Genomic DNA, 137,752 nt, shown 5'->3' on the forward strand with positions numbered 1-137,752 from the left:
GATATTTCCTAGATGTGTGCTACCAGTCATTCTGTTTGTGGACACATTGTGATGTACCTTGAACCTCGTTTTGTTTGCTTCCTTTCGCACAGAGCTTGTGCCATCTTCACAGCTGTCATTGATTGATTGCATTCACTGTTTGATAAAATTATGTTGTGTATTGTACCTGGTTTCTTGTTTTTCTGAGACAGTGAGTTAGTTCAATGTTACAGTCTCATATTTCTGTTGACTGTGTCTGCTGGTGATGGAGAATATTACATGTACAACTGCCAAGATGTTATTGGATTGCTCTTACAATTCAAAATTCACTCATTCTCACAATATGTGCCATTTGAGGTGGAAACTTCGAACGGTTGTACAAGTAGTGTAAACCAATCACAAATCTAAAACTTTAGCAGATGATGATTTCTGCCCAGGTATGCCATTATATGCGTCATGAACGTATTAATAACTCTGTGAACTTTGAGAGGAAGTTCATTCTAAACAAAACAACTGTCTCATTTTGTCTCCCTGTACAGTAATGAGTTCTTGAGATGACACATAATATCATGACGCTACATTCTACATTACTTCTGAGGCATTCCTGACTCCTTGTCCAACTAAATGTATTAATTTGAGATGAAAACTTTTTAAAGATGGTAGAAGAATGGTCTTTGCTCATTGCCACAGGTGACCCAGATACTTGTAACTTACCACAATGTAGAAATGTTGAAGTTTTTGTTTCTATATAATGGGTTATTTTCTCCACACCAGCAGACATGGTTGACTCATCAGTTTCATGATCTAATCTTCTACTCATGCACTTAAGTCTTGTTGTGCTTTTCTTGTTCTATTCTAGAGGGTTTTCAGAAGGCAAAAAGATCTCATTTGTAATCATTTGTGAAACAGATGTTAAAGAACAAGTCCACCTTCATAGACATGTGGGTTGAGTGAATGCAGCTATATTAGTAGAACACATCAGTGAGAGTTTGAGGGAAATCGGACAAAAAGTTATGAACTTTTGAAGTTTCTGCTCAGTCACGGCTGGATGAGAAGACTACTATAGCTTGTGATGTCACATGTGTACTACGATATAAAGAAAGAATAAAGAAAATTCAACATATTTTCACATTTCTCGCATAACGAAAGAACATTCGACTTCTCTCTTTTAGAAGGCAGGGATAATAATATTGCCCTCAACATACGTCGGTAACAAGTCGAAGAAATGTGCACTTTATTAGAAAAATAAAGTTTCTTGAAATTCTTCTTTTGTTTTCCTTATATCGTATGCGTGTGATATCATACACTGTAGTAGTCTTCTTATCCAGCAGTGACTGCGCAGATACTTTAAAATTTCATAACTTTTGAACAGATTGTCGAATTATCCCTAAACCTTTACTGATGTGTTCTACTAATATTGCTGTATTCACTCAATCCACATGTATATGAAGGTGGACTTGTTCTTTATTTCAAATGTGAAATTCTGTCCCCTCACATTCTGGAAACAACCTTTATACGATAGATGAAAATGAGAAAGGCAAGCACCTTGTAGGTCTGTATTTGATTACACTTGTTTCTGGAGGTTGCTTGCCTGGTTTGCTATCCCAATTGAATCTACCAAGTAGTTTGAAAGTCAAACAAATTGAGCCCAATTATTTAAAACATTTTTTTTTTTTTTTTTTTTTAGCAGTCTACCAGTAGATATTTTGGCAACAAATGCACATCTACAATTTTAGCAGTTGTTAATCAAGAAATATTTCTTTCAATAATAATTTGTTTTACATAAATCTTGATATTGTGCATACAAGGTTGCAATATGAATTTGTGTTAAGACACAAAAAGAGCAATAAACCTGTTTCCAAATCAGTTTACAAATGGGATCTTTCTTGCAGCATAAAGAGCCTCCTAGACTCACAGACACTTGCTAACTAACATCATCCTGTCCCACTGCCGATACCCCCTAGGTTTACCTCGGCTGGGGCTGTGGGAGTGTAGATGCTGCTTTCACCCGGCGCCATCTCTGAACTGTTTTGCATGACTCACTGTGCCTGGTAGATCAGCTCCTAGCTAATGACTCTACATTCAGACTGGCTCCTCTATCCCTTCACAGCCATCTTACTCACTCACTTTAGTTCTTGTTCTGCTCTGGTTCATTCCAATTTCACTTCACAACCCAAAGAATGTCATCTCGTCTGTTGAGTCCACCTAAAGGTAGGTGCAGACAACTTTCACTTTGTTTTGTAATTGCTTCCTTGCAATGTTTTGTCTCCACCTATGCCTTATTGAAGACACAGCCAGTCCCCTCAACCCTTCAGATCAACCTGCCGGGATAGTAAACAAATTATATGGTATATTTTCAAAGATGTGGAGGTGTTGTTTGTTGAAGTACCGCTAAATAAAAATGTGACTAATTTTACTATATAACACTGGATATTATTTGTGATAGTACAGTTCATTTTTGTGCTATATTTGAAATGCCAAGTTTGTACCAGTCTTGACTGAAGGCTAGTGACCACAGTCTATGTTATGGGCTTTCTTTACACTAGATTTTTGTACAATCCATAGAGTAGTCATATGGTGTTCAGTGAAATGTGTTTACAGTATGCACAGAGCCATAAAGCCAATCTAATACCTCCCCTCATTATTTCGTGCTTGCTGTGTTAGAGTAGCTTGTAGATTTCAAATCCCATGTGGGCAAAGTACTATCGATAAAATGTGTATTAGTGCAGTACCACCGCAATTAGCGTGTGCGAAAACATTTGTCAGTGAGTGTGTAGTAGGGCCATTTATGTATTTACGATGCTAAATTAAGTGTGCGTTCTATGTAAGATATGCAATTGCTGTTATCAAGTTCCGTTGATCTATTGGCTGTGTTTTCAAGGGTTGATACAGACTATTAAAGCTGTCTTCACCTAACATGCATCTAACCCAGTGTTCACTATTTCCTCATTTCAGTACTGTGGTTTTACGTGTTGACATTGTAACCATTCCCCATTGTGTGTTTGCTCACCAATTTTGTGGCATTTTGTGTAAAGAAAGTGCAGTCTATTGTAGGCCTATGCACTGCGTGCAGTTGTTATGACAACAGTACTTAATTGAATTAGATTGAGTTTTAGTTTGCTTGTGTGTACACATTGAACTGAAGGTGATAAATGCAATGAAGTTTCATAGTTGTAGCTTGGAGTTCAGGTAGCACTTCGCATACTATTTTGTAGCTTATTCCTAATCCAGTGCTTTCTACTTTATGTTGCTGTTAAAAGTAGAAGTTTGATTTTGTAAAAATTATGCTCAAGATCAGTTGCAGTAACATTGTACACAATCATGGTCAGGGAAAGTGATGTGACAATTGTGAGATGAGTCATACTGGATCCATCAAGGGCAGCAACCAAAACTTTGGATGGGATTTCTGTGATAATTTCAACAGTTCATTGAATACAATTAGCTTTAAGCTGTTGTAGAAACTAGTGCAGTGTTTTTCTAACCTCCTTTCTTCTTGTTGCTTTTTTTTTCTCCTGTGTATATCCAAGTACAGTGTAGTTTGAATGATATGGATTGATTCATTCTACTTTGCATGGAAAAAAAAAATACAGTGTAGTTGCGTACTGAAAATGCCCTAGAATTCCCTAATGAGTGTGTGAAAATCGCCAAACGAAAAAAAGTTAACCTGTGTTTTTGTGGATGAAGAGGCTGTTACAGGTGAAAATTGTATTAATCCTGATGGTCCCTCCTGCTGTAATCCGTGTAGGGGCTTACGTGTGTTGAACCACTTCCCTTGCTTTTGTATGGCGCATCCCTTCTCCTGGCTGTACTCATCTTCATCAATATTCATCCCATGAGACGCTAGTGATGTCATGCTATCTGTGTTCTTTAAAACCATTCTATAAACGTCAAGATTAACTGCAATGCCAGTTTTCAAGTGTGCTGATATAGTAATACTACCGTGGTACATACAATTTGTACTACAGTTGTATATTTGAAAGTGCAGTTGATTGTCGTATGATTTGATATTGACAAATGTGTGTAGTTTAAATTTGTTCATTCATTAACAAATTGTGCTCATGTTTACTGTAGTATTGCAGTGTACAATTGTATCTTGGAACAATTTATTTGAATTTACCTCACATTGTGGTACTGTATGTTGGCTTAATTACCCCTAAATAATATAACCTGAGGAAGTCATAACACATCTGTGCTATTTATATTTCACTGAGGTCAGTCCACATTAATTCAATCTGTGGTGCAGGGAATTAAGTTAGATGTCAACTAATTAGCCGTTATGAGGTTTGGCTCTGCTTAGTCCCATACATGTATGTTCAAAGTGGTGTTATATTCACCCATTGAGGACGGGCTGATTTTGCGATAACATGCATTTCCTATAGACACCTGCCTGAGTATATTCGGGACTTGTCCTCAATGGGTTAAAAAGAGACTGTACTAGTATCGTGCGACATCCCTATTTTTCCTTACCTTGTGTTTAGCAAGTTTGTTCATGTGTAAGCATCTGACATTATTTTGTTTTGCAAAAGAGTACCATATAGAAACCAAATCAAAATGTACAAAACAAATTTGAGACATATCCTCTATTTGCAACTACATATGTTGTGTTGCTTTGATAGAGGATTCCTCTCAAGTTTGGACTGTTGGTTGACGAAGAAAAACATGTACAAAGGTTCAAAGGACATACTTTGGTGGAGCCCGTGTCTTTTTTGTGCCATACAGGTGACATTTCTTCAATTGATATTGTTGAAATGCTGTGTGTGATGGTCAAGTGTAGACAACAGCCATTTTTAGTGATGCTGCCCTCAGCGTTCCATGGTTTATAGGGTCAAAGCTCATGTAGGTTGCTGAATTTTATAGACCCTACTGACTACGCTTATTTACTTTTGTTTGTCTTTGATGTACAGGCCCATCATCTTGGTATACAGTACTGCTCCATATATTTTGTAGTGACGCTGCCATCAGTTTGTCACTTTTCTGGGGTCAAAGGTCACAGCTTGGTTGTTTTGTCAGTGAAAGCAGATCGGATTTGATGACAGACTTTTGTGCAAATGCTGTAAAGATATGCAATCCCTTTCTAAATTATTACCAGTGCCACAATTGTTGTTTCTTTTATGATGCTTTACGATCCCCTAGAGGTCCTATACCACTACTTCACATTATTGTTTGGGCTCTAAGAGCTGCTTTTCTTGATGGATTAAGTTATGAAATTTATATAGGGCCTAATGATCCATTGCAGTCAAGTCTACATTTTGTACAATATGTATTTGTATGTTTTTTGTACTGGTTGCTGATCCCAGTATTCTGCCTTTAACAGGGTCAAACATGTCTTGTATATGTGTTGTAAAGGCCACATTAAGTGGCAGATTTCTTCAAAGTTATAAGTTAATACAGTGGGCTATCTCACTAAATCTTTTTTTTTTGTGTCGGTTGTGCTTTCCACTCTTCTTTATACATGACAGGTCCTAAATCTATCATTAACTCTCAGCAGGTCAGGTGTTTTGACCCAATCACACAGCTGGGAAGGGAGGCTGTGTATTGTTTCATAGAATATTCCTTCTCTTTTAGGGGAGGTTACATGTATGTTGTGCTACCCTGATTTTGTAATGACGCAGGGGATACACTTCCATGACAACAGATATTACTAGTCATTACAATTCTGGTACAGATGGAAGAAAGGTTTGTTGATGCACACTGTGCAGTACATATTGCATGACTGTTGTACATTACATTGTACATTTGTGCATGTAAGTCACATAACCGGATGATACCTCCAATGTGAAAAAAAAGTGCCAAGTGATTACATTTTAGTCGTGATGATACAGACTGTGTGTACATGTTTCTTATCCATGAGTGATCAGATTCTTCTTTTTCCATTAGTAGTTAAATGAAGTAGGCCCTACATGTAGTGAATCATAAAAACTACTTAAATTGTTTACCCTGATGTAGCATAATACATACTTTAGGTTTGTACTGTAATCACAACTTTTGGACTCATGAAATTATAAAGCTTCATGAACATGAAGGCACATTCAAAAGCATTCAACATACATGTACATAATGTAATTTACACATGCACTCACCACACATACACACACACAAACATGAAAGTCACTATTGTATAGTGTATGAGGCAGGGAGATGCTCATACTCGGGGTCGTGCTAATGGAATTTGGCCAGATGATTATATTATATTGGATGGCTATGAATGGGATACCAGGGAATATTGCACGAGTTAGGGCCAATATTGCACGAATCGAAGATGAGTGCAATATTGGCCCTAACGAGTGCAATATTCCCTGGTATTCCATGAATCAAGGCCATCCAATATAATTATTATCATCTATACAATCAAGCAGAGCAAGCATAAACTTTACAAAATTACCCGGCTTCTACTCGTCTTGGAAGTTGACTCGGCAGTCACATCCCAGCGCTGAAAAGGGGAAGCCCCTAAAACTGCGTACATGAAACAAACAACCAGCAAGATGCTTGCGCGCTTGTGAATTGTAACAAAAACGACGCGCACTAGTAGCAAGCGTTTGCGCATTCAGCAAGCGCTCGCGCAATAGACGAGACAGAATTGAATATGGTATGATCTTGAACGGCAAGTAACAACGGTAGCCTATGGGGAATTAATACGTTGGCCTATGCGTTTCGTTCAATATGCTCCGATATTGAACGGTAAAAATTGAGCGGACTACAATACGCGTTTTTAATGCGCCGCTAAAACGTCCTATATAGATGATAATCACAAATATTGTGATAATTCACAAGAATGTTCCCAATACTCTCATATCAACATTGACAACCTTTTTGTATGGTGACATAACCCCCCCCCCCCCCCCCCCAGCCATTTACTTTCTCAAATATAATTTATGATTTATGCTCAATCTGTATGAATGGAAACTTAGGTCTCTGTGAAACACTACCCAGATTTGTGAGATGTGTGGGGTGAGTTTTACCTTTAACTGGTTTAAGTAAATTATTGTTCCTCAGGCCAGCAGAGTGTGACCCCATTTGGCCTCCTCTCTACCGCACAGCTTTTATACAGACTGTGATGACATGCTCACACAACCCCCAGGGTAAACCCTCTTCTCTGTGAGCACTACAAAATAGAAAGGACACTTGCTAATCAACCAACCAACCACTACTGTATATGCCAAATATTTCGCGAGGTTTTTATTTTCGCGAATTTCGCGAGTCAGCTGCTATTCACAAAATTAAAAACTGGTGAAAATATTAACTCTAATGCCGATAAGAATGTGACGTGGGCGTATACATTTCTCCGTTCAGTACACGACTCCACGATCGCCAATTTAAGTACTCGTGAAATTGTCGAGAAGTCCCGATTCGCGAAAATTTAGACTCGCGAAATATATGGCATAGGCGTATACAGCATCTTAATCAGATAAACATTGATTGATAGAGGAATGGGATCATGGAGCTAGCTCCATGGATGGATTGATAGCAACATGTAGATAGATAGATAGATAGATAGATAGATAGATAGATAGATAGATAGATAGATAGATAGATAGATAGATAGATAGATAGATAGATTGATAGATTGATAGATAGATAGATAGATAGATAGATAGATAGATAGATTGATAGATAGATAGATAGATAGATTGATAGATAGATAGATAGATAGATAGATAGATAGATTGATAGATAGATAGATAGATAGATAGATAGATAGATAGATAGATTGATAGATAGATAGATAGATAGATAGATAGATAGATAGATAGATAGGTAGATCAGAGATAGAGATAAATACACAGAGAGATGGATAGAGAGATAGATACATTGTAACATCGATGAATTGAGGTACAATGTAGATAAAGAGATAGATCGTCGATAACGACAGACACATGACAGTGGGTAGAGCAATATGTAGAAGGGTAGATAGTTAGTGACAGATACATCCAGAAAGATCCAGGTGAACAATGACTGAAAAGATAAAGAAGAGAAATGATTTGTGACAGACAGTATTACATTGTGTGGAGATGGCCTAGTAATGCACACATAAGAAGGAATATGTTGATGTAGAAAGGTATCGACCTGAAGATTATTCTTGATTCCGGAAAGTGATTACTGTAGGCCTACATTCTTGCATCATTGTTCCTCATACGTACTTATTACTTCCATGTGTGTATTACAATCTAGCATGTGCCTGGGTGTAGCGGGCTTTTGCATTTGTGTTGGGGTTTTTCTCCCAAACAAAAACAAACGAGAAAAAAAAAAAAGCTATAACTGAGGGCTCAACAAATCACTGTGGTGTATAGCAAAGAAAGAATGTTTGTGTGAAGAATATGAGCACATCGTATGAAAGAATGGAATGTTCATTCCAAAGCATGTCTACAGAGATTCTATCATTAGTACAGCGTACTTCTCTTCCTGGTTTATTATGTGGCACAGTAATTCTTGGATAGAATTAACTATAGTGTCATAGGCTTTGTGATGGGGGGGGGGGGTGAGTTTCGCCCAAGATAGGGTGAAAAGGCAATCTGTGTAGCGGTACTTTGTATACAATGTTATTAAAGAACAAGACAGTAAAGGAAAATCAGCAGGACCATTAGTTGTGAGGCCACTGAACTTTGATACCTGATGTTTGAGCTCTCTACTGGCATACTACAACTCGTTCATAAATTATCCATATTTTTTAATTGAAAACAAAGTCTGTCCAGGGAGTACTATTAAATGTCTTTGCCAGAAACACATTATTTCTCTTCCACTGAGCATGGCTGACATTTGGGTAGTTGTGTCAACGTTTCACCCAGTGCAAATAAGCAAAATACTTTCAAGGGGTTGGGGATGATGGATAGCTTTTAACGCGTTCCATACTGAATTCCGAAATCCCCATAGGGTGAGTACATGGATCACCAGGTTCCCATATGGAACGGGTTAATGCATTCTTATGCACTAAGCTGGTACCAAACTGAGAGAGAGAGAGAAAAGTCAAACAGAAAGTGCTGACTACAAGCTGAAGTGTCATCTCAGCTGTATTTTTCATCTTACAAAGTACACAGACATCTCACATGGGTCCTCTTCACTTTCAACTCTCTGACATGACTTTCATCACTTCTACCAAACACTCCCTCGCAGGTGGAGGTGTAGTACATTGGGATCTAGTGGTTTCTCACCTGCAAGTAAAGTGGAACAGCCCAAGCCCCAGCACTTTGTCATACCAGAGATGCTAAAATAGATCTTAACCCCCCCCCCCAAAAAAAAAAACAACAACAAAAAACAACAAAAAACAAAACAAAACAAAACAAAACAAAACAAACAGAAGGTAAAATAGGCCATACTAGCCCGTTCAGACTGACCAAGTGTGATTGATAAGGGTAAATCCCTCTTCAAAATTTAACTATTTTTTTTTTTTAGACTGGACACCCTTGCTTTTATATTTAGGGGGACTAATTATACATTTGTTTCGATGTAGTTTCAAAAAAATATTTTTTAGTTGTGAAAATGTAGTCTTTCTTAAAGAACCTCTGAATGGAGTTTTAGCTGAAAGAACCCTTGCAAATTTCAACACTGGAGTGAAATAAAAGTTGATTTACTTTATAGATATGAAAGACAAAAGAGACTGAATCTATTGTGCATTTTATGTTTTCTCTTTCTTTTCATTTTTAACCTGTTGAGTACGAGTCCTGAGGATATGCTGTGGATTGACCAGGACATGTTAGAGGGAACGCAAACCCAAAGAGCAATGCGGATTGAGTGAAAAATCGGACAATCGATGCAAAAGTTATGAATTTTTAAAGTTTTGGTGTTGGAACTGCTGGATGAGGAGACTACTAGAGGTTATGACATCTGTAAATGGACAACAATACAAAAAAAAATATATATATATAAAGAAAATTCAACAAAATTCACTTTTCTAGCATGAAAGAGCACTTGACTAACCGCTTTCAGAAAGCAGGGGGAATAATTGCTACCCTTAACATATGTCAGTATTAAGTTGATGGAATTTGTAATTTTCATGAAAAATGAATATTTGTGGAATTTTCTTTATATTTTCTATAGGATGCTTTCATGATCATCTACAGTGTACAGGAATACAAGCCTCACCATTCCCTTCTCCCCCCCCCCCCCAAAAAAAAAGTAATGATAATGGGAAGGACAAAGGAGTTAAATGATATACTGTATACGCCGAATATTTCGCAAGGATTTTATTTTTGCGAATTTCGCGAGTCAGGTGATGTTTGCTCAATTAAAGACACACAAAAATATTGACTCTTATCCAGATATGAATGTGACGTACATATCTACATTTCTCTGTTCAGTACAGGACTCCACGATCATGAATTTAACCACTAGCGAAATCATCGGGAAGTCTTGATTCATGAAAATTTAGACTCGCTAAATATATGGTGTATACAGTAAAATAGATGGCCCAGGATTTCCTGCAAATCAGTATTGCAAGAAATTTATTGCTGTACTGTGGTAGTTTTATGATTTCCCTCACAAATAGCCTTCCTTGAATCGGCTGCACTGTGCTTCTTTGAAAAGCAATTACCTTTATGACATACAATGGTCAGATACAATGGTCCGGCCCTTCAAACAGAACTTGTTATCTGGAGCAAGATTGTTGGACATAAACATGAGTCATTAACACTCCCATGGCAAAGGCTTCTACACATCAAACAGAATTTCCTCATTGTTGAATGCTGCTATGCTGACTTGTATTATCTCTTCGACAAGGATTGGTACTTGTATCTGTGCAGTGCAGTCTTTCAGTCTTCACAGAAAAACTTGGTACTGCTATGGTATTCTAGGTTGATTTTGTTTGGTTTGAAGAGAATTGATCTTATTTCATACTGCTGTAGATGATTTGGTGGAAGTTAATTTCCCCTGTGTTATCCGTGGCTATGACAACAGGGAAATTTTGTTGGCAAGATGGTAAACTTTATATAGGCCCCATAATGGGCAATTCAGATGGATTTTATGACAGCCATTAAGTCAACATCTGAGAGGGGCTCTGTCTGTTCTACACTGTTTACAGACTGATAGAATAAAGGGTATCTTCTTAAAGACCCACTCTGGTTTTTTATAACAGAGATTTACTTCAAAGAAACCTCCAAATCTGTTTAAAATTCTGCGTTTATTATGAAGAGGAAATATAAATCCAGATATGTACTAGTAGATGTTACGTCCTGCTGTTGATGAACATCTATGAATAGTCCTGGATCTGGATGTTAGTGACTTCCTGCTGCTTACACGAAAGTGTATGTATGGTACCATGCATTGCGAAAAAGATTCCGAGACAACATTCCCAGAAGAAGCAAAGTGATTCATAACCCATTATATATCTTTTGGTCATAAAGTATGTTTAGATCTGTGCCTCGTGTCATGTACTATGCATTGAATGTCATTGCTAAAACTTGTTAAAATTAAAGGAAGATCGTATGACATCTTTCTGAAAGAATAGGGATAGTTTCCCCACAGTACACTTGGCCTTTAAAGAGAGGGGAAACTTTGGCCTCCGTTCTCCAAATAGAGCGAAGGATAGTTCATGGGAAGGTGAATTCCTGCATTCATTTGGTGCAGATTTGTGTAGTTCCCAGGCAGCATCACTGACGTCTGTAGGAGATCAATCTTGACGTACAGATTCTCAGCACTCATCTGCTATTTGAGGGAATATCATTTCATCATTTATTTGGGTTTTACTCACATGAATGCTATGGAATCCTTGTGTGGGGGCTGTGATTGGTGAAAGGTAGGCTGATGGAGAAATTTCAATCTGCGAAGCTGACTTGATTTTACGTGAAAATCTATAAAGTAACAAGACAGTTATCAGGCATCTTTATCTCTTGTTTTGTATTTTCTTTCCTTCTGAGATGAGTTAGATCAAGGGATTCGCTGATGCAAGTTTGAATTAAATTAGACAAGTTTTGGTTTGAATGTCTGTATAGTAAATTAATTAATTATTCCAGATGCATAATGCAAGATGTTTCATATATACATGTAGGCACCCACCGTAATTATGGAACTCAAGGTTATTTACCACTAGCTGTCGTTCATTCATGTCCAAAGCTTCTGTTACAAATCAAAACAACAAAATACAATCAAACCTGCCGTAGTGGCCACCTGTCTAGCAGCCACCTGACGTATCCGGCCATTGAAAAATATCTCCCCCTCCAGAAAAGCCATTTTCAGGGCTGCCAACCTTGAGTAAGAGTTTGGCGTGAGACACTGCTTTATGCGAGGGAGCGGAGCGACCTCCTGGCTAGCGCCTGGCGGCCTGCTGTGTGGCCATACGTACGTATACGTACATTGCACGTACACAGTCAGTGTATGCAAAGCGATGTAAAGCACACGTCATAGCCATACATGTACTGTATTTTGCCAAAAGTACAAGCTACGCTCACGTGGTATAGGTAGAAACCAATTGTAATCCAATAGCTTGTCTTTGCACGCGAACCAAAAACGATCATTATTGGCTAAGCTTTACACCCGTGCGGGAAAATCTCGAAATTTTGGGCTTGGGCATATCGATATTCGGAATATCAGAGAATTCAGAGATATATTTATTTTTGTAGTCATGTACATTCCATTTTGGTGGTTTAGCGTGAGATTTCGTTTATCAGAGTGAGACAGTCAAAATTGGTTGAATTGCGTGAGTCTCACCCTCAATGCGTGAGAGTTGGCAGTCCTGCATTTGACCCTGTGTATAGCATCCACCTGTCTTTAACAGTCATATTTTTGTCCCCCATCGGTGGCTGCTGTGGACAGATTTGACCGTAGTACAACACAAAACAAAACAAAACAAAACCTGCTTGATACCGTAATAGTGACTCCTATATATTTGTGGCTATTAATCCAGGATTTCTTGTGGTTTCCATATTAGGCCCTATATGATTAAATTGCAAGAGAAGTATATTATAAACTTCTTCTATGGGACCCAGAACATTTTTGTAATGTTAAAGGGATCGTATAATTTTAGTTGAGACCCAACTTCAGATTTCTGTCATTTTTCGGTGAGATGATGAGAAACCTCTTATAAAATATGAAAGAGCATGTAATTTCAAGAGGAATTAAACTTCTATTTGATGAAAATTGGTTTTGAAATGGCCGAGATATCGAAAAAGAGCGATCCTAATAAAAGATGGGACCCACCTTTTATTACAATTGCTTTGTTTTACTTTGTTTTTGGATGTTTCAGCCAATCCAAAACCAATTTCCATCAAATAAACTTTGAAGTCTTCTTTAAATAGAATCGTATGTTTTATACTATTTCATAAGTGGTTTCTCGTTATCTCTCTAAAAGTTGAAAGCCCAATCCTGGTCTCTACCAATATTATACTATCCTTTTTAATTACTATAGCCTTGTTAATGTTCCCTTCATTTCCCAAGTGCTTAGAAAAAAAAAGAAGAAAAAAAGATCATGTGTTCTAATATTGCCCTGTCAAGGTGTAATCTGAGGAAAAAAAAGAATAGCAGAATAACCCTATAAATACAAGTACATTTATGTACTATGTAATGTAGAGCTATTAGTGTCAGTACTTGTGGTATCAAATTTCATTTTCTGATATGTTTGCTGGTAACCTACAGGAGGTCTTAGTCGATATAATATCCTAGGGAAGGAAGGTTTAATTGAGGAAAGTAATATGAGATGGTCAGTGTGAAGGCAGTTACAGAGATGACCAGTGAGATCTGGTCAAACACTAATCCTGTTCACACCCCAGATATTAACAGTTTTAAAATTAATACCGGTATTTGCAATGTTATGTTGAAACTGTTAATTCTCTTGTGTGGCCTAAAATAAAATAAAAAAGTGTCTAGTACTCATCATGATGGGAAGGTCAGTTTTTTTTTTTTTTGGAACTCTTGCTATAAAGTTGCCCTGGACAATGTATGTTTTAGTGCCAGGCATACTACAATGTAGGTCTGCAAACTCGGGTGTATACCACTCAAAGGGTGCGTTCGAGCGCTCTAAAGCGAACCAAAGCGAACTGAACTAAAGCGTACCGTACCGTACCATGCCAATTTTGGTGCGTTCGAACGCTCTGTGGAGAAAGCGTAGCTCACGAGTTATTTTTAGAAGAGGTCACGCTTGTTTACAGCAAAAATGTCATTCACGTCTCGCTTGAACTACTTACAGCTGTCCCGAACAAAGAGAATGATGTTTTTGCATTGTGACGTATGCGCTTGATACGCACATGCTTTACAACGAACTTTTAGTACGCTTTGGTACGCTTTTGGAGCACATCGGGAAGTGGTCCACTTTTGGCTCGGTACAGTACGGTACGGTACACTTTAGGAGCGTTCGAACGCTCCTCTGGCGCAGGTACGGTATGGTACAGTTCGCTTTAGGAGAGCGCTCGAACGCACCCAAAGAACTTCACTTTCAGCTGAGCGATTTTTTTTTTTTTTTTTAGGCCCTGTTTGAACAATGGCGAATAATATTAATTTTTGCATTGCCACACAAAAACCAATAACTCCTGTTAAATTGTGAATGCTTCTGTGAAATCTAAAACCATAGATGCTGTGATCAACAAAAAAAAATCTGCAAGATGTAATACTGGCCCAACAATCCTTACACACTACCAGGTATTTGCAGTGAGTACATGTAATATGTTTTGAAATGCCACCTTCATTTTCATCGCACTAGTATTGTGCGGAGACCTATATTTCCAAATTGTTGTTGGAATATTTCTATTAACATGTCTGTTTTCATATTGTTGCTACTTCTGCAACCCGTTTGAACTCATATGAATTTGTAATCCAGTCTGAAACACCATTATTTAGTGTTAACCAAGAGTCTCTTAGGCAAAAGACTGACAATATTATCATACTGAGTAAAAAATGGCAAATGCTATGGTAACAGCAATCCTGAAAGCTGATGTGATGGGCTGTTCTGCTATAGGTATTATAGTCATGAATAATTACCATATCAAAGTCTGCTGTGCGGTAGATGGGGCGTTATCCTTGAATGATATAATAATCAAGAAGGTATCCTACCTCCTTGGAACAATTAAGGATAAGTGTCTATCACATGATAGATCACATGGGAAGTAGGCAAGGACTTCTATGTACAGACCTTATGCATACTATGGTGTGAGGTGGACAGCCTGTATCATGCATGGTCATTTAATACGGAAAAGTTTGTTCACCCCTGCATTATTGAATCCAGCTATTATGGGAGTAGTAACTAGTCTTGAGCTTCAAACCCTTTTTAAATCTCTACTGAGCTCTAATATTTGAAGGAAAACAAGTGGTAAAGCAAAATGTTTGAAAACAGAAATTACTGGTGTTAGCAGGGGATGTGTACATATATTCTACTTTTCTGTGACTATGGTTCATGAGTGGAGTTAGTTTGTCTATGTGAAAGGGTGCATGTTAGTCAGGGGTCTAGATGAATTCAGCATCTAATACTACGATGTTCGTTGTAGATTATATGTGGAGTAGCCCCTGTGAAGATATGGGTTGAATCACTCAGTAGGTACAACTGTAGATATATTTCTCTGTATTATGGGAAGCTATCTGTGGTGTTGTACATACAGTATTAGACACACATCCCATTGCTGAACATTGTCATATGTGTGCTCAAGTATTTTCATACAAATCTTTATAGCCTTTTTCCTTTTCTGGGAAGTGCTCTTCAATATTACACTTACCCTTTAAAGGACAAGTCCACCTTCTTATACATGGATTGAGTGAATGCAACAATATTTAATAGTAGAACACATTATTGAAAGTTTGGGGAAAAGAAAGAATCATGACAATTGTTTCAGCTACACTGTACAAATTGTAATTGTGCTATCTAGTGAAACCATGGCAACTAGTAAACACCGCCTTATATGAAGAATTGTGATAGTGCAACTGCTTTTTTTTTCTCTCTCTGTAATGTACAAGGATAAATCTATTGTGTACCAAACAGTCTCAGACTAGAGAGGGCAGTGTTAGTCTTTCTAACAGCATTATTATCTCAGTACAGCAATCTATCTGGTAGGTATACAAAATATAGGTAGCGAGATAGTGAAATACAGTTTAGCTCTATATTTCTGGGTGTTTGCTTTCAGAAGCTGTAATTTTGTCAATAGCGAGACTGTTACTAACCACGATAATAATAAATCTGAGCCATTTTATTGATACATCAGTATGCAGTCAGCTGTCATGAAAACATTATTTTAATAGTTGAATCAAGCCTATTCGCTTTGGGGACTTTGTTTTTGAAAGCCTGCCCTCATTTCATGTGATGTAGCCCCACCCAGTGAGAAGTATGTTAGGGATTTAAACATTTCTCTGTATTTTTTTCACAATCTTTTAATAAAGTGGTATAAATCAGTAAATTAATAACATAAATCCACTGTCCATGGTCTCCAAGGTGGGACACTACTAACATTTTGTAAAATAAAAAAGGGTCATGCATTGTAATTCTTCCTTATTTTGTCAATATGTATGGTTCTTGTTTGAGAATTCCATCTCCCGGGAAATTGTCTTAGATGTCCCAATTCACTCAGTATTTTATACACTAGCATTATTAGTAAGCTAATGAAGAGTGCATTGACATTGAGAAACTGTTTCAGGACTGGTTACAGGGGAATTATCTCCAATCTGTGTGGACTCAGTGTGGATTCAGTGTATGCAGAAAATTAGGAGAAACACTTCGTGAAATCAAGAGGAAGATCCAGCAATCTGTATAAAAGTTATGAATTCTGAAACATTTTACTGATTTTATGTGTTGCCATCTCTAAATAGGAACCTTGGGAATTCATAATGTCACAGTACATAGAGTGAATACAGTGCACTCCCATTATAACGAACATGGTGATAACGAAATTCCGAATACAACAAAGTAAAAATCTAGGCCGTAACTTTATCCACTCTATGTAATTTCATTGCTTATTTGTTTGGTTAAAACAAAATTTTGATATACAACGAAAGAAAAATGGCGGTCCCAAGGACTTCGTTATAATGGGAGTCCACTATACATAAAAAGAATTTTGTGAAATATCACATGCCTTGGCCATTTAAAGAACACTTGATCTAGCTTGCAGAAGGCATAGAGAGTATAATATGTGTCTTTCAGAATCAGGATGGAAGTGTGTGCTTGTCATAAAGAATTAAGATTTGTGAAATTTGTGGAGGAAATTTCCCTCTGAAAGTTGGCTTGAATTATATTGACTTCTATACTATGGCTGCTTTGTGATTTTTATAGTCATATGTTTGCAGGTTGGTTATGAATTATTGCTGGTAGATACCCAAGTCCTTCGATTACAGAGTCTATTGCACCATCAAGTCTGCAGCCTGTATTACAGGTACATCAGGGCAGAGGCACTGTGCTGACGACATAAACTGTATGCTACATGTATGTTAAAAGGGAATAGCGCCATCTTGTGACAAACATTGTACATGGAGACCACACAATAATGACTGTACAGGCCACTCTTGTGTGGGGAGGTTGAATTTGTGATTGATAAAAAGCTAAGTAAGAGAATGAGACATATGAAGAGTTTGTTTGCAAAAAAATAAGTCCATATTTGCCAAATGGACATATTTGCGATTAATGGTCAAGAAAAATGAAGAGAATAATAAGAAAATTTTTGCTTCTTTTGACCATAACTTCAAAAATGTACCTTTGTAGTGACCAATATATCATTTAATAGGTATTATTATGTACTTTATGACAGAGACTGTTCTTCAAAATCTTCAAAAATGGACTTATCGGTTTTTGCAAACAAACTCCTCATATATATAGGCCTACTATCCTTCTTCAGGAATTAAATTGATGATTTCTGCCTTTGTGATAATACACCTGCATTCTTGTTGTAGGAGGCAATTGGAAATATAAATTGCAGCTTGTTTTAGGTAGGGTATATCGGTAAACTCATATTATTTGCAAAGATTACAACAAACACAGCAAAATATATCGTTTTTGCAGTACATGGACTGCAAACTACTGATAGAATTTCACAATTTATGTATTCATTTGTAAAGTGATATCATATTGATCTGCACAGAAAAAACATTGACTTTTATCAGAATATTCTGTTTGTCTTACCCCCATGCATACAGTAAATTTTATGTATTTTGCTTAAACAACTGTTTCAATAAAACAATAAAAAGGAAAAAAAAGTAAAAAAAAAAAGAAGAACTCACATGAGAATGTTGACATGGACAGGCCTATGCCTCTAAATAATTTATCATCAAATTTATCCAACTACCAAAGATGGCTGAATATAATTTAGGTGTTTTTGATATATTCCATTGTAATGATATGAATTATTGCCATTATGCCTTCTTTAGAAAACAAAACAAAAACATTTATTGGCATGATATATGAATCAAATCCAATTGCACTGTAAGCCAACACTTTGGATTAACATGAAAAATGGGGAGATCTGGACTTATACTTTGATCTTTGACCTTCAGGTGATATAATTACACTTGAAAAAGAGTCAAAGAGCACTTGTTGGAAATGTAACTTCTGAAATGTTAGGCCACTAACACTGAGTATGCAAAGAATAGAATTTCACTATTTCTACATAAATAAGTTACAGCAATAATTTTCATATGCATCATGTTTCACTGTGCTACCAAAGTTACCTGAAGTTGTAAGTGCACACATAAGAATATAGATGTATACAAAACCCAGAAACATATTGCATTATCACAACAGATTTATAAGAATACAACTGGCCATGTGAAATAGAGAATCCAAACATGATTGCAAGTATGTGATGCATAAGTATTAAAAAAAGGAATGCATTTATGCTATTTTCATTACTTTCATGAAGACTGTTATTTCCCCTTGTCCCTGACTCTCTCTTTAATATCCCCTCAGATATCTATGTGATCACAGACAAGACATTTAGTGGTCACGGTGATGGATATTGCTTTATACTTTCCCATTGGCCTCTTCAGCCGGAAGCCATCCCGCTGTACTCGTGTAATCATTAAACCACAATTGACATTTTTCTTCAGTGGATGCCAATATCCACAGCCAGATGCAATGTAAGGCTCAACAGACCCACTGTATTAGATCACATGACGACGTTGGTGACTGATGATAAACCTCCTCTTCTTTCTCCTCATCCTCCTCATCATCATCATTACTACCATCATCATCATCATTATTACCATCATCATCATCATCATCATCATCATCACCATCACCATCATCATCATCATCATCATCACCATCATCATCATCACCATCATCATTATCGTCATAATCACCATCACCATTACCGTCATCATTCTCACACTCATTACCATCATCATAGATATGTATAATGTTTTATGCAGAGTGTTTGCTTTGGTCTAAGCATGGAGCCATGGTCTTTACCACTGCTCTACCACAAGAGCTTGCAGGTATTATTACCCCAGACTACTGGTATCAAAGCAGATTCCAAGTTTCACTCCAGGGTCATGAGGGATATTGTGAATAAAACATCTAGTCCAAGACAAGAATTTTTAGCAGCAAGCAGTACTCAAACTCCAAATCTTCTAGTGGTTGAAAACAGTCATGTTAGGCCCACTAACACTGCCATGAACAGATCTTACATGTACTTGCTTTGCATCTTGAATCACAATGAAAAAAGGAACACTTAATATGTGTATGAACATAATAATCAATAGTGAAATTCAACTAAAAATTCATGAACCTCTTACAGTGTGACATTTCCCAAATAGCCACTTTTTTTTTTGTGTGTATAGTAATTATTTGCAATTCTACATGTAAGTATGTAGGCCTACTGTATGAATGGTGTGTGAAATCATTAAGGTATATATCCCATGAAGCAAGGTGCATGTTGGGATACTGTGGGACAGTCGAGTCGGGTCTTACACACTGCCCACTTTGTTCTTGCTGTAACCACTGTGATTTTTCTTCATGAACCTGGCCATTTGGACCATAATTTATTTATTCATTTTTTTTTTTGCCTGTGTGCATATGAACAAGAGCACAAAAAAATGCTTTATTTGAATTGTGATTTGAATCATGCTTTTTCAGTGTGTGTAAATGGGAATGCTAACTGCTGTTTCCGTCTCCTCATACGTGTACATTGACAATTCTGCAATCCCATGCTTAAGTCACAACAAAATGGCATTTGTCTCTGATTAATATTTCAGATTATATACTTGCCTTAATTTTTCGCCTTTATTTTGATTCTTACTGCTTGAGACATGTTTCTAGGGGTCAAATAAAGGTCACTAGGTAGGGATCACCTCCATAGAGGAAAAACAGGAAATCCTTCTTTAATTACACAGTGAATATGAGCTACCACAACATGAAGACATGCCTTACTGTAGGCTTCCTGCCTTGAGTGGCATACCTGGTAAATTACCCTGGGATTCTATCAAAAGACCTGATAGGAATCAAGGAAAGTTGGAAGGATGCCGTGTTTGCTAGGATCACCGACTAACTTTCAGACAGTCTAATGTTTTCATTGCTTGCTCCGTTCAAGTTTTGTTGTTGTTGTTGCTGTTTTTTATCATATTGCTTCAATTTAATTGAATTTATTTCCTCAACAAATTTTCTTAAGGGTACATGCCTCTTCTGTGAAAAATGGATGGTTGGTCAAAGGTCGTGTTTAACTTCCTGGTATTACCTGTTATCAAAGAATAATGTCACCTAAATAAATTTATGGTATCAGGCCACCGTCATATTAACAATTCATGCATCTTATCAAGTACAACAAAAATCAGAGGAGACTTTCTCTCACATGTCCAAATGTTTTTATCAAAATTAATTTGGAAATTATGCAATGAGTTAGGCAGAAAAAACTAACAAATTATCATGAAACTCAAGTGTGTTGCAACATCCAGTCTTGTTGTTTGTTTTGTTTCTTTTGAACTAATGTGATGATTTGCTTTGCAAAGTGTGTAATCAGCGTGTGCTTCAAAATTGGTTTTTTGTCCCATGATCCAGCTTGGCACTGGGTACTACAGTATGCTTGCACCCTGTGTGAGTTGCCAATGTGTGACTGCAGGGCTGCCAACTCTCACGCATTGAGCGTGAGACTCGCGCAATTCAACCAATTTTGACTGTCTCACTCTGATAAACGAAATCTCGTGCTAAACTCCCAAAATGGAATGTACATGACTACAAAAATAATCTCTAAATTCTCTGATATTCCGAATATCGATATGCCCAAGCCCAAAATTTCGAGATTTTCCCGCGCGGGTGTAAAGCTTCCTGATGTGGTATTCATGGATTTCATGTGATAAAGTAGTCAGAAGCTACTTGAGAGAAATGTTATTCCCATTTCATTACCACTTATAGACAGGATGCAACTCTTTTGTATACATGTACATGATTTGCTGTAGGCCCACCTATTTAGTTTCATGTAGTCAGGTTTGATGTCAATTTCAAATCCTATGCACTCGTACTGATACACAATACACAAGTTTTCCTATCAGAATAGACCTGTAGCCTTTACCCACGAAGGGAACTGCATTCTACAAGTTGGGAACTGCATTCTACAAGCTCTGCTTTTTACCAGTCCCCTCCATTTCCAGCAATATTGTTTATGCATTTACCACAGTGACATAACAGTTATTTTTTTTGTATATCTGTTGATAATTTACCTGTATCTTTTTTACAATGTTATTTCTGTTCATCGCATTGTGGTACTGATTTTCTGACATCTGTGTATATGAATGTTTCATTGTACTTCCAATTATTTTGTTTGTTGGAAATGAAATAAATCAACTTGAACAACTTGAACATGAATGAGTGTAGGATCTTTTTGTTGCACACATGCAATTTGCTTTGATATCTTGAAAGCAATCTTTGTAGCAAAAGAGTTTCTTGGGTAATTCTTGGTTGATTTGCTCTCAAATACCCTGATTATCAGGTAGTAAAGTAAAGCAATTATTTCAAAAGTAAGGTCATACAAAATATTAAAAAATATATATATTATGGATACTCTCTTGCTAATCATGCCAAATTGTTGCAATAATTATGGGGCGTCTTCATTAGCTGAGTCACATTGCAGTCCCAGCATGCATTGCTGAATCCTACCATCTGTGTGAGGCTGATCGAGATAATGTTTCAGGTTAAGTTATGTTAGTAAAACACCTGTTCACTTGCTCCAATCAGGCTGGTTTGTACATGTGCTGATAACTCATATCATCTTGTGATTAATTTTGAGATGCTATCTTTTGGAAGTAAAGACGTATATTACCAGACTCAGGATGAAGAAAATATTTTGATACTTTCATCTCAAGACAATTATGACTTGGCTACTGTGTAGGCCTGTGAAAAGATCAGAGTGTATTCATGTCAACAGACAGAGTAATTAACAAATAATGAATATATGTTTAGACTGTATCAACCCGTTGAGGATGAAGTGATCTTGCTACAACATGTATTTCCCATAGATAGCTGCCCAAGTATACTCGGGACTCTTCCCCAACTGGGTTAAGAAAGCTGTGTGTTTGTGCAGAAGGAGACTGGGGCTTCTTTCGGTGATTTACGTTACTGATCTAATGAAAGAACATGGATGTATTGTCCCAGGACGGTTGACAAAAAGCGTCCAACCATGAGGGTCCCCTTTTGGGTCTGAAAGAAAACCCGTCTGGTATTGATTGTTGGGTCTATGGGGGTATATGGGGGGTGCTGCTTAGGTGGTTGGCTACATGTGTCATAGTACACGGTGAGCTGTGTGCTAATTCATAATACTCTCACCCCTGGAGAAAAGGCAAAACTTTACTCATCATTTTTGATGCCGTCCTGGTTTAGAAAGGTCAACGCACTCATGAGGAAGAACAGTCTAGGAAGATGGACCTGTAAGTTTTTTTTGTCTTTACTATCAAGTTCCAGAACAGATCCTGGTCAGAAACACTGGACCAGAGACTTGAGTAGACACTGCCGAGCCAGGGCTGGAATACAGTGATGTACTGGGGGCTAATTTTGTCTGTTGGCTCCTTGAATTGGTGTTGAGGAGTTCTTTTCTTCAGGGCTATGTGAGGGCCACTTCAATTTTCTATCAAGACTTGAATAGAAAACCTATTGCCTTGAATATTGTATAACTTTGTTGTGCCCTGTGTATTACACTTGTTGGATATTAACTGAGTTGGGGTATTTGATATGTACATACATGTATCTGCTACTTATAAATTTACATCGGACACACACACCTGGTAAGCATGCCATAATTTCTCTTGGAGACCTGGGAGTATTTTCACTGTAATAGCAATGCTGCAATATGTTATATTATGACTCTTTTGAATGATGGTTGTTTGAGTTAGGAATTGAGTACATATAATATGTAGATACTTTGTACTTCAGGGGCATGTTCATACTGCCTCAACAATGATCAAAGGTGATTGAAGAACTGCCAGGAATCAAGGGAATATCAGGAGTGAATTGGTTTGATGCGTATTTTATACATAGCCAATTGTCTCCACCATAGATACATGTAACATGAACAAACAGCCTGTAATGGCGTGACTTGCAGAGTTTGACAGTGGATGGTATCGTTTCTGTCTGAGTTTTTGTGCTCGAGTTCAATGAAATGTCTTCCCAGCCTGGTTAATACTGTAACTTTCTAACCAAGGAAAAGTAAAAGTTTCATCATCAATGTGAAAATCATACTACTCACTGTCTTAACCACTGCTCCAAAGATAATGTGAGGTTACAGTGACAATAGAGGCTGGTGTATGAAAGGAGATTTGCAGGGTATTAACCTGGTAATGAGTGGATATATTATGTAAGAATCACCCTACCCTGGGTTACCTCTCTAAGGACAAAGGCAACCTTTATTTGACCTTTGAAAGAAGCCTGTTGTCTATTGATTGTTACATGGCTTTCTATCCTTACACCACAGGGCCAGTAAATGAAAGCCTGTTAGTTGGGGTAGGATTGTATCTTTCATATCTCTGCCTGTTCAGTCTGTATGTCATGTATTCCATGCTAAACCTCAAAAGAATACAATGTGGTTTTGAAAGAAAGCATAAGAGCAGTGCAACAGGGCAGTGAACCTTGGATGAAAGTGAAAACATTCAAAGAAAATATTCTAAGAAAGGAGTGCATTTTCATGGACAGTATAAACCCATACCAAAAAAGAATACCATCCGATAGCCATCAGATGATCATCCGATGGTTATTGGATAGCATTTGGGCAGTGATTTGGTAGCTATCAACAATCATCCGCTACCCGATGTCTTCCTGATAGTTTCTAACCCAGTTATCAGCAAGACATCGGCTAGCCGATGGCCAATTGATAACTATCAGGAGCACATCAGCAAACTTGGTTTTTGAAACAGCTTACAGACACCAAAATGCAGCATGTGGGACTATTAGCCATACACAGCCTCTCAAAGTTAACTATTAAAGATGAACAAAGTCTAGTATCAGAATTCTGAATTATGGTTTGAAATACATTGTTTATTCATCACCTGGTCATCTTCGACCATATTTCTTTGGTTCTAGAATTCCAAAGTTTCATTTTTAACCCAATGAGGACGGACTGATTTTGCTATACTAGCATGCATTTCCCATAGACACCTGCCCGAGTATCCTCGGGACTCATCCTCAATGGGTACAGGTTCTTTCCCTCTTCATGAAAATGAGGACATTAGTATTACACGCTTTAATACTAGGTCCTTCTCGGGACCACATTCACATCCAAAAAAGAATACATTTGTACCATGTACCACTACCAGTGTACCACCTACCGCCAAATCATATGAATATTATTACCACTAATATACTACTCACGGCAGGCGCCAAGTTTTTAAAAGTGAGTACTACTCACGGCAGGCGCCAAGTTTTTAAAAGTGTGTTAGTGTGTGTGGGGGGGGGGGCAGTTTATGGTTCCACTTCTGGGGTTTCTTCAGCTGACAAGCAAAACTACTTCTTCAAGGTTTTATTGGCTACCAAAAATAAACAAACAAACAAACAAACAGACAACAGGGCTCAACCACATTTTCTTTTTCCTGGGGCCACTTCTGGAGGGGGGGGTAAAAAAAAGGGGGGGAGGGGCAAGTCATTAGACCCTATGGGCCCGAATTCACGAAGGTGGTACAAATGAAACCATGGTTTAAACCATGGACAAAAACCATGGAGCGCCAAGTATCGCACGGAATATTTCGTTAGGAAATTGGTCATTTCGTCAACAAAATCGTCGCCGGTCACACGAACCGACGAATCCCTCAGGTTTGCGTAAGAATGACAATTAGAGAAAATCGCGTTTGAAGTTAACCCATTTTTTACTTATGGTTGCTACACTTTCATGTGTATAATTTCCAATTATTTTTGTAGTACATCAGACTTCAATTCTTGCTCTAACTTTTGAAGTTTTTATCAAATTGTATTGTTAAAAATAAGCGGAAAATCGTCAAAGGGCTGCATGCATGTATTTTCGGTCTGCAAAGAACGTCATTTTCCATGTGTGTCCATATGTACATGTACATTGAGCGTTGTCATTGTCAACGCATGTATTACATAGTACGCGCATTGTGCTTGCGGTCAATGAACTGTTGAATCTAAAAAATTACACGCAAGTCAATGCGCACTGATTCTTCGGTTCGGTGACGGCGTGTACGCGCGTACTAGTACGCGCGGTCACTGAACCGTCGAATCGCCTGATTGTTTTAACACACGCGTCTATGGGGAAAACAAATAATTTTCACAAATGGAATTACATACTTCTACAAAAGTGAAAACTACGTGAAAATTACACCGAATTACACACTGAGAATTTCAGAATATGTAGTATGGAATATCTACTATCGAAATGATTGAAAATCTCAAAATCGAAAATTTGACCCAAAATCGAGTGATTCGTCGGTTCGTGTGACTGGCGACGAAATGACCGTTTCGTTAACGGAATTATCATTTCGTGGATGAAATGTTCATTTAGTTACACTTGGCGCTCCATGGTTTTTGTCCGTGGTTTAAACCATGGTTTCATTTGTACCACCTTCGTGAATTCGGGCCTATGTATTCCTATAGATGCATTATGCATTATACCTATTTTTAACATATTTAATATTATTGTGCTTATGTACATATAGAGGACATTTGGAAGATACTGTCAAAGAAATGTTTGTGGTGTAGAAATTTCATGCATTTTGTGCCACATGTCGGACAAGACTGGCACTAAAATGCAAGCACTCAAATTTATTACTTGTAAAGTGTAATACCAGGTACTGTTTGATATTTTGATTCCATGGAATTAAAAACATGCAAAATTCATCTTACCCGCTGGAACATGAAAATTACCAGCATGAACATTTCAACTTTTACAGTAAACCCTAAAACTACATGGTACACCTACAGTGTTACTCTGTGGAATCATGCTCTTTAATCGAAGTGCAGCTCCAAAACACTCTGCAACACCTGCCCTTTAACTCATTTGGAGCAGACACAAGGCTAGACCCTTTGATGACTCACACACTGCTAGAGATGCACCCAGACAGGGATAGTCTTGTTCAAGACTCAGGTACATTTTTATAGGGTCATGCAGAGTTACATTGCAGTTTAATCAGTCTGGAATGGAGACTAAAACCCCTTTGGTATGCCTGTCAGACTCGAGTGTACAATGTACGTATGTGTGCATAGTACACATCCAGATCAACTACTGTATACGCCATATATTTCGCGAGTCTAAATTTTCGCGAATCGGGAATTCGCGATGATTTTGTGAGTGGTTGAATTCGTGATCGTGGAGTCCTGTACTGAACAGAGAAATGTACATGCGTATGCCACATTCACATGGGGATCAGAGTCAATATTTTTGCGTGTCTTTAATTTCGCGAAAACCTTGCGAAATATTTGGCGTATACAGTATGTATCAGATTTTCTTCAGATACATCGTGGTTCTTGTTTAAAACCTTCCCGTAATGTTTTGTAAAGCTTTCTTTTGATTTCATTATGTTTGTTGCTAGAAGACACCATGAAGCTGGTACATTTGGGAATGATGATAGGAGTAAGACCTCAAAGGCCAGGACATATTCAGGGGAAATCACAAATGTTATTGATTTTTAGGAAAGACAGAAATGGAAACAGAAATAATGCAACTAGAGATAAGCTGTCTTGATTGATCAGTGCCAATAGCTTTTAATGAACAGGGAATGCAGAAGGGGAGAGGCTACAATCCCCCCCAACTTTCCAGGGTCTTAAAAAAAATGTTTGGGGAAAAAAAAGAAATCACCAGCACCCATGACTCTTTAAATAGTATGTTCTCTGATTCTTCCCATCAAAGAGGCATACAGCCCCCCTTAAAAGAAATGCAGCAGCCCTGTAGAGTACATGATATATAATCATGCTTTCTTTCATGTTTCTTTTCACCCATGGCTAATTGCCTCAGTGTATTTAAAAGGAGATGCACCCCACACTGACAAGCCAGTCAAGTGAGGACAAAGTGTAGACCAATAAGCCTCAGGCTTGAAGTCAATCTAAACCATGAGACATTGACGACAGAATGGCGTATTTCTGTCTTTAAAAGCCTCTGGAAATATCTTCTGAATTACAAATTTATCACAGGCTTATTTTCTTTTATCCTCATTTGAGCCATCCATTATAGGTGAAAAAATAAACAATTTAGAAAAGATGAAAGAAGACAAACAAAAGATCAAAGGTCGTAGGTTAGTATCTCTCAGACAAAATACATGTTCAGGTTTTTGTTGCAATATTCCATTTTGTGGTGATACCATTCAAAGTAGCATTGTTTGTTTTGACAGTGATAAATATAAGTGGTTTGCTCTCTCTTTCTCTCTGATTCTATCTCTTTCTCTCCTTCACACACATACAGAACTACTTAACACAGAAATACAAGTTACACACACACACACGATTGTTTTTGATTTTGTTTTTGTTTTGTTTTTCTATAAAGTGTTCTGTGTTAGTCTAAAGAACCAGAATCTAACAGCTTGCTGTGATAACTATTGTGGTAGTGAACCATTATTTTGTTTAGCATGTGTGTGATTCACAAAGATCTTTCTTTTAATGTGGATGATGTTGCATCATTAATCTTTGGTTTGTGTGTTAACGATATGATAGAAGTTGCCTTAAGTATGTTTAATTAAAAAAAAAGCACACACACACACATATGGTCTTAATAATGATAATAGTAATAATAATAGTGAGACTCTTATAAAGTGCTCATTTCTACCTAAAAAAGATACTCATGGTGCTATACATAGAACAGAGTACATATTGTGTCACGTTAAACAGCATCACAGAAAATGATAAGACAATAAACCAACAAACAATATATACGTACACATATACATACAGGTATGGTCAATTTAAATTGAAAATATATGTCTTGAGATTCTTTTTGAAACCATCAATGGAAGATGCTTCTCTAAGAGATTTTGGTAGGCCATTCCATAGTTTTGGGCCCATATATGAAAAAGCCCGATCCCCCCAATTATGCTTCATTCGAGGTACCTGTAATTTTAGCAAGTTTGATGAACGGAGATTACGTGGTGGTTGGTGAAGATGAAGAGTATTTTGAAAGTAGACAGTAGTGCATTCATCCATGGTGTAGTACAAAAATTTCAACTAGCTCATTATTTTTGGCAATATCTGTCTATTCATTGGCTAGCATGCTAATGGTAATTTTATTTCCTGGTATAAATCCACAAATTAACTTATCAATATTAAGATTTCAGTGTAATCCATTTTTGATTACTTCATTAAAATAAGTTTGATTAAGCTCAAATTTTCTTCATCATGAAGACATGAGGCCCTAAATGCATTAAACTTTTATATTTTTTTTTTGTTTACTCAAAACAATTATAAATTGACTAATACGTGGATGTTATCACTTCATGCTCCCTGAATATGAAGTTAATTTTGAACCTTATCTCAAAAGATAATAGCCCAATGCTGATACTGAATGCTACTCATATCAAACAACATTAATGTCCAGGGCCCCTTTTTATCAAAAGATAAAATTGATTATAAATTTTCTTACCACACAAGCTGCCATAGACTTATGATAGATATCAACTATATAGCAGTTATAACTCTTCATAAAACAGGGCCTTGATGAGTTTGACATTTTTCTGAATCTTTATTGGCCTTCTTCGAGATATCAAAAAAATAGATGAACTAATTGTATTTGTTGGTCAGTTCCCTGTGTTGTGATGCATTTCACAACACTGACGATTCCACAAATTTTTATGTGCCATAACAACTACAATGCAATAACCAGTCAGCTGTGAGTATTTGAGTTGTTGTCAAGGCAACCATTCTTTTTTTATTTCAACTTACAATGAGTGCAGTCATTTTTTAGGAAACAGGCTCGCAGCCTTGTTAGCAGACTGATGCAGTGATTCCAATGCGAGATGCAGGTAATGGAGTCACATCCGGAGCTTTCTACCATGAGACAGGGAATCATGGGTGCCTCAGTGATTATCGTTTGCTAGTGATTGGGTCTTATTGTTCCATGGAATCTATAACAATGGCTGCATTCATAATTCTTTCTTTCAGTGAAATGGACAGTGAACCATGAACCATGTTTTCTTCTCGTGGGACTACATAATACATTTTCCCAACAGGTGTGTTGACTCGACCCGTTTCTTTTTTTTTCTGCTCTGTGTGTGCATTTTCCCCGCCTACGTTCTCAACCTTTGTAACAGGAACAGCTGCTTTAGTCCCATCTATTACTGCATATGTTGCTTTTCATGTGTAAATGGCAACATTATTCTTTAATACTGATGTGATAGCAATTGTACGTGGGGATGAAGTTCAGTCAGTTATGGAATAAAGCGCGTGGCAAGCAAAGAGATATTGCTGATCGATGGTTGAGTTTGGAGACTGGGTTTTAATTGATTATAACTGAGATACTGTTCTTGCTTTATCTTAGGGAAAATGTTTTGACAGTATATCAATGCAAGTATATGTTTTTGTATAAGACATACTTTTTGCGAAGCTCAGACATGGTTTTCCTCATGTATCTAATAAATGAATCTTTACTATACTTGGTTTAGCTGAGGCTTATGGCTTTGTTTCAGAACTTCAGGAGTGTGTGAATGTGCTCAGTACTCATCTTACAATGTATGTCTTGATAAAGAATGTATCATATAAAGTTATCTAGTACACATTCAGAATATTTTGAAATCTTTCATAGAATCTGGTAGATTTCCTTCGTGAGTCTGCAGTATTTAGCAATTTACAAACTTTTATGATCAGAAATGGAATGGTCAAATTCTTGTCTTTGGGAAGAATTACAGCTTCATACCTGGTAGAAGTGAAAAGGAATTCTGATGTAGGGCAAAAATATTGAACAGATTTTGTGTATTTCTTTTTTTTTACTTGACTTGATATTGGAAACTACCATTCAATGCATTTTTATCCCTTTTGGAAACTAGTTTTAGTTTGCCTTTGCATCAAACATGGAATGGCTTATGGTCGTTTACTGCAACTGACTGACAAATTGTCCTATACATCAATGTACGCAAGCTCTAATTATTTAGCATCATCAGATATGCGAACTTTCAATGGTATTCAGTAATGGTTGGACATAATAAAAAACATGGCCATACATACTTGGGTTGGAATCTCGGAGCACTATGCCTATGATTTTGCTGTCATGGCTACTGCTAAAACACTTAATAATTAATGCATGCTGATTAACGTCAATGTAGGGAAATTTGTCAGTCAATTGCAATTAAAAGAACTTGACAATAATTCATTAATTTAAACATTTTCACTGAATGTCGTGAAGATCCTACACAACACATGTTTTGATATGCTGTCTTTTTTATGAACTGTAATTCTTTGTGTCTTTTTTTAATCTTTGGTCATGCATTTTGAGGAGTGTTGTTCTCATAGGTTATTGATATGACTGCACCTTGCTGTTGATTTTCAATGGAAACCTCAAAAGAACACAAATGTAGCCATTTTGACTGCTGAGTGCTTCAACTGATTCACATGTGCCTACATCTCTGCATTGGTTATTTTGTGTCATAAGATTGGAAGAATAAGGTGGGACGTGATCTCATTTGAAATTCATGTAAAATCGGCTGGTGGTAACCAAGCCTGGTTGCCATGGCAACCAGTAACACACATGACCCGCTAGAGTGGTGAATAACAATATTAGTCAGGAGGTTATTCAAGGTAGGATGTAGAAACCAGACATCTTTAATCCCCTTTGTAGTCTCCCAGACTCAAACTGCACACTTATGTGGCCAGTGGTTTTAGGTGTGCCAGAACATAAATGTTTCACACGATTCTTACGCCAGGAGTATATAAAGTCACTTTATTTCACAGTAACATTGACTGGCTGTATAATCTCCAGATTCAAATTACTTCTCACTGTCATATTTTTCAGTGTTTTATATAATAACATTGTACATTCCAACAAGAATCATATCTAATAATTTAACAGTTCAATGTAGTAGACTTCATTTTGAAGACAGTTTTAATCTGAAATTTTCCCTAGACATTTACATCTTGTAAAGAACAAATGTGTAGAATTCCAAGAAGAAGGTAATCAAATCAAGTATTTGGATACATTTTTATCACATTTATGTGTTGTCTGAACTTTTTCATGCCACTCCTTAACTTCATGTTGTAGACCCCTTGTCTGAACACGCATGTATTAATCTCTAGATCTAACAACATTCTGCTTTTGAATTAACTTACTGTAATATGGTCAATAAAGCATAACACACATAAAGCATAACACACAGCAAATCCCTTACAGAACTTCTTAAACACCAAAAAACAAAAACAAAAACAAAAACAAAACCAAACAAACCAAAAACCAAACACGACAACAACCGTTTATCTGGAGAGAGGGAATGCAGTGTAGATTCTGTTGGTTTTTTTTGTATTGAAGTGATATAATGTTTACTTTAATGGACGTATCAGATATCCTGGCAAACAATGATTTGGCGTCACATAGGGTGCGTTTATCAATTCACTTCTGGCACAGAATTAAGGTTCCAATCAAACTTTTCAGGGAGTTTCAGCAGTTGATAAACACAAAACTGTTTTGATTATGGGGTTAGAAACGCGTTTCTGAACCCCCCCCCCACCCACCCCCCCCCCCCCCAAAAAAAAAGAAAGAAAAAAAAAAAAAAAAAGCCAGAACTGCGTTTTTGTAGAGTTGATAAAAAATGATATGCAGAGTCATTTTGAAATGTGTTTATTTTTGGCTCGGACCTGCCCACACCGACCACTGCCAACTACAAGCCTCCGCTCCTTGGGTCAAACATGCAGTGGAGCTGCGCCTACACGTAGTGACAAGGCCTTCCAAACGGCTCATGACAGACTCGATAAATGCAAAAACACGAGAAACGTGATCCGAAAGACGTTTGCAAATTTGCCTTCTGATAGTGGGTATTAAAATGTGTTTCAAACATGGGAAAGTTGATAAATGCAGCCATACATACAGTATTAAATAAGAATCGTGTAAAATATTATTACACACTATGGTTCATGTGTGGTTACAAGCGACTACCAGGATTATTTGCCAGCAGATTTCTGTGCAAAAAGGTGTGACTAACTGTAGAGACTTCTCTATTGTGTGTGATTGGTTTCCATGGTATTTTAAGAACTAGGTGTTAATCTTGCTCTAAATGTCACCATCTTAATTGCATTGCTGTATTATCTTGAAAGGAAGCCATGTATAGGATTGAACCAGCGTTTTGTGTTGGGTATTCTGTGATGCACATTCGTGGCTGAATGATGTGAGAATATGAGATAGAACTTCTCATCATTGATTGGATTGCGTGGGTGCACATTGCTGCATCTCATTCAATGATCTCTGACCTTCTGTCTTCTCTACATATAAATGAAGTAATATACATGGAGTGGTGGTTTCATCCCCTGGTCTGTGGCCCCACACTGGGATTCAGCCTTATCATGATATCTTGCATGACAGCGCTTCTCTTGCTATCACACACCGTATATCACACCTTACATCAAACTGTTACAGACTTGATGAGAAATCCCTAGCACATACAAGAAAAAGATAGACATCGTGGACCCACTGCATAAAAGTTACAATTATGGTAGCTTTGCCATCCAGTGGTAACTTCCATAAAATTCTTGATTTTGATTGGCTGTTGAGTATTGTTACCATGGTAGTTACCATTGGATGGCAAAATTACCATAATTGTAACTTTTATGCAATGGGTCCCTGATTATCAAGACCATGTGATGATTCCATTCCCCTACCCCCCCCCCCCCCCACCCCCGATACGAAATGTTTACCAGTGATCAGGTATGAAAGAATAGCCAAAACAAAGTTAATTCTATCAGGGGAATTAAGAATGAAACAGTAGAATTTTGTCTTGTGAACTTGGAAGTGAATTAAGCGTGTGTTATCCAGTCATGCACAGCTGTGTACCAGCATTCCAGCCAATAGCATGTACTGATTTTTAAACGGTATCAACTACTGTAAAATCAAGAATATTCGTGGTGTAAAACTTTCGCAGATGGGAGCTGGCAGCTTTTTTTTTTTTTGCACGAAACTTTCGCAAATTGCCATTGGCTCGCAATGCATTGTGTACCAAGAAAAACACGAAAACTTTCATGTGTACAGTTTAGCTTACTTTCGCGAATCTTGGCTTCTTGCAAAAAATTTCAAAAGTGCCATGCATGTTAAATTTCTGATTTTATAGTAATGAGAAAGATAAAAGAGAATTACGAATATCATAGTGATCTGTTTTAATGTGAATGTGAAAATGTTGCCTCTTTTGAATATTTGACAGATGCTCCAGGCCGTCGGCTGAGCCGCAGCGCCGAGAACCTTGCCTCGGGAGGGCGCTCTACAACTTTACCATCAGTGGTCCAGACGGGAAGACCGGCCTCGCCTCAGTTCTCCTCCACCTTCTCCAAAGGTCAGTCTTGACCCTATTCATCCTAGGCCAGCCCCCTTCTCTCGTAGCCCAGCCCCCTTGCCATCTATAATAGTCCAGCCCCCTTCTTATTCTTAGTCCCCAGCCCCTTCCCATCCTTAGTTCAGCTCCCTTCTGACCCTTAGCCCAGCCCCCTCCCAAGTTCAGCCCCCTTCTTAACCTTAGCCCAGGCCCCCCCCCCATCCCATCTTTAGCCCAGCCCCCTCCCATCCTTAGTCCAGCCCCCTTCTTATCCTTAGCTCTGCCCCCTTCACATCTTGAGCTCAGTCCCTTTCCATCCTTGGCCCAGCCCCTTTCACATCCTTGGCCCAGCCCCCCTTCCCATCCTTAGTCCAGCCCACTTCCCATCCCCATTCCAGCACCCTTTCCATCTTTAGCCCATGAATCATGAATGTAGCCCAATTACATTTATTATGTGAGAATATTCTGCGGCACATGTAGAGAAATCAGTCAGTATACCACCATGTGCCTCCATGAATTCAAGTCCAACTCTCTAGCACTGATTTCCCTGATGACCAAGGAAGTGGGAAATGTCTGAATGTGCTGAACTTTGACCTTGTTTCATCCTTTCCCTGCTGCTGGGTAAACATGAATGTTTCCAGCCTGTTGCCACAGACTCCACTGGGAATTTTTTCACCACTTCAGCTTCCTCACACTTTCATTTTTTTTGCTTCTTGATTGGCTCAGAGCAAGAAGGTCGTTACTCCAACCTGAGTTGCATCAAATTTGTGATACAGTCAAACGTGTCTATATATGCCCTCCAAGGGAGACAAAAAAGGGGCCGTTATAGACAGGTGGCTGCTTTAGACAGATTCTTTAACATGCTTTTTCTCTCTGAGGGAATTATTTTTAGTGGTCGTATACGGCAGGTGGTTGCTACAGACAGGTGGTCACTAAGGGACGCGGCCAAAATTATTTTAGTCGAGAAGCTGCAGCGCGCTGCAGGAAGCTGTTCAAAGACGATACGTGCTACAAAAGTGTATTAAGACAGGTTTGACTGTATTGTCATGTAGAGGCTATGCATTCATACACAAACTTTAGATAAATTTCAGTTTACTCTAAAAAATATGACTGCAATATGGGGCGAGGCTCACAATTAATAATCAGTTTATTTTGCAACAGTTAAGGATCCAAAGGCTAGCACACAGGGACGTTTTAATATACACATTGTAAGCCAAAGGAGTGATGAACTGTAAGCTGTCTGATCATCTGAAGTTCAAAAGGTTGCTGATGGTATCAAAAGGGTGCTGATTTAGTTTGCACTCTGTCTGTGTGCTATCAGGCCACAGTCTTGAAATGGTTGGGCATCAGTCCTGTAGTAAGTTCTGAATCCATTCACTATTTGCTGAAAGGACAGAAAATTGGAACTCAATGGTTTTCAGGATATAAATCAATCAAATTGAATATGGGATAATATGTATTGAAAATTTTTTGAAAGCCATTAAATCCCTAATTGCCAACTATTTCATTGCTTGTTATTATAGAGATCTCAACAAACAAAGGCAGCCAGTATTTTTGTTTTTAGTGTCACATTGTGCTATTTTTGTTGCCTGTATTTATAGATTATTTGGCCATTGATACTTTATTTACAAACAGAGAAGAGATGAGTCCTCAAAATAGAAGAAAATACACATCCCTGCCTTGAGGGTGTTCATGAGAAAGGTCAGTTTATGAAATGACTGAATTAGGTCAGGTGACAGTAATCTGAGCTCAATAAATGTCAATCATGATTCATGGACTCTTGAAGACGAGGCACATTAATAGAATGGATTAATCTTATCCCTCTGACAAGACCTTACAGCTTGTATACAAATGTAGTATGCAGGGTAAATATACTGGTATCATTTGATATCTATATAGAGAGATATAGATAGATAGATGGATAGATAGATAGATAGATAGATAGATAGATAGATAGATAGATAGATGGATAGATAGATAGATAGATAGATAGATAGATTTTTGAGATTCAACAGTTCATTGACCGCGCGCACAGTGTGCGTACTATGTAATACATGCGTTGACAGTGACAACGCTCAATGTACATGTACATATGGACACACATGGAAAATGACAACGTTCTTTGCAGACCGAAAATACATGCATGCAGCTCTTTGACGATTTTCCACTTATTTGTTAACAATACAATTCGATAAAAACTTCACAAGTTAGAGCAAGAATTGAAGTCTGATGTACTACAAAAAATAATTGGAAATTATAGACATGAAAGTGTAGCAACCATAAGTCAAAAATGGGTTAACTTCAAACGCAATTTTCTCGAATTGTCATTCTTACGCAAACCTGAGGGATTCGTTGGTTCGTGTGACCGGCGACGGATTGATTGATTTGTAGAATGCATTCATCCCATCCCTGTTACAAGACCTTACAGCTTGTATACAGATGTAGTATGCAGGTTAAATATATTGGAATCATGTGATATCTATATCATGTTATAAATAGATAGATAGATAGATAGATAGATAGATAGATAGATAGATAGATAGAAAGGGAAGGGAGAACATTAAATTACTTTTTCAGCTGATCAGCTTTTAGAGTCATTACAAGAATTACATGTACATATATATTGCAGCTGGCAGGGAACAATTACTTCACTTTCATTTCCTTATGATGCAAATGAAAATGTTATCAAACATTCCCTCTATTTTTTCTCATTACTTGAATACAGTCATCAGTGAGTGGTTGGAGAGTGTTTAGATGGTGAGAAAGAATGAAGGTTGAGGAAGTAGTTTGCCTAGATTCATCCGCCACAAGTTCCTGGTTCAAATCTTGGGGTCAGTTAGTGTTGGCAGAGTTTATAAACACACCTTTCCCTTTCCGTAATTTCTCCTTATGATTGCCAGCTGCTCTGTTGACATTGTGCATAGATGATTTAGGACTTTCCCTTTCTAGTACAATGCGAGTTTTTCAGATATGAAGTAGTACAACAGAAATAAAAACTGTGAGCACAATGGATGCACCTGCTGTATGTGAAGAACAAAGCCATTTCTGAGAAAATGCAGGAATACATATCATAACCCGGAATATCAGAATATTCCCATTTGAATGACACAGGTCTTAAAGAATAATTGATAAAATGTTTTCATTATTCCAGGTTGCTCCTGTGGATTATGGACTATGTCAAAATTTGTGGTGTTTTCCTTTAAATATTTTATCTGTACAAATTGATACAAAGCTGCAAATGGGAGTAAGTCCCATTGTAGATGAAATGACACAAAAGGCATCAAGCTTTATGTGCTATGTGAAAATGTGGTTGTTTTTAGCAGAAGGTGTAATATGTTTATGGGAATATGGATAAAAGCAAAGGTTTTCCATTCCCATATCAAATTGAAGTCAGGTTTTTGGAGTAAAGATGGAATGAATTTCATGTAAAAAGGAAGTCCAGTCATGTGCATTACAACTATTCACCTGCAATCTTTTCTTCAGACGTAGAATATCAGAAATGATTCAAAGATATTCAATACAGTAGGAACTGCCATTACAGCAGAGCATTCTAGGTCCCTCTCTTTTTTCTGTTTCCTTGGTAACAAGCCGTTTCTTCTGCTGTTAACTTTCTGTGTGGTGACGTAGCGAGGAGAATGCAACACTCTGTTTATTTATGTCTTTCCCCAAATTATCCCGGTGCTCATAACATTTACTGTCAGCCAGATATAGTTTGTCATTAATGTTGAGTGCATGTCTGCAAGTCACATGAACACAAATCATGAATTCTGCCCCAAGGTGTCGGCTTCTCCCATAAATGTTCAGATCTCACACCTACCTTTACATGATTCACAGAGAAATGTTACGGAAGAGTACTTTAATTTTTTTTTTTAATTTTTTTTTTTGGGGGGGGGGGTAACTCTGTGAAACAAATATCATCCATGGGCTTGAAATTTTGGTATACAGACAAACTAACTCATTCTACTCAAATCCTGTACCTTCCCCTCTTCATGCTGAACTAACTTCAGGGACTTTGAAATGCAGCCTAGATATTTTACTCTCATATATTATATGTTTTGGTAAATCTATACCAAAACTAATGTAGTCCTTTATACTGTAATGAAAAAAAAAAGTACTTTCAGCCTCAAAATGGAATGTTTGTAGGCAAATCAACCATCAACTACAGCTTCTTAGTTCTTGCCAAAGTGGCATATCTTACATTAACTTTATTATTATTCCCAATTCAATTTAGTTCCTTATTACAACCTAATATAGCTATATGTTTGTCATATTCTGGCCATTGATATGCAGTAGGGAAGCTCAATGACAACACTATTTGATGTAGTGATAGATATACTACTTTGTATGTACACTTATATAGTGTTTTAAAAAGGTCAATATTCAGTCAGAATTTTAGATTCAGTGAACTTCACAGTGACAAAAATATTAATGTAGAACCCTAGTTGTAGTGGTAAATCTATAGCAAAAAGCAGGGGCTTCCCAGTCGGCTGCACACTACAGTTGAATTGTTCTAGTTTTTGTAGAGCTGTGAAATGCACACAGCAGGCCCAGCAGAAAGTAACTGATGCATTCATGAGAAAAAGACGATATTATTCTTTGTGTTTTTATTTCTCTTTTCTAAATGCAGTCATGCATTGTGGTTATCAGGTAGACAAGGACATTCTTCATCCGGGTTAGTAATGTTGACACCTGCAGTGATCCCAATTGTTTCTTTGTTGTAGTATTTTGTGCTCTTTTTATGCAAAAAATAATGCAGGTTTCATGCAATAGAAGTTTAACAGTATTTTAGTCTTCATATCTGTTGCAGGAAAGGTAAAAATATGATTGTACTTTTTTCCACAAAAAGAAAAAAAGATATTTTTTCAGCCCTCAGAATTCAGCAGGACTGCTTATATGAGCATCCCTGCACACCTGCTCAAAGAAAGAAAAAATGTGCGTATCTATGAAAGATTGCCACTCTGAGCTTTATTCAATCTTTGTGTAAAATAGCCTCCTGTGGTATCATACATAGGATTGATCTCTTCAAGGAGAGTGAAACCCAATTATATTCATGATGGAGATTGAGTGAATGCAGCAATAGAAGAAAACATTAATGAAGTTTGAGGAAAATCAGACATTCCATTCAAAACTTATGAATTACTGAAGTTTCATTGTGGCCAACTCTATATAAGGAGACTACAACAGTTCATACCATTACTGCAAAATAAAGGTATTAAAAGATGAAAGAGGATTCAACATATTTTCATTTTTATGCCTCCGCCACGAAGTGGTGCCGGAGGCATTATGTTTTCGGGTTGTCCGTCCGTCCGTACGTACGTCCGTACGTCCGTACGTCCGTCCGCATTCGTTTACGCGATAACTTGAGAAATATTGACTGGAATTTTACCAAACTTGGTCCAAGTATAAAGTATGATGGGGCAATTACTTGATTAGATTTTCGGCTGAAGGTCAAAGGTCAAAGGTCAAGGTCAAATCAAGAAATTGTATCCGTTTACGCGATAACTCAAGACTGGATCGAGCAAATTTCACCAAACTTTGTCCGAGGATGATGTATGATGGGACAATTACATGATTAGTTTTTTTTTGTGAAATCGGACAGAGGTCAAAGGTCAAAGATCAAGGTCAAATCCTAAAATTTATCTGTCTACGTGATAACTCAAAACTGGATTAAGTAGCTTTCACCAAACTTGGTCCAAGGATGATATATGATGGGGCAATTAGTTGAGGAGATTTTAGTGACGTTGGCAAGAGGTCAAAGGTCAAAAGGTCAAGGTCAAATGCAAAAAATGTTGCTATTTCCCCCATATCTATGCAATGCCCGAAGGTATTTTATTGAAACTTAGTGTAGACATGTACTACTGCGTAAAGATTCTCCAGAGAGAGTTTCATGTCATAAGGTCAAAGGTCAAAAGGTCAAAGGTTAGGTGAAAATGTTGCAATTTCACTTTTCTGGCAAATGGTTTAATGTATCTTCATAGAACTTGGTACATACGCATGTACTGACTGGCAGGGATTATCTAGGGAATTTAGGGGTCATGGGTCAGTAGTCAGGGGTCAAAGGTCAAGGTCAACTCCTCAAAATTTTACTGTTTCCCTCATATACTAGTGTATATTCAATGCTTGCATTATAAGTTTTAAAACTTAATATATACATGTTGTATTACCTAATGGAGATTCTCTGGAAATTTCCAGCCAGAAGGTCAAAGGTCAAAGGTTAAGGATCAAAGGTCAGGTTTAAATGAAAAAAAAAATCTATTTTGTACTGTAATTACACTCTTTCTTCATACCTTGAAAATTACTCAGTGCATAAACTTATTACAGGGTCGGTCAGAAGTCAAGTAAAAATCCTCAATTCCTCAAATATGTGTACCTGCACTCTTAGACAATTATAGCAAACCCAGTTTGAGGAAAGTGAACATTCAATACATTTCTGACAAACCTGTCATATCAGTATTTTGCTAGTTATGTGAAACTGTCATCACACATTGTGAAGACATTGTACTATACACCTATTGGGAGAATCATGCATTATGGCGGAGGCATCAGTCGCCATAGCGACATTTCTAGTTCTCATATGTAATGAAGGAGCATTTGACTTTCTGCTTCTCTCAAAAAGCAGAGGGAATAATATTACCCTTAAAATATGTCACCAAAAAGTCAATTAAATGTGTAGGCACTATTTTTCATTAAAAAATGTTATTATTATTATTTTTTTTAATTCTCTAATGTCATTATCCTGCCAGGATGTCACAAATGTTGTAGTCTCCTAATCGAGCGATGGCAGCTCCCAAACTTTATGAATTCACAACTTTTGAACGGACTATTCGATTTTTCCTTGAACTTCACCGCTGTGTCAGACTACATGCTGTGCATTAGATCTCAATTAATATTGCTGCATTTGCTCAGTCCACATGTTTATTTTGGTTTCATTTCCCTTTAAAGCACCACTGATGACTTGCAACATCAGTAGCATTTGGATATTGTGGTCATGAGAGGGTCAAAGGTCAAGTTGACCGCTGTGATAGTATTAGACCCAAGTGTTTCTCATTTCCAAGCTCTGTCTCATGCTGCTCCACAGCGGAGAGAGATGTTATGACGTGTGTGTGAATTATTGAGGTCACATGACAGCTAGCATTTATGCAGCTTGCCATTCCGTCTGATTAGGGTAGAGCGCTCCGTCTACAAATCACAACCGGTAGAATTGGCGCTGGGATGAAGAGTTCTAACAGGCAGCAGATTTAGGCCTGCAAATTAATAGCAGTCAATCATTCCAACCAACTTGGAACTAGGCTTCGGTTTTTGAAGTGTATGCATCGGCACTACAGTCTGTTTGAAAAAAAAAAAAGAGTACGCTTTTCACTCATTGGCCATCTTCTCTCAGACTCGTCTACCCAATTAATGTCTCCCTTTCATACAAAGCAAAGATGATACAATGAAAATTAGGCTAATTAAATATCTCCTCTTTCTTTTCTGCATTCTGAAGACTTACCTCAGTCCCACAGCTTTCTATTAGGGTATGCTGGTTTGATTGTCAGAATGCATTTTATTATAAAGATCTTATCGTATATTGATGCTGCTCTATATTCATTTTCTCTCAGTGAAGGATTGCAATTTCTTGCTTGTAGATGAAAGAGTGAGCATAAATGAAGCAGACACCATTGAACAAGTCGTGAGATTCATCAGAAAGACAGCTGTACCTCGTATCATGCATTTAGATTCATCCTCAGAGGAATGAAATATTTAGGACATTATGTATGCAGCTCAATTATTGATGCACACATGTAGGATCCTCACAGCCAACCACTATCCGCTCAGACAATGTCTCCGGGAAGAGAACAGTTTTTTTCTTTTCTTTTTGATTACCTGCTTTCCTTGGGCAAACCTGATGTTCGCTCAGATGCCATCTCAGAGAGTCTCAAGGGGAAAGTGACGTCAATAGCACAGAGCTCCAGTTACTGTCTAAAAACCTGCAATCCTTAACACGCCATCAGTAAGATAAAAGACATCTAACCATCACATTAGACTTGTCTTCATTAGACCGAAGTTTCAAAATATCCTGCTGTTTTACGGTTAGGAACTTAGCCCAATGTCAAAATAATCCATTATTTGTGCAAAATAGCACGCTATTTGATCGTGAAAATTCTCCCCCCCCCCCAAGAAAAAAAGAAAAAGAAGAAAGAAATAATAAAAGAAAAGAAGAAAGAAAAAAAAATTGGTCTAGTTTGTAAAATTGTGCGCTAATTTGTAAATTAGTGCGCTATTTTGATTACGTCTTCATCAGCCCAAAATTTTCTCAATCCCTTCCTTCCAATCGAACAGCACTCGAGCCCACACAGCTTGGACACTGCGGTCTGACTGCACAGAACTCTCCGTAGAGTGCAGTGGCTGAGCAACGAGCCGAGTAATGATGCAAAGTACACACATGCATCAACTTCGAGCTAATTTTTCATATTGAGTCATTTTCCTAGACGACAAAGTAGCCCGCTAAGTTGAACTTCGGTCTGATGAAGACACACCTATAGTGATTGTTGGATTGCATAAGAAGGGCTCAGTAGTTAATCAAGTTTCTAGACAAAGTAGAAACAGTTTTACACTTCTTGCTTTCTGTCAACTTTTATCTCTTTCATATTGTGAAGGATTTGTTTTCTTTTCCTACAGTGTGTGTGGAGTTATTAAAGATATCTCTATGTGAGAAAATGGCTTTGTGTGGATGTGGTATCACACCTTATTATTCCAATTTGGAGAGGAAACTGTGATGCCTATGTGTGAGAAAAAAAAAATATTGAAGGTCTCCTCCGGTGGGGAGAGAGAAGGAAAGTCTATTTTGGAGAGTGTTTATTGGATGGTGTTTGTACACCTGGGCTGGTGAAATACCAACCATTAAATGACGGGTGCATGCTTGATCCGCCATATATTGAGAGACAAGTACTTACTGCTGGTGTAAAGTAGGAAATAATGCACACACACACACACACACACACACACACACACACACACACACTCATGCTCGTAAACACTACAGACGTGCATTGTTGTCATAGTTTTGGGAAAGAAAGGGTAACAGAAACCCCGAGTGACAATTATGGTAGTGTGAAACAATTATCAAAGACAAGTGCTGTGGGGAGGAGGAGGAGGGGGTTGGGATGGGGGGGGGGGGGGGACATCTCACCTCACAAAGGTTTTTGAAATGTATATCTGCTTGATGTCATGTTAATGATACATAGGGAAGTAAAGTAAGTTTCTGATGGCTTAGTGTTTATAGGTGATCAAAGTAATTTGATGGCTTTGTGATGTTTATGTCATGTAGTTTAGTGATTTACCTTTTTTTTTTTTTTTTTTTTAAATAGGACACACTGTTTTGGGGTGCACATGGTATATATCCAAAAACTTTCTGAAGATTAATCACAGTTTCAAACATATACCAGGCATTTTCTGGCAAAAGATAAACATGCAGCCTTGTTTTCATTCATGGTTTGAAACACCATTATTAGGACAATTTTAAATGTGTTAAGCCTGAAATTCATTTCTGCAAATTTGATAAATTTTCTATCATTTCCTCCTGAAAACTACACTAGACTTTGATATTTTGATGTTTAGTGGAGAGATGTGTGCATTTGTCAAAAGATGTTATGATGTTTGTTGAGTGAAACTCAATTCCTTTTAATGATTAATGACGTCAAACTGACTATTGTTTAAGGATAATTTGTTTTCATTTTGTGCACAGTAAGATGTGGGATATTTTGTGTCGATGTAATCGATGCTTAATTGAGACTTGGGATGAGTCAAGGTCGGATAGGAGAAAATGGAATGACAAAGAGAGGGAAGATCAGAGGAAGGAGAGATTGAAAGATGGAAGGAGGGAATTGTTGTGGCAGTGAGCGTAGCATGGGAATGTCAAGTTTGCTAGTATCGGGTGTCACAAACACTGCCCAGAGGGTAGGATGGACCAAGAAAAACAAGTAAGGTGGATTAATGGATCCTATTGGTGGAGATAGAGAAACTGTTTGAAGCAGGTGCATCGATTGATTTCTCAGAAGACAACAAGCTTCTGGCCATGTCCTCAGATATGTTGAAGTAGGCTCCCATGTGGCTCGGACTGGTTACCTCGTTGGGAAAACTGTGTGTGACAAATATGTGGGGAAGGGGGCTGGAGCATTGATCCTATCCTACAATGGACACTGGGCTCCAAAAGTTCACGGCCATGGAAATTACTGGAGAGGGGAGGTGCTAGCGAAAAAAGAGGAATGGAAAATGGAAAATGAAAGAAGGGGAGGGAGAGAAAGAGAAAGTGAAATCAATATCCACACTGCATGGCTCAATACAGATAACTATAGGAGCACTGAGCGCCTGCTTCTTCACCTCATAAATGTGTTTTCTTGTGGTCGGCGTGGACCATAAAGGGTCTTGGTATATATTCCTCTTGCCCTTCTGGTCCAGGACGATGGGTAAGGTTGGTTTGTTCATCTGAACTTAGCTCTCAAACTTATTGACTGTAAATTTGACCCAACTGAAGAGGAACAGTGAAATCTTGCCAAGGGAAATATATCACTTGATTTTCATGTGTTTGTCTTCACAAGTGGTAAGTAAAGGTTGAGCTTTTGGTTGACACAATCTACTTTTGAGTTAACGCCCAGCTAGAATTACATAGCGACAGAGTGATGAAGTGTAATATTGTTCTTGTTGCTCATCATAGTATCAAGCTCTTCATCACTGTATACAAATTATACATGAATTCACATTTATCTAATTGACTATATTTAATTGTACAGTCTGTCCTTGGCAGATTAAAAGAAAGTGCCAGTGTATGATTATAAAACAGTGTGGATTTATTGAGGGGCTTCTTGACAGAATTCTGCAAAGATTGCCATGATGTGTTGAGCTATTGTTTGCCATGACACTCACATGGCATCAACATTCCTCTGCCGTGTTGACAACACCAATGTAGAGTAGGCCTAATACTTAGGTTTGTTTCAGTTGTATTAAACACTGACTGTTTGAAGTCTGATTTCATGAGAATATGATGTCTGTTGGCACATTTTGCTACTTCATTACCAGTTTTTGTCAATTCTTTCTCTTGTTGACGGTACAATGTACAGTAGAATGATGTACATTGCACATGAGTGTAGAATATAGACTTTTTTCATACACAATGTAGAGAGACATCATTTGTTGCTTGTTTTGTGCTGTTCTGTTGTCATTTATCACATGAATGCTAAGTATGATTAATACACTATGGTGAAACTGAACATATATATTGTGGTGTTAATTATCTAGAGTGCTTGTATGATCATCATTCCCTCGGTATGTGAATTATGCAATGTAGGTATTACTATTCATGATGATCTGTATTACACAACATAATGATGATCATGCAGGGCACTCTAGATGATTAACACCATAATATATGTTCAGTTTTACCACAGAAAATTAATTTCATTTATGTGATAAAAGGCAACAGAAGGACACAAAGCAAGCAAATCTCTCTACAATGTGAATAAAAAGTCTGTATTGAATGGTCTACATAGACGCTGTTCTGTGATTTGTCATAACGCACTCATGTGACAAATGCACTGAAGATTTACATTTGCTATATATTGCCTGGATGTACACTGTACATTGAAGGCATGTCAGGTAATATACATTGTAATTCTGAGTTTTACTTGCTGATGACAGGGCTAGCATGAAATATTTAAACCGTAACAAAAATTTCCTTGTCTGTCATTGTAATATATGTAACATTTGACAGTCTCTTGGTAGATATTATTTTTTTTTTTCACAAGACAATCTTTTCCCCACAGCATTGTGTATGTGTGTGAAGGCCTATCTTCATCAGATATAGTGTGCTGTATTGTGGTTAGGAAATTAGCCCAATGTCAAATTAACATGCTGTTTGTGCAGTGAAGAAGCAAATAGCATGCCCTTTGATCAAGACAATTTCCCCAAAAATCTTGGTCTTTTCGAGCCGAAAAATGATGCAAAGTATGTAGTCCTATGCGTCAACTTTGGGCTAATTTCGCAAAAGAGCTGCTTTCGAGCTGAAAAAGATGTACACAATGTGTGATATCAGGGTATTTTCCTAAACCACGAAATAACTCACTAGTTTGAATTTTGGTCTGATGAAAACACACCTTGCGTGTGTGTAGCGTGTGTGTGTGGGGGGGGGGGGAGGATTATAGTCCCTTGGGGAAAATATATTGTAACTCCCATTGGGATGTCTAGTGTTATACTGTACCTCTAAACAGGCAATATCTGGATTTAATGTTTGGCAGCACATACATCTAGACTATCTCTTCCATTTCCAGGGTATGAATACACTTGTTTGTAGCCTGTGTTTCAGAGAATGCCTTCCATTGTATAGGCTGTCCTAAAGCTTGTCATCCTTTGATACTTTTAACAATAGGAGGGGGGGGGGGGTCTTGAGCCAGTATTGATTAGTTTCACCTTGTAATGATGAGTCATGTGGGTGGCATGTCATGACAACGTGTCTTCATACTGTAAAACACAATATTTAAATTTTTCAGTATTGTGACTGGAAGATGTCCTGTGCATTTAAGAAAGAATGTAATGATATAAATGATATAATGATTTAATTTAGCAATTTTACACATTCCATGACAGATCAATTGACAAGGATAGATGGGCAAGTAAAGTTTGATAAATCTATATCAAAGAAATTAAACAATGTATGTTACTACCCCACTTATTGATACTACTACATTACTAGCAGAGTTTTATGCTTGCATTGGATGCATGTGATGCTGGAAACATCTGGCAGAATTTTGCAGATGGCTAGCTGATCCCTATACCAAAATAGAAGCAGGATTGTGGTAGCTTTAAGTCAGCATGTGCATAAGAAGGGGCTGTAGAGAAAATTGATTGGGCATTTCAAGCAATTTCAGCGTTAAGAGTCCCAAGGGGCATAGCTAAAAATGTCGGGGAGTGCCTGTAGCAGTCTACTGTGTAGTATAATACAGCATATTGAAGTGAAGTGCATGTTTTATAGGGAACGGTGAATTTCGTTGCTCATTTCTGTTGTATATTGATGACGATGATGTTTCAATGCTACTTTCTGGATGACAAATGGAAATACATGGATGACATCGAGTTTGGTGGAAGATCTCTGCTAGTTTAAAGGTATTGTGCATGACATTTGTAATAGGTTGTGTATTATTGTTTGCAATGTGGACATATAAGTACATAGAGATGTAACTGTTACTTCAAAATTTTACCGTATCTTGTGCTGCATTTTGCCACAAATGCTGCTCATTTCATACAAAAATACTCCCCCCCCCCCCCAAAAAAAAAAAAAAAAAAAAATGCTTATGATTATTACACATTTCTTGCAGGAAAGGTGATATTTTTTTTTTCTACCAAAAATACACCTTTTCAGTCTTTAAAATTCTGCAATGATGTTTTTAAAGTTGGCATCTCTGAGTATTGTATATATAGTGTATAGATTGTGTGGAAATCAGAGTTTGCGCATTGCACAAGCATTGTTTTAACTCATCAGTATATCAGTGATATATTTGTTACATGGAGTGATCCAAGATATTAATGTAATATCAACATAGTTAAATCTGTTCTTTGATCTCAAAAGAATGAGATTCTTAAATCAGCTAGATTGACAATGACTCTGGTAGAATACTCCTAATACATTGTGCAGTTTTAGCTGTGCAGTAATTGATGCAACTATGTAGAGCATAGGCCTATGATGTAATGTGTTAGTTTTAAGAGCTGGTCTTTGACCTTTGAAATTTAAAATTTTTTTTTTTTTTTTTTTTTTTTTTTTTTACTTTCTCTAGGTATTTGAACTTTTCCTCTGGTGAAGATTCTGCAGGGATGGAGAGCTCAGGCCCCTTTTGACTACATTTCTTTATTTTCAATAAAGTAAATACTTTTCTTGATTTTCAGATCTCATTTGTGTCTCATCACTCTATATCATAAAACAAAATATTAAAAAAATGAGGAAACTATTAAACAACCAAGATTTCAGTACTTCTGTACACTAATTGACCAAACTGAGACACGAGGGAGCTCTGAATATAGACCAGTACTTATTTTCTTACCTCATTTTCTGTCAAAGTAAAATTTGGAGCTGAGATCAAGTTTAAATTGGAAATACCTCCCACTTTTGACCTGTCGGACAATATTTAATTCACTAGAACTGTTTTTGTGAACTCTTTCTCATTTCATTGTGATTACTGTGTTTGAATGTAATAAACTAGCTGTCATGACATGTAATGTGAAGAAGTCATTTTATTGGGGTTCAGAATGGAAAGGTTAGGGATATTAATTGTGGCAAACATCACTCCCTGACAAGCATAAATCTTCAAATTGCATGAGTTGGCTGCCACTGTATGGCTTCATTGCTCTACTCTCCACACCCATGATGTAGGAAACATTTCATTTCCATGGAGGGATGATGAGCAGAAATTCGGAGGTTGTGGCCGGTGAGCTCTGCTTTGGTCTTTCCTCCGTTGCCTCCTCCAGTTAAGCCTCCATGTTTCACACTGACAAACAATTTATTTGCAAATTTGCAATTTTAACACACTTTATGCTATTAAATCTAGTCATTTTTGTTAGTTGGTTTGCAAACTTGAATCACTTAAAAAAAAATCAAGATTTGTTGATCATGACCTGGAGGTGCAGTTTAGTTAACCCGTTGAGGATGGTTTGATTTTGCTACAACACGCTTTTCCCATAGACACTTGCCGGAGTATACTCGGGACTCGTCCTCAATAGGTTAAAGGAAACCGAAACCCACAGAGCAATGGGGATTGAGTGAACGCAGCAACATTAGTAGAACACATCAGTAAAAGTTTGAGGAAAATCAGGCAATCAATGCAAAAGTTATGAATTTTTAAAGTTTTGGTGTTGGAACCGCTGGATGAGGAGATTACTAGAGGTTATGACGTACAGTACATACCATGTACATGTGGACAACAATATAAAGAGATTTTCCTCAAACTTCCTCTGATGTGTTCTGCTAATGTTGCTGCTTTCACTCAATCCATGTTGCTCTTTGTATTTGGGTTCCCTTTAATATTTGTTCAATTCAGGGTGTTTTGTAGGTAGGTACTCCATCTGAATGGATAGATCTCAGTAACACAGTACCTTTTCAAGTGCCACGTTCACACACCCAACTCAATCAATGCCTCTCTCGAAATTTGACAGAATAAAAAATGTTCCCCAAAGATGCGGAGAACTATATTGCTGAGATAATAATATTCCAGTAGTCAATGCTGAATATTTGTTTTTAAGGCAAAATATTTGTTTATTGAATTTTAATTGTTGTGAGTGAAACTCTTTCATCATTTGAAGCATGTACTAATTTCTATTTCTTTGTTTCATTTTGTTATTGTCAATCTTACAGAATGAATGCATTCTTTAGGAAGAAAAAATTATTCAGTCTAAAACTGACATAGTAGATTAAGTAGACAACTTGTATCAAAGTATAAACTTTTGACAGGGAATTTGAAAATAAGAACAGACATCAAACTATCCATCTTCTTACTTGCTTTTATCTCATTTTGTTTTATTCATACATATCCACTGAAATTAAATCAACATATGAGTACAATTGTACAACATACCACAATGAAATGACTTCTTCAGAAGCTGTAGATTACAATGTGTGAAGACCAAGACGTATACTTATTGGAAGAAATATTTACTCACAAAGTTCAACTTTATGCAATGAAAGCAATCACTACACATCTACTGTAGACAAGGAATTGAATTTAATGGTGGTAAAATGTGTTGAAAGCTACGTGTGGCTGCTCCGAATTTGTCAGTACATTTGTATGTCTGACAATCCCTGTAGACGTTCTTGTTACCCTCAAGATATTTTGGGAAAGAGATACGAAAACAGTTTCAACTTACACTATTTTTAGCTTTTGGACTGCGGTAAGAGAATGTCGCGTTCAATTTTTTTTTGTTGAGAATTGAGGGCTTTTTTTTTTTTTTTTTGCAGAGGGAATTGTATCCTACAGGAAGCTAGCTAGTCAGATATAAAGATCGGTTGAAGCTTTATTTTGTTATGAGGAAAATATTGTGTGAGAACATCCCTTGTGAAAGAGAGATACAGTGTGGAGAAGAAGATTTGTTTGTAGGTATGCCAAGTTCAAGCCAGTCAGTTGATCTATTGCACACGTCTACTGTGTGATGTATGCTGAGTGTTTGTATGATATTGAGTGACATTCCATGCATCTGTTGGTAGCACACACACACACACACACACTGTTTGAATAGAGACACGTCTATGCACCCGGGCATCGTGACCAATCGGTACAAGGCGTTATTAATTCATGATATGTGGGGCCGTCACCGTGCACGTGGTTAGTCAGTACAGCTCTCCCCCCATTGCGTGAATTAATATTCGGTGACCCAGGTTCATGCAGCGATGGACAGGTTCCCAAAGCACACACAGTAGAGGGGACATCATTTCAAGCAGGTACATCTAGCTGGCGGGTGACTACCTACACCGGTGGTGTGGATGGTTGGAGGGTATCACACATTGTGAGAGTACTAAAGAGGATAGCTTGGGAGACGGGGGGAAGAGGACGCTTAGGAAGCAGCAGGGAGCAAAGATGACTCGGCCGTGGGTTTCTAGGAGCTCCTGTGTGTCCAGGGAGGATGCACTGCTGTGAGGATGTTTCTTCCATCTGTAAGTTTGGATGCTGTGTGAGGTGTGGATGGTGATATGGAGGATGAATATTGTACATGTTTATTTTAGATGTTTGGTAGGATGAAGAGGAGGAGGAGGAGAAAGAGAAGGAAGAGGATGATGATGATGATGGTGGTGCATGATGATAATGATGATGATGTTTATTTTAGATGTTTGGTAGGATGAGGAGGAGCAAGAGGAGGAGGAGGATGATGATGACATGTTGATATAATCAGGGTTTTATCAAATCAGGAATGCCAATGGTGATGATGTCATCATATTGATTCCATTTAATTTGATTTTGTTAGTAGTAATTCTTATAATGCCCTTGAAACAAACTTTTATGTTACATTTTTGGAAATAATGAAGAGTGATGACTGCCCCATTTGATACAAAACTCCATGCAGAATAATTGTTGTATTCTTCAATTCTAACAATTGTTTGATAGTTGTAAGTAGTGTCAGGAGCAAGACTGAAATCTTTCATTGGTACTTATTCAGTCTTTCACAATTTGGAGAATATATATATATATTTTTTTACCTACATTAGATTTGTCCTTGACATATTACTGTAAAATCAGAATTTACCATAATTCATTTACCAGAATTTGTTTGAGGGGTATGTACAAACTAGATTGAAATGATGATAATGTTCTTTTTTTTTAAGGATCTAGTATGTTATAGTGCATGATCTTGAAGTGTTTCCCTCTAACTAAATGTATCAGGGATTGATAAAACCAATATTTCTCTACATTATAGAAATGAAATAGTATACATCCATGAAATAGCTGTAGGTGTAGTGTTAAGATGGTGACAGAAATAATACTGATGTATAATTGAAAAAAATAAATAAAAAGATCAGTATGTGACTCTCTCGCAAGGGCAATTGAATGTTATTGAAACTGGATGACTTGAGACCTTCTTGCATAGAATACAGGAAGTGCCTCATAATGTTACAAGGTAGGATTGTCCTTACTTGTAGGGCAGTGATCTAATTTCTATGATGTATTCTAATGTAACCTACAAATATCATGGACTGTTTGTAGGAACACAGGTGAGCATTTTCTTTTTTCTTTCTGCAAGGAAACAGAGACTATCATGAGAGATTATGCAAAGAAAAATCCAAAGAATAAGGACACATGATAGACAATTTAGATTTCTGCATGGGCTGAATCTGTGCTCTAGATTAAAGTCAGAAAGGAATGTTTGTAGGGCAAAGCATGTCCATAAGGGAAAACCAACAACAATGAGAAAAAATTGCAACTGTTAACTTTTTTTGCAGGATTTTGCATGTTGGTGTTATTTTCCCCTAAATTGTGGAAGAATACCTCCCCCCTCCCCGAATTGTATCACTACATTGATAATGTTTATTACAGGAATGATAAAGCTAGTACTTTTCCACCAATAATATGCCTTTTCAGCCATCAGAATTCTGTGATACTGTTTACAAGGTTGGCATCTCTGAGAAAAGAAAAAAAAAGAACATGAATAAAGCTTTAACGTCAATTAAGAAATGCCAAGCGTATAGAATATCTGCATTATAATTAAGTTATACTGTAATATATACCCTGGTCAAGATAGATGTGTACAATGCTGCAAGTTAGTGAGGCTGTAGTAGATGGGGGGAAAGAGAGAGAGAGAGAGAGAGAGAGAGAGAGAGAGAGAGAAAAGGAGAGAGAGTGTGTGTTGTGTGGTGTGAACCATAGAATAATCAATACGTCCAGATCTGCCCTAGATTACTACCATCGGGTACGTGGCGTGTAATTGTATTGCATTACAGGAGCCATGTCTATGCATATCTTGTGCTGTGAATCTTAGATGTGTTGGCCATCATTTTCCTGTACATCAGGTCTGCTTATGATGTATTCTATGTACTTGTATATCAGCATAAAACAACTTATGTTGCCTATTGAGTTCATCCTAATAGGAAAGAAAAAAAAAATGCATTACTTTTTGTCATTTCCCTTGGTATCATGTGAGATAGATTTTATCACTATTTTTAGCAGGTTTTAGACTCAGGTGTGTGGTTTTACAGCTTATTATGGCTGCACTGTACATTAGAGTAAATTGCAGCTCCACAGAGGCATGTGTTACAGTGAGGTGTCATGCTATTATGCTGGTTGTACAGCATGCATGCACTGTACCTGTAGGCAATAGTGTGCAAGCATTAGAGGTCAGATTTTACAGTGCATAGTTCTTACTGCAAACCAAAGGGCCATCTTATCACACAGTGTCTTTGTCTCAGTGATATTCTCCTTCTGTAAAGATACAGTCAAATTATAGCTGAATAATGGATATAACATCTGGTAGCAACCTTGGAAGAAACATGCTGATATCCGAGTAATGTTTTAGACAATTTAGAACAGCATTGGTTTCATGTTCAGTTGTTTTTTTACATGGAAGTACACCATATATGTCTATGTCTAGATGGTGATAGTGCTGCCTGTATCGATTCTGTGAATTACAGAACCATTTGATAAGATACCTATTGATGCCGGATTGTGGTTACGGGTATATAGTTCATCTCTAATTGTAAATGGTAGAAATTTGATGGTGTTTATATGGAAATGCGCATTGATTGTATTCTCATACAACCACAGAACAATGTAATGAACATGAGATTCATATACAGACATCTCTAGTAGAAGTGCTACTATGTGCTGATCAATGTTGAAATTCAGCTATTTGTAGGAGGTGGAGAGGGAGAAATCTCAGTCCAGAAGGCATACATTGAGTGTAGGGGAATGCCCATTGAACGGCTGTATGCACACTCAGGCGTGCATAGCTAGACGATGACGTGGAAGCTAGCTGCCTGCTGGAGATCTCGTTGATGAGAGTCTACCAGTGAAAAGATGCGATCCTCTTCTCCAGACCTGTCATCCCTCACCATCCTCCTCTCTTCCACTCCAGCGGTTCCGCTCATCCATGAAAACACTCCTGCCTTGTGAACCGCATTAGTGTGTGCACGCTGCCTGCTCTCTTCATTTACACTTTTTTTTCCTGCGGGTTTAGCAGGGGCAGTTTGGTTGCCAGGGGCAACAAGAGTGAAACTGATGCACAAGCAATTAATATGCATATTGACAAATAACTTGCAATAGGTTTGATACAAGGTGCTTGTAATTTGCATTATCTGAGTAAGGAAAGGTTGATTTTGATGGATGTCGGTGACAACCTCTATTAGATGAATGTCAAATTTAGATGAATAGTTGTGACTGAATTATTCATTCTACCTGGTATGCATTTTTCCAGTAGGTTGATTAGGCAAAGACTGTTTAAAGTCAGCAAGGTTGAAGAATTACCTTTTTATAGCTGGTATACCACAAAGAGAGCTTTAAAGTTTTTAAATATTCATGCTGTGTGATGATGGCTGGTTGAAAGGTCACAGAATATCTGTACGAAGTCTCTTCCACTGCTATTCTCTGACATTCTTTGCATTTGTCTGAATGGGATAGAATAGATCCGGGACCATTAAACCATTTTTCTGCTTTAAAAGAATAAAATTTTCTGAGTTTAAAGAGATCAATGCTGAACTGGTAAGCAAACAATCATAAGCAAGGACCTCATTTCTTCCTGCTATTCAAAATGTGCAGGAAACCCCTGTAAAATATTACAGGAAGTATTAGAAGCAGACACCAATTACACCATGTATTTGTTGCATGTTAGATCTGTATACATCTGAAAATATTGGACATTTCACAGTATGTGATGTAAACAGCCTCCCTCTCAGCGCATACTCACAGTGACCTACCAAAATGTCTGCATTCTCCCTTCTTTGCCTGTGCCTTGCCTGACCTAGCACCTACCAATGTTAGTAGATTGCTTCCAGCTGTAGGAAGGGACATTGAAAGAAGCTTGGTTCAATAAAAACCTCATTACTTGGTCATTAAAGGCAATGAAAGTCAATAAAATCTGATCACTAAACTGACCTAATGATGCACCTCGTAAAGTTTGTAGCAATGTAAATAGAAGAGGGATGAGAACCTAGAGTAAAAACACTCAGCATACCAAAGCATACCAGTCATGACGTCAGCCACACACCTAGTGAGCTTCCTGATGTTTGTTTCGAACTTTGATCTTATTTGCTATTCAAAGGTGCAATACATGTTATGTATACATGGTATCTTGGCACAAGTGAAAACAAAAATATAAGGTAAGAGTTCTTTGTTTTTCTAAAGCCCAAGGAAAGATTTAAAAAATCAACACAAGTATTGAAAGAAAGAATCAAGAGTTTGCTTATATAATAGTTGTCTCAGGATATATGAAAGAATAGAATGTGATAATCTCAGGATATATGAAAGAATAGAATGTGATAGTCACTTGAAGTCAAAGTTTTGCTAATCAAGCTGAACTGTTGTTTTGTTTAGTAGAATGAAAACATATTCTACACTGACACATGAATACATTGTTAATTGTCTTGTAGTACCATTTCTCAAATCATTCTGTGTAATTATGTGTTCTGTTATGACATCCTATAGTGTTGACTTCTCGACCAATCATTTGGAATTAATCTTTGGTTATCTCAACTCAAAAACTTTGATATTGCTGCACCTCAATGTTCCTTATGACCATTTTAACTTCTGATTGACTGGCAGGAAAATCATTCCTATTTCCTTCAAAAATTCTTTACCACGGACTTGAAGTTCGTTTTAGAATATCTGGAATGCCACTAGGAAATAAGTGTGAGCAGCTGCATTCACACAAGAGAGTTCATCAGTTTTGTAATTAAATAGCATTGTGATATGAAAATCAATGTTATTTGCTAGTATTCACACACAGTAAAAGAAAAAAAAAGAGAGATGATGATATCAACTTTGCTTCAAATGAGTGCTTGAATCTCCAAACTGCACATGCCTGAAAGAATAACCAGGAGAGCGTGACCCCAGACACCCAAGTGTGCAAACCTAGTGTGGCGAGTTGCATTGTGGGATTGAAAAAAAAAAATTGATTTTCTATTCGTGTGCCATTCACACACTCCGCACAGTGCATATTATTGTGTGATTTAAAAGAAAGAAAAGCTAGATTAATTTTTGTATCAAGATGCGTATCACAACTGTATAAAATTTTTCATGTTCACACACAAGAATCAACGGTTTTCGAATCATGTTGCAAAAATTAATGTTTTCAATAGCCATTAATTTTGGATGTGTATGAATACAGCTAGTGAGTGTGTTATCAGGGGAGAAAGATTGTGGATGGACAGGGAAAGCATGCCATGTGTGGCTTTGTGTACTGAGCAAACAGTGTTTGTTTGGAAAAATAGATCACATATTGATCTAGGTGTAGCATGCTTGGTGTGCCACTATCTACTTTCTGTATTCCTTACCCTGGAATGTTTCTGGTCCACGTAATACCAACTTCAGCTATGTCTGAAATAAATGGCAAAATGGTAGAACTTTATCAACCCTTTAGTTTGTTGGGATACATGCAAATAGAGATGCTCTACAATAAGCGGTATTCTGAGATATCAAATGCCTTTTAAGTGAAGCTACTGGGCACCACCATGTAGACAAGAAAATTAGAGATATATATTTAAAATTAAAAGAGATATCTCTTTTAATTTTTCATCTCTATGTATCCATCCAGTATTAGGTTTCTACTTTCTGGCACGTACAGCTGTAGCTGTTGTATCATCCTCTGAAGTACCAGGTTGGTTGAAATTGTTGTGAGTCTGAAGTCCAGAGAGAAGAAAAGACTGTTAAATGTTGGATAGACTATTAAAGAGGATAAACAAACAAAAGAATTACAAGTAGAAAGATGTGATATCCTTCCAAGGACATTAAGGCCCGTATTCATGAAGGTGGTTTTAATTCAAACCATGGTTTATGCAAAATTTCTTGAACTGCATATGAAAGGTGTGACAGATTGCATACGCCGACAGACGTCCAGGAACATTGTGTTGATAAGCTCATGTCCAAGGTATGCCTAGGAGATCATGCTTACTTTAGTGCATGGTCCACCTTTGTTAATTCGTCCTAGAAGAGGCTATACCCCGTAGAATCATCTCCCGAGCTGAACTGGATTATGATATAATTCACCCAGTCTAGCCACAGTTTTAGCTGCTTATGTTTGAAGTCAACTTACATTCTGCAATAGAGCAGATGTAAAGTAAACTTACATGATGAATCAGATTCCATATTGACACGCTGTGTTTGAACCATTACCAAATGACTTTTCTTCAAACTTTGACCCCTATTGCCACTCAATCCTACTCTTTTTTTCCTATCAAGGTAAACCTTAGACTTCTCTTCCGCCACTCCCAGATTTTGGGAAGTCAAAATTTGTTGCTGCTTTCTCCCATTTGATCCTATGCCAGAGTGTAGAAGTGCTGCACATGTAATCTTGTGTTGTTTCCTGCCTCTCAGTGATTTCTTATTTGAGGAAATTTTTATGGACATAACTGTGACTGTTTCACCATAGATTGCATACAGGTATGTACAGCAATCACTGCATTCTTTAGCAGGTAAGTTGGTGTACTGAAAGTTTAGAGTTAGACATCATGTATGTTGGTACCTGTCTCTAGATAAGTACCATAAAGTCGGTGCTGTTCCCTGAGGAAAGAAGTGGGAAGGATATTTGCCTTATGAATGGTCAATACTGTGTAAATCTTTGAATGAAAATATCAAAAACTTAAAATTGGAACGAAGAATATATTAGAATATTGAAAAATAAATACAAATTCCTAAAGAAATATATGATGAGGGTAAAAACACAGAGTTTTTTCAGAACTGTGTTTAGGCTTTAAGAACTGTGGAGATGAATTGAGGAGGTAAATGGCAGTGGGATGTAAAATTAACTCTGAAGTTAAACATTACAGTGAAACAATTGAAATTATATAAGTCTCATTTATATCAAGCAAAGATCAACAAGTAATACCTTATCACCAAGTGTCACGGGATCAGAGTCAATCACTAATTTGAGACATTTAAATTCTCTGGTCTTTTGTGAGGACGATCAAGCTTTGTTATTTGGGTGTTAAGGGCATGTTTTTCACTGGAGGAGTCTTCACCCCAACTACCTTGACTAATCAATTGCCACGACTCGTGCAACTCCAAAGACCCAAAAATGGCTCGCGCTCTCACCAAGAAGGTGACTCTAAGGTGACTTAGACATCTCCAAATAAGGCGATAATTAGTTCATCCAGAAGTTGCAGAGATGTCACAGTGCCGTCTCCAAGATGTCTTGTCAGTTGCAGAGATGTCTTCAAGATGTCTTCTCAGTTGCTGAGACGTCTCCGCAACATCTCTGGTAAGTCACCAATGGGTCTCCGCAAAGTTGCAAAGACGTCTCGGAGACATCGTGATTAAAATTAGTCTCCGCAGCTTGGCCATGACTTAGAGACCTTTCGGAGATGTCTCGATGACCAGCTGGGGACTGGAAAGAGTCTCCAAAAAAATTGAACGTGTTTGATTCTCCCATGACTCCCCGGAGACTCGGCTACATTCCAGGAAACGTTGCAGAGATGAGACTCATGTGGCCACCAGGTCACCAACTAGTCTTTAGTCCACTGAGGTTTATCCATGTTAGTGTCCTGCCCTTGACCCACACATAAACTCCTTGACTCACTGAGAAAAGACAAGAGTGAGAAGATGCCAAATTACAGGAGATTACAGTGTGCCTAGGAAATAGCAAACTTGTTGATATAACAATGGATGGTATGAGGGATGAAAGCCAAGACTTAGCTGACTAGTGTGTTCATTGTTAGGGTAAATTACTTTGATTGGGGGTAATTGGCGAATGCCATCGACACCTCTTCTATCCTCACAAAAACAAAAACTTTTTCATACTTGGAAGAGGCAGGGTTGATGAGACAGTATGGTATATTATTTGAGATTGAGGTGCGTATAGGATCAGCCAGGGCTGTCTATTATTAATGGGAAAATTTAGACAGGGGTAGTTTGTGGCTGATGAGAATTTCCTCACATCGTAATGGAAGAGTTATTTACAGGATAACTAGCCCTGATTGAAGCTTTCTCTCCTAATGCCGTCCCATACACTATGTATGTCTGGGAGCAGACTGAGGCATAAATATAGATTTACTCATCAGGGTGATCCTTTAAAACCAAGGCCTCTCTCTCACCTCCTGGTAATCGCCTCTAATTGATGAGACTGTCGTCCCGTAAGATCCCGCGTCTTTTGTTCTTTTTTGTGCATGATGGGACCAAGGAGAGCAGACAATGTCGCCCTCGTTTCACTCGTCACGTTAAGAGAGCTTCCGTCTCGTTGAGCTGGAGCATGAAGCTTTCATGTGAGAGCATTGAGGCTCTGTAGAGGTCTGACTGATCCCTCGCACATCCTTAGAGAAGGAAGGGGGGGGGGGAGGAGGATGTATGTATACCAGGATACATTACTGATTGCTTTAAGAGCTGTCAAAGGCTGCTTCCTCTCATGGACCAGTTTGTAATACTAATGAGGTATTCAGATTTTTCATAGTGTTCATGATTAATGACACCCTCAAAGCTCACGGTAAACTTGCCTGAATAGTCAGCTCAGAAAACCACCTGTCTGCAAGAATTGCAGATGAATTATAGATTGCCTGCATTTAAAGCCAGCACAGCTAGCAACAATGTTTTATTATATTTGAAAAAAAAAATGCTGGCATGAATATCTACCCCCCCCCCTAATTTAGAAAACTTGTTACACTTGTTGCTTAAATATCTTACAATTGTAAGATTATCTTATAATTGTAAGATGCAAATACTCTTATCAATCTAGACTGCTTTACAGTAGTAGATTTGTAATCAGACTAACTAAAAAAAAAATGGTTTTGTACATTCTATTGACATGTACACATACTTCTGCTACAGATGATGTAATTATTCTCAGGAATGTAAATTATGTCAATTTATGAGGTTTAGAAACATGTTTCTGTAAGAATTTGAGTAAGTCTAGATTATATTATTATTATTATATTATTATTATTATATTTTTTTTTTTTTTACTATCCATTGAATGTAGGTATATTGTCTTCAATGTTTGATCCAAACTTGTCCATCATAGTCTGCATTTAAATCAACTTTTCCATGTTTGAAATGCTTTTCAATATCCACTATCAAACACATCTGCAATATGCCTTTGGGATCCTGTTTCTCAGGTTGTTGCATTTATCTACTTTGTCGTGAGTCGATTGGGAGACCTTGTCACTGCACAGCTACATTATGCAGTTTGTCCCAAGGAGCAGAGATATTGTAGGTAGCAGTGGTTGGTGTAGGCAGGTCCGAGCTGTAAATGCATTTCAAAATGACTTTGCATTTACCAACTCTATACAGAAATGCATTTTTGGCTCACATGCATTTGCGATGGCATTTTTTCTGCATTTAAGAAGTGCTTTCTAACCCCATAATTAGAGTAGCTTTGCATTAATATCAACTGCCCAAAACTTCCTGAAAGTTGTTTGGTAACCTTAATTCTGTGCCATTAGTGAGTCAATAAATATACCCATAGCTGTACTCTCTCTATCTCACCCCTGAATGTGCCTGCTACTTTAGAAAAAATTTTTTTTTTTTGCAAACTCTATCTGTTCTTGAAGAAAAAGAAGAAGCCATGGTTACCATGGAAACTAAACTCACAAAGAATAGACGGTAGATCCTCTGTGGATTGCTACCATTTTTTCTCTCCTGGATGATGGAGGATTTTGAACCAGCTGCAAACTGTCCAGAGAACCCCCGAGGAGAAGCGTGACTTGAGGATGACAGAATTCATGATCTATGTGATGTGGGATGGGTAGTGGTTGCCATGACAACATCCTGTCATTAATCAAGGTGTGATACAAGGGAGTATTTGTTTGCATTTCCGAAGACATCTTTTACTAAATTGTATAGATTGAAGATCTCTTCAGAGAGAAGGGGGGGGGGTCTATGCCTATGGGGTAGTGACATCAGTTTACTTTAGAAATTTCAGATAAAAGAATAGATGAGCTGATTTTTTTCCCCCTTACATGTAGGTTATTTCAAACAGTCAGGAGTGGTAGTCACGAAGAAGGGTTACTTACCCCTGTCAGGTGCTAGTAATTATGGTGATTCAATCTTGATGGGTATCTTGATGGATATCACCAGAAAAAAAAATGCACCTCTTGAAAAAAGATGTCTTTGAACAATTTTTTAAAAATACTTTATCATGAAGTGAAGCAGGAATACTCATTTCAGACATTATTTTACATTAGTTACAGCCCCGAGTCCCCTGTTAAACTGAAAGCTATGTAATCAGATACTGTTGTTGCATTGCCGCATGTTTAGTAATAGACCCCAGGTTTCATTAATAGTATGTCATTATTCACATAATCTTTAACTGTATAATATGGTTATATAGCTATTGCTATGCCCTAGCATTGCTGTACCAGGTATGTTTCTCTGATCCAGAGCCAAAAATCAGCCCAAGCAATCTTGCTAAGATGTGAACCTTTTGGTCAAAATGTTGCCATGGCAACAACTACAGCACATTGACTGTGTTTTCTTGGAAGCCATCTTTGTGCTATTTTTGTCTCTCAGCCTCTCTAAGTGCTGTGTTTGCATAAATAAATAGATTTTACTGTGTGGTTCTCTCACTTTGCTAGTTTTTGCTTCTTTCTAACCAAATATTCTGGCTACCTTTTTGTTGTAATGGGAAGGAGGAATAGAAACATGCAGTACTTATGAATATTACCATGAGAGCCTGGAGACATTTCTCCCTGAAAATAGTGCAGTGAGATTGAGTGCATATTATGCTCTCAGTGATTTATTCTATCAGGAGACAGAAGGAGAATATTTCATTGCCATCACATTGATATATCCAACAAGACTCTGTCAGACTACTAGACTTGTGTTGGCTGGTGCATTGTAGGAAAAGGTTTAAAATGTTGCAGGTAAAGAGAGGAAAAGACAATACAAATACTTTGTACAGTGTGATGTGAACTCTTTATTTATCCTCGGCAAGATGTTTGTACACGATATTATATTTTAAGATGCTAGTGTAAAGAAGGTTGCAACAATTCATTTGTGCCATTTCATAGATTGAAGCAGTCAGTGATACAAACTAGAATGTTTTTCAAACAGCATGTTGACCTGCCTGGAGCTGAGCCCAGACATTTGTTTAGTAATGATGTACATATGTATGATTTCTGGAAATGAAATCCTGACTATTGTTGACAGTGAATGTCCATTTCTTATTTGTTTTTTGCTTGTTCTCTAGACTACAATGTACCTGATTTTTTTTTCCCATTCGTTGGAATTCTGATGTCTGAGGATGCGTTTATCTGAAAAAATTTCTGAGGTAACTATAATCACCATTTTCAGTGTGTGTAAGGCATTTTCTGTAGATCAATAGATAAACTAAAGGCTACTGTGTTTTCATTTTTGGTTGGAAATGCTAGCTTGAAACACCAATGAAAGGCCAATTTGAAACCTGTTTGCACTACAAATGCCTTTCTGCGAGGTGGATAATGCAAATTGCTTATATCACCAGGCTTCCCAGGTCAACTTTCAACTGTTCTCTACACATACTTCTCAAATCAAATGGCATGAAGCAGTGAGGCAGTAACAATAATTCCCAAATCATGATCTTATGATTTTTAGATAAACGCTATACTTGGAAACATGACTCAAACGACATTTGTAAATGCCTCAAAATGTGTTATGAATCCTGATTCTATCTTTAGAGTTAGAAAGGCTGCATTTATAAATCTGTTTATGTGTAGTGGTTGTAAATGGCAGGCCATTTCCACATTCAGTAATACCTGAAAATAAGTTGTACTGAACTGTGTTGATCACACAGAACACACATTACCTCTACTCTCATTTAAAAAAAGATACAGCAATCTTTCTCATATTGATCAAATGAGATTACTGCTGACAGTTGTTTGCTTGTTCCTGTGTATGTCAAAATAAGTCATATTAAGCTTTAGAGACTGCTAAATATGTATTGGCCCATTCACACCTGAGAGTTATCAGTTTTTGGATCATGATGCAAAAATAAATTTTGTTTACATGTATTTTTATCTGAAAATAACTTGTAGTAAGCTTTAGAGATTACACACTGTGTGTAGGCTGACCATAGCTTATCAGTTTTTGGATCACAATACAAAAATGTGTTTTACTTGTATTCTCAAAAAAAAAAAAAAAAAAAAAAAACACTTTTTCAGCTGCAAAAGAAGCACTTTTACCGTAAAGTTCTGCCGCGTATAAGACGCACTTTTTTTCCGTCGGAAAATATGAAAAATCGGGGGTGTGTCTTATACACGGGTACAGTCAAACCACGGAAAAAAATCTGTCACGTACACCCAATTTTATAAGGTCAACTTGGGGCCATTTACGCCCATCGACATCCGGAGGGTAAGCAATCATTAAAACGTACGGATAAATGAGCGATGTATCAATCTTGACACACACAACAGCTGTAAATACGGGATAAACTTACATTGGCCTTGTGTAGTAACGATGTATCAATCTGGCCATAGGCAACAGCTGTAAATACACGATGTATCATTAAAAACTTACCGATGTATATCGGACTACCAAGCTACCAACAGCCAACCTAGTAGCTGTAAATACGCGATGTACAGGTATCATTAATAAATTACCGATACCGTAAAACTTATCGATGTACTAGTATCAATCTGGCCATAGACAAAAGCTGTAATATACGGAGTAGGATCGACCCTATGTCACTGTAAAATGTGAACGATGTGCCAAGCATGTACTATAGTATGCATATCCATGGTGTTCGTTTGCTTCACATAGCCTTTTGCAAAGGTACATGTAGCGGAGGCTTTCGCAGTGGACTCGTGTGCACACAGTGATCAAATCGGAGTGCGCTTGCCCGTTGCGTGCTGCGTGTGCAAGTCCATTACATTGCTATCTGTGTGCATGTGGTGACAGCGAGCTGCCTTATTGCAAAAGGCTAGCACTACATACACGCCAGTGCCGTATACGGCACTGATACAAGCATGGTCCAAGAGACACATGTGTTACTGGTAAACCGAGGCGAAACAACAGTGAGTGTACCTGTACGCACCGTACGTCTCGGCGTATGATCCCTCTAACATTGTGCTTCCAGTCTGACACGCGCCAATATGCGAGTATAATAGCAAAGATCGTACCGTACACTCTAAGTACGATCTTTGATGATACCGTACCCTAGTACCCCATGATAGAAAGGCAAAACAATAGCAAGTGAGTACCGAGACAAGTCTCACATTTTGCGTCTTCCATATTTTGCCGATGTCTGATGAATACCGTGAAAAGAAAGTTTAAAAGGAAACAAAAAATTGAGCAAATACATAAACATGCTGCATTCTAGGGAAATTTTGAGCTGATGACACACAATTAATTTTTAAAAAATTTTAGGTCCGAAAGTAGGTGTGCGTCTTATACACGGGTGCGTCTTATACACGGAACTTTACAGTAATCTTGGAACTACACCTGTAGATGTGTAAACAATGACTGGGGCGTAAAGCACCCTCACCTTGCTTTAGGCCTTGTGTGCTGAATTGTATCATGGGAAATATGTCTGGGTTTAGGGGGATTATTTGTTTTTTGCATGTTGTCTGCACACACTGCCTGAGGCAGATTAATTATCACTTCTAAGGGTTTCCGTAGAAATATCAAGGTGGGCTGATTTTTATAGCACAAAGATGGAGATCATATTGATATAGACTTTTGTTTAATATGTCCACACATGAGACTTATCTCTTGTCACAGTGTTGGAAAGATCAAATCATTATTTTTTTACAAGTTGTGTGTTTTAAAGGGCTTTTGCTTTGAATAAATATAGATGGACCTCACTTGACATAATGAAAAGAGTTACCACAGGATTTGTTGTTGTTATTGCTGTTGCTAATGCAGAGACGTTCTTAGGGGTGAATGCACTATTGACTTAGCCTCTCCGAGGAGTTTACTAGAATTGATGTCACTGTATTGAAACGGACGTCCATCATGGGTCCTATAACCTATATAACAGACATTATGCTGCAGTGTAAGTGATACATTCCGTGATATATTGTCACAAAAGGCATTTGTGTAAATGACTCTCTTGTGCGGAATGTAAACAATATCGTTTCCAGCAATTGGATATCAAATGCAATGAGCCTGTCTGTTATTGATCATCATTATACTGTCAGGTATCATAAATAACAAAGCAGCAGTCCACTGCTTGACAATGATGAGGTGTGTATTGAAGTTCAGTTAAGTGTAGAGTGTAATACCTGCATTAGCCTATTAACCCGTTGAGGACGAGTTCTGAGTATACTCAGGCAAACATCTATGGGAAATGCGTGTCGTAGCAAAATCAAACCGTCCTCGACGGGTTAACAGCCCCCCCCCCCATCACCCCCCCCCCCCCCGCATCACCCCCATCCGATCCGTAGCCCCTAGTCACCTTCTCCCACATCCGCTGCCTTTTCCACTCATTGACAATGAATACTGCAATGGACGACTGCCAAGGACGCTACCTTTCTCTGTAAGGAGTTTATTGCCATTGATTCTTTCGTTGATATTAATCTCAGGCTGTTTTCACAGGGGCCAGGAAACATAATTTCAGAGCTAAATCACGATTAGAATTATCATTCGTTCACACAACCAAGGAAGGCTATGTGGATTCTGCAGTTTTTAATTTCAGAGCAAAGAGTGAAGGCATAGCTTCTTTCTGAGTTACCATCAATCGCATGAGCGGTAAAATAGCACGCACCTGACTGCAGTGCAAGCGATTGAGGAGTACAATTTTCAGTGGAAGTGGTTGAAAAGTCACTGTAAGCTCCGCCCCCCCCCCAAAAAAAAAAACAAACAAAAAAACAAAACAAACATGATTTGACAGTCAATCCGTACACAAGACTGGTTCTGTAATTCTGGAGAATTGTGATTGGAAAACACCTCCAGACCATCATTTGAATCATGATTTAAATTGCGATTCAAATTACGCTCCGCGATTCCAGTTTGCAAACACATGGACACATGCAGTGCGTCATTTGAATCATGATTATTGTGATGTATCACTATAATCGTCATTCTAGATACACACTCTTGATACGTGTGAAAATAAGCCCAATATACATGTGTGTAGTGCCAAGCTCTGTCCCTTATTCCTCTCTGCCCACCCCTGCCTCAGCCCTCAGTTTATATAACACCATGATGTCTAGGATAGTAATTAACACCCACTTCCTGTTTGCTTCATAATGCTCTTCAACAGATCACAACAAACTTACAGGATTTGACCAAATGTCTCACTGGTAGAATTTGTGGCTTGTCAACCAAACGAGGGCAGGCTCCAGATCTATTTTCCCTATTTCACACCCTCGTTGGGGTGTGACTACCAGTGCCCTAGACAGGCACCACTCTCTGAGGTTCAAACAAAGCACACAGGTGTGTCCATCAGCACATGACCTCACCCTACCCTTTAGGTGTGACATAGTGTTTGGATTCTGTCATATGGTAAATTGCTCAGCTTTAGTTTCAAAACTTGGTAATCAATGAAAAAAAAAGTTGTGAAAAAATCCCAGATTCATGGCAGAAATATCAATGTACAGTTAATCATGCACAAGTCAAAGAAATAGTCCACCTCAGATGGATATAGATATTTTTGGTTCTACTGTGTATGTTGAAATTCAAGTATATCAAAGGATTTTCTCTGATTGCTTTGGATTCAAGTTAGGCAAGGTTTACTATACATTACATGTGTGTGGTTAGGTATATCCACTAATTTTGTGCAAAGTGGAAATGCTTCTTGTGATTTCCGCAGATGACCGAGAAAGAAGATACAAGATTTTGGCATTTCTGGCAGTGATTGAAATATCTTGGCCAATGTTGTCGCTATTTGAGCAGACGACATTTACAACATTTTCAGAGCTCCTAGATCCATGCCAGCTTGCCAGACCAAACAAATTACACTGAGTGCGGCTCCTTCTCATGGAGTGATTTATCTTGTGAGATAGAGACTGAAGTGCGAAAACAGAAAACACACACAACCCCTACGTTTCTTATTTCTGCTGCTATGGAGACGGCGAAATGTGAGCAAGATCTCATCAGTTCTCCCAAGTAACTTTAGCCTGAATGTCTGAAACTTTAGCACTCACCAGTCATTGATTATGGAGATCTTGAAAAGGGTAATTAGTCACAAGTCCGTATGTGTTGTAAGTCTTTTGATGTTTTTAGGGCACATTTTTTCTTCTTTTTTTGTTATTCTAAACCAAAAACTTTGAATTCAGATGCTAGCTTTCCCATGAGCATTGTGTAAAAAATCAACAAAGTCACAGAACAAAGCTAATACATTTGAATATTTATGCAAATTTATCTACATTTGAGAGGAAGTGATATTTGATGAGGTCTACTTGTATCTTTATCTCATATGTCGATTAGATAAAATTTGACAATTTGCCATCTGCTTCTTATGCACATTAACACATCGTCTTCAAGTAATGATTGATTTCCTTGGAAAGTCTTCTGCTGACGTCTGTAAACAGATTCAATACTGATATCATAATTGCCAGGCAATACTTCTTATGATGGAGTTTGAAGGTGATTATATTGCAGCCACTTATACTTGTCCACTGAGGTAGAATATCATTAGTTTAAGATTGATGGAATACAAAACATTAACCACTTGGGAGTGTGTGATTACCAGCCTTATCTCTCTCCAGCTTTTTATGTTTTTTATTTTTCAGACTCATGTATTGCATAGGCCAGAGTTCAATCATTTCTTTCTCACTGAAAGACAAACAGTCAAACAAAAGTAAAGCAAGGTAAAACATGAGTGTGCCTTGGAGCGAATCTCATTGGGAGAGAGAGAGAGAGAGAGAGAGAGAGAGAAAGGGGGGGGGGGGAGGACACTCCCTACTCAGACAGCCTTCAGGAAAGAAGGAAAGAATTACGATAGAAAACATTCATGTATATTACACACTTCCTGTAATGGAAGAAATCATCTTTTTATTTCATGTTTTAATCATCATCTTTATCTGTTTGAAGTTAGGTTAGAAATTTAATGGCCTCCGCCTGTTTAGATTATGTCTAATTACTTCTTCTCTTTCATAATAATCGTTTGATGTAAGGCAGAGTGACTGGCGAGTAACTCTCTCTGGAGCTCTCCGAGGTGTCTTGACGTCAAACAAACGTCTCTTCCTCGCTAGAGACACTTCCTGTCTAATAAAACCACAACCAGACAGACACGCACACAGACACACACAGACTCATGCAGACATGTACAAACATACACACAGGCACAGAAATACAGATACTGTACACAGAAACAAAAATACAGACACAGATGCATGCATACACACACAGCAGCACACATGTGCTCCAGGAAAACTCCCTATCCCTGATATTCTGATGTCACTGCTGAGCTAGTAGACTCGGGTTGTTTCCCCTTCGTCACTGGGTGCAGGGGCCAAGGCTTGTAGGGAAGGGAGAACTCTGCTCCAACGTCGGCATGCTTGGGATTTTCCCATTCATTCTCACCTGGGCCGTCACGCATGAAGGAAGGAAAAGGCAGCAGTTGCAGCTCTGTGAGGGAATCACGTTTATCTCTTGAACGTTGAGCCAGGTTTCTGACTCGGACTCGTGAGTGGATTTCAATGAGTCTTGTCTATTGCCTGAAACCTTGCCTGAAGATCCGGCGTAGTGACTAGCCCAGTGTGACACTCCTATTGTAGACTTCATTAAAGTCTGATTTGGAAATTATTCATTCTGGTTGATGTTCTTTGTGTCTGGCCTTGTGGTCCATCATGCCGTCTGCGACTAAGAGTAAGTCTGGTCAGATTAAATGAATTTCTTTGTATCCATGCCAGTAAATAAGGTTCTTAGAAAACAATAAAAAAGAAGAATATCTCCCAGCTTTTCTCTCTGTCTCCTTTACTATCATATAAAAGGAAGTACACTATGTAAGCATACAAGGCTAGAAAAGTTAAGTCACTTTTCTTTCCCACTAGATTTAACAATTCAAATGTTATGTCAGTATTCTAGATGTATTCACAAATATTTTTTCAATGTGTGTCATTTCTTTGAACTTCAATCTGTATAGTCCACCTTGGTTTCTTTAGAGAGCTCTTCTGACCTTTGTTTGTTGCTTTGGGAAGAGATTTTGTGTCATAATTTTGTTTTGACACTTGTTTCCCGCATTATTAGTTAAAAAGTGTTTATTAAGCAATGAGGCCTTCAGAGCAAGAAGAAAATAAAAGCAAGTTTGATCATTGCCAACATAACTCTGCTTAAGTGTCATATCAGATTCTGCAATTGAATTGCAGGAAACCTTGCTTTCATTTCACTGCAGATCTCTGAATCTAGCCAACATGAAATCAGATCCGTAGGCCCATGTTTCTCATACATAGTGGCTTTGAAGCCGTTTGTATGTAGTTATCTTGTAATCATTGAATCTTATTACCGGTATTAGTTTCACTTTCATGGAAACAATCCCTCCGAAAATGTCTAACATATCAGGCACAGGGGAGGTATCAGGTATCAGTTGAGTGTATACATGGAGGATAGGGGTTAATTCATGTAGAGAGTGTTTACATTCAGTACCAGGGCTGCCAAGTCTTCCTCATTCTACTGGATGCTTCCTCAAAGCTTTAACCCTTTAGCAACTGAATATTCTGTACATAATGGCCTATGGTTCCCTGGGGGGTACAGCATTACTCTTATTTTGACAACTTTCTAAGGGTGCGTTTATCAACTCTTTTTCTCGGCAGAAACAGGTTTTCCAAACGGCGTTCAGGGAATTTTTACGAGATGATAAACGCAAAGTTGTTTTGAAAGCCTTTTCGGAAAGCCTTTTCGAAAGCCGCAAATTTGTGTTTTCCGAAACAGATTTCCGAAACAGGTTTCCAGAAACCTGTTTCTTGAAGCCTTTTGAAGGGAGATAAATGCAAAGCTGTTTTGAAACGGCTTTGTACTGCAGTTACGAACCATGCACGCCTTACGTTTGTATATGACCTCTTCTCCTCGGGTCAAATTGCGCAATGCAGCTGTGCAGTGACAGGCCAGTTATCGTGTTCGCAAAGAGTTGATAAATGCAACTATTTTAGAAGCCGTTTCTAAAGGGCTTTGGAAACGGCTTTTGAAAGCTGTTTAAACAGGGGAAAGATGATAAATGCAGCCTAAATGATGTAAGATAGCTCACTGCATGTATATTTGTATCTATCATAAATTATGTTTATTTGAAAGCCTATGATTTTACCAAGAGAATGGTGTGTCACATAAGTAATTCTGACATACTTTTGTTGACCTTTGACCTCTTTCAAATTACATAATTATGTATTCTTATATGAAAACAATACAAATGGTAAAGCTTAAAGCTATAAAAAAGCAGACAGGCAATTTGGGGCATTTTAGGGAGTAATGAGACACGTGGTTTCGGGTGGTACAGTTACTTATCAAAAATCAAAGATTTCCCTGATTTGGGAATAATTTTTGTCAGTAAGTTGCATTTCACACACAAGTATCTTCTTGATTGCTCTTTAGAATTTTTCTAGCTTCAATGATTGAATGTTGGCAGCAAACATATTTTTGTTTATGAACTATTTGATGTTATGGTCTTCTGCGTAGAAATTTATTATTCCTCCTGCAGGGCGGTACGAAGAGAAAGTTCATTGGCTCTGATACGTTACGGTCATCGTACACGAAAAGTACTTGAGCCTGATAGGTGTAAACAGATTCACGACAGTGTTTACATTTGTTCAGCGCTGCTGATCTTAGGAAAGGAGTTTGCCTGTTACAACATAAGTTGATCCCTTATTCCCTTCGCAGGAAACATTTTATTTCTACACCGGATTTTTTACAGGCAGTTCCGTCTTGACGTTGGGCAATGTGCAGAGCAGCTGTGCAGCATGCACCATGCATGCAAATGTCTAGTCTCATTTCTGACACTCTGAAAACTTACAGGCTCATTTATATCTATACATTTTAAATTCACTTTGTTGGTTAGTTGGATGGTAGATATTTCACTATATTATTTTACGTGATTGAAGCAAAAAGAATGTAAATGCAAGGTGAAAGGTACAGTTGGTTTTCGTGTGTTGCCAGATTTTGATTCACAACATGTAGAAACCTGTGGAGAGAGGTGTATTATAGCTGTAAGACATGAGACAACTATGCTGTGATGTCATAGAAGTGACATTGTGCCTGAAATGAGACTAATATACAGTATGTCTTGGCCATCATTGTTCCATTGTCTCTGAGTGATGTTCATTCACAGTTCAAGTAATGAGAACTAACAGTGAGATTTATTCCACTAGTTGATTATATGTAAAACCTACATCTCTCTCACTTTCCTCTACATAATCCAATGTAAAATGTATAAGACTTCATTGATTATTTATTATGTGATTGCATATATAAATTAAATACTAATTAAAGAGTTTAATAATTCAGTAAAATAATAATAATTGAATAGTTTCTCTTGCAACTCAGATCTTTGACACCTGTAGACAGTTGAATATAATTACCATCCTTGGGTATGTGTTCAAAGGCATGATTGGAACATGAGGCTCCTATAGTGAACACCTGAGTCAGGTACCTTATAGGCATGAATGTCACGGGTAGTGAGGTCATACTAAGGTCATGTTTGCTTCTGTTGAGAGAGCGCCCTCACAGGTGGCAGGGAGACAGTGTGTACCATCGATGGATGGATGGTGAGCTCCACGTTGGTTGGAGAGAGTGTGTGAGTCATGGAGACTAAAATAGATGATGGAGTGAGGCTACTTTGCTATGCACTGGACGTCGCCTCCCAGCGCTACCCTTTCTCTATTATGACATCTCGTTTGGAGCGAAGGTAGGCTGGCTGTTCGTGATGGATTGGGGATGATTTGGGGGTTGGCTGTAGCTGTGAGAGAAATGATTGCCGAAACGAGTGAGCAGAACTCTTTGCTTCATTCTCCTCGTGGAGGAAATTTCATGAGAGGCTGCAGACAAAATGGATGACTCAGTTTGCTACACATTCCACAACATACCTCAGCTTCTACAGGTCTTTGAATGTAGCGGTCAATATTAGCTCTTGATCTCTACAGGTCTTAGGATGTAGTGGTCATTGTTAGCTCTCGGTTTCTACAGGTCTTTGGATGTAGTGGTCAATATCAGCTCTCGGTCTCTTCAGATGTTGGGATGTAGTGGTCAATGTTAGCTCCAAACAGTGAAAATGAAAGTGATTCCATGCTCTACTCATTATGCAGACAAACAAATGACTCTATGGATACATAGATACAGCATGTAAAGGCAGTGTGTTCAAATTCAAGTTCAAAGTAACATTTGTTTCCTATAGTATCAAATCATTACGATAAGAATTTCGTACAGTGACAATTTATGTACATTTGAGGAGGCGTGGTAAACAACAAAAAGCACAGCTTGTATCACGCACACCTTATGATACAATGCATTTACTGCTATAGTGATAAGTAGAAGCATACATGGTTATTATGAAAACTGGATATATGCATTGTGCATTTATCAAATGTATAGCAAATGAGTGAACTTTTTTGTGTCTTAAATCATTTCACAGTATAAAGCCAGTGTGATGAATGGTTTACTGAAGACAGGACTTCTTAAGTCTGGGAATGTGCTTAAAATCATTTGATCTTTCATTGTGTCTGTCAATATCAGGGTTAGAATTAAAATCTGCTTTAACTCTAATGGTACATTTTGATATACTTTTATACACTATGCTACACTGCTGGAGCATATTATATCATTGTGAATGATTCTAAAAAAGTCGACCGTGCAGATATATACATGAATATGAAATAGCAGATTGATCATTTTTTTAAATCATATTTGAGCAAATACTGCAATAATAGCACTAATGATTGCAATATTGTCATGAAGGTTCAAGCATGTGACATGCTATAATCATGCTGTATACTGTTTATACAGAGTATGCTCTCTTCCTCATCTTTTGACTTATCAAAGATCACTAAAATACCCAGGTTCTCTGCTGCAAGAAAATCAAATGTTTGCTGTTTCTCTCTGTCTTTATCTTCCCCCTCCTCCCTCGTGATTAGAACATAATGCACTCAACCTTTTACCTGTAGGAGGTGGATGTACTGTGTATAAAGTCCATAGTCATTACTGTTTCCCTCAGTCAACTAACTTATTGAAGCTTCCTGTGATGCCTCATTTAAGCTCAGAAATTGATTTTTATGCAAATGCAATGTACAAGCATTATGAATTATCCAAGTTTTTGTACCAAATGTTGCTACTTTGCAACAATTGTACCATCCACTGCATGGTGTATTAATTTATATAAAGGACAGCTGGGTATGTCAAACTTATGATTTACTGCCCTCTGTTGTTTGTCTTCAGACAGTCCATACACCATTGTCTATATGTGGGTCTTAGCGAATGATTTCACATTGGCTTTGATACACATGACTCATCAAGAGATTAAAACTTCTGACTCCCCTGTGTGGTATCAACAATGATGGTCGTCTTGAAAATGAAAGCCTATTTTACATTATGGTGGTGATTTACTTTGGGAATGGGTTTAAATTACTTTAGTTTGTGTAGTAAAACATGTTTGCATCTATCTTTAATATCATAATGTTATTGAGTGTGAACTACCCCCCTTGGGTGACTTAGAGCATTAGAGTTAGACAGATGTTTAAAGTGTTCAGAGATTATAGAAATACTTCAAGATATCTGCAGTGACACCTGTCGTAAATGATACATACATTATAACTTGTAAATTACTACAAACGCACACAAAAACCTTTTCAGACGTTTTGCAGTTTAGTGTAGATTAAAAAAAAATTGTGAGGTATAAATGTAGTTACCCCTTCTGATAGGGTTTTGTTTTTCCTGATGATGGTTTGTTTGGTTGTTGTTTTTTTTTCTATTTGTCTGGTAGCAGTGAAAATTTTTAAGGGAAGATGAAGATGCCACTGAACAAATACAATTATTAGATTTTGTTGTTAATCCAAATCAGCATCACAATCCAGGAATTTTAAAAGAATTTTTAGAATTCATTATGATATGGGGCAGCTTCAACAAACTGCTGCATAACTATTTTGCGAAAGTTTAATTATGCAAACAAACTTGAGCTGGTTACTGGCAATGTATTGGACCTGGCAACTCAGACTGATTAAAGTAGTAGTGTTAAACATTTGCTACCGTAGTCGCACATTATCCACAGAAATGAGCTACCTTTGCTGTAATCTGCACTGTCTATACACTTCTTAGTTACGCCCTGTTTCAATTTGTTGTCAAAAACAATGTTTACCGATACTTTGGTTTATAAAAGGACTAGCTGGAATATGTTTTCATACCCAACAGCTTAATGTTTCAGGTCAATATAGTATTTGAGTAATGCTTGGTAAATATCAAATGTAATAAAAGTGGGTAAAATTTGAGAGAAATTTGAGGAGCTTGCCAGAAGAATGCTATCTATTCTTGCTTTGTGATAGTGGCCCCACTTTGCCTTTTGGAGTTTTATCCAGGTTGCAAGCATTGTGTGTATGTGTATGTGTGGGTTTTTTTTCTTTCTCTTTTTTATCAATTTCCTGTGTTAAACCTCACAGGAAACTATGAAAATAGAATCCGCATTTACCAACCTAAGTAAGGTCCATTTTTCCCATCAATTTGTTCTTTTGACAATGGACACATCTGACCACAATAAGTGATTTGAAAAAAAAAAAAAAATGATTGTGGTATCAATGATGTGTGTGAAATTGTGGAACTTCTTTTTTTTTTCTGTTTCACATGTTGACTTTCTGATTTATTACTATTAGCTGATTAATTTCGTCCGTATGTCGTAGGTAGGCTTTTGTTCATGTGCTGTGAAGCGTTTCAGCTCTAGACTGAATGTCATTAGTGTTGTGATTTTTTTTTCCATTGTGTCTACAAGAAATCGGGATGAATTATCAATGAAATTTATACAAAAAAATATTTCTTTGATGTATATTATTGTGCAATTAATGATTTAAAGTCTGCTGCAGTCATTTTTTGCAAGTAAATAAAATGGTAAAATCTGGCTTAATCATAATTGTGATGTGAAAGTGCTGATAACAGGTCATTTAAGCAAAGTTATTACACGATCTATAAGGCAAAATAAATGCCTGGTCACATGTATATATGCTCTCAACCAATCATTCGATTAGGATCTGTTTTGATTTTGTAATGGCTCTTATCTGGGTGCCCTGATTTCCATTGCCAATAAATCTGTGTTCACTGTATAGTCAATGTTGTATTAGTATTGGTATCAGTATCACAACTTATGATGTAATGCATTCCGTGTGAAAGACATCTAGAATGTATGCACTGAAGTTCATTCCATGACATAGTGTCGAATGTATCGCATTATTGGATAAAAATTGATGAAGCTATAAACATTGAAAAAAGTTACATTTACAGCAAATATGTCACTAGTAGAATGTACGTGAGTGGTGATATTTGTATGATAGTACATGCCATCCATTGCCAAGCTTTTTATAGGATTCAGGATTACTTGTAGAAGAATTTATATGGTGCTTCAAGTGTTCAATCATATTGGAAGAGTATGCAAAGACTAGCAGTCAGCTATTCATTCATTCATTCATTGTGTATGTACCGTATGTGTGTGTGTGTGTGTGTGTGTGTGTGTGTGTGTTGGCGAAACCTAATATTTAAAAAATAATTACAGGTTTGCTCTTGAAGGGGGGGGGGGTATCAAAACTTTGGTTGATATAAAGTGTACCTCACCTTTTAAAAGTGAAAGTTGTGATAGTATTGATAAAGTAGAGATGGACTTTATCTCTAATACTTTGATGAACTTGAGCCAACCACTCCAAGAGTCTACAGGTAATGGCTGTTTGTTTTCATAGTCAATGCTGCTTTACAAAGTACTGACAGTGAATGTTTCTAAAAGCTCTACAGAATGTCTACACCTCCTTTAATACCAGGAAGTCATGTGAAAGTCACGATGCACAGAGAGACATGTTTACCCATTTTATGTCAATTCCAGATTTTCCATACATGTGCGTGTACCTGTGTAGAAACACACTTCACAAACAGCTTCAGCTGTCCTCAGCTGATCTGGGAAGAAAAGTTTGTTGAACTCTACAGAGGATAATGCCATACCCTCTGTGAATGAAGAAATACCATTAGTCTAGCCATTGCCTGTCCATTATGGGAAATGGGAATTTATGAAAGTAAATTTGATAGACCCACATTGATGTGATACATCTCTTCCCTTTACTCTTCTCCTTTCCCTCTCTCTCTCTTTCTCTTGTTTGCTCTTTGTCTGTTTTTCTCTCCTTGTCTCTTTCTCTTTCTCTCTCACTCTGTCTGCTTCCTCTTTCTGTCTTTCTATGTTTCTTTTTATATGTTTCTTTCTATTTCTTTTATTTTTCTCTCTCTATTACTTCCTTATGTTATCTCTTTTTCTTTTTCTTTCTTATGTCTTGTATCTGTTCCTATCTCTTCCTTTCTTTCCCTTTCTGATAGTAGGAGGAGGTATCTATCAAGAGAAATTGAACAAGAAAGGACTCAAAATAGAATTGCCATTGTATGATGATAAAGTAATGGTACAGTTGTAGTTTTTCATATTAAAGACAAACCTTTTTATTTCAAACTTGGAACATATATTTTTTTTGTTTCAAACTTGGAACATTTTTTTTTTTTTTTTCAGACATGATAGGAAAACTCTATGTGTATGTCCTACTGTGTGTTTTCTTTCAGATCACCTGACCAACAAAGTGTCAAGTGAAACAATGAACCAAAGTTTAAATTTTAGAACCCCTTGTAGAATTTCATATAAAAAGCAAGCCAAGATACCATAGGCATGAGCTTCCAAGTGGATAGAAGTATACTGTATTATCTTCCTTCAGTAAACCCTCATTGGAATCTTTGTTCTACTATATCCTAGGTTCAATACTCTTACTGTAATTCTGTTTTTTGTTTATCCTTTTTCACAATCAAGTAAATTACAATGATATAAGTATGTATTTCAGCAGTGGAAGTATCATTCAACCTGTATGTCTTATAGTCAATATAACATGTGTATTTTTTCCCACTTTCCAACCAGCGTGATGAATTGATTTATTAATGTTGTAGATGTTTATGCCTCCATACCTGTTATCATGTTGGAATACTGTCATGAAATGTAGACATCAATTTCAAGGTCCCATTCTTTGAAGAAGAGCTTTATCATTGGAAGTTTTGATAATAAAGTTCTACAAAAAGGTTACTGAAGCTGATTGCCTGCTGCCAACTTGTTGCCATGACAGCCACTGTTATTATCTGGGGTGATTGTTAGTACTTTGAAATAAAAATAGTCAGTGTGCTTGAAATGTAGACTATCTGAATTGTGACTCTATGCTACTCATGACATCATGTGGGTAAGAGCCAAAAAGAAAAAAAAAAAAAGGGTCATCACAAGGTCACCTTGACAACTTTCCATGTTAAAGGCCTCATGCCGGAATTAGGCCATTGACATGATGGCACGAGAGGCTTTTGAATTGATTAACATAATAAATAACTTCAGTCTTTTCTTTTTGTTCATAATAATAAGGAAATATCTTTCTGTATTGCTGAAATAATTGATTAGACGCTGTGACATGTTGAGATACTATTAGCCACCTGTTGAAACACAAAAGAAGTAGCATTTGAGACACAGGGTAAAAGAGGATTCATGAAGTCAAGTTGTATAGTCATCGACCACAGAATCAGTCAGCTCTCCTGGATTACATGCACAGCAGAATCCTGATTCTTTGTGAATGAAGCAAACAAGACAGACTGCCTCTGTGTGCTATCAGAAATAGTCCCACCATTTTGGTGCAAAGTTCATGGATAGTTGGTAGATAGATAGATAGATAGATAGGTAGATAGATTGATAGGAAAAAAGATAGATGGATGGACTGATAAATACTGTCTATGCTGTTAATTTCACAAGGTTTTTATTTTTGCAAATTTTGCAAGTCTGTCGCTATTTCAGAATTTCAAAACACACAAGTATTAACTCTGATCCTGACATCATTAATGTGACATGCACTTTCAAGTATCATGCATTTCTTCATTCATATACTGTACTCCAAATTTGCAAATTTAACTACTCGGGTAATTGTTGGGAAGTATTGATTTGCTAGAAATTTAACTCGCTAAATATATAACTCATACAGTAGATAAATCAATACATGTAGACAGAATGATTGACTTATCATGAAGAAAGGCAACTAGATAAGATCAGATGGATAGATGTAGAAATAGATAGTTGGTATGATGTATGGATGGACTGAAGAATGAAATAGTGAATTGATGAACAAGTAGAAAGGGGGAGTGATAGATGGATAGACACACAGAGCTCAGTGTGTAGGATAGAGTACAAAATGGCTGTTACTACACCTACTCTACAGTTAAAGGACAAGTTCACCTTCATTAACATAAGAATTGAGAGAATGTAGCAATATTAGTAGAACACATCATTGAAAGTTTGAGGAAAATCGGACAATCCATTCAAAAGTTATGAATTTTTGAAGTTTTTGTGCAGTCACCGCTGGATAAGAAGACTACTGCAGTGTATGATGTCATATGCGTACAACAATATAGGAAAATATAAAGAGAATTTCACAAAATTTCATCTTTTGAAAAAAATACACATTCCCTTGACTCGTTACTGACATATGTTATGGGTAATATTATTCCCATTGCCTTTAGAAAGAGGCAAGTCAAGTGCTCTTTTATTATGCGAAAAAAGTGAAAATATGTTGAATTTTCTTTACATTTTCTTTATACTGTTGTACTCATATGACATCACGAGCCTTAGTAGTCTCCTCATCCAGCGGTTCCAACACAAAAATTTTAAAAATTCATAACTTTTCCCTCGATTGTCCAATTTTCCTCAAACTTTCACTGATGTGTTCTACTTATATTGCTGCATTCTCTCAATCCTTATGTTTATGAAGGTGAACTTGTCCTTTAAGACTTGGCAAGTTTGTTTGTTCCATTTTCAAGGGGATGGATACATTACTCTATTGCAGACTGTAAGCACATTTCTCACTTGTCATTCTCTTTTATGAGTAGCCACTTTGGTACAAAGTTTGGAATAGTGCGTGTGAAATATTTACAACCTGCAACCAAGCAGGGGAAGTGATTGCCATGTGAACGGATGAGTCATAGTTAATGGGTCAAATCTTGTGCATGTTATTTGTAAAATTTCCTGTGCCTGTAGTACAGGAAGATTTCAGTCATAGGATTGGACTAGGTTTTCCTGCTGGGATGCACCGGTTCTTGGGGCCTCACATTATCAACCTCCCCCCCCCCCCCTATCTATCCATACATGGAACAGGAGTAACAGTTACTTGCAAGTTTGCTTTGATTACTGTTAGCCAGCGAGTTAAGATTCATATTGGTGAAAAAGAAAAACAGGTGAAACCCTTTGTATTACACAATTTCTGTTTATACAAAAGAAATATCACACATAATAGACACACTTGCCCCCAAACCAACACATATCACTTGTCAGGCTCTGCAGTATCTTTGGCAATTTGTCACCAAGATTTGAAGTTCATGGGATAAGGAGGCCAGCTTCCGGGCATTGTGTCATGGTTGCTATGGCGATAGTGAGGCAGAGGCTTGTGGCCAAGAAATCAATGTGTGATTTCATTAGGAAGGAAGTGTGTTAGTGGTGAGGGTGATGTCCTAGGAAGGAAGTGTGTTAGTGGTGAGGGTGATGTCCAGATGATTGACACTAATGAGTTGGGCTATAAACCTACTGATGTAAGAATAAATGAGAGGGGTGGGGATACTGTATCTGTGTGTTCTCTAGGAACTTGGAGAAAAGGAAAACAGAAGAAGACACATACCAGTAAGTAGCAAGGAATGCGTGCATGCAGACTGTTAAATCTCCAAGATAAATCAACTTTAGCTAGAATGGAGTCAGCCTTTAAGATATTGTTTTTAATATCTCACTGTATACCTAACTTGTTTAATCATAACTGCATACGTCATGACCCTAATTGAAAGATTTGACAACTGACTCTTTCATCCACATCACTGAGTTAAGCCCCTTGCCTCTGCATCTTACTGTTTTCTACTTCTCTCAGTGTGATGTCAAACGTCAGTTGTGGACTAGTCTTAGTCCAAGGCAAGCAAGCATCATTTCTCATCACTCCAAATGAATTGTGAGATTCATTTGATTTCAGCATGAAAATAAATATATGCCCCCCAAAAAAGTATATATATATATATATATATATATATATATATATATAATATTATGCCCAATCCTCCAAAATATCAGAGCCGATATTTTGTTAAAACCATGTAAATTGTCTGTTTTGAATGATCATAAGTAAATTTGAATGAACTGCCAGCATTTCAAGGTGCAAGAAAATTAAATGCCATGTGGGTGGAAGAAAAAAAAAATCTGTTGTAAAATTTGAAAACGGAAAATCCCTCATGAATATGATTAGAACCATGCGTCAAAGTGTTTCTGAAGGATTGTATGTAAAACTGAATAAGCTGCCAGCATTTCAGGCGTAAATTGAACATCCATCATGGTCCAAGAAATAAACTAAAAGTGATATCTGTTGTAAGGAATTGGATCTGGAGAATCCCTCATGAATAAGATTAGAATCATGCATCAAAATGAAACATTTTCATGAAGTAAGGAGAAAGAAGGAAAACAGTGGTCTAGGCAAAAATAAAGATATCTCAGTGTGATGTTCCTTAAAGGGATCGTATAGTTTTGGTTGAGACCTAATCTCAGGTTTCTTACATCTTTTGATGAGATAATAAGAAACCTCTTATGAAATATGAAAGAGCATGTAAAACCATGAGGAATTCAACATTTAATTGATGAAAATTGGTTTTGAAATGGCTAAGATATCGAAAACAGAGCGATTCTAATAGAGTGTGGGACCCACACCTTTATTATGATCGCCTTGTTTTACTTTGTTTTTGGATGTTTCAGTCATTCCAAACCCGATAAACTTTGAATTCCTCTTAAAATGGTATGCTTTGTACTATTTCATGAGTGTTTTCTTGGTATCTCACAAAAAGTTAAAAGCCCTATTCTCATCTCCATCAATACTGCACCATCCCTTTAAGCTTGCCAATGTTTTTAAAAGAAGCAGCTTACAACCGTTATCCCAACAAGTCAGGTATCATATATTTCAAACATGTCATTTATTTGACATATTACAACAATCAAGGTCTAATGATTCTGTCTTACACTCTGATTTGTTTGTCTTGCAGTCAATATACTTGACAGCAGTTTGATGATTGCTCCGAGTTATAAATAGTTTCAATCCAGCGATAGATTTGTATGAAGCATAACCCAAAGTCTTCTCATGTGTCAAACGTATCTGTAATCAGTTGCTGTAGTTGGGTCCAAGTAAAAATATGATGCTCAATAGGCGTGTCTTCATCAGCCCGAAGTTCAAACTAGCAGGACATTTTGCGGTCTTAGAAAATAGCCCGATAGAGCGAATGTGCGTCTTCATCAGCTCGAACAGCCTACTTCGGGAAATTAGTCCGAAAATTGATGCATGCGCACTTTGCATCATTACTCTGCCTATCTTCAGCTCGCTGTTCGAAAGTGGATTTCCCCGCTCAAAATCTCCTACAACACCATATGTACGATACTACAACCAGGGAGGTGAGCAGTACAGCAAATTAATTCTCTCCAAAGGGATATTAATAACGCTACTCTTCTGTCCATTGACACATCTTATATGAAATGAACGAATTGCAATGCTTAAACAAGTCCAAAATACACACAATCTGCAAGAATCTTTAGCTAAGGTAGAGTGGACCAGAAGAAGAAGTTTACAAAAAACAGCTAGCATACTCGGAATCACCTCCTTGGTTTTAAAGATGTCAACGTGCAACAGTAGGCCTATAGTACACACATGTGATCCTTGAATACGCCGTGAGTGTATGCACTATACACAATCACCAGCTTGTACATGCGCTTTCAATAGCCAGCTGGCTAACCAGAAGCGTGGAGGGATCGAGAAAATTTCGGGCTGATGGAGACGCACCCGAAATAGCGCGCTATTTCACGAATTAGCGCTCTAGTTCACAAACTAGACCAAGATTTTGGGGGAAATTTTCCCGATCAAATAGCGCGCTATTTGCGTCTTCACTACACAGATAGCGCGCTATCTTGACATCGGACTAGTTTGGTTACCGCAAGATAGTGCGCTATTTTGAAACTTCGGGCTGATGAAGACACGCCTATATAGTGAAAGGTCACAAGTGTGATGGTGTAGGATTTCACAGGAGGTGAAAGATGAGATGATGGTGAAGAGAGCCTCCCCGGCCTCTACTCAATCTAAAACAATTCACTATTTGTTTTATATAACCCCCAGTGCTAATGGGTGTAGTCCAATCAGAGAGAGTGATGTTCTGTGTGTGGATGGTGATGCTTCTGTGTACTATCCAAAGCTCCTTGATAGCCATTACATGCTTGATATCGAGTGTCCATGGGTATTTTTAGTTAATGTCATGTGATTAGCAATCCATCAGGCAAATGACAGGAATGTTTGAATAGAAATTTTGATAAAACATGGCATACAACATGTATTTTCTGGTGTATCACACTCATCCCATTATTGACTGCAACCTTGTGATTTGTGCTATTTTGCTTTATTATTTTGATAACAAAAACAGAGAGTTGGGACTCTTCACACTTTCAATTCCATCTGAAGGTCTTGTTTTCATTATATTCAGGGTTAGTTAATTATTTGCCATGTGAGTGTCAAGTAGCGAGTGAGGATGCAGTACAACGCTTGGGAACTTGTTTGGAATTTGAAAGTAACTTGCCCCCATGTCTCTGAAATGAAAACAAAAACAAAAACAAAAGTATTAATTGGTATACATCATGTAGGCCTACCACCAAACATGCTCAGAACATCACATTTGTACTGCAGCCACCAAATATGAAATAAGGATGATCCGAAGGTGGAAACTGTTTTGTTGACATAAGGTGTATTGTTCTTCTCTAGTGGGGGAAAAAAAAGTTGTTTTCATGCACTGGACTGTAGATATGGTATACTTTCATGTACAGTTTATAGTATTGGATTGGTCCTGTTGTCTATGAGTTTTGCTCAGTAAGAATGTACTGTGCTATCCTCACTCAGAGATACATAAAAGATTTGGGCATTACAAAGTTATTCTGTTAATAGATTTATTAAATTGCAGTGGGATAATTGTCAGCCAGCTTGCCAAGTTGTTACTATCATGGATGCCCATTTTGTGGCGTAGTTGATTCTCAGACATTCAAGAGGAAATATGATCACATTTAGGCCTACATTGCTTCTGGCATGATGTCAACTCTTGTTAGAATTCAGCGTAACAGTATTTTCTTTTGGGTATCGTTTCAGTCCTCTGAATCATAAGTTTCTTGCTTGTTTCCCCCTCCTAAATAATCTGTCTCCAAGGAGGTATGTTAGTATCTCTACAGCCTATAGTGTCAAGTAATCATAAGAGTCTGGATTGCAGACTAAGGAAGTCATAACTTGACCCCATAGTGAGGTCACCATGGACAGAGCTGATGAATGGTCCCTGGTCCAATCAGCCCCATGCCTCTCTGGACCAAGTCACTGAGCCCAGACACTATTGTTTATATTTGGGACTAAACATGTTTACATAACTGTCTTTCAGCGAGCAGCTGTGTAATTGATGAGGTATTTAAAGGGAATGTGAACACTAGTTTTATATTATAAACCTAGTGTTCACATTTCCTTTAAATCAGAATTAAAGGAGGTCTCCTTTGTCCTCCTTGTTCTATCATTATATAAAGACTATCAGAATACTGGTAGATAGATCTGCAATGTATGATCACTTTAATGATGTTATGTCCACCAGTGTTTATTCGTTCTTTTTATATAATTTATAGATAATGGTGTGTTGAACACATGCTGTGTTTTTATTAAAATGATATATCACAAGAATAATTGATAATGCTGATAGTAGTATTGATTTTTTTTCTTGAATTATATTCATTATTATTTTGTCATCATCATCATCATCATCATCATCATCATCATCATCATCATCATCATCATCATCATCATCATTATCATTACTGATATTGTGATCCTACTAGGCCCATGTAGGATTTTCTTCATTTGTACTCCATGGGTGATGTCCCTTGGAAGTCTGCATCCAGGATGAGCTTGTTAATCTCTTTCCATTTCTCAACCCAAACATAAAATGCAGAAGCTATTTACTTAGTTTAGTTTAGTTTATTAACTCAATCACCCTCCTGGGGTATGTGAGTAAAAATAAATACATGTAACATACAAACTGGCAAGAATAACTGTAAAACCACAAATAATTGTGTCATTGAACTTTTTTTTTTTTGCATTGGAGCTGACAACCTTTTGTTGTGGCATGAAACTTTTGAAGACCTTTGCTCCTCGCAAAATTCATGAGCGTTTCACGCACACACAAAATTCTGGTTTTACAGTATGCTATTCCTATTCGTGACCAATGTTCCAAGATGCATATCTAGTGACGAAATTATTCATAAAATGAGAGTGTTTAGAAAATGTTCATCGATATTTATTGTTGGTGTTGTTGTTCTTTGGCAGGTTTCAAGGGACTGTTTCATCGCAAACGAGAAAGTGATTCTGGTCATGCCGATGTGCCCTCCACTGGGGGCGAGGGTCAAGGGTCACAGCTTTCATCCTCCGCCAGTGACCTGCACCCCGTATCGTACGCTGGTAGCTTGCAAGACCTCCCTGAGAGACCGAGTGCATTCAACCGAGTTCTGCAGCAGATTAGGACCAGGCCAGTCATGTGAGTTTATCAAACGAGTTCATGCTCAGGGAGTTCAGGCTCCTGTTCTTTAACCCGTTGAAGACAAGCTAATCTTGATATCTATGCGTTTTCCACAAACACCTGCCTGAGTATACTCGGGACTAGTCTTCAACGGATTAATGATCGTAAGCAAGAAACAAGTTGCAAAAGAAAGCCACAGTTTAGGGAAAATTTAAGCAAACTTTGACATCAATTAAACTTATGGACTAAAAAAAAGCATGAAATATGCATTTTCACACTTGAGTAGCAACACACTGTTATTGGATGTCTCTTGTGTACGCAATCTGTCACGCACTTTTTCGCAGAAAAAATTGCATAAACCATCTATAGACTAAATTTAAACCACCTTCATAGATACTGGGCACAGCATAGTGTGCTGTCTTGTGCAACAACAAAGTTGTTTAGGAGACTAAATTGGTTATCATCCATTAGGGATTATATGACATTCATCGCTAATCATATACTTGATGTCTGCCTGTACCCAGGGCAATGTGCATTAATGTATCTCAAGTCTGAGACAGCATGTCCCTGGTATCCATGGCAACCAATGTATCCATGACAACCAATGTATCCAAGATGACCAATGTAAATGCAAAAAGTATTAGACACTTGAATGTTAAATCATGCCTTATCTTGTTAGAAGATCAATTGTACACCCTGTATTGTCACAGTAGCATGCCTCATGCTTCCAAGGTATGTGCATGTACCTGTATGTATGCACTTTTACGTTCAATATAATTCGTATTCAAGGAGGATCAATGACTGCCAAGAGTGATGTGCTGTATTTATAGCACACTTTATAGCTGGTGAGCAAGAAGCACACTGTTTTCTGAACATAGTTTTATATGTTTATGTCCTTGAATGAAGACTAGTTGTGTCCACCTGAGAGCCTTTTTTCTAGGAAGAGTGCACAGTCCATCCAGGCTGGGTGTTATGAAGGAGGGTGAATAGAGTCTTCTGATGGTGGTGTGATTCACCTGTCTGGTACACACAAGTCAAAAGCTTTACCATGCTGTAACATTTTCACCTGCTGGAGAATCAAAGCAGGGAGGTGATTAAAGTGAGTGATGTCTTTAAACATTAAGGATTTTTTTAGGTGATACGCTATCAGCGTATCACCTATTGTGATTGTCAAAATCTCTCTTTATTTCTTTTTATTCTTCTTTCTTTCTGGACAATTTTGTGTCATCAATATCTCAAGAATGACATTACGGAATAACATGACATTTTCAGGGAACATGTCTCATGACAAAATCTAGCCACAATAAGGTTTTCATGACAGTAACATATCTATGACGTCATCTAGGCGCCATTTTGTGATTTTCGGACCATGTTACATGATCGATCATAACTTCATAACTAAAGGTCATTTCTGTATCATTTTCGGTGGACATTAAGTTCAGGTCACGCTCTATCTTACATTTTAATGCTAATTACCTAGGACATTATTACGGGCGCGTACGCGCGCGTCAAACTTTTAAAAGGCTCAAAACAACTTACCAATGGGAAATCTCGAAGTTTCAGACAATTTTAAGCGTTTCGCGCGTTCGCGTCCGTCCGCACATTTTCGCGCGTAGTGCGCGTAGACAAAATGAAAATGCACATTTTTTGACAGATTTGGATTCCTGATACATTAAGCAATAATATCCTTTGATTTCCGATCAATTTTGACCTATAACAAAGGAATGCGTTGGCGTCAAAGTTGAAATTTCGTGTGCGCGTCTATGTGCAAATATAGCGAAAAACATGTCTTTGTTTATTTCGCCATAGCTCTTTAAAACGTCTGGTTACCCTATGTTTTTATTGCATATTACAAAAACATATGAATTGGAAATAACGTTTCAAGTATCAATATCTCCATGAATACATTATGACGTCATCATATCATCATCTGAAATCAAAAAAGTGGAATTGATTTTTTTAAGGTACTGTTTCTGACATTCATTTGCTCGTATCTCTGTTGTTTAAGCTCAATATTATCCCAAATTCAGATATGTTGTACTTTGAACATTTACCTTTCAAGTCCATGTCATAGATTTGAAACTTGATGACGTCATCATGCTTTAAATTGTGTTTAAATGTAAAGACGCAAAATCGGACAAGTTTACGTGTTATGTCTATGGGAGGTGATTTTTTTAGAAACCATGCATTGACTTGACAACGTTTAAGCACCTTTATCTCAGCTGATTTTGCTTCATTTCCTCTGAAACTTAAGTATGTTGTAGCTGTGACAATAAGCTGCAGTAATCATGCATTTTATTCTTTGAAATCTCCTCATGAGGTTGACAATTTTGCAATTTAAAACTGAAAATGAGAATGGAATGCGGACGAAATGATTCCTGATTCGTCTTTCACGTACATAAGTTTACGTTCCTCTAATTTTCTCGTCGAGACATATGGCCGAGTGGTTAGAGGCGTCGTCTCAGAAACGTGAGGTTGCACACGTACGGGTTCGATCCTCACAAGAGCACGAAAGAAAATAATTATTTTTTTTTTACTTTTTTTTCTTCAATGGAGTACTACACCTTCGTCCATGTAGAAATCACATTTGCATGTAAACACACCTATACGCACACACTCACACAGTATACCTTTGTTTTGCGTTGGAGACTGCATTACTTCGACTGCTGCAAAATTTTGCAGGCTGGGCTTTTCGTCCATGTAGAAATCACATTTGCATGTAAACACACCTATACGCACACACTCACACAGTATACCTTTGTTTTGCGTTGGAGACTGCATTACTTCGACTGCTGCAAAATTTTGGAGGGTGGGCTTTTCAAACTGATATAGTATATTGTAACAAAATGAAATTTGTTCATACCAATTCAGTAACACAATGTAGTCGTGGTTACTTTGTGCTGATTTATACATGTAACAAGCTATACATTGTAAAAAAGGTATTTGCATTGTTCCTTTAAGTCAGTCTTCTGTATTGATGATTATTTGTCAATTAGTGGTTTTTGTGGAGTTTCAGATAGTGATAAAAAGTATGGATGATAAGTGCAGCGATAATTCCTACAGTTAGTTCAAAGTTGTGTTACAGATGTTTGATACATGCATTTAGCATTGTGTGTGTATATACGTGTGTATACAGGTTGGCCATATGACACATTCTAGACAAATAATCTTAATTAATTAGCAAACGTGATCAGCTATGGAACTGAATATGGTACTGATGTATGATGTTAATTATTCTAATTAAACTGTGACGAGTTTAAAGGGATAGCATAACTGTGTGTAAAAATAAGGCAATTATAAGGAAATTTTAGGGGAATTTGATAACCATGCCTATAATAATTTCATACAGGTACTAATATCTGCCTCATATTCGTGCGATAGATTGTCATGTCAATAGCAAACTGACAACGTACGATGAATGTGTTATATATTGAACAACTGTCTTTCAAGTCCATAACGTTCCCCATATTTTCTCGTCGAGACGTATGGCCGAGTGGTTAAAGGCGACGTCTCAGAGACGTGAGGTTGCGAGTTCGAACCTCACAAGATCACGAAACAATATACTTAGCTATTTTACTGTTTTTTTTTCTTCAATTTTGTATTACATATTCGTCTATGTAAAAATCACGTTCGTATATAAACGCACCTATACACACACACAGACACACACACACACGCCATATCCCTCTTTTTTGTGTTGAGTGGGCATTGACTTTCCCCCTGTTATATCTATACATTGTTGTTGTTTTTTGTCTTACCATTTCCGTGGATGACCCGTGGCCGAGTGGTTACAGAAACAGTTTCGCATGCACGCTCAATATAACTTCAAGGTGCCTATATCACATTCGTTTCTTGTCGATCACAGATGACCGCCATCTGATGACCACAAGCGTATCACCTAACTCGTCCTCAATGTGACGAGTTTTCATGTCTCGTTTTAATTTTATTTTTTAGCTAATTTGTCATGGACAATCCTTCTGTCCGACCTTGATTTCTGGTGTTTACCTTTCAACTGTGTTATTTGTCTCACCTGCATCGAATAGCTGCTGTTCAACAGTGTTTGAAATTCTTTGAAGAATGACTCACTAAGCAAGCAAACAGATAGGCTCTACCACTGTTGACTATTGTGTCTAGTTTGTAAGCCGACAGTGAGTGAACCTGGTCGGAAACAAACTGAAGAAAATTGTAAGAGGAAAACTTAACAAGTGGACTCTGAGGAAGGAAGTGAGGAGAAATTTAAAACAGTGTGCTGGAGTGCCTTAGTCTATCTTGCAGGAGAAAACATACGATAAGACCCGAGTGTGTCTTGGATAGAGTCTGTGAGTGTAGACTAGAGAACCCAGAGGTTTTGTCAGCCGTGATGGAAATATCACGCCGGGAACATCCCACAAAACATTTGTTGAGATCGTTCTCTGCGATCTGCATTTGTTTACCTCCGAGCTGAACGCATTGAAGCCTCGTTTTTAAAAAAAAAAAAAAAAGGAGGAGGAAAAAAAAAAAGGTAATGAATACTTGTGAGTAGGACAGAAACATTTCCTCCTGCACACTGTCCTTGACTAATTGAAAGATCAGACCGCATTCAGGCCTGGCCGTTGTGTGAAGAGACCCACGCGTGGTGTGTTCGTGTGCTTACAGTCAGAGTCTATGCATCACTTCACCACAACACAAGAGTTTGGAATCACAAACTTAGCCTAGCAAAACCAAAGCAAAATGGCAGTGTCAATTCAACGACTTTGTAAACAAGCCGTGTGATGTATGTGGTGAATACGATCAATGATAAGTAGTAGATATGAAGTGCACACTTCTTGGTGTCAGGTTACTCGCAGTGTGATAGCAAGGAAACTAGTCGTTGTTCTGTGTCGTAGAGAATGTTACCAGTTGCATTTTGAAGTCGTGTGAAACGGACTGTTCAGAAGATTGGATCCTTTATTTTTATTCATTCTCTCTCTCCCGTAATGGTGAAATGTGCAATTTTGATGAATCCTGGTATGTTTCATCTTTAAATGCCAATGAGATTGTTGGATTGATAGGGTGAATTGACAAGTCGTCATAGAGACATTGCGACTGGACAAACTTGGAGGAGTGGATTTCTAATTCTCAAAACACACATTTTTCTCGCACATGGTCACAACCAGGAAATCTTTGGTGATATACAGTGGATTTGTGTTCTGTGTGACATACATTAGCTCATTACCAAGTATGGAGGGTTATGTGGTTTTATGCAGGTAGAAAACCAATACTTCTGTTCCTCGTGATGGATCATATGAGACATGGAACCCATAGACTCTCACCATAGTCCCACTGCTTCATAACTGTGTATGAGACATTTCATACTGTTGCTCAAGCTGTTTGTGGGAAGCATATTTCATATGGCCCAAATCTTTAGTGTTGGAGGATTGTATGAAAGCCAGCTGTTAACACCGTGCTAATATTAGTGGCTGTGCTGAAGTCACTTCAGAACTCCAGACCTGCTTGATTTAATTCACAATCAATCTCCATTGTCTTAGCGTCCCAAGGCTGTTGAGTTTAACCTGTAAAAGTTTATCAATAAACTTTAGAGCCTTAAAGGGAAGTAGAGAAAAGTGAAGGAGCTACTCATACCTGAGTCAATATGAATTGTGCTTTGACCAGAAGGGGAACATGTCTGGTGAAATGACATGGTGAAGATACACTCTGATGACCTTCCATATATATTTGGGAGGTAGAGCGAGTGATAAAGAGAGATGGAACTTAAACTGTGAGGTATAACTATGACATGGATACCATGTTTGTTATCACACCTTTCATGGAGGCTTAGCGTGATACCTGTTGGAGCTTGGAAACTTGCCACTTCATCCAATTCTCTGTTGACTATGCTGGGAGTAGAGTTCAAGTGGAGTTACCAAAGTCATCATCGAGTTAATTATTAGGAATACAGTCAATGATAAAGAGATATTGGAGTCGGCCAACTTTTTTTCTCTGTGAAGCCGGAATTGTTTTCACAAATTTCCTGTGTGTGATAGATCCCATCCTTCTACCTGCCCTGTACCTAGCTGGATATTTCCGGCAGACTTCAGCAATGTGGACAGGAACTGTAATAGGCGATTAGCAATCTTTTCTGTCTCAGCTCAGCATTCTTACGCCACATTTGTTTTCTCTTCCGAATCACTCGAAATGCATCTTGCCGAGAATTGCTCATCCCACCATGTGGCAGATACACCACTGTATCTGGTGTCTGAATGAAATCTTTCAATTACTTTTGAAACCATATTAGAGAGATACAGATTCTTGCAAAGCAGTTGTGCTTATGGTTTTTGTATCGTTTGCAGTGAGGATTCTTCTCTTTTTGGTGGACTTTTTATCATATTGGAATTTATACATGTGATGTGTGATCGTCTGTTCTAAACTCCGTCTCATAGTTCCTACAAGAGATGTCTTCTTGCATGTAGTAATGAGAAACGGAGTTACAACATGGAAGGTTTTTCTCTCTCTTGGAAGTGGTGCTCCAGCATTCTCAATTCCCCAGTCTCATTAATTCGCACTCCATGAATAAAAACTGCATGGACAGATCACAAACAATGGCAGTCACTGACTCGAGTGAGGAGAGGGATGTTGTTGCTATGACGACAGACAAGAAGCTGGATGCTTCATCCTCCCTGCCCGCATCACTGACAAGGCGTGGCCAGCAGGGGAACAGATCACAAACAATGGCAGTCACTGACTCGAGTGAGGAGAGGGATGTTGTTGCTATGACAACAGACAAGAAGCTGGATGCTTCATCCTCCCTGCCCGCATCACTGACAAGGCGTGGCCAGCAGGGGAAGAGGGTGGAGCGGAAGAACTCGTTGCCCATGACGTTTGTCTCCTCTCTCCTCTCCTACAGGAAGAAACCACAAGAAGGGAAGGGGAGTCAGAAAGGGACGGCAGCACGAACCAAATCAGATGGCAGCGACACGGAAGGGGCGCCCTCTTTGGCCACGTTGGGCGGTATGAAGGAGGAGAAAACGAAACGATTGTCTGGTGGGATGAAACTAAAGGAAGAGGACAGCCGGCCCGTCATGGATGACACGGAGTCTGTGGGACTTGGGCGAGAGGTGAGTGTGGTCTATGTCTGTACCGTATGTCAAAAAAAAAATTACAGTGGGACCCTCCGCAATGATAATTTTAAAATTATTGAATCGTGAATCAATCCAAATACAATTTCAGGGTATGAAACTATAACTTATTACCCACATCTTGCAGAAAACCCCTTTCGATTTGCTTCAGTGGTCAAAGAGAAATGAGGATTTTTGTAGAGTATGTCAAGAATCCCTTCTCTCCAAGTTCCGTACATTGTGTTCACACATTAATATGCAGTTCCAAGAGCATCCAAGTGCTAAACTTGGAAGAATCAAACCTGTGACATAATTTACAATGATCAACATTTCTGTGTGAGCACTTAAAGGGATGGTACAGTATTGGTGGAGATGAGAATTGGGCTTTTAACTTTTTGCGAGATACCAAGAAAACACTTATGGTATAGTACAGAGCACACCATTTTAAGAGGAATTCAAAGTTTATTTGATGAAAATCGGGTTTGGAATGACTGAAACATCCAAAAACAAAGTAAAACAAAGCGATCGTAATAAAGTGTGGGTCCCACACTTTATTAGAATCGCTTTTTTTTTAATATCTCAGCCATTTCAAAACCAATTTTCATCAAATAAACATTGAATTCCTCATAGAATTACATGCTCTTTCATATTTCATAAGAGATTTCTCATTATCTCACAAAAAAATGTTAGAAACCTGAAATTAGGTCTCAACCAAAACTATACGATCCCTTTAACCGAATTGTATGTGGTTTCTGCAAAATAGAGCTAAGATGTTATATTTTTAGACCCTGAAATAGCATTCAGACAGTTTCATCGTATTGGAAGTTATCAATGCAAAAATCTGATTGTAATTTTTTGGGGACATACTGTATGTCTAAATGTCATGTCCTGAAAGCAACCATAAAAAATGCATGGAAAGATTTGTCAAATGATCATTGAATATGTGAAGGGATTACTTGTATGCATAAGAGTGAGGCTTAGAGTGTGGCAGAAAATTATTTCAGATTAATTTTTACAAACATTGAGATAAAATTATTGGCATCATTTCAAGCAAATATTTGATTAGTACACCATCATCCCTTGGGGATGAATAAGGTGCTTTTTGGCTAAAATGGTCTCTGAAATATCAAATGCAGAGAATCAGATGTTCAGATAATTTGTTGTTGTCGGAATCAGATTCTAGAGTGACTAGGAGGGAATTGATTTTTTTTTTCTTTCATTTTAAGTTTTCACCAAAGCATCGATTGTAACTTTGTTTATTTACGAGTTGGAAAATGCACCTCTATTGCATCACTGATGAAGCAGAATATGTTTAACCTGTGTGTGATACCTTTTCCACACGAAAGCACATGAGAGAACAGATTTCAGCATATTTTACATTTTTGTTTGGATTACACTCAAGGACACAAAAGCATCTCTGTTTCCATAGAAACCATATAGGATGGTGACTTATCATTTTGTTTAAAACCAGCATCTGATTTGAGAAGCCCCCATACCATCTTCACAAAACAGTCACATTCTTGGTCACAGGTAGAGAAATGAGTCTTCAAAAACGTGAGGCTGCTACCTACCTAAATTAAAGGGATAGTATAGTATTGGTAGAGATGAGGATTGGGCTTTTAACTTTTTGTGAGATACCAAGAAACCACATATGAAATTGTACAGAGCATACCATTCTATGAGGAATTAAAAGTGTATTCGATGAAAATTGGTGTTTGAATGGCTGAGACGCTAAAAAACAAAGTAAAACAAAGCAATCATAATGAAAGGTGGGTCCCACCTTTTATTAGGATAGCTCTGTTTTGGGTATCTCAGCCATTTCAAAACCAGTTTTCATAAAATAAATGATGAATTCTTCTGGGAATTACATGTTCTTTCTTATTTCACCATTTCTTATTATCACACACACACAAAAAAAAAATGTTAGAAATGTGAAATTAGGTCTTAACCAAAATGATACCATCCCTTTAAACATGATCAAAGAGTAGAACTGGCTACAGTATTTTTCATTGCTGGATCAGGTGGAGTATAGCTGAGACAGTGGTTGTAGGAGACTGATGAGTAGGTTGTAGATTGCTTGCGTAATGACGGCGGTAGACGTCATCAGGAAAGGGACTAAAAAGCACAGCTTCCTTCCCGTCACGGGATTGCTGGGGTGCAGGCAACCACAGATGTCTCTAGCAGGAGTCAGGGATGGACCGGTCATTTCATTCCAATTAAACATGCCATGGGATGGTGGAAAAATTTTGTTAGGATTGTAGGTGAGGAATCAGCGACATGGAGGCAGCCCATTTGGGGGTGTCAGTGACGTAGGTTGTACCCTTGTCTTTGTTGCGGGGGTCAAGGAACTTTGCCGAGTTCTAAGCATAGCATGGTGTAGTGTTGTGCATGGTTTGCTTCAGTAGGGTGCTAATACCGGTATTTGGAGCAGTATATTCTATATGAAAGTTGCAGCATTGGAATTTGTGAGGTCTAGTGTTTGTGAACTTAACTTTGATTGATGTATTAGCAACATAAATAGATTGTTCTAATTAGTCAATCAATATCTGATAGAGACAGCTGTAGATTAGTGGTGGGGGGGGGGTCTTGTATTGTAATCTAAGACAGCATCTTAAGTGAAATATGGACGACTAGATCTGCAAAAGTATGATACCATCATTTTTACTTTACAATTTAGTTTCTTACGTGTTATAGGTTATAGTATAGAAAAAGTACATGATAATTAAAGATTTAAAGATGATACTGTAATGCAGAAATTTTTCTTAGAGTATTTTTTTTTTCTGCATTTTTCCCTGTGTAATAAAAATATGAAGTAGTATTGCATGTAACAAGTAAGAAAAAAAAAATACACGCTTTTATTTTGCCGGTAGTTTATGGCATGTGGAATACATGAAAATTTCTATAACTTGAACATTTCCACTTTTACAGTACATACTGCTTGTATATATATGTCCTATATATTTTTTTCTGCATTATTACCTCAGTAATATCCAACTAACAAAATGGTTATTGCAAGTCTGTTTAAGAATCTCAATGATTTCTTCATATGACTCAACCGAATGTCATTGAATTGCTTCATATAAAGGTTTAATACATGGCATAATTCTGAATACAAGGAGCTAAAGAATATTATTATTTTGTTAGCCAAAGCCCTGGGCATCCTTTGTGGGGTGGTGCTGTGCATGGTGAGCTGTTTCTATGTCATCTCCTTCATTTCCTCGTCTAGCAAACGAGCCGAGCCGTTGGCATGGTGGCCAGCTAGAGATATTGTCTACGAGACATACAAAGACAGCCTCTTCCAAGGCTGGCTTATAACAGTCATTGTGATCAGATGTCCAGTTTATCCACCCGATGGGCACGTACCAAAATTGAAAGGAATATATTGCTCTGTGTTATGATTGTGATTATGTAGTACTGCAATGAAATACTAATCTTTCCAGTTGCCAAGTAAATGAAATGATATCTATCCAAACTCTAGTGTCTCAAAACAGAAATACTGTCCTCAGAGGAAATCAAGGAAGTGTATTTTGTGTTCTGCAAACTTCTCCCTTTCATTGTCAGGGTGTAAATGTCATTTTCTTTCTAAGTCAGGCAATAGTATTTTATAATTTATTTCTTTTTTATTCTATTATTATTATTATTATTATTATTATTATTATTATTATTATTATTATTATTATTATTATTATTATTATTATTATTATTATTATTATTATCATTATTATTATTATCATATATTTTCGAGGGAGGGGAGGGAGTGATCAAAATCAGATAGAGATTAAAGTAAGTTATGAAATTGTGAAGTTTCGCTTATTTTCACAAAGCACTTCCAGTCAATATGAATCTGCAAATGAGTGAGTTGATGATGTCATTGCCAAACAGACTTGCCATAATACAAAAACACTGTAGTTTGTACAGTTTAAACAGACCAATTCCCCTTTTAGCCTCTTGTTTACATGTAAACCACTAGTGTGATAGTGAAATGAACACCCAGGTGTAATATGATAGCAAAGGAAAGACTGAAGTGTATATCCATGGCTCTTTTGTATTTCAGTTAGAACTGAAGCAAGATCATGATCTTTGGTAGTGATATCCATTGCCCTGCCTTGTCTGTAGTATATCTCTCTGTTTTAGGATCAAATATATTTCAAGATGACATTTGACCTTCAGGATATTCTCTTTCCTCAGCTACTGTTCCATTACTGTTACAAAAAAGAAAAAAAAAAATGAAGAATCAGATAAATTCCTCCAGACTTGTGTACATAGTAACTGATACCAGCAATACTCCTAAGTGTGTTGTAGCATAGGTAATATTTACAATGAAAGTCTGTTGTTTTTTATTCCTACCTGCACTCCTATGTGATGAAGTACAATGACAATGTTTTGCAGCTCGGTTTATTATTTGTTCCTGATGGATACATTTTGTAATGAACTATTACTTGATCCCCCCCCCCACCCTTAGCTAGGCACAAGGCACATCTAAGAATATTACACAATTCTTTTGTTATTATTATCAAGTATAGGATTACAATAACATACCACCATTTATCTTCCAGCTTTCAGTAGTAATCTCTAATTAATGCAGAAAATTTTCCAATTCCAATAAATCTTTGGTGTTTTTTTATGATTGATACTAAAAACTTTGTCACAGACAAACAACTTGTAAGTATCAATTCTTTATCATTGGAATTAGTTTAAATCTTACAATGTAGGTACATTGTATGGTACAGTGTACATCGCTTTTTGGTCTAAATGAAGAGTTTGTTTGCAAAAACCGATAAGTCCATATTTGCCAAATGGAGATATTTGCGATTAAAGGTCAAGAAAAATAAAGAGAATAATAAGACAATTTTTGCTTCTTTTGACCATAACTTCAAAAATATACCGTTATATGTAGTGCCCAATATATCATTTAAAAGGTATTATTTTGTACTTTATGACAGAGATCTTACTTCAAAAATCTTCAAAAATGGACTTATCGGTTTTTGCAAACAAACCCTTCAAATATAACAAGCAAGATCATGACAGCAAGAGAATGTTAATCAGAAGGGTAAAGGTTGAGGTGTGAATTTTCTTCAAGTTTTCTCCCTCTAACAAATGAAATTTGTAAGATCACAACTGCTGATCTGTAAATTAACAAATTTCACTTGTAGAGGGAGAGAAATTGAAGAAAATTCACACCTCAAACAAGATCAATTCGATAAATTTTTCCCAGACAAAAAGTAATCTGGACCGCTGCATTGATATCAGCATTTGTTGTGAAGGGAACCCCCTAAACATGAGGAAGAGTAATTATAGCCAGCATGTTCTGAGAAGATCGAGAGGTTTACAGCTGTCATCTTTTACTTTCCTCTTCTGTCCGCACACTCCAGGCAGGAACGTACATGTAGTCTAGCTCACAGGCTACTTTAAAGGCACTCTTTAACAACATACATACAGTTCAGCCTGTTATGTGCGGAATAAAGACCCTCTGGGAGTATTAGGTACATATCTGTACCTAATACGTGTACTCCCAGAGGGTCTTTATTCCGCACATAGCAGGCACGAACATAGTCTAACTCCCAGGCTGCTTAAAAGCACTATTTAACAATATTTCCTGTTTCAAAAAGAGATTGAACTGCAGACCTCTACTTACTACCAAATGTCTTTCTTCAACTGGATAATGACAAATGAGATCATCTCATTAGGAGATGTATTCATCATTATTTGAAACATTCTTGATGCAGGTGATAGTATCTAACTTGAAGCTAGGCTAGTAGGAGCATTGTAAAGTAATCTTTGTAGCTGACAGACTTGAAGCTAGGCTAGTTGGAGTATTGCAAAGTAATCTTTGTAGCTGACAGACTTGAAGGTAGGCTAGTAGGAACATTGTAAAGTAATCTTTGTAGCTGACAGACTGGAGGCATTAAGAAGGGGAAGAGAGACTCGGATAGCAGAAAGAATCTTGTCACATTTCACCAGAAGAGGAAGATCACTCCGAGATGTTTGTTTAATGGATGAACAGGAATGACTCTCTGTGATGTACTATGGTGTATGTGACTTGACAACTGATAGCTTTCTGTTGTGACCCAAATAACAATGTGTGTTAAGTGGGTCATACATTTCAAGAGCCTCAGAAGATTCCAAGCAGTTTTAGCAATTCACAGATTGACAACTTGTGACATGTTCCCCTCTGTGACCTATAAAACAAATGTAGGGTATGTTTCTTTGTTGGTGATGTTGATTATGAGTTGGTTCATGCTTTAGAAAAAATATTAATTTTCTTTTTTTTTCACAGGCAATTATGCAAATTGTCTATTGCTGTACTTGTACTTTTCCTTCATGCATATCATGTGACCACCCTAGATTTCCAGGCTATCAATGATAATGATGCTGCAACATAAATACACCCATTAAAACCATTCTTTCTTTCTTTAAAACAACAACAACCCATTAAAACTCTTTATGTGTACTTTATCTCTCCTGAGCGTGTACACATGGATTGAAATCCTGAAATCTAAAATGCTTTAGAAAGCAACTTGTACACAAAAAGAAGACATTTTGTGATAATAATGAGATGGTTTATGGACTATGGTAGAAAAGAAAAATAGTTTGATTGTTTTCTTATGAAACCCAGCATGCCTAACTTTCTTTTAAAAGAGTTAAAAACTCTAGAGATATATCACAAGATATCTCAATCTAAAAATGGGTGCTAAAACAACTGGTTATTGTAAACATAACACCCTGATGCTCAACAATTAAATATATTGTATGTGAAAATTTGTATCAAACTGCTAAACGTTGACTAAGTCAAGGTGATACAGTGTAGTACCGAGAAAGAAAGCTTTTACTGATTGCAGTTCTCTATGTTTCATTCCTGCAGCTGGACACCCAGGTGAGCACAACACCAAACTATGGGTCAGACATGGACGAAGTGGACAGCTCCTCAACCCCTGACCCCCAACGCACCAAGGCCTTGATTGAACACTACCTGACTAAGATTGAGAGAACTAAGGAGCTCATTAAGGCGGAACAGAAGGCTAAAGATGGTAATTATCATAGTAATGATATAAGAACAACTTCCCCTACTAATACTATTTATATATAGTTATCTCCATTACTATTACTACTACTATCACTGTTCATACTATTTCTATTATTATTATTATTATTATTATTATTATTATTATTATTATTATTATTATTATTATTATTATTATTACTACTACTACTACTACTACTACTACTACTACTACTACTACTACTACTACTACTACTACTATTACAGTAACTATTACTACAACTGCTGATATCACCAGTACTAGTGTTACTTATAGTTGTTGTGATGAATAGTAATTGTGATGGTCATAATGAATATGGCAACGCTGGCAATAGTAAAATAAAAAATAGTAGTAGTATAATGATCATTATAGGAAAAACTACTGAAAATAGTAACAAGAATGATGATAATAACAATGATATTCACCATCATCGACATCATAGTATAATGATAATAATGATGATCAAGTAAAAAGTAAGTGGTAGATTGTAACTAGAATAATGATATGAAGAATGATATGTCATTTTTATACCAAGAGTAAGCTCTTCAGTGTTTAGTGTTGCTATCCCAGAGGACCCTGCCACTATACAGGGAATAACCTCCCTTCTTGAAATTGGATAGCAATTTTAGTCGACCAACATTGTATTTTGAACAGACTGGTATACAATACTACAAATGTTTGTCATGAAATTGCTATGTAAAATGACACATTGTATATCAGTCTTATCCAAAGTGCATACCCGGTAATAAATTGCTATGCACTACCAAGAAAATTATTCCCTGCTAGTCATCCACCCATGTCAAGGCATCCTTTTCTACTTGACAGGTCAAAGATTATACAGTGGACTCCCAATATAACGAAGTCCTCGGACCAGCAGTTTTTTGGTTATAACAAAATTTCGTTATAACCAAACAAATAAACAATGAAAAAAAACATAGACCCGATGATTTTGCGACCTAGATTTTTATTTCATTGTAACCGGAATTTCGTTGTAACCGTGTTCGTTATAACGGGAGTGCACTGTACTGTTGGTATGACATCGTGTCCATGGATCAGGCAGAATTCAGTGAATTACAGTAATCTCCGGGTGAAATCTGTCTCCTCTCAGATTCTGCAATAAGGCCTCTTACAGGATCCACCTGCCTCCCATAGGCATAGGGTTGACCCTAAATGTTTTTTTTTTTTTTTTTTTTTTTTTGGTTTTTTTTTTTTTTTTGGGGGGGGGATCCCCCATCACATTTTTGATAGATTATTCAGCTGTTTGTTTTCGGTTGTTGTTGTTGTTGTTGTTGTTGTTGTTGTTTTTTTTTTTTTTTTTTTTGCGGGGGTTCCGCGATGAGATTTCATGGGTTTCACTAAGAGTAATACAGGACTCCAAGCTATTACAATATGTCAATGACTAATCACATGTCATGACTGTCATCCTCACAGTCTCTTCTTTTTCTCCAACTGACGGTATTATCCTCCAGTTTGTATTCTCCTGACGATCGAAGCCCTCTGCCTCTTGAGATGCTGATAGTCTCTGTCAGGAATCACATCTAGACAGGATAATCCTGTTTACAAACTTAAGGCTTTAAAACTTGTGACACATATCTTGATAGATAGGATGTAGGCACCATGAATTTCCTCTTGTGGCAGTAAAACTTTAAGCTCAGAAAACAGGTCAGTGATATCATATTTCTCTCAGGCACCCATCGAGGATTTCATATCTATCATCTGACTCTTTATGTTGGTCGAGAATTAGTCACGTGTTTCCGGTCATCGATTTCTAATAATGCAGTGGGCCTATCCACAGAAGAGTGGGCATTGTGAGTGTTAGAAAATAAATGACCTGGCAAAATGCTCTAAAGCAAAGATATTAAATGACTTATATTTTGTTGTCCTGGGTCATAGAAATCTGTGCTGTGGTCCAGGTCTTGGGCCATCAGTAGCTGGCCTTGTCCATACATCCAGTTGATATCAGTGGCTAACTTCTATTGTCCCCTCAAGGTCAATGACCTTTAAGGGCTGCCAATAACCCAGGCAAATATCCTACCAAGACACCCCGTTGAACGATGGTTTGAAGAAAAAATTGTCATGTGATGTTGATTCAATCTTTTGTCATAATCCATTAAACAACACAGGACCTTATATTACTCTTTGATGCAAGTGATTTTATGAGAAAACATATACCTTGCTTTGATGTAAGGACAATAATGCAAATGTCTGAAATAAGTACTTGAAATAGGAAACTTTAGCAAGTGTATGTTTTCACATTTGGTCAGTTCTAGAGAACTTATTTACGGTTTCTCAGATTAGATAATTTCTGTGGACATTCTAATATCTTCCCAATATTTGTGTTTATTTTTAACCCTCAAAGTGTGAGTGATTTGTGTTCATTGCAATGCAGTAACTGTGTATGTTACTCTTGTTTGTCAATTCTTTGTTACTTTCAGAAAATGTAACAGAGTACTTAGCATTAGCCGAACATGCGGACAAGCAACAGATCTCCAGAATAAAGACAGTCTTTGAGAAGAAGAACACGAGATCAAACACCAACATGGCCAACTTACAGAGGAAACTGGAGAACTACCAGCGTCGACTGTTTGATCTCGTCAATTACGGCGCGTCAGGACCAAGGAAACCGAAAGAAGTCTTACAAGGGATGCATCAAGGCTTAAAGTAAGTCCAGGACCAACAGGACCAGGACCTGTCAAACAGAAGGGTCTAATTCTTGTAAATCTCACTGTATAATGTAAGGTGTCCAAGATATGTACAGCCTTTCTCTCATTGTTTTATGGTAGAGTAGAGACAGGATATTGTTATCTAAGTGCATACTACATTGATCATAGAATGTGTATACACGTATATCCAATAATGCCTGTTACAGTTGTCAATTAAATATTTTTGCATAAAAAAAATGATAAAACTGCTACTGATGCTGCTGCTGCTAATACTACTAGAGTTGAAAAGAAGAAGACCAAAAAAAAAAAAAAAAAGATGAAGAATGATAACAATAACAACTTTGACAGAGAAGTGAGTGTAATAGGTTGTTTCTGGCATGTATTACACTTTTTTGCTCCACCCTCTTACCGAGAAATCGATATCTGAGTCAGTGTGAAATGAACACCTGTATGAGGAATGTTAGGGGATTTTTTACAGCAAAGGGAGGGGAGAAACTTGAATACTGTACATGTACTTATAACACTCAATCCATGGGTCCAAAGTACATAGTCCCACCCACATTGACTCACGTCACCTCTTTCCATTCTTTTAATATCTGATATCTCTGTAATGATACAGCTTTGTACCAAGGAGTTCATAGAGAACGTTTGGGAGATAGAGAAACATGTGCTGTCCTGAAATGTGATTTGTCATCATAACACATTATCTCTGTTTTTAGTTATTTTCTGATTGGCTAATGAGTGAAGTTATCTCATAGATATTTGCCTACACCAGTTCTGCCTTTATATGTCAAATACATATGGCTGGAGCAAACATAGGTGATGTTCAGTCGATTGCAACAAAGCAAATATTACATGTCATGCTATCATATGTGAGGTATATCGCCTTGTAGAGAAATTATATGACTAGCTTTATCTCCTTCTGATAGATTTTGAAGGTCAACAAACTTGAGTCACATCTAAAGAACGAGGTGCTCATGGGCTGTCAAAAATTTGTGTCTAAAATTAGTTTTAATCCATTAATGCATTATGAAATGGAAATGAATAATATATTTTCTAATTCCAACATATGTCGTTTCATCTAATGGCCAGAAAAGATCTTGACAATTAAACATGGGTATAAAATTCATTGTACTATGTCCAGTCTTTTATTTTGGAAATATATGAAGGGTGTGTTTGCAAAAACCGATAAGTCCATTTTTGAAGATTTTGAAGTACGATCTCTGTCATTAAGTACAAAATAATACCTTTTAAATGATATATTGGTCATCACATATAAAGCTATATTTTTGAAGATATGGTCAAAAGAAGCAAAAATTTTCTTATTATTCTCTTTATTTTTCTTGACCTTTAATCGCAAATATCTCCATTTGGCAAATATGGACTTATCGGTTTTTGCAAACAAACTCTTCATATGTACAAATATTTTGTTATGAAACGGTTTTTATTCTACATGATATTGAAACAAAAACTTGTCTCTAACTTCTAGCACCATATGAAGGTAAGGAAATGCGACACAAAACTTTGAGAAGTCCTTTCATGCCATATGTAACTGCTGTGTCCGTTGGAGCTTGGCAGTCTCAAGACAGAAAGCTCTTGGCAGATTCAGGATTCTTCCTCACATTGTCTACTCTTAATTTCTCTTTTCTTGTTTGTTTGCACACAGAGGCGTGAGAGACAATATACGAGAAGGCATTACAGGGTTTTCAGGGTGAGTTTGAGTTCCCTCACATCCTCCCAATTCTCATTACATAACATTCCCCTTAAATGCCTCAATGATTCTTGTCTAAAAGTTTGAGAGAAATTCAAGATGACACTATCAGTACTATATTAATCCCCTTGCAGTCAATTGTTTGTGTGTGTGTGTATTATCAAATAAGCACTATGAGTATTAAGATTTATAATATTCAAAATTGGCTGTGATAATAACTACAATGTAACAGCCAATCAGTTCTGAACAATTGTTGGTTGCCTAACAACTGCCTTTTGGTAGTATTTAGTTCCTGTGAGTTTTTTTTTTTCCCATGTATTTGTTGGGGAGGGACCGTGTCACCCCCTTCTCTAGTTTCCTTCTATCAGTGTGTCATCATGACATTTACCATTTGACCCCTGACCCGACCAGTGACATTTACCATTTAACCCTTGACCTTGACCCTCACCTCGCATACAATTGTAGCTCTGCCTCCTCTTGAGGCCTTTCCAGGTTAGATTCCACCTTCCCATCATGCATCACCTTCCCATGGTGACCTGCAGCAATAATCATCAAAGAGAGATGAGGTCATGTGGCTGATTCTCTCATTTGGTGACATAAATGTATTGTTTTTTTACCGCCAAGACTTACCTAAGGTCACGTGGCGTGAACATTTCCTATGATGATCCTTGCCCTCATTCCCTACCTAAGGTCCTATGTACAGTGTGTTTAACTTGTCAAAAGTTCAAGACAAAGACACTCTAGCACAGATGGTGATTTCTCGTGTCAATGTCACAGAGTGAATTTATTATGTGAATCTTACAGTGTCAGTTTCGAGTCCCGTGTGATTGTAACGTAAAAGTCTCTGAATGGGACTATAAGATTATTGAAACATTGGCTTTTACTTGATAGCTTCAAGCCTGGACCAAGAGGTTTAATATGTACAAAGTATGTAGTACTACATGATACTCTACCCTGGAATTTTGTGTTAATCAATTTGCATTAGATCAGGCGAAATATCCTCATGGTGCACATTTTGTTGACTGGTGACAGTGATGGTCAGATGTTGTGCAAATCTTCTCTTATGCTGTATGCGAAGTGTTTTTTTCCCCCCCGGGGGGGGGGGGGGGGGGGGGGGGGTTCAGTATTGAAATGAAAGATCCTTGGTAGTCAATAACACTTGAGCGTTGAGACAGGATGCAATTTGAATATTTTCAATACAATCCCACATGTAATAGGCTGATTGTAATTCAGTTAGTTGACTGATTGTTGCAACTTGTTGGCTTTGGTTTGGCAATGCACTGATATGTCAAACTGTCTGCACAAGATGTAATTTTCTCTCTGATGTGATGTTTTTGTGATGTGTTGTTTAGTTCCTGAATTTCAGTTTAGACATTAATACTCTTTAATTTCAACTGTTGCTGTTTCCTGTGTGTGTGTGTTTTCTCTTTCTTTCTTTCTTTCTTTGAAGTAATAACGACAAAGTGTACTTGATTATGATTTCATGATTGAGTTTTTCATTTTGGGGTTTGTTTGAAAGATTTTGTTTGTTTGCTTTTTGTTTTTTTCCTGAGAATGTTTGACTAATTTTATTTCATCTCTGCATTTTCATGTTGTCCTTCCTTCTTCCATTTCTCTTTTGCCTGACTCTCATGGGGCAAACAGAGGTGTGGCTGATAAGATAGGAGAAGGCTTGTCAGGCCTACAAGAACTGACACACACAGCAGCAAGGTGCGTGGTCCTAATACCTCTGGCACGACGCAGAAATCTGGACTGGAGCTTAGATTACTAACCCCCTTAACCCTCATCTCTCTCTCTCCACCCTCTATGTCTCGCTGTACACTTGGTTTCACTGTGTATCTATAACTTGGCCTTTCCTTTGTATCCTTTAATAGTATTTTTATAGTCCATGTTGCATCCATAAACATTCAGTCCCATGCACCATGTTCACTCTCTGATTTTATTATCATCTTCCCTGCTTGTCTATGTTACCCACTACCCTTGTAGGACTGGTTTCTATCGTTCTAACTGTGTAGTTTCACTTTCGCTATGGATCATCAATGTGCTGTACATTGAGAAGTTAAAGGCAAATATCCGTTGTTACTGTGAGCAACTTTATGGAGGTTGTGCTTCACCATCATAGGAAATTTGAGTAGAGAACTTTTCGATCTTGACTATCCATGTGTGGATATAAATATATTGTATTGTATCTGAATATTGATAATTCAGATGTTAGAATGATCTTGTTTTGTATCCAAATGTATGTTTCTTAATTCAGAAAAAAAAAATTGTATGTGTCCTTTGGTTGAAGAAAATTATGAAGTTGATTCTTTCAAATAAGAAACCAGTTCTCCATCTTCTATTCACCAAAGACAAGTAATTTCCAAGGCTAGATTAGTGTTTTTTTTTCCTATGGTGCTCAAAGACCTACAATCAGTCCACTCAAACTGCTCAGCCATTTTTGCCAGCACCTACACCACTCATATCTACACCTACACCACTCATACCTACACCACTCATGCCTACACCACTCATGCCTACACCACTCATGCCTACACCTGTACCACTCCTGTCTGTACCTACACCACTCATATCTACACCAGTCCTACACCACTCATACCTACACCTACTTTTATATATCACTCATATCTACACTGTACACTTGCACCATTCTTGCTCGCCAGTCTTTTGTCATCTTTTGTGCACAACAAAGAAACATATTTTGACCTGTTTTTGTTTGTGTTTTGAAAAGTTCTTTTTTTTCAGCAGCTCCTGAAATTCTTTCTTTCAAGTGACTGACTAGTTCACTGCTTCTCTGTTTTCTTCCCTTAAAAATAAGAAAGTTGGAAGCCTGCATTGCAAGTCATTTAATTTCTACCAGCTTTATATGACAATTTTATCAGTATAAGAATAGTATCTTTTTCTTTCCTGGGAGACTTGGCAGTGTGAATGTCTTTTATACTGGCTTTCCATCAAGTTTCATAGCACATTTATTGGTTACTTCCTTTTGAAGTACAAGTAAAATTCTCTGATAAGTCTTGATATGTAAAGTCACCCAAATTGTCTTTTGTGACTATTGTACTTAACAGAGAACTTGGAAGAAGGACTGTTGTATATATCACCTGGTCTTTAGCTCTCCCTTGACCCAGAAAACTTTCTCCTTCATGTGTTTATTTCCTACCTTAATGACATTTTGTGTCTTAATGTCCTGTAATCTATATTGCTCTGGTTGCCCTTTAATTGTGCTTATAAACTTTATGCAGCTTTCGGACTGGATCATTATGCAGTGAGGAAGTTATAGATGAAATTAGTTATAGATGGCAACTTTGTTTTCTGCTGCCATCAGCTACCAATAGCTGTGCAAGAAGAGGAAAATGCTAGATAGAATCATCTCTCTTATTTAAAAAATGCCATGTTTCTTGAAATTTTGATCATTGGTATGTAAGAAAATGTGATGTGCATTTTCGATAATATCTATTTCTCTTCAAATGCCTTCCTTGCTATTCAACCTTTCAAAATTACCAGAAGTTGCAGAAATCATTCAATATTTTTTTTTTCTATGGATTCTTCAAAAGTATTGTTATAGTCTTTTGTGTATTGCTTCCTTCTTTTTTCCCATGGCATAGTGGTTGATGATTATTTATCCTCTTGTAAACAATTTAGTAGATAAATTGTACGTTGACTTTCTTTCTATCTTCTCTTAAAATGTAACCCACTGCTACCAGAGTTTCTCCTCTGTCCATCGGTTGTCTTTGCATGTGTGTTTTGTGATGTCCAAGGGATAGGTATAAATTATGGATTCAAAAAGTTTTAAAAAACACAGTGTGACCAGCATACTTGTGCTGTAGACACTCAGCTGAGACTGCATGTTGATGATAGAACTGTTTTCCCTCAAGAATTGAAAATTGAAAAAACAGCAACCCTTGTATCTTCTAGTATGTATGTGTAATGTACATGTACACTGTTCCTACACCCCTTTCCCACTGTTCCTACACCCCTTTCCCACTGGTCCTACACCCCTCTCCCGCTGGTCCTACATCCCTCTCTCACTGGTCCTACACCCCTCTCCCACTGGTCTTGCACTCCTCTCTCACTGGTACTATACCCTTCTCCCGCTGGTCTTACACCCCTCTCTCACTGGTACTACACCCCTCTCCCACTGGTCCTACACCCCTCTCCCACTAGTCCTATACCTCTCTCCCACTTGTCTTACACCCCTCTCTCACTGGTACTACACCCCTCTCTCACTGATCCTACACCCCTCTCCCACTAGTACTACACCCCTCTCCCACTGGTCCTACACCCCTCTCCCACTGGTACTACACCCCTCTCCCGCTGGTCTTACACCCTCTCTCACTGGTACTATACCCCTCTCTCACTGGTCCTACACCCCTCTCCCACTGGTCCTACACCCCTCTCCCACTGGTCCTATACCTCTTTCCCACTGGTCTTACACCCCTCTCCCACTGGTCCTACACCCCAGTGTTCCTATTTTCCCCCTTCAGTTGGTGCTCAGAATAGATTCAAGCAGTCAATGATGTAAACCCCCTCCGTATTCTTAAGTGTGTATTGTATGGTTAGTATTGGAGACCAGTTGTTGCATGTTACAGGTGTCTGAGTGGAGGAGTTTGTGTGTATTTTTGTATTGACTGTGTTTAGATTTCCCATACTGCCCTGTGATTACAAACTATAAGTGAAAATGCATCCTTCATGGAAAAGAGTCCTGGGAGCATGATAGCAGGGGTAGTTTTATTCTTTCTCCTTTCTGTTGTTGTTGCTGTATTGTTTGTAAGGGGGAGTGGTATTGTTTTCAGCATGAGAAGCTCTACTCGTCTTCCTGTTTGGTGTCAATGTTCCTGAATCGATCCACCTCTCTATAAAGTTGTGGGAAGAGGAAACTTTGCAACACTTGAGTGTGTTTTCAGGAATTCTAATTTGATGGGTATCCCAGACTAATGACAGTGACAGATAAATAGGATGAACACACATTATGGGATGTTTCCCTGATGTTATACCTCAAGTAGATGACTCTGCATTGATAACAGGCACCTCAACCCTACACTGGATATCAAGTAGTTGACGAGGCTGACTATTTTAACATGTACAGTACCTTTGCCCTGAGGGAAGTTCGTTGTCGGTGTTTACACGTGATCATATATTCACATGATGTGAAGCAAGGATAAGGCAGGTCGGAATAACACCATGTCTGCCTGGTTGTCTGAAATAATGTACTGATACTAAGATTCTTTATCCACCACAGTCATTTGTTTGTTTGTGTGTTTGTTTGTTTCTTTGTTTGTGGGTTTTTTTAGACTGTTGGAGAAGGTAGAAAGAGATAGAATGCTTGAAAGCATTGCTACAATCTTCACAAGTGAACACTTCTATGTGATATCTGGTCTTTCAGTGTTATTTAAATCCTTGTAGCAGTACATACAATGTAGATAGTAATACACTGTAGTATTAAAGCATTCCAGTCTTTAATGGCTGCATTCTGCAATCTCACTGCGATTTCCTTTCCTCAACAAATTTTCACTGATTTCTCTCGCCTGTGTGCTTCCTGCAACTACATTTGTACTATAGAGACAAAAAGGAAGTGAAATGATTAATTGACCCCTGTTGAGATGGCTGTTGGGATGATTAGTTAGTGTATGTAGACATGAATGTTAACACCAGGAGTGGAATCATATTAAAGCTCCAATACCTTTCCTGATTTGTCAATGTCATGTCTCAAGAGGCGATATCTTATGTAGTCGGTAGAGGGGAACGTGAGAGTGTAACATCATAAAGAAGTAATATTTTATTCTTGCATGGCACTAACCCCAAATCCCGGTGATGTAAAAAATATTTATGGGCAACCCAATGAAGAAGTGGGGTAATTTTTTGGCTAGATTTCATCATGTAACCAATAGATGGTAGCTCGAAAAGAGCAGCTGAATCTCTGTCTACTGGAAGTAATCTGTGAAGTATCTATCACTCATCTTGGCTAAATATCCATCAGATATCTTACTTTACCATCATATGATATTTTGACACATGGCCATTTTACTTCTGTAATGCACACAACAGTTTTATTTGACTGTAATTGCCTCAAAAAGCTGATAAGCAACATAAGTTTATAATGCTTACATCAGTAGTCACCTCCAATTTTTCTGTTTTAGTTGCTGTTTTGGTAATACAAAGAGAAATTGTACATTCACCAGTAGTGTTGCATTCAGTGCAGCTTAATAACATAAGAAGAAATTTATCTGTATCCATCGGTGCTTACATTTGTTTTTCCAAAGCAATCATTTTGCTTTCAGTGCTCAAGATAATGAATGCTTGGTAGTGAAAACAATCCAAGTTTTTTTATTAGTTTGAGATGATGCACAGCCACTGCAATTTGAATGCTTAGCCAAAAGAAATGCTTAAACCATTGTTCTATTAATAAGAACCCCTGTCATTTGCACTCTGCTATTCTGTTTTGATAGTTGAATTTATTGTAAGAATGTGGTCACTGGTTTTTTTTATTTATTTTTTTTAGTGTATTACTAGTAGTTGTGATTGCTGCCCCCATTGTTGACATCATGTACAGGATGTCAAGAGATCAACCCCTACTGGAATGCATTTGAAACCAATGTGAATAACGTGATTCCAAATATCTCATATCATTGTTCCTCAGTGGCTTGTTGTCAACCCTTTGTTGTAACAAATGTGATGAATTATATTGTTTTGGTGCAATTTGTCATGAAACTGGCTTTGATTTTTGTCATCATGTGCTAATATAAAAGACATTCAAACAGAGTTTGATACTTCTTCTGAAGTCAGTCACCTGTACAAAATTTTGCTAAGTGACACAAAGTCCAGGACAAATCAGACCAGGCATTTAGATTCAGGGTCTAATCCTTTAATATCTTTTCTCTTTTGTCTTTGAAGTGCAATGGTATCCAAACCAAAGGAGTTTGCCAGCAAGTTCAAGAATAAATTTGGCAGCGCAGACAATCTAGATAGTATAAGTAAGTAAACATTTACTGCTTTCTTTGAACAAGCTGCTTTTCTTGCCTATCTTGAATTTTAATTTGTTATATCTCTGAAAACATCCATGAGCTGACAGAACATTTGTTTTCCTTGTGCTATTCTTAGTTATTATTGATATTTGAGATGTTGAGGACATTCAGAGATTAAAGAGATACATGTACACAGGCCCTACTTTAATAGTGAATTCATTTTTTTTTAAAGAGAAGTATAAAGACTGTTTCTAACAGTTGTGTCCTTGTTGCATTTCTAGGTAGTAATATGTTTGTTGGTATCCTTGCTATCATTATCTCTGTTACTACTTTCATCCATTTTTTTTTTTCACTTGTAAGGCAAAGCAAAAACAAGTGTAGCCATGCATACTGCATTAGTAAACATAACTTCTATGATTATCTTCTTATTTTTTTTTTCTGTTGAATACTGTATGCTGGTGTCTGACTTTGAATCCTATTGTCTTGTTTCAGATGACGAAGACGACCAGAATTCTGTCGGCGTCCACAATAAATCCAAGAGTAGCTGGTTTGCTCCTTTACCAGTCGATGCATTGTAAGTTTAGTTTTCTGGCATGTTTATGATAGATGATCCACTCATAAACTGGTTTCATATTAAATGTTTTGGTCAAAAGAAAAATAATGGTAATCACTTTCAAGTTCAAGAGGATGGTGGACATCATTTCCTCATTAATCACGAGTGTGTGGTTGAGAGAAAGAGGGAGGAAAACAGAAAGACAGATTGAAACATAACAATGATGAAAAGGGATGGTCAGGAGGTTTTGTAGCTTAAACAAGCACTTTGAAGTGTTACTGGTATGTTGTGAGGTTTGTTATCAAGCAGCATAAATCATTCTCAGACCTGTATTTCCCTGGTTAGACCATCCTGCTCTCCCAGGGCCAGGATTTCACAGAAAATTTAACTCCCATCTTGTGTAACTGCCAGCCAAGGTCTGTAAACACAAGTCATGTAAGATGGAATGCTACATTTGACACTGACGTTCAAATAAAAACTTCTGTCATGCTAAATTCAGAACTAGTAGGATAAAGAGTGTATTCTGATTTGTTTTGTTCCTGACACTGAATAAATATGCATTCCTTTTATAAATTGTAGAGCTCATGATTGGGTAATGATGGTTGCTTAGAATCAGAGCTTATGAATAGTTTAAGTCTGAAGCACTCGGAGGGTTGCTGAATTGACTTTGCTTGACATTTCCCACAGACACAAGTCGGCCAGCGATGGTGATGAAACATGTAGTTTGACCTCTGGGTCAGGGGCCAATGGTCATCCGTTGCTAGGACACGACGACATCGAACACCCTCTGGCAGGCGCCGTCAACAAACTCCAGAGGACCGTCCAGGAACTGACCGCCAACCAGACCAGACTACAGCAGAGCTTAGAAGATTTACAGGTGAGTACTTCTCTTACCATCCTTACAATTTTGATGGGATCTCCAAGGAAAAGGAGATTTTTGTATGTTTCACACATGAAATGGACAGCATTCTGGTTGAAATTTTGATATCCTGATTAGCAGACATGTTGTCAAAGGCTGTGTGCTGGTAGTAAATTAAGTATGCTTGAATCCAGTTACTGAGAAATTTTGTCTTCTTGGCACTTTAATTAATTCTTTTACAAAATTGGTAGATGAGGTTTGGTATGTAACAATCTGTATGTATTACACTGTGATGAAAGCCCAAAACTTTCTGCCAAAGCCATAATTTGATCTGTAAGTTTTAGCAGAATACCAAGTTAGGATAAGGTCATACTATTGTTATTTTCCTATACTGGCTCTGTTTTTTTTTTTTTTTGGCCACATCACAATGTTAGAGCAAAGTTGACTGGCTTAGGATGGCAATACTGCATGCTTTGCTTGAATGCAAATAAATTTCTAACCAGAATCACTTTAACCCTGAACAGGCAGGGCCTATTAGGCTATATATTGAGGGGGCTGATTCCGGCACCCCCTCCCCTGGGATCTCAGCCATCGGTGGTGCGATTGTGACAAAGTTTGGCATGTGCGACACTGACGTCGTAATCTACAATTGTGTACTTGTACAAGATTGTGACCTAAAATTTCAAATTATTGCGCGAATCAGAGGGGCGGGGCGGATTCCGCCCCTGGTCCTTTTAGGGTTAAGGAAATCATATGCATGGGATATATATGTGCCTTTGAGTTGTTTTGTGTTTGTGCATGTTACTCTCTCCCCCTTCATTTTACTGCTCCTCTCACCACTCCACACCACTTCTCTCCTCTCCCTCCCTACCGTCCACCAGAACCAACTCCAGCACCACCAGCAGTACTTCAGCCAGTCGTTCCAGGAAGAGCGCTACCGGTCAGAGAGACTTGAGGAACAGCTGACCGACCTGACAGACCTCCACACCCATGCCATGAATAACTTACAGCAGGAGTTAGGCTCAGTCCAGGAGAGGTTGGAGTACCGCATGGAGGAGAGGAGCAGGGACTACATCGACTCCGTGGAGCAGTGCCAAACTAGAGTGAGTCCAGGGCACCATTTCATAAAAAGTTGATAGGATTGCAACTCTTGCTGGAATGAAAATTGTCATGGTAATGATAAGAATCCAGCATCCTGATTGGCTGTTGCTATGGGAATTTGCCATTCCAGCAAGAGTTGATATCCTAACATCTTTTATGAAATGGGGCCCAGGTCTAGCTTCTCTTTCATTTACTGAGTAGGATCAAATGAAGACCTGGTCCTAGAGATCGCAAAAATGCAGTGCCCCGTGAGGATGGGTCAAGGTGTCCTTGTTCAGTGGTTACGGGAAAGGTCAATTGAGGACAAGGTCCCTGAAAACAACTTTCACTCAGTGGTAAACAGGAAATGGGTCCAGGTCTTGCTTTTGTCTCATAAACTGTGGAAACTGAAACAAAGACCAGGTCATAGAAATGTCCATATTAGGGAGCTTTAGATTTTGACGCGCGGACGTTCAGAGGGAAAAAAACATGTTCTGAGCATGCGCAGAAGCGCCCGTCAAGTCGATCTATTTTTAGCTTGCGTCGCCTGAGTTTTTCACTACGCGTCCTGGACTATTTTTATGTCCGCACAGTTTGCAACGTAGAGAACTACTTCATGCACTGATCATATGGGGGCGCCATTTTATTTTTTATACGTTGCGTCCCAGCGTAATCTAAAGCTACTTTTCAACACGACGCAGAGGAGAGAACGTCCAGCGCACTCGTCGTCTCAAACGTCCGCGCGTCAAAATCTAAAGCTCCCTAAAGATGGGGTTGGGTCTAGTACTTTGTATCTAATGGGAAAATAAGACGGCTCACAAAATATAAGATCCAGGAAGACAGCCTTGTTTAGTGCCATACAAACCTCATAGTCTTCATTCTCTATCATCACATGAGGTCATAATTACAAAGTCTAGGATCCAAAAGACATTTTTTATTCATTTTTGTTTTCATTTTTGAAACAAAAAATGCTGTCCCAGTTATTTGAGAGTTGCTAAGTATTTGTATTGTCTGAATGAAGATGTACATGATTGCAAAATTGTAACTGGAATGTTTGCAATTGAAACTGCTATATAAAAAAAAACACACACACACAAAGAAAATGATAAGGAAATGAGGGAAATTTTTTCATTTAAACTTCAAGAATATTCCTTGTTATGTAACAAGTGATGTACACTGGGAAGGTTTTGTTTTGCTCTATGTGGTGATGGACTTACTTTAAAATGTTTATGATGGTACATTGTACACCTGTTTTGCGATAAAACTCCTCCCAATATTTATTGATGTATGCGCACACAGAAAACAGCTGTCAGTGGTTGCATTTGACCTTTGATCTTTGACCTGACCTCTCCATCACACCAATCATGTTTCCTCTGTGATTCAGATATCCAAGATAGAACTTGCCCAGCAACATCAACAGGTCATCACCCTCGAGGGCTACGAGAACGCCAACGCAAGGGCGCTCTTATCCAAATTCATCAACGTCATTTTACTGGTCCTAGCCGTCATCCTTGTCATTCTCTCCAATGCAGTCAACCTTGTCTCACCGCTAGTACAAACGAAGTGAGTCCATGGTGGAGGCAGTGTTAGATACTATATAAGCTATTATTTTCGGGAGGGTTTAATTTTTGCGATTTCGCGAATCACATCTGGATTGTGAATGAAACAACACACTCAGGAAAATGTCTCAGTGCACTTGGGTGATAGTGCATTTACTTCAGCGTCCGCGTCAATTCGCGAAAGTGTCTATGACCTCCTCATCCGCAAAAATAACAGGGTATACTGTAGAGCTTGTAACATGTTGGCTTGTAGGATGTTGTGGAAATAATTGTATTCGTGAAGCCAGCCTTAGCCTTTAAGGGATGGTATAGTGTTGATAGAGATGAGGGTTGAGCTTTTATTTTTTTTTTTTGTGAGATACTGAGAAGCCACAAATGAAATAGTACGATTGATTTTAAGAGGAATTCAAAGTTTATAGATGAAAACTGGTTTTGAAATGGCTGAGATATCCCACCTTTTATCAGGTTACGTTTGTTTGGATATCTCAGCCATTTCAAACCAATTTTCGTCAAATAAACTTTGAATCCCACTTAGAATTACATCCTCCTTCATATTTCATTAGAGGTTGTCATTATCTCACAAAAGAAGTTGAAAACCTGAAGTCCCATCTTAACCTAAACTGTAACATTCCTTCAATCAGAGCAGGCATACTATCTAGAAAACTTGTAATGTCGTAGTATATACATGGCTGGTTAGGAATGCTTTGTGTTAGCTGTATCAAAGGGATATGCAAAATGCAACCCTGAAAGAGGAAAGTCAGCACTCATAATAATGTTGAAGCTGTTATTTTTGCAAGCGTTTAATTTTTGCAAATTTCATGAATCAGTGTTGGGCTGCAAATTCAACAACACGCGAACGTGTCGTCATGCGCTATGGTAATAATGCACTTAATACAACGACATGATTGTGTCAATTCACGAAAGCAACATCTTACGAAAATGTGCGTTATCTCTTCATTCGTGAAAATAACAGCTGATACAGTAATCAGAGCAGGTGATATAAGGAACAACTTGAGAGGTTTCTTTTCTTTTTCTTTTTTGTTCGTCTGGAAAACAAAAATTGCAAAGCATGAAATCATGTTGGTAGCGTTCAGCAAAAGAATGAATAGAAATGACTGTCACTGACTACATTGTATGTCTCATTTTCAGCTTCCTCACCGTGATCTTTTTCCTTTCTACTCCACCCAGATCTCGTCTCCTCATCACACTAACCATTGGAGCCGGCCTCTTTTATCTCTGGCAACAGCGAGAGATGATCGATGGGGCTCGAAGAAACTTTAGCGACAACTACCTGCAATATTTAACTTTTTTTAATCGATGACAGGAGGCAATTCCATCCCACACGTGGACACTCAGGTGGGACTACATGACAAACGCAAACTGCAAGTAATCTTTTCTGATCACTATTGTGGGAATCAGCATGATTGGCCTCTACGGTGTGAGGATGCATGTGCTGGTTTTATGGAAGAGATTGACCATGCATCAATGTGAATAGGTCGGACCAATACAATATTTAATGAACATCATTCTTTCCTATGACTGGGACTAATGACTGAGTCAGTTTGGGAAGCCGGTATGTGTACATGATATTAAAGCAAGTATTCCAATCATCACACATCTTGGACCAGACCAAACTGGACAAAGCCTACTATGACAGCGAAGAGAGAAATTTTCCAAGTTTGTGTCCGAGAGATTCCTCGTTGAAGTGCAGCCTGAGATCACATGACAGTCACATGACCTGCATGGCTAGCCTTGCGTCAAGGCTGGATGTTCCTGGCTGTCTGGCTTTGGATACAACTTTGTCGAGAGACGTGTCTGAAACGATAAGACTCATCTTTAGCAATGTGCAAACTACATTCAAGATTCTCCATTGTACGCAATTTTGTGTTTGCACATTTCTGTCTTTTTTTTTTCTCTCTCTCTCTCTTATGTGGTAGTTTTCCACATTTAAAGAGAATGATACACTGCAGAGAGAAATATAGTTCTGTGTTTGATTGAAATACACTGCTGTGTAGAAGCTGCAGAATTGAGGCTGGCTGTCATGTTCGTTCTCCTTTGGGAATGTTGAGGTCATTTTTTTTTCCATTTTCCATCGAGAATAATTGAGAATGTTTACTGTCATATTTGTGAAGGGACATAATGGTGATTATATGTCATACAAGAGGACTGCTTAAATACAAATGATATGGCATCAAATGCCACAATATCTCACAGGTAACATCCTGTCATAAAATTGGTAATTATCCACATAGTGTTCTTGGTTCCACTCTCCTTGCTCCAGATCACACCCTGAGGTCTAAGACGACACCCTAAATTTGATGATAGTTCATGGTGCCGTATCCAAGTCTCTTGGTGTTCAGAATGTGCTGATATAATGTTCCATATTTCTCTGTAAAGAATACGTTGCAAACAATTGTGATATTGGGAAAGGGGTTGTGATGTGTTCTAGGAGTTCGGGAATACAGCAGACTGGAAAATTTGTTCTGTGTTGAAAGCATTCGGACGAAGTCAGAGTTGTCATATGTTGAGTGTATTCATTCTGTCTGCTTTCCTTGATGTTTTAAGGTAAATGTGATATCGTCTTACTGGTAGACTTCATAATGCTGTTTTAAAGTTTCTTTTTATTTCAACTTTTCCATTCATGCACTTCCACAAACACAATTTTCCTCTTTCTTTGCGTTCTTCCTTTTGATCTGATGTTTTAAGTGATATCTGACCAGTACATGTACTTAGTCCCACATTCTCTATTCCATGTATGTTTATTTCTGCTTGCAACTCAATGTAGAAATTCGACCATTGTATAATCAGGCCAACTAGAGAAGATAAACTGTTTGAATTTTTTTAAAGTCCAGAATTACCAGATTTAATGTAATTTTGTTGGATATGACAAACTGTTTTACCATTCTTTGGTATTGTACATTGTATACTTCATCCGACCTTTGGTTTGTGCACAAGAGATTGTAATCCTTATTTGTAAGCTGTGTAGCTTCCTAAACCTTAATGAGTAGATTACACTAGATCCCAGAATCACCTGCCTAAAAGTGTCTACCATGATACATTGTAGTTTGGGACCATGTACCTTAAAGTTCTCCCTTTAATGGCCTAAGTATCATCTCTTTTCAGTGGATGGCATCATCTTTTCTCAAGACCAAGGGTGCGTTCAAGCACTCTCCTAAAAGGAACCGAACCGTACCCGCGCCAGAGGAGCGCTCAAACACTCCTAAAGTGTACCGTACCAAACAAGTGGATCACCTCCCAATGTGCTCCAAAAGTGCACCAAAAGTGTACCAAAGTTCGCATGTGGATAATAACATATGCACACACATACGTCATAATACAAAGTGTTCATTCTCTTTGTTCGGAACATCTGCAAGTAGCTTAAGTGCGCCATGTGAATGACGCTGTTGCTACAAAATGTGTGACCCCTCTAAAAATAACTCATGAGGTACACTTTGTCTAGAGAGCACTCGAACACTCCAAATCTGGTACAGTTCGGTACAGATTGCTTTCGTTCAGTTCGCTTTGGTTTGCTTATGAGCGCTTGAAAGTACCTGTGGTGTCTCCCAAGGTGAATGTTCATGGATGATTTTAGTCTTATCTCATTTTTCCCCCACGGTAGTTTGCAAAATAGTTGCTATTGCTCCTTCCAAGTGGGCTGATATCAAACCCTGAATATCATTACCAAAAATGGGATCCAAGCACACTAGAAGCAAAGGGGAATTATGTATAGGCAAAAAAAAGGGATGCTAAATATTTGTAAACTCCTACAAGTGTTTGTTTTATATTGTACATGATTTCGCAGACATGGATATTACACTGTCGGAATTCTCCGCTGCATGTATTCTATGCACCTGTAGCAATCATGACGCCAGTGGAAACCGCCCCTCTACCCATGACTCGTGTTTAAAGGGATGGTACAGTATTGGTGGAGATGAGAATTGGGCTTTTAACTTTTGCGAGATACCAAAAAAAAAACACTTATGATATAGTACAGAACATACCATTTTAAGGAATTCAAAGTTTATTTGATGAAAATCGGGTTTGGAATAACTGAAATATCCAAAAACAAGTAAAACAAAGCGATCGTAATAAAGTGTGGGTCCCACACTTTATTAGAATCGCTTTTTTTGGATATCTCAGCCATTTCAAAACCAATTTTCATCAAATAAACATTGAATTCCTCATAGAATTACATACTCTTTCATATTTCATAAGAGGTTTCTCATTATCTCACCAAAAAATGTTAGAAACCTGAAATTAGGTCTCAACCAAAACTATACAATCCCTTTAACCTTCAAAGAGTAAAAGAAGTGAGAAATACAAGACGTTTCAGCCAATGTACAAACGATTACACTTTACATCATGGGAAATGTGCATGCATCTGGCCTTCAAATTGAGCTTAAACAGAAAAGACTTGCAACATTCACCATTGGTGTATATTTGAATAGGCTGGGCTGAATTTTATCCCAATACAGACTGTACTATTTGAACTTCTCGCATGATTAATCTTTAATGTCTATTCTTGGGAAAGCTCTTAGTGTGTGTGTGTGATAATATCATTTGCTGCACAGAAATAGATCTTTATCTTTATAGTACTGTAAAAGTGGATAATTTTACCTGAGTAATTTTTCGTGCTGCGCGGGGTAAGAAGAATTTCATGTCTTTTTAACTCTGTGGAATCAGGACATTAATTACTGGAACATACATATCGTCGCTGGGGTGACAAGACCTTGTATCTCAAATTTTGGTGAAAATGACTTTTTTGCATTAGTGGTCAAATAATCGGTTAAGTGATGTCCTGTCCAAATCCCAACTGTCTTACCCCAAAAATGAAGCCCATGGCATGTCAAAGGAACGGCTATCCCATTCAGTATAGTGCTTTGACCGCCATGTTTTTTGACTCTCCTGAACATTTGACATTTTTGAGATACGAGGTCTTGTCGCCCCAGCGACGATATATGGCATGCAAAAATACATGCGTGCCTTTATTTTTTGTCCTGGCTTCTGGTTGCGTGAAATGCATGAAATTTCCTGACATTAAAAATATTCACTTTTACAGTAGTTGATACTCTGTGAACCTTTATTGTTGAGTTTATACAGCTTAAACACAAATATTTTTTTCTGGATAAATCAAGATATATTTATTGTTTCACATCTTACTACCTTACTACTTTATCAAAAATAAGAAGAGTAAACTGAAATTTTCTCAGAGTCATTACTCTTTATGATTTTGCCAAGAATGCATTTTTAGATATGGATGAATATTTCATCTTAAAAGGAGTCATACAACAGATTACAATCTTAATTTGCCATCTGACCAGAATGTCGCTAGTGTGAGTCAGTGCAGCAGATATCTCAAACAGATGTTAAGTTTGTTTTTTAACTCTTTATGTGCCATGATCGTACGCCCGACTCAGTCGATGGCATGCCAACTTTGCATATTCTGTTCAAATGCACAAATAGACCGGGGGCCCAGAAGATTTATTCAGCTGAAAAGGGTCACACTTTTTAATGGTCTCATCGTATAAGGATGTGTTCAAGGGTCAATAAAATGAATTGCTGGCAAGTCACATCCTGTACCGTAAGCCTAGGGACCACAAAAAGGGACCCCGAAAAATCGATTTATTCAGCCGAAGGGGGTCACGGACAAAAGTTGGTGGATATTGTTCCTTTGGGTGTACTTATCATGAAAACAGCAATGCCAGCTATTTTATCCTGTACGGGGCCCCAGACAGTAGCCCCAAAGGGCCCCACATATATGGTGTTATTCAGCTGAAAAGGGTCACGGCTAATTTCTTTTGCAATGGAAGTAGTTCCCATCAGAGATATCCAAAACACCAATGCCAGCTATTTTATCCTGTACGGGGCCCCAGACAGTAGCCCCAAAGGGCCCCACCCTCCATAGGCCTACGTACAAACACACACAAACATTGATTTTATTCAGCTGAAAAGAGTCATGGCTACTTTCTTTTGCAATTGGAAGTAGTAGGCATACTCATCAGAGATATCCAAAACACTAAAGCCAGTTATTTTATCCTGTGCGGGGTCCCAGACTGCAGCCCCAAAGTGCACCCCCCCCACACACACACACATACACATTAGTTTCATTCAGCCAAAAAAATTTCTTGTGCAACGGAAGTATATACCCATCAGAGATATCGAAAGCACCAAAGCCAGTTATTTTATCCTGTACGGGGCCCTAGACAGTAGCCCCAAAGTGCCCCCCCCCTCTCCACATATACACACACACATACACAAACACACACGCACACACGCACACAAACACACACACACACACACACACACACACATTAGTTTCATTCAGCTGAAAAGGGTCACGGCTACTTTCTTTTGGATTGGAAGTAGTACCCATCAGAGATATCCAAAATACCAAAGCCAGTTATTTTATGCAGTACGGGGCCCCGGACAGTATAGCCCCAAACACGGGTAATTTCTTTTGCACTGGAAGAAGTACTTATCAAAGATATTCAACACACCAAGGCTAGTTATTTTATCTTGTAGGCCTACAGAGCCCCAGACAGTAGCTCCAAAGTGTCCCATCCATTATACATGTACTGTAAATCAGCTAGAAATGGTCTTACAAATTCTTTTGTAACGTAAATATCAGGGCCTACTGAACAGGGATATCACAAACACCAAAGCAAGCCATCTTATCCTGTGTACGGGGTCCTACAGGTTACAGTAGCAAAACTCCCAAGAAATTTGCATAGGAAGCATACTTCTGTATAGTGCACAACCGAGATGACCATCTGTATCTGTATGGTTTAGTCAGCAAAATGTCCAGGAAGACACATCCACGCTAACTTGTAGAGAAGCACTACGTGTGGATAGAGCGCGACTATTGAAATTGCATCAAATTTTGCTTGAACAGGGACAATGATGGGCATTGAACCACTGCGTTGGGGAGTTGGTTCCAGTCTTTAACAGTCGTTATGAAGAAGGAATCCCGGAAAACTGTAGCTCTGTGTCGTTGTTGAATAAATTTTTGATTATTGCCTCTGGTGTCACGTGCGTTGGGTTGGACATAATTATATAGGGGGACGTTGACTAAACCGTTTTTCATTTTGTACAACATGCAAAGCCTCTGATGCTTTCTCCTTGTCTGGAGCGATTCCCAGCCCAATTCGGATAATGCCCTAGTAACAGATCCCTCTTCCCTGGTATAGGTGTTCGTGCAGAATCTGGCTGCCTGCCGTTGGATTCGCTCGAGAGAATTAATGGAGTGTTTAGTGGTAGGGTCCCAGACGGATGATGCGTATTCGAGTATGGGTCTCACTAGGGCCAGATATGTAGCAGATTTCACTTTCGTATCACAGTTCCATAGGTTTCTGCGGATGACATTCTGCACATTTTGGGCTTTCTTAAGAACTTGCTGAACATGGGGGTTCCAGTTTAGGGTGTTGGATAAGGTGATGCCCAGATAGGGGTGGGACGAAACACTCTTCAATTCGGAATTACAAAATTGATATATGTTGTGGGGAGGATTTCTCTTGCCAAAAGTAATAGTACAACATTTAGATGGGTTGAAGTTCATTAGCCAGGTGTCCTGCCAGTTTTCCAGTGATTTTAGGTCATCCTGAAGAATACCGACATCTTGGGAAGGTGAGATGGGTGAATAAAGCAGACAATCGTCAGCAAATAGTCTGGCTTTAGAAGAAACAGCATTTGGTAAATCGTTTATATATAACAGGAACCATAGAGGACCAGTGACTGTGCCTTGAGGTACACCTGAGGTGACGCTCGCAGATGAAGAGGAATGACCGTTCAGGACAACTCGTTGGGTGCGATTGGTGAGAAAATTCCGGACCCACGTGGATATCTCACCGTCAAGACCATAATATTTCAATTTAGAGATGAGTCGGCGGTGTGGAACCTTATCAAAGGCTTTGGTGAAGTCTAACAGTGCCGCATCAACCAAGTTGTTTTTATTCAATTCATGGCTGATATCATGTATGGTTAAAATGAGTTGGGTTTCAGTTGATCTCTTGGCCCTGAAGCCATGTTGGTAGTCCGAGAGGATATTATGGGATTCAAGGTGTTTCATCACGTGACTATGGATAATGTGTTCCATAACTTTGCACACTACCGATGTAAGTGAGATGGGACGGTAATTAGCGGGACATCTTCTGTTGCCCTTTTTAAAGACAGCAGCGATATTGGCCTCCTTCCATCCCTGTGGGACAGTGCCGGAGTTTATCGATGACTGGAAGAGGTCTTGTAGTGGCATAGCTAACTGTTGGGCGCCAATTTTCAGGAACCATGAAGGTATGCCGTCTGGGCCAGGAGATTTGTTAGAGTTCAGACCTTTGAGTAATTTAAGTACTCCATCTTCAGTAATAGTAAGATGATCAATCTGTTTGTGTGGACTGTCGCCAAGCAAGGGGACGTTACCGTCAGGTTCAACCGTGAAAACACTTTGAAATTGATCACTAAGTATATTGGCTTTTAGGTGATCTTCGCTGACTATCTTTCCCTCAAAATCAAGATCAGCGACCCCAAAGCTTTCTTGATTAAGGCGTTTGATAAAAGACCAAAAACGTTTGGGTTCTTCAAGCAGGGCAGACCCTAAGGTGTTCCTGATGTAGGAAGACCGCGATTTCCTAATGAGTTTGTGGGTGGATTTCCTAAAAGATCTGAAAATTTCCCAATCGGCTGGTTTTTCCGATTTTCTAGCTTTATTGTACAAACGTTGTTTTTTCTTGACCATACGACGCAGGGTTCTGTCGAACCAAGGTAGGTTGAAGCGGGATGAAGACAATTTATGTGGCACATGGCGTTCCATTGTTGAGAGAATGTTTGATTTAATCTCTTCCCATTTTCTGTTCACATCATAATCAAGACAGTTGTTACGATAATATTCAGCAAATTCATGGAGTGATTGCTTAATACTCTCTACATCAGCCTTGTTTCGTAAAAATATTTTCCTTTTGGTTGGACGTTTTCTGAAGGGAGTGATTCTGACATCGATTACAACAGCATCGTGGTCGGAAATTCCTTCCCTACATGTGACCTTCTGTACAATTTCAGGATTATTTGTGAAGACCAAATCAAGTATACTCTCAGTTTTTCCATATCTTCTCGTGGCAGAACTAACATGTTGATACAATCCAAATTCCTCAGCTAGGGAGATCAGTTTACCGGCAACTCCAGTGTTACTGCCACTCTCAACACTGTGATCATATTACGAAAACCAGTCATTTCATCTTGTACTGGGCCTAGTACAGTAGCCATAAAGTGCCCCTCCCCCACATAATTACGATGACATCATTTAGCTGAAAAGAGTCTAGTTGTTTTTCTTTTACAATCGAAGTAGGCCTTAGTTTACATCATAGATACCCAAAACATCAAAGCCAGTTAGGTTTTCCCAGCCAATTTCGCACTTTTGTTGGTTCAGTTGATAGAAGGTTCGAATTCGTAAAATGGGTATTCAAATTGACTGGTACCCTACGTTCATTCAAATTCGCCTTGACTTGCCGAAAAGGGTATTTCAGTCATTAAATTTCGCGAAAGACAGTCAAATTCCAAATGTATTCATTCAAATTCAAATCATGCTATTTCTTTGTTTCAGATCATTTTAACGTGTCTTTCTATGTGTGTTTTCGTTTCATCTATGAATTACTGTTATAAAGCAGTAAAAGTATCATTTTCTTATCCAGTATAACTGGATTTGGTTGTTCTGTAACCAGACTGGTAACGCTCCTTCTCTTTCATATACATGTCATAATAGGCCTATATACGTGTACCAGTAATGCAGATTAACTTCATTTTTTATAGTCATGACAGCACAATAGACACAGACGTATATCCCTAGAAGACATAGAAAGAATTATTTAAAATTATTAAAAAAGGATCATAACCTTGACTTCTTGGAACTGGCCGACCGCTCGTAATAAAGCGCTCGTAACGGCCAGATAATTAAGTGTGGCTTCTTACTTCTTCGGATTTAAAAAGCAGGTAAAAAAAAAAAAAAAAAAAAAAAAAAACTGGTGTCAAAGTCTCTTAAACGAATACGAAAACATGAAATGCTATGATGATTACAAAACAATAACTACGATGAAAGAAAATAAGGAAAGAGGCCAAGCATGAACATATCTGTTTAATTGACTGCAGAACATGTTAAATTAGATAGCCAGAAATCAATTTGAATGAACGAGCGCAGCATGTAATTGCGTGACTATATCAATATGAATTTATGAATGAACGGATAGTGGAATGGTGCTTGTCTTTGGATTTCAGTTGAAAAGTGTTATTTAGAATAAGGTTAGAGGTAATGTGAATGTTTCAAAATAAATTTGAATGAAGAGATTATGACATTGAACTACCAGGTCATCTAGGCAAAATTTAATTCAACATTAAAGAATTCGATTAAAAGAGGTGCGAAATTGGCCCGGATGCAGTGCCCTTGACAGATATAGCCCCAAGGTATTCCCACCCCATATGAATTAAGTGTTTTTAGGTGAAAAGAGTCAAGTATGCCTATTTTCCTTGGCAGTGGAATTAACAGCTGAGATACGTAAAACACAAACCCATCCAGTTAAGGGGCCCCCAGCCAGTAGCTGGAAAGTGCTCCCGTGTTATTTTATTCGAAGTGAAAAGAATCACTGCTATAATTTCTTTTGCAATGGAAGTAGAACTCATCGAGGTATCAAAAACACCGAAACCAGTTATATAGCTGTACGGAGCCCCAAGTGTCCCCACATATAATTCCACTATCAAGATCTGCATCCCGATCTATTAAATCTGTCAGATCGGGAGAGAGCGGCAAAAGTGTACGGGAACCGAGAGCATCGTAGCAGCAGCGTTTGGGTGATGGGGTTGGATCTGGCAATTTTACAGATCGGGAAGAAATTTTGAACTGGTTCAAAATTTCTTCCCCATCTCCCCATCAAGATTGACCTATTTTGAATCGTAGCTCAAACGGGGAGAGAGCAGTGACAGTGTAAATACCGCGGGATGAGCGTAACAATTCCAGGTTTTTCTGACCGTAGTAACAGCGGCACAAGAACGGGAAGTATAGTCTAAACTAGACACCGACGACATGGTCCCGCTGCTGCGCCGCTTTCTTGATCAAAGCACGACCTTCCCGCTTTAACGACGCTCTCACTATAAGTTCTCTACTCCCGTATAAAATCAAGGCCTGTTCTTACGACGCTTCATTCCTGCTTCGATAACGCTGTTGGCCGCTTTAGCTACGCTGTTCCTACGCTTTCCCAGACTCAATTATGCATGCAATTATGCGATACGCTGGAAAATGTTTCCCAGAACAGCAAAACTGATGATGATGAGGAGGACGTTGTCGTTGTCACGAAAATGAAGACGAAGGAGCGCATATTTAAGAAGAAGAAGAGATGCAAACAATAAAGAGAATAAAGCAAAACACTTTGGAGCTACTGTGTGGGGCCCCGTGCAGGATATAATATCTGATTTTGGTGTTTTGATATCCGATGGATACTACTTCTATTGCAAAAGAAATTAGCCGTGACCCTTTTCGGCTGAATGAAACCAATATGTGTGTGTGTATGTATGTGTGTGTGTGTGTGTGTGTGTGTGTGTGTATGTGTGTGTAGGGGGCACTTTGGGGCTACTGTCTGGGGCCCCGTACAGGATAAAATAACTGGCTTTAGTGCTTTGGATATCTCTGATGAGTACTACTTCCGATTGCAAAAGAAAGTAGCCGTGACCCTTTTCAGCTGAATAAAATCAATGTGTGTGTGTGTGGGGGGGGGGGGAGGGGTAAGGGGGCAATTTGGGGCAACTGTCTGGGGCCCCATGCAGGATTAAATAACTGGCTTTGGTATTTTGGATTTCTCTGATAGGTACTAATTCCATTGCAAAAGAAATTAGCCGTGACCCTTTTCGGCTGAATGAAACTATTGTGTGAGTATGTGTGTGTGTGTGTGTGGGGGGGGGGGGGGGCACTTTGGGGCTACTGTCCAGGGCCCCGTACTGGATAAGATAGCTGGATTTGGTGTTTTGGATATCTCATGAGTACTACTAAAATTGCAAAAGAAATTAGCCGTGACCCTTTTCATCTGAATGAAATCAATGTGTGTGTGTGTGGGGGGGGGGGGGGGGGAGGGGGAGGGGGCATTTTGGCCTACTGTCTGGGGCCCCGTGCAGGATAAAATAACTGGCTTTGGTATTTTGGATATCTCTGATGGGTACTACTTCCATTGCAAAAGAAATTAGCCGTGACCCTTTTTAGCTGAATGAAACTAATGTGAGTGTGTTTGTGTGTGCCGGGGTGTGGGTGGGGGGGGGGGGGGGGGTGCTCCTTTGGGGCTACTGTCCAGGGCCCCGTACTGGATAAGATAGCTGGCTTTGGTGTTTTTGATATCTCTGATGGGTACTCCTTCCATTGCAAATGAAATTAGCCGTGACTCTTCTCAACTGCACGAATAAAATCAGCGTTTGTGTGTGTTTGTACGTATGGCCTATGGGGGGGTAGGGCACTTTGGGGCTACTGTCTGGGGCCCCGTACAGGATAAAATAGCTGGTATTGGTGTTTTGGATATCTCTGATGGGAACTACTTCAATTGCAAAAGAAATTAGCCGTGACTCTTTTCAACTGAATAAAATTAATGTTTGTGTGTGTTTGTACGTAGGCCTATGGAAGGTGGGGCCCTTTGGGGCTACTGTCTGGGGCCCCGTACAGGATAAAATAGCTGGCATTGGTGTTTTGGATATCTCTGATGGGAACTACTTCCATTGCAAAAGAAATTAGCCGTGACCCTTTTCAGCTGAATAACACCATATTTGTGGGGCCCTTTGGGGCTACTGTCTGGGGCCCCGTACAGGATAAAATAGCTGGCATTGCTGTTTTCATGATAAGTACACCCAAAGGAACAATATCCACCAACTTTTGTCCGTGACCCCCTTCGGCTGAATAAATCGATTTTTCGGGGTCCCTTTTTGTGGCCCCTAGGCTTACGGTACAGGATGTGACATGCCAGCAATCCATTTTATTGACCCTTGGCCACATCCTTATATGATGAGACCATCAAAAAGTGTGACCCTTTTCAGCTGAATAAATGCTCTGGGCCCCCGGTCTAAAACCCTCCCAAACCGATTGATAAATTGCCAAATGCCACAGTTCCTCTGAAACATTGCTCACTACATGTCCAGCTTAACAGAAATCTATAAAAGTTACATGGATTTGAAAAACAGAATGTTTTACTATAGCATGACGATGTTGCTGTCACAGAATAATGGGGCACGCAGGGGGTTTACACCATGGCACATAAAGAGTTAAAGAGATTTTAGCAGGAAGAGGCGTGTGAATCCTTGATTTGTTCTATTCTACATCTCCTATCTCTGTGCATTCTGCAATTTTAGAATGAGTTGGTATCATGGTTGTGATTTTGTAGAGAGCAGGCGAGAGCTCAATCTCATCGCAGAGAGGAATGTCAGTGACCAGATGACCTCACAATGCAGTGTGACTGTTGTCATAGCAACAATACACTGTACATACAGGTAGTTTCATATTGACTCACAAGGAAAAGTTCCCTGTCTTTGTGTCATCTTCCATGGTTTTATTTGGATCTACTTGATATTCAACTATATGTAGTTACCCTCGTTTGCCAATCGTTGGAGGGGGAAGTGGATTTCAGCAGTTAGTGACCGAGATTTGATTTAAAAGCAGCTACAATTTCAGTAAAAATTGAATATTTATTCAGTGAAGTACATCCATAATTTTGAAATAACTGGAAAATTTGTGAAGACCCCCTTCCCACTGTTGCTAAATGTGCAACTAATATCAGTTTGAGAGGTACACTGTACAGCAATTGTGATATTTCTCTTCTAGAGGTCATCCTTTGTTAAAAAATGGAAGAATGACATGAAATAGATTTCCCTCATGATGACTTCATCGTAAAGTTACCATGACGAATTGATGGTAAAGTTACCATGACGGATTTATGGTAACATTATCATGGCGGATTGATGGTATATTACCCATGATGGTTTGATGGTAAAGTTACCAGATGGATAGATGGTAAATTTACCATGCTGGATTGATGTTAAATTTACCATGGCAGATTGATGGTAAAATTACCGTAACGGAATGATGATAAAGTTCCTCTGATGGTTCGATGGTAAAGTTACCATGACGGATTAATGGTAAACTTACCATTACAGATTGGTGGTAAAGTTACTATGATGAATCGATGGTAAAATGACTGTCTTCTGAAAGTCTCTCGTATAAGAGGGAGTTTGCCGACAATCACGCACATACAGGTATACAAGTATAAGTATTTCTACTGTTGTAATGATTTCAATACCAAAGCTTTGCCCACTATTACAAAGACAGTTTGTGTTTGCTTGTGTTGTGATCATCCCACCATTGTTGCATTCAGTGGAAGGGAGTTTGATGGGTTGGTGGAGAAATTCGTTTTCTGTGCAAATTGATATGAAATGTTTGCAGTCTCAATTAATATGTGCAAAATGTATTAGATTCATAGGGCTATTTGTTGTTTTTGCCTTTGCAACAAATTCTGTTTGATTTTTATCATTGCAATGCTTTATTATTAATTATGTAGAAAAGATTATATATGCAAGGAAGATATTTAATTTTTTTTTAAAGTACTATCTTGTTCTCTATATATATTGCGAGTAAATACTGTCTACATATTTTTGTACGTGTACATTCCAAGTCTAAAAACGTTTTAGAATGTTTTACATTGGAAAAGGCCTCAACGTCCGCCTATCAAGCACTGTTTTTTGCAGCTATTTTCCCTCAAGTCGTTGTTACGTGCATCTCCTGTTTATGTTGTTTGACTGACTGAGCCACAGCTGGTGATGATATTAAACTGACCCGAGGCAGACAAATCAAGTTTTTGGAAGTCAACTGGTCATTTATCGAATGTGTGTCCATTTGTTTGTGTAACAGAGAATGCTCTCTTTTACTTGTAAGAGTAGGCAACCAACATTGACAATCAGACTCGTAAATACTGTACTGTATATGCCGAATATTTCAGGGGGGTTTTATTTTCGCAAATTGGCAACTGGAAAGCTGCGTCAAATTCAAAGGAAACATGTTAACATTTTATGCAATAAGCCCCAATTACTGTATGTTGCCGAGGTTTTAGAGCAGCTGATAGCCATGTTTGGTTCATTCCAGGGTGTAGTGAGAATGGGGAGGGGTTTTATTACACTGCTGATTGTATACAAGGCACACATTGGGCAAGCCCCTTGTTACATTCCTAAACTACAATGTACTAGTGCTCAAATCTCATGAACACACTCATAGGGCCAGATGCATAAAAGCTAGCAATTGCTTGTGCTAGCCTTTTTATTTGAATCTGTATGCATTAAAACAACAATTGCTTGTAAGCAAAAGCTTTTGCTAGCAAGCACAAGCAATTGCTTGGAGACCATGCATTTGGTTAAAAACGTTTGTTCTTGTGTTCGCACAGGCGTGATGTCCCATTTGTTGAAAACACAAGCAGTTACTCGTGAGGGACAAGCAAAAGGTTATGCATATGGATTTAAGCAATTGCTTGAGCTAGTCTTTTTGCTAGACGAGCTTTTGCTTTTGCTCAACGCAATTGCTTGTTTTATGCATTCGGCCCATAATCACAATTCTAAGGACACTCTCGATCTTCTTTTACAAATCCCAGCATGCAAGAAAATAAAAAAACACCAAAAACAAAAACATCGGAGACCGAGCATTCACCAGCGCAGCTCCCAAACTGTGGAATAATAAATACCATTAGAAGCCAGAAAATCTCAAACTGTAACCATCTTTAAATCAATACTTAAGACACATTTTTTTTTTTCATTTAACTGTACATTATTATCAAGCATATTAGAAGCTTTTGCAGCGCAGAATATCATGTTTTGTGCTTTATGAACTGATATCATTTGAAGGATGGCCGTCTTCTCTCGCTCCTTCTATCACATTCCTATATTTTATGCTGACATGCACACACTCCCATAAAGCCACTATTTACCATTTGCAGATGAAACAAAAACCCAGCTTTAGTGCTTCAAAATTAGTTTGTAAATATGTTGGGGAAAGAAACCAAAAAAAGAATACAGTATTCATCGCATAATCGGGCATCTGATAATCAGGAACCTTGCTTAAATGACATACGCTTCCCAGAAACATTTCCAATGCATGTTATTTTCACTGGATAATCGGGCGGGGACCTCTGATAAACGGGACAATTTTTCTTCAAGCGATCTTTGATTTTGTTGATATTTTACACAAAAAATCTACCAAAATACCACAACGATATTTCAAAGATTCCCTATCAGTTGTCGTTTACATCGAACTTACAAAGCAAGCTTCGGACTGGTGTGTTTTGACCTCCGTCCATCCAGTACACGTACATGCACAGCCACGAAAGCGCCGTGTATAAGTATCCATAAGAGAGGTGACAGAAGAAGAACCCGGTTGCGATTACTCTACATCATTGCGAGAATGCAGGGAGAGCTAGAGCAGAGAGGGTCGCGCCAAGGGGTAGCGTGGTTGTGTATTCATGACATGTACAGTACGTCAGTATGCGTGTGTGTGTGTGTGTGTGCACTACATGTACATGTCATATGCCGTTAGTGTATGGTGAGTGCTCATCGCGAAATCGGGCACCCCGCTTAAAGGGGCCGTGTTTGCTACTCCCAACCTGTCCCGATTATGCGATGAATACTGTATAAAATGTTGATATTCTTATAAGGTAGGATGTTTTGTGATACAACTGGCCTACAAATATGTATCAAATGTAATAACTCAAACAATTTTTAAATCACTGCTCCCAGTGGTAAACAGTGGCTTTAATTAAAACTAGAAAAGCACTCTGAGAGCACAGTCCTCCGCCAAGCAGCTACTTTCCACCGATGATCTTGCTCTTCCTAAAGAGATTTTTCTCCTCTCCACCACTGGGGAAAAGCTCTTTGGGCTCTTCCATAGAGGTCTGTCACTATAGCCGGGTTCACACGTACACCAATTACAGTAGCGGGATACAAATCTCGAGATTTGCATCGCGATCGTCATCCCGAGTTTTTTGCACGTGTGGACAGAAAAAACCTGAAAATTAGCGGGATAAGCATCGCGATGCTAATCCCAAGAAATCTTGCGCTGGTTTGCCAATTAGCGGGATAATTGGCCCCGCGCTGGTACGTGTGAACGGTCGGGATTACAATCTCGAGTTTTTACATCCCATCATGCAATGCGCACATCACAACAGCGAGGCCTCTGCGAAGAGGTCCTTCACCTCTTTGGAGCACAATAACAACATCGCGCGAACCACACCACTGACGCGTAAAAGACAATGGACAAAGGTAAGTGCGCGCAGGTAGTGATAGAGAAGGGCGCTGTGTGACCCAGTTTGCAGGCTTTGCCGTTATCTCTAGCGGCAATTAGCGGGATAATTCGGTACGTGTGGACGCTCGCCAAATTAGCGGGATACCGATCGCGATCGCTATCTCGCTAATTTGGTACGTGTGGACGCTCGCAAAAAAACTCGGGATGAGCATCGCGATCGTCATCCCGCTAATTTGTACGTGTGAACCCGGCTTATATCACTTTTCTCATCTCTCTTGATTCTTCTTTCCCCAACCACCAGTCCTTTCATGGTGTTCATACTGTAAAACTCTCTTCCTCATTTATATCACCATACAAACTTTCAATCAGCACAGAAAAAAAAAATAGTTTAAACACACACACACGCACACACGCACACACACACATACAGCTGTACACACAAATTCTGCTACAACTGAGCACGTTCTCTTATATCATAGTTTCATATATATTTGATACAAATCTAAATTCAGTTCAAGATATAAGATGGCACAGAGACTGAAATACACACTGCTCTAGTATAAAAATACACATGAAATCAGGCTGAAACCCTAGCATGCTGTAACATGCTTTACACCATAGGGCCAGTCTGGCATAATAGGTCCATTCACACATACACTGAAATACCACGGTACTGTACATTAATTTCGTTATGTGAATGTAAATACATCACAAAATTAACTCACAAAATACACCATGAAATACTGTGGTATTTAGGATGGTAATTCAAACTTTGTGCATATTTTGCAAGCTTTCAGTGCGAATTGTGTCCAAGCATTCTGCCCAACTCACTGCACTGTGCTGTATAAGCTGTTATTTTCGCGAATTTTGCGAATTACTATTGACATCATGAATTTAACAACACGCGAAATGTGGTTGCCACATGCTATGGTAGCAATGCATTTATGATAGCTTCAGTATTGATTCGTGAAAAAAACGTCTCGCGAAAATGTTCGTGACCTCCTCATTCGCGAAAATATCAGTACACGAAAATACTGGCTTAAACAGTATTTATCACCCAACCTGACACACTTCCCTTCTTCTCTCTGGAGCAGATATGTGCATGTGCAGTGCTTACCTCAGAGAGGTGTACCTTCACGCCAGAAATACCATATTTCATGAATGAGATGATACCAGCTGAAATACCACAGCATCTATTCCACTAGTATTTTGCTAGTGAGAATAGTTACGTTCACACGCAGTTTCCAAAACTTAACTGTCAATGATTAGCTTCACTTGTGAATTCACAATGCGGGTTCACACGCGCAACTAAACTTTATGATACAACTTACAAGTGAATCCCGCTCGATGATTATACCAGCATTGCAGAGTCTTCGCTATGACCTTATGCCCATACAAAATAGCACAGCTGGAGGTTGATCCGGAAGCAAATGAGAAGCGAGGTTCACGCTAACTCACAAGCTTGTTGATTATTGTGTCCACATGGAGCAAAACTACGAGTGGGAACCCTACAAGGCTCATGGATAGAGCGTAAACCCTAAGATGTCTTGTGGTTCTAATCATTGACTAAGCTTTAGATTGCTAACTTTTGAGTGCGTCCACACGGCGCTAAACTACAAGCTAATCATTAAGAGTTAAGTTTTTGACCTAAACTTAAAATTTAAAAACAGCGTGTGCACGTAACTAATGGTGTATTCAATATCAAGGTAATTACAATGTGAATGCACCTAAACAAGCCAATGGTACAAGAAACAGCGATGATGGCAAACATGTGACAGCATCATGCAAGCAACACACTTTTTTTTTCTTCAAAGCAAGTATAGACAATATTTCATACTTCGTACTACTACTGGCAAGTTTTGAAAAAGGGTGCAAGTTGTGTGCCAGACTGCAAACACAACAATAAGCTGCTGAGCAGGTTTACAACCAAAGTGCCAAGTTGTGGAAAACAATGAGATTTAGGTGTACATTTGTGTACTTGCATGCTCACTTTCTATGTGCTCAAGTCTATTACCATGGTGGTATCAAGCAGAATTTTTGTAAAAAAAAAGTTATTTAACATAAGAACAATAGCATACTACAAATGAACGAATGGATTTTGATATCTGAGCTATGAGAGTCAGACATAATATGTTGCCACTATGCAAGTATCAGTAAATCACTTGTCATAATTTTATATAACCAGAATCAGCAGCTAGTTGTTATTGCAAACTGATGGATGCATTGCATCTGAGAAATTCCTGGACTACAGAGCATACAGTGTAATCAACATTTCTTTCTAATTTGTATGAAGGAACTGTCCTAGTCTCACACAATGTACAATGTGACCATGATATCACGTACATAGTCATGCAGAATATGTGGAATTAGCGAAATTTTGTGTACAAATGGTGAAGAATGCTATGCCAGCATTGTTTTTAGATTACTTTACATCACTAATATAACTAATTTGTGGTGCTGACAGGTTGTCTGCGGACATGGGTCATAAAACTAAAAGATAAGAGAATATCTATATATCATTCTGACTTCCCTAATATCGACAGCCTTGATGCAAGGCACAATTCTGAATAATTTTCTCAATGTGAGAACTCTCCTTCTCAGGGAACCATCATGTATGAGTATTTGCAATTACATTTGAAACCAGCATACATCTTGCCTAAGTGCATCATTTGTCTGACAGCTTCAAACCTTATACAATCATTTCTCGATTTGAGATTACAGTTTTTACACTTTATGTCTCACTGCTTTGACAACAAACAAAGACCAACAATATACTGTGGACAACACAAACACCAAGTAACTTTTCGACAGTCTCCCATTTTCTGACAAACTGACAAGATGGGTGTTAAGTGTATTTAGAAACTGGTGTCCGACATGTGTAAATGTATGAAGGTTGGGTAGATTTAGCCTTGGCAAGACACAGACACCAGAGTACACCATAGCCCTTGGTGTCATCTAACTCCTTGTGTTTAATACACAGGGTGTACGTTTACAGCCTGATACATTTGTATAAACCCCTTAGCCACTACTGACTCACTACTGACGTACACAGACACCAGTGTACACCACAACCCTTGGTGTCATCTAACCTTTTGTGTTACACAGGGTGTAGGTTTACAGCCTGATACATTTGTATAAACCCCTTAGCCACTACTGACTCACTACTGACGTACACAGACACCAGTGTACACCACAACCCTTGGTGTCATCTAACCTTTTGTGTTACACAGGGTGTAGGTTTACAGCCTGATACATTTGTATAAACCCCTTAGCCACTACTGACTCACTACTGACGTACACAGACACCAGTGTACACCACAACCCTTGGTGTCATCTAACCTTTTGTGTTACACAAGGTGTAAGTAAGCCTGATAAACACCCCTTGCCTACTACTGACTCACTACTGATGTACACAGTATACATGTGGGTAACATCACTCTCCCTGCCTTCTGAAAGAGGCAAGTCAAGTGCTCTTTTATTATACTAGAAAAGTGAAAATATGTTGCATTTTCTTTACATTTTCTTCATATCATTCTATGCATGTGACATTACAAGCTGTAGTAGTCTTCTCATCCAGCAATAGAGGCATTAAAATGTCAAAAATTCATAACTTTTGAATGGATTGTCCTATTTTCTTCAAACTTTCACTGACGTGTTCTACATTTGTACTGATATTGCTGCATTCTCTGTCCTAATGTACAATGTATATGAAGGTGGACTTAAGTAACATGCTGAAGAGAAATGAAAGAAGGTAACAAAATAATGTCATCTACCACCAATAGGCTTCTTTTTACCTTATATACAACTAGAAATAATACATATATATAGGGCATTTGTGACATACAAACAATGGCAGCATATAATGCAATGTATAATGTTCAATCTACATTACAGGAGATTTGCTTGACAAAAACCCAACAAACTATCCCACTGTACAGCAGTGAAAAAAAAAAAAAAATCCACAAAAAACAGCACCAGCCTTCTGGTTTGCAGCTCACATTATGGTTCTACAAGATTAAAACTTGCTGTAACATTTTGCAGCATCATACACTTCTATACTTTTACATGTGTACACATTGTGCAGTATACACCATCATATGTAATTTAAAGGACAAATATGTCAGCATCAAACCACAATTTTGCAATGCATTTATCCAAAAACGGATCACAAGAGATAACAGTTGATCAAGATGTTCTATCATATAACTGGACATTGAAACATATGCCTTCAAATGATAATGCAATCTATTTTTAGTCGACTGCCATAGACGGAATAAAATCACAAAATCAAATACGATGAGTGATGCTAGCCTCAACTAAGAAGTCTCCCTTTCCCTTGCACACAGAAATTCATCAAATTTTACTTTCTGATGTAATTCAAGAAGAGATATCCTTCATAATAAATGGCTCCAGATCTGTAAAGTTTATCATTCTATACTTTGTACAGAGAAGAGCTATGGCTGCTGAATTGTTAAAAGAAAAAAGAGAAAAAGAAGAATGGTGTAGAGCATATTGATGTACATTGTACAACCAATGGGAGGGCTAAAAGTCTATGACATCAGTGTATGAACTAATTTAAATACATGATTCTGACAATATCACTGTCTGAAAAAAAAGAGTGTCAACTTTAGAATGTAATGATTTGTTTTTCTTTATATGATCAGATTTTAATGATATGAAATTAAAATTGGGTGATTTTACTCTTTTTATAAAAATCAGTTTGAAGGCAAAATGAGAGTCCCTTTAAGGACTGCCCAGGCTGGACCTTCAGATGACCACTGCACTTTCTTCCAAGCTGACCAAACTGGACCTTGAGATGAGCATTGTGAATTCTTCACAACTGAACAAACTTATCATCTTCTCACATGGTGCCATACCAGTCTTCATCCTGCACACAGACTAAGTTACCATGGTAACAACCTACCCTCAACATCACTTATGCTCCAGGAATGTACCAACTCTGAAAGCACAGCCTACATTGCACCAGATTCCTTGTACCCTCTTCACAAGATCATTCTCATTTTCTTGGTGTGAATAGGGTTTACGGAACATTCATAGGACAACACATCCAAAATCATGCCTATTCACACTTCAAAACTGATATCATAAGAAATCTAAACAACATCTGGTCTCACTTTTCAATGCGTGCTATTTACAGTGATCATCAGCTGCTATGGTAGAATGAATAATAACTCTCTTTATCAAATTATTTTTACACTTTTATTTTCATAATACCAAGAGAAAATATGATCTTTTTCTATTCCTATTTACAATAAACCTTCCAGCATTATATATATATGTTTATACAGACTCGTCGCCTAATACAATGCTGCAGATTTGTTACAAGCAAAATAAATTCTACTCCAACCTGAACTCACTTGTGCCCTAGGTCTTACAGCTCATCTGTGGGGAGTTTCATGCCTGTTTTTGTGGGAGGTAGTGAATGAGTGAATTTAACTCCACTGAGATGAGACACTGAATCCTCTTTGGTTGTTGCCTGACATGGAGACTAGCATCCAATCACTGGCAAGAAGAATGGGGTCCTGGGTATTACCCATCTCTGTAACACACCATCCCCTATAGCAGGCATGTGTCCAAACTGAGGACCTTTTGGTTGGTATAACAAACCCTGCAACCACTAGGCCACAAACTTCCAGAACTCAACTGTAAACCAACACAGTGCCTGAACACCCCACATTCTCCATCTTCAGCACTTAGAGACATTTCATGTGATAATGAGAAAAAATAAATATTGTGAATTATTATTTACTTAAGTGAGGATTAAAGACCTGGTATCGTAGCCCGACTAGGATATATTCGGAAATCCCTGTAATGAATGGTGTACAGTTTTATCACAGATTTCTATGTAAGTACACATACAGCCAAAGATTCTTGACTGGAGCATTACTAGTGAGTCTACGATTTGATGTATAGTAAGGGTACGAGGTCTCGCGCAGGGACTTAATGGTCGCGCATAGCGTAACTGCGTATAGCAAGCAATATTACGTGTAGGACTAAGCGCAAAATTTGCCAATACGCCCATGGAATAAACATACCTGACAACCGCTAAACATGAGAAGGAAGCAGGTAAGAAATTTTGATTCCAAACAAATTTTTCACTAAATTTCCAATTTTTTACCTTGTAATTTACCTACCTTAGCTTAAAATCTGTTTTAAGGATGTTGTAGCCTAGACGTGTCATCTCGCTTGTCTCGTTCGTATGATCGCAGCCGATAGAATTCGTAATTTGTTCGATCGATCGTTTATAATATTCTACGAAAGCCGAAGCACGTTACGGCCACAGAGAGGGGCAGACACTTTCACATGAAACTACATAGGGCAGCTGCGCGACCTTTACATACCCCGAGAAATTGAACGCATAAAATTAAGTCCGACATACAAACGGCGACAGCGCACTACTCCGTCATCGTATCATCAGGAGATTCTGGGAGGTGATTTTTCTGCATTCTCGTGATATTTATTGAGAAATTCAGGTACGATTGTGGAATAATTTCTATTATAAGAGCATCACAAATTTTTCATGCGCAATATCTAGACCCCTCAACCATACATATTTGCTGATGGGCAATTCTATATTAGCAGGCCTGCACTAGTTGTGGTTTTTAAATGTGGACATCGAATGAAGATCAACTACATTAGGCCGATCTCCTCTTCTCATGTTACCGGGTCTTTAACAATATCCTAAAAGTCATAGACAGTGGAACCAGCTGTATATACAGGACAGAAAAAGAAAAATTGTATGTGTCCTTGATTTGACAACTTTGTAATGCTCAGCAAAGGAATGTGCCATGGTTGACATCACATTACTAATGTTAAAGGTAGGGCACCAAAGTGTAAATTTCAGTTTCCTTTGAGCCTTTATGAGTTCGAACACATATTAAGGCATTGTAAAGGCACATGAAGGAATAGTAT

The 137,752-nt window shown here is 38.1% G+C and overlaps 1 protein-coding gene across 1 annotated transcript; it reads left to right on the top strand.

Moving 5' to 3' along the window:
* Positions 1 to 1,980: 1,980 nt before the first annotated feature.
* Positions 1,981 to 116,774, top strand: LOC140239403 (transmembrane and coiled-coil domains protein 2-like). Its single transcript, XM_072319242.1, has 14 exons — positions 1,981 to 2,190; positions 33,616 to 33,744; positions 83,849 to 84,056; positions 90,901 to 91,111; positions 97,974 to 98,139; positions 100,587 to 100,812; positions 102,481 to 102,525; positions 104,170 to 104,235; positions 109,417 to 109,496; positions 109,980 to 110,061; positions 110,728 to 110,917; positions 111,781 to 112,002; positions 113,364 to 113,542; positions 114,727 to 116,774. Exons 1-14 carry the CDS (start codon positions 2,160 to 2,162, stop codon positions 114,857 to 114,859), a joined length of 1,968 nt encoding a protein of 655 aa, XP_072175343.1. The 5' UTR covers positions 1,981 to 2,159; the 3' UTR covers positions 114,860 to 116,774.
* The last annotated feature ends 20,978 nt before the right edge of the window (positions 116,775 to 137,752 follow it).

Source organism: Diadema setosum, chromosome 16 (assembly GCF_964275005.1).
Source record: "Diadema setosum chromosome 16, eeDiaSeto1, whole genome shotgun sequence".
Taxonomy (NCBI): domain Eukaryota; kingdom Metazoa; phylum Echinodermata; class Echinoidea; order Diadematoida; family Diadematidae; genus Diadema; species Diadema setosum.

Coding starts and splice junctions, on each gene's coding strand:
- LOC140239403 (XM_072319242.1), top strand. CDS start 2,160: ATGTCATCTCGTCTGTTGAGTCCACCTAAAG. Junction 84,057..90,900: donor ATTAGGACCAGGCCAGTCAT/GTGAGTTTATCA, acceptor CCTCTCCTACAG/GAAGAAACCACAAGAAGGGA. Junction 98,140..100,586: donor GGAACAGAAGGCTAAAGATG/GTAATTATCATA, acceptor TGTTACTTTCAG/AAAATGTAACAGAGTACTTA.